This window comes from Podarcis filfolensis (genome assembly GCF_964270895.1).
Source record: "Podarcis filfolensis genome assembly, chromosome: 5".
Classification (NCBI taxonomy): Eukaryota; Metazoa; Chordata; class Lepidosauria; order Squamata; family Lacertidae; genus Podarcis; species Podarcis filfolensis.
This window is the reverse complement of record NC_139608.1, coordinates 98452768-98573690: the sequence shown is the minus strand read 5'-3', so window position 1 is coordinate 98573690 and position 120923 is coordinate 98452768. Positions and strand designations below refer to the sequence as shown.

General features: G+C 42.5%; 3 protein-coding genes and 2 long non-coding RNA genes across 21 annotated transcripts; 3 read left to right on the top strand and 2 right to left on the bottom strand.

Moving 5' to 3' along the window:
• Positions 1-925: 925 nt before the first annotated feature.
• Positions 926-28604, top strand: LOC310763431 (protein mono-ADP-ribosyltransferase PARP12-like). 2 transcript variants are annotated; one of them, XM_083615607.1, is made up of 14 exons: positions 1030-2116; positions 3410-5016; positions 7625-7757; positions 10397-10649; positions 10763-10885; positions 13093-13194; positions 15020-15143; positions 18269-18440; positions 20191-20311; positions 20650-20743; positions 21870-21957; positions 22379-22509; positions 23693-23844; positions 27162-28604. In XM_083615607.1, exons 2-14 carry the CDS (start codon positions 4721-4723, stop codon positions 27677-27679), a joined length of 2307 nt encoding a protein of 768 aa, XP_083471733.1. In that variant the 5' UTR covers positions 1030-2116; positions 3410-4720; the 3' UTR covers positions 27680-28604. The 2 variants fall into 2 exon arrangements, with proteins under 2 accessions (XP_083471734.1, XP_083471733.1); XM_083615608.1 differs by lacking the exon at positions 3410-5016 and having other exon boundaries at positions 926-1344.
• Positions 28605-30763: 2159 nt separating this feature from the next.
• Positions 30764-110181, bottom strand: TTC38 (tetratricopeptide repeat domain 38). Of its 9 annotated transcripts, none has more exons than XM_083615687.1 (16): positions 109551-110181; positions 77814-77900; positions 65476-65562; positions 61071-61148; positions 57725-57806; positions 56357-56528; positions 52275-52448; positions 50905-50980; positions 49963-50082; positions 44211-44270; positions 42791-42829; positions 40506-40587; positions 39460-39625; positions 37441-37600; positions 35967-36040; positions 30764-32852 (listed from the first exon to the last, which is right to left on the bottom strand). In XM_083615687.1, the coding sequence occupies exons 1-16, from the start codon at positions 109677-109679 to the stop codon at positions 32759-32761; spliced, it is 1680 nt and encodes a 559-aa protein (XP_083471813.1). In that variant the 5' UTR covers positions 109680-110181; the 3' UTR covers positions 30764-32758. The 9 variants fall into 9 exon arrangements, 5 of the variants coding, with proteins under 5 accessions (XP_083471813.1, XP_083471814.1, XP_083471815.1 ...); XM_083615688.1 differs by lacking the exon at positions 109551-110181 and adding an exon at positions 101279-101386; XR_014548621.1 differs by lacking the exons at positions 65476-65562; positions 77814-77900; positions 109551-110181 and adding an exon at positions 62385-62929 and having other exon boundaries at positions 30764-32432; positions 32618-32852.
• On the top strand, positions 87917-88421 carry LOC310763625. The gene is made up of 2 exons (XR_014548732.1): positions 87917-87968; positions 88118-88421. It is a non-coding gene; the product is annotated as an uncharacterized lncRNA (long non-coding RNA).
• Positions 89951-113767, top strand: LOC310763386 (cysteine-rich DPF motif domain-containing protein 1-like). 8 transcript variants are annotated; one of them, XM_083615384.1, is made up of 4 exons: positions 102373-102788; positions 105986-106202; positions 107866-107977; positions 110193-113767. In XM_083615384.1, the coding sequence occupies exons 2-4, from the start codon at positions 106090-106092 to the stop codon at positions 110349-110351; spliced, it is 384 nt and encodes a 127-aa protein (XP_083471510.1). In that variant the 5' UTR covers positions 102373-102788; positions 105986-106089; the 3' UTR covers positions 110352-113767. The 8 variants fall into 8 exon arrangements, 4 of the variants coding, with proteins under 4 accessions (XP_083471507.1, XP_083471510.1, XP_083471509.1 ...); XM_083615383.1 differs by having other exon boundaries at positions 102733-102781; XR_014548609.1 differs by lacking the exons at positions 102373-102788; positions 107866-107977; positions 110193-113767 and adding exons at positions 89972-98832; positions 106332-107247.
• Positions 113768-114627: 860 nt separating this feature from the next.
• On the bottom strand, positions 114628-116470 carry LOC310763587. Its single transcript, XR_014548684.1, has 2 exons — positions 116345-116470; positions 114628-116170 (listed from the first exon to the last, which is right to left on the bottom strand). It is a non-coding gene; the product is annotated as an uncharacterized lncRNA (long non-coding RNA).
• Between the last annotated feature and the right edge of the window lie 4453 nt (positions 116471-120923).

Here is a 120923-nt window from a genome sequence, read left to right as displayed (position 1 = left end):
AGAAGGCATGTTCTTTCATATGTGGTGGAATTGTAAAATAATTAAAAAGTACTGGGAAATGATTTATAATGAAATGAAAAGAATGTTTAAGATAACTTTTGTTAAAAGACCAGAAGCTTTTTTATTAGGCATTTCAAGTCAAGATACGCCAAAAGAGAAGAAAAAACTGTTCCTGTATGCTAAGACAGTGACTAGGATTTTACTAGCCCAAAGATGGAAAAATGATGAAATACCAACCATTTATTTCTAGAGTTTAGACCCACCCCCATCTGTAAGAATATTCTAAAGTAGTTTTGTTCTATGTTATAAATCAAGTATCACCAATCAATCATTTATTGTATTTGACTAAAAGCCATTACAAATCCAGTTACAGGTACTGTAAGTCGAATAAAAGCTATTAAAATAAATCCAGAAATACACCTCCATTTACAAGAAAATCAAATTAATGAATCCCCTGCACAATCTACAGCATTGTCTTTTATGTAGCTAACACAAATACTTTTAGCGTTTTTTTGCAAATAAGGCTGTTTTATATGTGACAAGCAGGTCGCAGTCAGTTAACAGCCAACACATTTTCACTTCAGGGTTGTGTTTTTGTAGCGGTTCTGGGGTTTTGACAGAGCCTACAATTGAGCATGTAACGGGAAAGACCTTCTCCTTCGCCTCCCCCTCAAATGCAAAATCTGAAAGGCCTTGGAAGAGCCCCATGCAGCGGCTTCCACCCAAGACCGGCGGGGCCACGGCGAGCTCTTGCTTCTTCTACTTTCCAATGTATTTCTTCTCAGTGAAAAAGGCAGGCCTGGCCCTCGCAAACCGTGAGGCTGAGAGGGTGGCCCACAGAAAAAAGTTCGAGAACCGCCGCGCTCGCCAGCTGGCATTCTGGGAGCAGCTCGAGGACCCGTCGCCTAAGCGCTCGCCACGGCCCGCGTTCCCACGTGCGCTCTCCCCGCGGGTCTCCGCCTCCCGCGCCTCGACGGAGCCTCCCTGGGGCGGAGCGGGCAGGCCCCGCCCTCGGCTGCCTTCGCTTTCGTTTCCTCGGGGCGAGGCGCTGCGCGGGGCGAGCATGTCGGACCCGGCGGTGTCCGGCTTCCTGGCCAAGCTGCTGTGCGCGCACGGGGGCCGCCTGGAGCGAGCCGCGCTGGGGCAGCAGCTGGAGCTCCCCGAGGAGCAGCTGCGCCAGATCCTGGAGGAGGCGGGCCAGGAGAGGTTTCTGGTGCGCGCGGAAGGAGCCGCCACTTGGGTGCTGGCCGTCTCCCCGCTGCGCCTCTGCGTGCGCAAGGAGTGTCCCGGCTGCCCGCAGCTCCACCTCTGCAAGCTCAACCTCAAGGGCCGCTGCCGAGCCAGGTGAGGGGTCGCGGGGGGGGGGGGGGCTCTTCAAGTATCTCGACAAGGACGTCGGAGAAAGTTCTCGGGGGGGGGGGGGCTAGCATGGTCCTGCGCCAGACCCGGGGAAGGGAAAGGGGCCCTTGAGGGAGCAGCCGGGCAGGCGGGGAGCCCACACAACACAAAACACCCTTGCTGGATGGAGGTTTTATTTTGTTTTCTATCTTATATCTTGGAAATGCACATCCAGGCCCCCCCTTAAATTCTTTGGGGGGCCCCAAGAGAGTGGAACCCTAAGCTATAGTTTGTTTAGCATATGCATAAATCCGGCACTGGCCATACCAGATGCCTGACGGGTCTCTTGCTTTATTTAAAACGCTTATTGTCTTAACAATAAATAAAGGTGGTTTGGGGTAGGACTTGGGAGGCCAGATCCCAGCCTCACCTGATGTTATTATTAAAATTTATATGCCCCCCCCCTTCACCCAGCAATCACAGGGCGGTTGCGAGGAGGCAGAGGACCAAGCGCATCATCTGAAACTCCTTGGAGTAAAAGGTGGGGGGATGGGCGTAGCGGGGGGGGGGGGCAGGCGCAGGGGGACAGAATCAAATCTGAGGTTCCGCCTGCCTAACAAAAGCCTCTCCCCCCAACAAAAATCCTGGCTATGCCCCTGGTGGGATGTAAATGCAATAAATGATTAAATCCAAGTGCTTTGGATTCCACTGTTACTAAGAGTTAATCCTGTACCTAAATCTCAGAAAGTTAAAAGTGCTTAACTCTCTCCCCCCCGTGGTGTTCTCCTGTCTATTTTTTTAAAAATATTTTTATTCATTTTCCACAAAAGAAAAAAAACAACCATTTTTTATACAATCAATTCACATTTTATCACACATTCATCTCTTTTTTTGACTTCCCTCAGCTCCTCTGCCTATCTTTCGTTTGCATCAATATTATTAACGCATTTCTTAACTTAGTATTGCCTTTAGATATCTCCTTCCCTTCTCTTATTTTCTTTTTAACAATATTCCTCTGTTTTTCACAGAGTCTCTTGAAGACCAACAAACGTTATCTGTTCATCACATATGCCTTTCAGATAATCTGTAAATCTTCCCCAGTCCTCGATGCACTTTTGGTCTCGTTGATACCGAATCTTCTCTGTTAGTTTGTCCAGTTCTGCATAATCAGTCAATTTCAGTCTCCATTCTTCCACCATCGGTAACTCTTCCTGTTTCCATTTTTGGGCCAGAAGTATTCTCGCTGCTGTAACTGCGTATTGGAAAAGTTTACAGTCTTTCTTACTTATCTCATTTCCTACCAATCCCAATAAGAAGGCCTCCGGTTTCTTAATAAACGTATATTTCAACATCTTTTTCAATTCATTATATATCATTTCCCAGAAGCCTCTCACCTTTTTACACTCCCACCACATATGATAGAATGTCCCTTCTTTTTCTTTACATTTCCAACACTTATTACATGTTTTGTACATTTTAGCTAGTTTTACTGGCGTTATATACCATCTATATATCATTTTCATCACATTTTCCTTTAACGCAGTACATGCCGTAAATTTTAATCTTTCATTCCATAATTTTGACCATTCGTCATATTGTATATTATAACCAAAATCTCTGGCCCAATGTATCATTACCGATTTGACCTCTTCATCTTTTGTATACCACTCCAGCAACATTTTATACATTTTAGACAAATTTTTATACTCATTATTCAATATCTCTAGTTGAAATTTTGATTCTTTTTCTCCATATCCATACATTTTACAATCTTTTTTAAACATTTCACAGACCTGATAGTAGTGCAACCAATCATAGACAAATTCTTTTACTTCTTCATAGGGTTTCATTTTCCATTTCCCCCCTTCTTTAACTGTCAATTCTCCATATGTTATCCACCTCCCCCTCATATTGATCTTTTTTTACGCTCATCACTTCTAAGGGTGAAATCCAGTGGGGGAGTTTAAATTCCAACAAATTTTTATACCTGTCCCATACATTTATTAATGACCTTCGGAAGATGTGGTTTTCAAACCCTTTATGAATTTTCTTCTTTTCATACCATATATAGGCGTTCTCCTTTCTAACCATTTATGTTTCTTTAAAATATTAAATATCTTCTGTAGATAATGAGAGCCAACAGTGCTATAATGATGAGATCAAGCCACCCACAAGTTAAGGGATTTTAGCATCTTACTGAAATCCAAGGGATTTGAAAGTGCTTCCAGTAAATGCCTTTCTGGAACTAGATTAAAATGGGGGTCAAAAGCTCTTGACAATACTTGAGTTGCAACTTGTAATGTTTATCCATACCCACTCAGAAACAATCCTCTATCCTGAAAAATAATGCCATGCCGTGGTCACTAATCAGTTGTGCGGTACAGTATAAGGTGCTTTATAAATCAAAGTGTTTGGGCTATTTAGTTTAGCCCTGAGGGTGGAAGATGCCGACTAGGCAAAATAAGATTGCATGCACACATTACATTTAAAGTACTGTGTTTATGTGAAGCTAATGGGCCATCGAATCTAATGCACACCTCAAATTTCAAAACCTTGAAACCAAAAAAGTATTTGCTGGTGCCATCAAATCTAAAGTGCACCCTAATTTTCATGACATAATTTGGCCAAAAACGGTGCGCATTAAATTCAAGTAAATATGGTATCCAGGGAACTCACAGAGCTACAATTCCCAACACCCGTAACAACCATAATTCCCAGGATTCTTTGTGTGGGAGGCGGGTGCTTTTAATGTCTAGTGTGGATGGAAATATGTCTTAAATTGTAAAATCAAGCCTGTTTTCGAACAGAGTTTGTGGCTGGACATGTACAGTGGTACCTCGGGTTACATACACTTCAGGTTACAGACGCTTCAGGTTACAGACTCCGCTAACCCAGAAATAGTACCTCGGGTTAAGAACTTTGCTTCAGGATGAGAACAGAAATTGTGTGGCGGCAGCGGGAGGCCCCGTTAGCTAAAGTGGTGCTTCAGTTTAAGAACAGTTTCAGGTTAAGAACAGACCTCTGGAACGAATTAAGTACTTAACCCGAGGTACCACTGTAATTAAGTTTATAAAATGGCTACCTTCATCTGAATGGAAACTTGGTGAGGAACCACCCATGTAGCTTCTGTGAGGGTCTGATGATTCATCATTTGTGAATCCTGCAGCCCCCAAGTCACATGAGAAGCGAAACTGAAGGCAAACAGAACTAACAGGAAGGAACAGAAGGGCAGAGTCTACAGGTGTTCAGTTGCTAGGGAGCTGCTGCGTTTGGCTTAAGTTTCGATTCTCATGTGAGCTGGGCTGGGAAAGGTGGAGCCTAATCTGTGCTGGAAACTAAACAAGCCTTTTAAGTACAAAGGAAGGCAGATCAGAGAAGGAACATGTCCGACGCCGTTGTGTGCAGTTTCATCACAAAGATCCTTTGCTCTAAAGGAGGGGGCTTGGGCTTCAGTGAGCTCCCCTCGCTCTCGGGGCTGCCTGAGCACCAGCTAGAGGAGATCCTGCAGGATGCAGGGAAGGAAAAGTTTCTGGTTGTCCCCCGGGACTCCTTGCGCCAGGTGCTGGCTGTGTCCCCAGTGCGGCTCTGCCTGAGGAACAGTTGTGGGGGATGCGAAAACCTCCATATCTGCAAGAACTACATCAAGGGCAGATGCTTCAGGCCGGCTTGTGGCAGATGGTGAGTGTGAAGGAATGAGAGAATCTGTTGTTATGGCACAATGATAAACTGAATAGCAGGGAAATCAGCATCTTACAAAGGGAAAGCTTGTGGCTTGGTCTGTCAGTCCCCCTCCTTGCTCACCACAAACACAAATGTGCCTAGGCAAACTGATTTGTGACAAGAAAATCCTCCAACTTTGAGGATACACCAAATTGCTGACTTTTTTTTTACTGAGTGAACCCTGGCTTCTCAGATTTCAGCAGACATTGCCTACCAGTGTTTATCAAACGTGAGTCTCCAGCTGTTGTTTGACTACAACTCCCATCATCCCTAGCTAGCAGGACCTGTGATCAGGAATAATGGGTGTATAGTTCAACAACAGCTGGCGACCCAATTTTGAGAAACACTGGCCTACACGCTTCCTTCAAGAGTATCTAAACGACTATAAAGTGCTGAACACCTGAGTTTTGTGAGGGTTTTGAGAGAAGAAATGAAAAGTGAAGTTCTCAGAGAACTGAATTCTTTGCCCACTACCACATTCTGTACTTTTATGTACACCTGCGGAATTGCGGAATTGTAGTAGAAGTACTACTAGTAAATTCTATATGAATTGTATTTAGATAATTTTGCCCTGAAGCAGAAAGGGATGTCCAGTCCTTCGGCACCAGTGTCAGATTTTTTTTTTCCTTTTTCTTTCTTTTTATTTGAAAACAATTAATTTTATACAGTCTTAACATCAGAAGGTTTTACAATGATAATAACCCAAATACAGTGGGTATGGGGGGAGGGAGGAATTGGGGTGCATCTGGAAAACTGTTAAGGTTGTATATGTGACTTAAGAGGTTAAAATGATGGAGTCTAAAGAAGGAGAATAATATTAATGAAGAGCAAAACAAAGGATTATTTGAAGAATTTGGTACTACTGAAAACAGTGTCAGATTTTCTAGTGTCAGCATTGCATGGGATTCCAAATACGTACAGTTTTAAATTCCTTTGTGCTTCCAGCAACAGATGTTGAGCTGTCTGGGTGACTACTAGGTGACAACTGTTTTTCCCCCACTTGCATTTTTTTCGTGAGTGCAACTCAAAGGCACAAACTACACAAGCCCTTGTAGTCAGTGTTAATGAATTTTTCCTCATTTTTTCTGAGGTGGAGATTTTGTGTGACTCATAATATTGTTGATCCAGGGTTGATTTGCTTTGTACAAAAGCCTTTTCGTATTTTTTTTACCTATATAACCAGTCCTGCAAGGAAGATTTCATGAGTCTCCCTCTGCTGATCCATCCAAGCAATGTTATACATTCTGTTGTCCTAAAGAAGCACTGGGAAATCCTCCCCACTTCCTTAATTTAAGACTAGAATGAGAAAAACACAACATAGCCTGAGGGGTTGAAAGACAAAGCAGAGAGATCATGCAGCTAAACCATGGCTGGTGAACCTGTGACCCAGATGTTGTTGGACTCCAAGTCCCATCAGCCCCAGCAAGCATGGTCAATAGTCAGGGATGGTAGGAACTGGAGTCTAACAACATTCTGTAAAAGTACAGGCTTCCCATACCTGATCTAAACAGTCAGGTTGTAGCAATTCTAAAGCAAGTCCCTTGATACAGCATGAAGAAGGTGGTTTTTTAAAGTCTGAGCTGTTTGCTTGTGCTTTAAAATACCATCGTCACTAATCTCTTGTGTTGTTCTTGTAAAGTATCCTGTCAGTCAGACTTTGACCTCGGCTCCTCAGAATAAACACTGAGCAGAATTTGTTTCTAGGAGCAAAAATTCAGCTCCTGGGTTGTTTGGGCCTTGAATCAGATTCCAAAAGGAGAACCAAGAGTAGACTCAATGGATTGGAATCTGCCAGAAATAATGCATTAGGTGCAGACACTGAAATGGTACCTTAAGCTGAAATCTCACAGCATGAGAATTGGGTGGAAGGTATTCAGTGTGATTACTAATTTACCAGCCTTATCAGTGTGGGGACTGATGTGTGTATCTAGGAGGAGGATTTGCATTTTGGAGCAGCCTTGAGCAATGCTGTGCAGTGCTGACCACACAGTGGTGGAGAGCAGGCTCTTCCCTCCCCACAGCAATAGACCCCCAGGCAGTGCTTTGCCTTCAGCTGCAAGAGTGAGTGGCGACTATTCACGTAAACGAGGCACTCGAAGACACGGTTGTGGCACAAGCTAAGCATTCTCTCTGCCATTATTGATGTTTGCCATGCTGAGGATCTTCAAATGTTTTACCTCACCTTGGTATTTTGTTTCTTGGTCACTTAAAAGTAGGGAATCTACAGCCTTTAAGATGCCTTTTTCCACAACTCCCATCGTTCCTGACTTGGTCAAGCTTCCTGGGGCTGTTGGGAGTCCAAAAATATCTACAGGCCAAAATTTTCCCATCCTTGGTGTAGAGTATGCAAGAATTTGGAAAATGTGTTCAATAGAACAGAATAGATAATACAATTTTTTTAATAGTACATTATTTCAAGGAACTCAGGTTATTGTACAAATTCAGGATTTGTAGCCTACAAAAAAGTGAAGGGTCCTTGGAATATGTAGGCTCTCACTCCACATGTGTATTCCCAGGTATTTCTGATACCTTGATTATGTTTTTTCTCCTTTTACTTTTATCCTAGGGCATGCAAGTATTCTCATGAAGTTTTTTCAGAGGCTAACCGAAAAGTCCTGAAGGCTCATGAACTTTCTGGGCTCAATGAGAATGAACTGCGTGTTCTCCTCCTCCAAAATGATCATTTTCTCTGGCCTGATGTAAGTTATGAAAATACTGTAGCATCACCTAGATGTTTGTTTGCCCTCTTCTATAGGTTGCCTTTTTAACTGGTTAAGGTGAGGAAACAGAATGGATGATGACAAGAAAATTGTAGTAGAGTTTCTGCATTATGAAGTTAGATGAGACAGGGTTAGCCACATTTGTTTAATCGCGTTTCTGTCCTACTCATGTGTCAAGAACCTTCACTACAAAATATGTGCATGTGTAACATGGTCAAAATTCATTGACGCAGGTGACACATTACTTATTTCAAGCATAAGAAGAGCCTTCTAGATCAGGCCATCTAGTCCACCATCCTGTTTTCACAGCGGCCAAGCAGATGCTTATGGGAAACCCGGAAGAAGGACTTCAGCCAAACAGCATTCTCCTCACTTGCGATTCTCAGCATCTGGAGGAATGCTGCCCCTGACAGGAGAGGCAAAGCAGAGCCATTGTGGCTCGTGGCTCTTGCTCGCCTCATCCTCCGTGAATCTGTCTAATCCTCTCTTAAAGTTCTGCCACTCCCAGGCTTGTTTTTGTTTGTTACCATGATGTGTATTTTTATATTGAAAAGCACTGTGCGATCCTCAGAAGGACAGTGGAGAAATTTAAATTTAAAAGTAAGTAAAAGCCTTCCAAGTTGCTGGCCTCACTGCTTCTTGTACGACCAAATTCCCCTGTTAACTATATCCTTCACTATCTTTTGTTTGTCCTAAGTCTTCGAACACTCAGAGTTTTGGGGCATTCATGAGTTTTAGTGTTATGAGAGAAGGAGAAAAGCCTCTCTGTCCTCTGTCCATACCAGGCAACGTTTTATGCCCCTCTGTTGTGTCTCCTCTTTACTCTCCTTTACACTGAAAAGGCCCAAGTGGAGTCTCTCCATCTTGTTGATCATTTTAATTGTCCTTTTCTGAAACTTTGCCTGGTTTATTTTTTGTGAGTCAGCAAGATCATAACATTTCTTTCAGGGAAAAAATCAGATGGCCCAAATATCCAAACATAGAATATTTTGCCATAATTTCTGGAAATAACTAACAGCATGTTCACAGCAAACAGTAAAAATCTCCACTGTCTTCAGTGCGCCTTGAAGAGGGTACTCTCTGTAGGCACATGTATGCACACACAAGAGAGGGGAAGGCCGAGTCCTCAGCCACAAGGTGTATTCTCTTCCTCCGGAATTTTGAAGAGGCCTCCTCTTGCTGCTACTACAGTTTGGGTTTGTAATCAAATTGCAGACTAATCTGTCAGTATAACCCCTGCCACATGCCTTCTTCCTTATGTGGAGTTTCTGTTGCCTGATTAATTGAACACTTTTTCCATAGGAAGAAGGGAACTCCAAATGCAAAATTGGCATGTTGAAGAGAAGAGTTCAGCTGATCTGCAATTATGCTTGCTGTGTTTTTCAAATATCACCCTGTGCTCTCACTGCTATATATTCTATAATATCACTGGTTGCTACCTACTAGGGCTGGGTGATATATCAATATATCGCCCGAAACCAGTTTGAAGTTCATATCACCATACTGGTTTCAGAATTTTCGACCTGACAGTTCATCGCAAATCATGGTGTGTAGGTGTGCTATGCACAAACCATGCCACGGGAAAAACTGAAGCCAACCAATGCCTCTACATAACTCCATCCATACTTCAGACATCATGATATATCAGTATAGCACAATGTTACCTGGTGATATATCGTGTATGTCTGGGTATATCGCCCAGGTATGAGGAGCAGACCACAGTGTCAGCTTCACTCAGTGGTATATCGCTGGTGAAACCACCACTGCTGAGTCCCTTTGCTAGCGACTTGCTCCAGCGAGTGTTGCTAGCAGAGGGACTCATGAGAGGTGGCGGTTTTACAAGCAATATATCGCTGAGTGAAACTGCCATCCCACTCTGCCCTCATACCATGCAGAGGGAGAAAAAAGTGCACCGGTGAGGCTCCAATACAGCTTGTTCCTCCCTCTGCATCTTTAATCTGCTCGGCTGAGGAGAGTGTGGTTGCCGCTCCCCTCAGCCGAACAGTTAAAGGCTCACCGAGCCCACCACTGCCTCCCGCACAAGAGGGGGGAGCAGCGGGGATGGCTCTGCTGAGGACACAGAGCCCTCCCCATCCCTGGCAGAGCCGCAAAAAGGAGCCCGTTGCTCTCCCCACGAGGAGGGGGAGCACAGGGGATGACTCGGCTGGGGATCAGGAGCCCTCCCTGCCCCACCGAAGCCGTACAAACAAGCTGTCTTGTCCCACAGCCCATAGGCACTGCGGTGAAACAGCCTCAGCTCCTGCGGTGAGGGCTGTGGCAATTTCACCCAGCGCCTTGCAGGCTGAGGCCAATGCAGCTTGTTTTTTCAACATTGCGGCATATCGTCAGACCACAATGTTTGGCTGGGGTTGAAAAGCTGAAATCGCCCAGCCCTGATACTGTGATGCTGACAACCAGATATCTCCCGGCCCTACTGTCTACACATTTTTAAAATATATCTTTGCAACATAAGTAGGAAGTCTTCAGCTTCTGTATGTGATACAGCTGCTAAGGCTATTACCAAAACTGGTGTATTTGTCCACATTACCTGCAATTCAGACCAGTGCAGTATTAATTGAAATTCTTGTGTGTTTCTTACTTTCGCTTCCTGTTTCCAGGTATGCAATTTCTACAATAAAGGGGATGGGAATTGTGCCCAGCAAGATGATTGCACAAAGCTTCACATTTGCCGGTATTTCCTGAGAGGGGAATGTAGGTTTCCTAAGTGCAAGAGGTCTCACAACCTTTTGCAACCAAATGCTCTAAAGCTGTTGCTCGAAGGAGGAGTGGATGATCAAGTGGCCTGGAACATCCAGACAATCTGCGAACACAAAACTGCTGTACTGTCCAGAGAACTGGGTCCTCGCAAGGGTGAGTGATTTATAGGAAGGGGCTTGTGGGCATCATGTACGGCTTGCATCACTCTGGCATGTGAAAGGACCTCATTTCTCCTCATCATTTGAAGCCCTTTCCCATTCTTATAGGTAATTTTGCAAGACCTGCATCAAGTGGAGAAAAATCAAGTGCAGGAAATCCGAGAGAAGCCAGACTTGAGCAAGCATCTAGTATACCTAATCTCATGGACCTGAACCTCGGCCCTGACCAAGGTGAACCAATTTACTTTCTTAGCAAAGGATCCAAGTTGATTGAATTAGGCCTAAGATAGAGTATCTGCGTTCTCATGGCAAGATACAGGGATGAGCTTTAGCCCCAATATGCACTATGAGTCCCCTTTTAAACTTACATTGATCAATTACCAACTACATTTTTCAGCAGTTGCCAGAAATTTGGGTAATGCTGATGTTTTCATAGGTATGTGCCAATAAACTCAGATAAATTTGGGGAATGGCAGAATATACAGTGGTACCTCAATTTTTGAGTGTCTCGGAAGCCAAACGTTTCAGTTTTTGAATGCCAAAAACCCAGAAGTACAGCTGTACCTCGGAAGTCGAACAGAATTCATTCCGGAAGTCCGTTCGACTTCCAAAATGTTTGGGAACCAAGGTGCGGCTTCTGATTGGCTGCAGGAAGCTCCTGCAGTCAGTCGGAATCTACGGAAGCGGCATTAGACATTCGGGTTCCAAAGAATGTTTGCAAACTGGAACACTCGCTTCTGGGTTTGTGGCATTCAGGAGCCAAAACTTTCGAGATCCAAGGTATGACTATAATGACTTCCATTTTCGAACGCACCTCGGAAGTCAAATGGTCTTCCAGAACAGATTACATTCGAGAACCGAGGTACAGTGGTACCTTGGGTTAAGAACTTAATTCGTTCCGGAGGTCTGTTCTTAACCTGAAACTGTTTTTAACCTGAAGCACCACTTTAGCTAATGGTGCCTCCCGCTGCCGCCGCTCGATTTCTGTTCTCATCCTGAAGCAAAGTTCTTAACCCGAGGTAATATTTCTGTGTTAGCAGAGTCTGTAACTTGAAGCATATGTAACCCGAGGTACCATTGTACCACTGTAATATATCCCACAAACAGCGTAGATTGCATACACAAACTGCCACATTATGTTACCGTGCTGAGTGCTACTGCTCCAATTTTGTCAGACAGCCATTGTAATGGGTTTGGCTGCACAAATAAATAATATTTGACAGCCATGCTTTGCTCTACTTTAATCTTTTCCACCAACCCATCCAGCATTCTATGAGTCCTCAGTTCTCCCCTGCATAAGGGTGGTAGTGGTGGGTTCTCAAAGCCTGCCGATGTGTCCCTGTTACATGTGGATGGTACCATTCTGGACTAGTAAGCACTTACATATGACACCACATATTTGGTATATATCTTTCTCTCACACACAATAAACTACTTCTGTTGCATGTGAACTGACCCAGACCCTGCAACCCTCCTTGTGTACCTCCTTGGCAAGAGATCTGGAGGGCAGCAATATGAGACGGGCCTCCTTGTGGAATGCCTGGCCTGGCACCTTCGTTGCATATCTTTAGGCGCCAGGCAAAAACACTCCTCTTCTCCTGACCTTTGGCTAATTAAACAATCTGTGGCTTTTAAACTCTCTGTGTGGCGAGGGGTGGGTATTGTTTTTGTTTGTTATTATGGTTTGTATTTTTGTGTTTTTATATTGTAAACTGCTCTGTGATCTTCGGGTGAAGGGCAGTATATAATTTTAAAATTTATTAATAATACCAACTTATATCAGTTTTATAACAATGTAGCTGTTGTTGCCTCTCAAAGAATTATTTAAACTAGTTTGATGCTGATGCTGATTTAATTCTATTTGGGATCCCTCACTCACCCAACCCCAACACAGTTCCCGGGGGGGGGGGGGGAGAAAAAGGTGCCCCTGGTGCCATGCCCACTTCAGGTAAGATTGTGGTGGATCACACTCTGTCAGTCTTAAAATTAGGAACAATGCATTGTGCCTTGTAGCATAATTTAGGGTTGATTCCCTGTATTCCTAATTTGCATTAGCCTTATCCTGAACTGACAGTGTTGCTGGCTGCTCTTTGTCGGTGTTTGGATTTGGATTTGATATCCAAAGGAGTCTCAAAGCGGCTAACATTCTCCTTTCCTTTCCTCCCCCACAACAAACACTCTGTGAGGTGAGTGGGGCTGAGAGACTTCAGAGAAGTGCGTGGCTTTTTCAAAGAATGAATTTTTTTTATTCAGAATTTTTATAAAATACATATAACAATAAACTAAGAAATCCAAACGAAGTATAGTGGTGAGCGTAGTTCCCTTCCAAGCAAGGCCATACATGATACCTCTTTGCATGTTTTATCACGTGATTCTTCTTAAGCAAGGTTTACTAAAGATTATGTTCCTTTATTTCTTCCCCCGTCCATCTTTTACAGGTGTCAAAGCCACTCGTTGTACTAAACCACCTCAGAACGCAGAGAAGGAGAAAAGTGATGAGATATGTCTTTTCTATGTCTGGCGGTTCTGCAAAAATAAAAGTAAGTCCCAACAGACAAGTCCAAGGCCCGGTTTCCATTTAGGCCTTCCCCACGAGTAATAATGCTTTCATTTGCTTTGCCGACTTTGCTTACATTGCTTCCACCTGCCCCATTTGCCCACTCAAGAAATGGCCTTGGGTGCAGCAACAGGATCCAGTGTATCAGAACGAGGGGTGAGGGTGTCACAGAAACTGGAATGTTGGGACGGGGAGGGGGCTGGAGCTCTCTGCTCCCCCAACCATCACATTTGATAGTCATATTATTTGTCTGATGAAAGGATATGCCAGGTATTGATTTGTAAATGTTGTTGGCATCTGTCTGCCTCAAGGCTCAGTGGAGTGTGTGCCGGGGGGGGGGTTAAGTCAGACTGCTGTGTTAGCAGCACTGAAGTGACCTCCCTGGGGTGTAAGCCTGGGCTGCCCACCCTATTTTTTATTTTTCTCTTAATTGAGTAGTGATGCTGCCATTGAACGAGTGACCAGGTACTGTTACGGGCTATTCAGTGGAAGCTTAACCTGAGCAAGACCTAACTGCAGATGGCAGGCTGCCTTAGGAATGAGGAGTCTGTGTTTTTGCTTGTCATGGATGAGATCAGCCTCCTGAAGCAGCTGCTTCCTGGCCCTGTCTTGCTGCCTGATCTTCACTGGCAGCGGGGACTAGGAGCACCTCTTTACCAGCTCTGGTTGTAGTGCATCTTCTCAGATAAGAATCTGTCTAACTACCATGCTTGGAATCCTCCTGCTAGATTACTGTGATCAGTGTGAGATGGAAGGAACGTATAGCCCTAAGTTTAAGTCACTTGTTTGCTTTTGAGTCTTGACTCAAGTCTTGCTTCCAGTTCAGGACAGTGGTGCCTTGTCATTCAGACCATGAATGTTCTTTGACTCTGCTCTGATACTCTGCCCTGTTCCCTGAGAAAGGGGGGGAGAGGCTCTGCTTGATGTTCTGTTATTTCCTCAAATAAAATGGTAAGAGTTTCTATATAGTGGCATCCACACTGTGGCATTTCTTATAAAAATAAACAAGGGTTGGATCTGTGTCCAGACCTTCTGCTCTGCATCAGTTCACGTGCTCATTTGTAAGTCTGCTGTCCTGTTTCCACATCAATGTCAAAATGTCAATGTCAAAAATAAGAAGACATATAAATTCACTTTTTTACAAAATATATTTTGTATACATTTACTAAAAAATAAATGTATATGCATCTTAACCTATAATACTTAACCTATGATACTTTTTCATAATACATTACAATCAAAAATGGTTTGTTTGTTTGTTTGTTTATACTAAACAAAAGCATTAAAAAGAAAGTGAAAATACAATGTCCTCTTTTGCAGACAAATCTTAACTTGTCCCCCACAGAGAAAGGTGAACCCTCCCAGCTCTCGCCTGGGAACTTCCCTTGCTCCCCCCATCCTCCCCCCCCCCCCGGCGAGAGCTTCTCTTCTCTGCTTCTGCCACAGGTCCTTCATCAACTTTCCATCTCCTTCATTTGTGTGTGCCGCGTCTTGTGATTGATTATGTGGGGTGGGGCGTACTTGGATAAAATACCCAGTATTTTATTCAATTTGTCACCCCTGCTCTTGGGTATACATTTGCTGATTCTGCTTGTTTGCTCATATGTTTCTTTCTTTTTAGCATAATTTGGCTTTTTATGGCTTTTAATAGCAGCTGTGTTAGCCACTTTCAGCATTTTGTTAAGGAAGATTTAAAACATACAATGTTTTACAGACATACAGAAGTTGGACTCTGATTAGTTTTGTTTTATCACCTTGCATATCAGTTGAAGCAACCTGTGACTCACTTTTGCTTGTTCTCTTTGCAGCTAACTGTAACATGATTCATTACGATATGCCTTATAGATGGCAGGTACAGACTGCAAATGGTTGGAAGGATTTGCCCCGAAGAGAGGAAATAGAAAAAGCTTATTCTGACCCAAGTATTAGCAGGTATAAAGCTGGTCTTGGTATTCCACAGATATGTGCAGACCTCTGCCAGTCAGCTGGTCCCACAGACATGCTTAAGCTGAGTGGGCAGTTGCTGCAATGGAGGAGGAGTGGGGGGGGGCCTTGCCTGGAAACACTCCCCACCCACCCCCAAAAAGGGGGTGGGATGAAGGGAAAAAGAGTCTTCTCGCTGAGGGTGAGTGGCTTGGAAGGAAGCTATCTACAGTGAGGGGGGAAAGTATTTGATCCCCTGCTAAATTTGCCCGTTTGCCCTCTGACGAAGAAATGACCAGTCCATAATTTGAATGGTAGGTTTATTGTAGCTGTGAGAGACAGAATAACAACAGGAAAACCCCCAGAAACCCAGAAGACAAAAGTCAGAGATTGATGTGCATTATAATGAGTGAAATAAGTATTTGATCCCTTTGCAAAAGATGACTTAGTACTTGGTGGCAAAACCCTTGTTGGCAATTACAGAGGTCAGACGTTTCTTGTAGGTGGCCACCAGGTTTGCACACATCTCAGGAGGTATTTTGTCCCATTCCTCTTTGCAGATCCTCTCCAAGTCAGTAAGATTTCGAGGCTGATGTGTAGCTACTCGAACCTTCAGCTCCCTCCACAAATTTTCGATGGATTTAGGTCTGGAGACTGGCTAGGTCACTCCAGGGCCTTAATGTGTTTCTTCTTGAGCCACTCCTTTGTTGCCTTGGCCGTGTGTTTTGGGTCATTGTCATGCTGGAATACCCATCCTCGACCCATTTTCAATTCCCTGGCTGAGGGAAGGAGGTGCTCACCCAAGATTTGATGATACATGGTCCCGTCCATCGTCCCTTCAATGCGGTGAAGGTGTCCTGTCCCCTTAGCAGAAAAACACCCCCCCCCCCAAAGCATAATATGTCCCCCTCCATGTTTGACGGTGGGGGTGGTGTTCTGGGGTCGTAGGCAGCATTCTTCCTCCTCCCAACACTGCAAGTTGAGTTGATGCCAAAGAGCTCAATTTTGGTCTCATCTGACCACAACACTTTCACCCAGTTCTCCTCTGGGTCATTCAGATGTGCATTGGCAAACTGCAGACGGGCCTGTACATGTGCTGTCTTGAGCAAGGGGATCTTGTGGACTCTGCAAGATCTCAGTCCTTCGTGGTGTAGTGTGTTACCAGCTGTTTTCATGGTGACTATGGTCACAGCTGCCCTGAGATCATTGACAAGTTCCCCCGGTGTAGTTCTGGGCTGCTTCATCACCTCCACGAGATGAGATCTTGCATGGAGCCCCAGACTGAGGGAGGTTGAGAGTTATTTTGTGTTTCTTCCATTTGCGAATTATTGCACCATATTCTCACCAAGCTGCTTGGCAATAGTCTTGTAGCCCAGTCCAGCCTTGTCCCTGACATCCTTGGAGAGCTCTTTGGTCTTGGTCATGGTGGCTGCTTTGGAATCTGCTGGATTGATTGCTTCTGTCGACAGGTGTCTTTTGTACAGATACAAGCGAACGAGCTGGGATTACAGGTAAGACCTCTCCCTTACAGCAGGTGCTTCTAATCTCAGCTCTTTACATACAGTGAAGATACCAGGTAGCCTGACATCTGGCTGGTTGATAGGGGATCAAATACTTATTTCACTCATAATGCACATCAATCTCTGGCTTTTGTCTTCTGGGTTTCTGGGGGTTTTCCTGTTGTTATTCTGTCTCTCACAGCTACAATAAACCTACCATTCAAATTATGGACTGGTCATTTCTTCGTCAGAGGGCAAATGGGCAAATTTAGCAGGGGATCAAATACTTTCCCCCCTCACTGTACCAGCTCCAAAAGTTCTCTTTCCCCTCCCCAGTTCATGAACAGATGGAATGAAGCCTTGAGGAAATGTTCGTTATTGCTTGCTTGAAAAAAAATATTCTGAATCTCAGAAGCCAGAACAGCAAGAGGGATCGCTGCGCAGTGAAAGCAGCAATCCCTCTTGCTGTTCTGGCTTCTGTGATAGCTGCGGAGCCTGCATTCGCTCCAATAAGACGCACACACATTTCCCCTTACTTTTTAGGAGGGAAAAAGTGAGTCTTACAGAGCAAAAAATACGGTACTACAGAGAAGTTTAGGAACTTTTGCTGGAATTAGGACGTGTTTGTTATGAATATGTGTTAAACCATAACCTTAATGCCCACAAGAACATCTCACACCAAAGGAATAAAGAAAGCTTGATTTATTATATGAAATAACAGTGACAGAATATATAAATGCTGCTAAAGACCGAAAAATTACAATTTAAGCAGGCAGCAACTCCTACAATACATGCCCACCCACCCCTTGTTATGAAAAGTGAAAGATTATTTTAAAAAGCCTACAGAAACGTAGGTGTGACGGTTTTGCTAGCAGGACCCATACTAAGAGCAAGAAATGGAAAGGGAAGAATATACCTATCCTTAAGGCAGAGTGCGTGTGTGCTGTTCTTGAGAGCACTGAGAAGAAGAGAGTTCCTCTCTTTGGAGCTGGAATAGGAGCTAAAATAGCTACTGGCTACAGGAAAGTTTTAGTAATATTTTTAGCTAATGCCTTTTAATAGGGAAGGGAGGGGTTTTCTAATGAGTAAATTCTGCTCATTTTTCACCTTGTCCATCTCCATCTTGCAAATTAAGAGTTTGGAAGAACTCTTAATTTCTTAAGGAGAAAATGACTAAAACTGGCCATCTTGTTTGCTTCCCACTCTGCTGTTTTGCTTTAACGGTGAAAAACTGTGATCTTAGTAAATGATTAACTGAGCCTTGTCATCTTTTTGTTTGTTCCTTGCCTTTGTCTTGATAGCCTCCTATTCAAGTGGGAGGTAGACTGTACTTGGGAACTTAATTTGTAAGGCATGAGGCATTTCCTGAATGTTGTGAACTGCCCTGAGATCTATGGGTATAGGGCGGTACACAAATTTAATAAATAATATAATGCCTTTAGGATAGTTTTGAGAACAGGCTGGTTCAAAAATGGTTCAACGTGGAGGGTCTCCTGTCTTAGAATTAATGTCAACCGTCTCGTTTTGCCATGGTCTAATAAACCACAGAAATAAGTTCAGATTCACACCTTATTGTATCTGTAAAGTTGGTACCCATTTACAATTAGACATGTTCCCTCTTTCACATTCGCGTAGTATTTCAGATCCAGAATACATCGATTTCAGCACCATGACCACTTCTATGTCCCGTGTTCGACGTCTGTCCACCCCATCATCTGTTACCAAACCTCCTAAGTTTGTAATGACGACGAAGTGGCTTTGGTACTGGAAGAATGACCTGGGCCAGTGGACTGAATATGGGACACAGGTCAGTATGAATTCTGTTTGTCTCTGGTATTGTGCAGAATGCCTGCTGCCAGGGTCTCTGGACCTCTTCAGACATTACTTCTTGGAGAGAAATCTCAAGCCCATTAAGAGTCTCCAGTTTTTGCAAACAATGAAGACAAAGTAACATTTGATCCAGGCTCCTATTTGTTTGGTATCATAAGTGACCCCCCCCAACAACTTATGCAAAAATGCTCCTTTGCACTATAATCCTATGTCCCACTGTGCTTAACGGTTTCCTTCCCAACAATAATGTTTAGAATTATACAGCTGGACTGTCAGTATATTCCATTTGTTGTTGCAAGATATCTTTTATTTGAGGATTTCACTATAAAAGCCCTGTGTGCATCTAGGGCAGTTGTATTTAAATGATCCCTACTTTCATTTTAACAACACAGTAGATTCTTTTCATTGAAGATAAGGTTCAATTTATAAATTTATTTTACACACACACACACACACACACACACACCTCTCTCTCTCTCTCTGGGAGGCTTCATAATCAAAGGTAAACATGCAGGAGTAAGGTATGAGGTTTATGGAAAACCCATACCACTTACGAGCTGTTCTGGAAAGGAGGGAATTTTGACATTCCTGCACTTAGACCATGGTAAGAATTGCCAACATTTGACACTCCTGAGCCCAAACCCCTTTCTCCGATTATTGCTGTTTCCCATTTCCTGATCTGCCAAAATTCTGTCGCTTAAGAACATAAGAGTCTTTTGGAAAACGTACTTTTTATGGGTGGCTGGAAAAAGCAAAGCTCTTGTGGTGTAAATAGTCTTTTGCCTGCTATCCAGCTGCATCTGTGTTAATGGGTGGGAGGCAAAGGCCTGAGGGCTGAATGTGCTCCTCCTGGCCTCTTCTTCTTGGGACTCTGCCCAGGCCTCACTGGTCTTGCTTTGCACATTCCTTGAGTGTCTTTGAATTCTGATAATCTTTCTTGCATTCCTTGATGGAGGATGGAGGGGTGGGGTACGTGTAGAAACTATTCTACTGTACAAAGGTAAAATTGAATCCTCCTGTTTGCTCACTCTTGCCTCTGACTCTCATCCACAAGTGGCATATAACGCCTAGAAAGAAATGCAGTTCTCTGGCTGAAACAGGTTCTCTACTCCTGATGTATTATAGAAATCATAGAATTGCAGAATTGCAGAGTTGGAAAGGGATGCTGAGAGTCATCTTGTCCAACCCCCTGCAATGCAGGAATCTGAGCTGAAGCATCCCTGACAGATGGCCATCCAACCTCTGCTTAAAAACCTCCAAGGAAGGAGAGTCCACCATCTCTCCTGGGAGTCTGTTCCACTGCTGAACAGCTCTTACTATCAGAAAGTTCTTCCTGATGTTGAGTCAGTATCTCCTTTTTTGTAATTTGAATGCATTGGTTTGAGTCCTACTCTGCAGAGCAGGTGAAAACAAGCATGCTCCTTCCTCCATGTGACAGCCCTTTAGATATTTGAAGATGACTACCATATCTCCTCCCAGTCTCCTCTTTTCCAGGCTAAACATACCCAACTCCCTCAGTCATTCCTCATAAGGCTTGGCTTCCAAGTTCTAAAGTCAGTTTCAGTACTTTAATTTTCATTTGCACTAATGTGCATCCAGTCAGCTGTTTTAGCAGTGTCTGTATTTACATAAGCATTTCATTTTAAATTGGGAAAACACTTGGCTGTGCTGATCCTAATGACTTTCATGTGGATTCACTTGTCACATTTCACATTTTTCCTTTACAGGGTGGACAACTCCAGGAATCCAGTTTAGGTTCTGATGACCTGGAGAATTTATTTCTAGCAGTTCCAGAGGGCAGTGTCCAGTTCAAAGCTGGCTCCCAGCAATACGAGATCAGCTTCAAAGGTACTGTAACTACAATGGCCTGCAGTATATTCAAAGTTTCCCAGAATTCCATAGCATCTAAGAGACTAACTCCACCTTTGTATTCCATCGTAACACTTAATGCTGACTATGAAAATACCCACTTAAAGCTTAGAAATGATACACAAAGGAAGAATTGCAAGGGTGCACAGAGAATCTGCCATTCTGCTCTCAAATTCCCTTGGAGGTGTAAGACTTTTTAGTTGGCTTTTGGTGGCCAAAGAACTGCTGCTCTGCTTCACCCTTTACTGTTAGAAAAACAGAAAGTTGGCTTGTGTTCTCTGACTTGCTGAATTAAAACATGTGTCCTCTTTTTCAAGATATGAAACAGAGAAACTTGCAGTATCAAACCCAGAGAGAGGTTCGGAGACGCCCCAAGTTTGTTTCCTCTGAAGATGTAAAGACAAAGAAGGGGTATAAAGTCAACATTTTTATCATCTTTTGCTTTAAAAAGCAGACTATCCAGCGTATGAAATTATATCTATCTGTGCTTATACCCCAGAGAGACTGAATAATTTCATTACACACTTTGGGAAAATGTGCTGTCTTGTTTTTAGTCCCCTTATGCTACCATAGAGTGTTTGGCTTGTGTGGTTTCTGACCATGGTGCCAGACGATGATTAGAGCCTAGTTTCTCAAACTAGGATTTGGTAAGATGTCCCTGGAATGAGACATGTGAGAATGGTGGATATATAGTTCCAGTGAGGTAAATAAAGAACCCTGAATGAGACAGGCTGCCCTCACACGACCACAAATCCTTGTGTGTTAGCATTGCACCTTCTCTCTCTCTCTCTCTCTCTCTCTCTCTCTCTCTCTCTCTCTTTCTCTCTCTGTCTCTCTTTCTCTCTCTCTTGCTTTTCTTTCTGTCTTTCTTCCTCCCTCCCGCCCTCCCTCCCTCCCTCCCTCCCTCCCTCAACTGCTTGACATACAACACAACATTCAGTATGGGAAATTTCCTATATACAGTGGTACCTCTGGATGCGAACGGGATCCGTTCCGGAGCCCCGTTCGCATCCTGAAGCAAACGCAACCCGCGTCTGCACGTGCATGAGCGGCAAAACCCGGAAGTAATGCGTTCCGTTACTTCCGGGTCACCGCGGAGCGTAACCTGAAAACGCTCAACCCGAAGCTACTTCAACCCGAGGTATGACTTGTACATGTATTGATGAGCAGGGGAATCACCTGCAGCTAAAGACAAAAATGTATTACTTGTGATAAGTGAGTACAGTGGTACCTCTGGATACGCACACCTCTGGTTGCATATCCTTCAGGATGTGAACGTGGCAAACCCAGAAGTTTGCACAGAAGTGCTCTACTGCGCCACACGCTTGCACAGAACAGGCACCTCTGGTTGCAAATTCCTCGGGATCCGAGGTACCACTGTATTGTGAAAAAGAGCAATATACAACTCAAACATAACGTCAGCTGTCATGTTTACAGATAAAACAGTTTCTTATTGCAAGTGGCAGCAGCCATGAGGAGCTGCTGCATTTAGAGAAAAAGAAGCTGCAGTCAAATATGTTCTCTCTCTTCCCTCCAGCCACACAAATCAGGCTCCAGCGTCCACTCCATTCACAGACTATCCAAACACCTGGGATAAATCAGCACTACCTGCAATTGGGTACAAGGTAACTGATTTACTGCAGGAAAGGATATAATTTTTCTAGGCTGACACTTGTACATGTCATTAATGCCATCTATGTCTAGAAAGAAGATAGTTACATTTTTCTTTAGTAAAATGACAAATGCAAACATACACACTTGCGGGATCTGAACTAATAGTGACTGACAAGGAGCAAGACCTTCAGGGTGTAGAGGATTTCTTAGTGAAGATTTCTGTGGTTTGCCAAGATATTCAGCACTTGTCAGCTGATTGGTGGGTGGGAAAATGGGAACCACTGATATATTAAATGATATTGTGTATCACATAAGGATTTTGTATATTGCATAACTGTTTAATAATATAACAATTTTTAAAAATTGAATGCAGTCAGTTTTCTCTGGGGCCATGGGAATACATTCAACACATTGTGATACCTTTCATTTTAGGCTGTTGAAGTCATCAAGACGTCTCCTGAATATACTAAGATTGAGACTCTTTTTCAAAAGACAATGAGCAATTATGCCATCGATAAACTAAAAAGAATTCAGAATCCATCCCTTTGGCAAATCTTCCAATGGTTTGTTTCTATTTTATCACATTATCCTAGTCAACAGTGCAAACCAGATGTTTAATCCCTGATTAATCACTGAAAAGCAGCATATGATCAGGAGTTTTAAAGTATTCAACAATTTCTCTCCCGCGTGGCTCATTCAAAATCTTCGTCTCTCAACTTGGGGAATTAAATTTTGAATGGCAAACAGCAGAGGGGTGAAGCTTAAAACTTTAACTGCTTCTGTTCTTTTTAACTACAATAGTCCAACTATAGTCAGGTTGTTCATGCACCTCATGTGTACAACCTCGTTGGTGCTGATAACTTTGCCTGCATCATATGAAGTTTGGCATGGACTCTTACATCTTAGCACCTTCGCCTTCTTGGGTAAAAAAAAAAAAAAAGCTTTGAGGACAAAACTTGATAACTCACTAACCCTGGTTCTAGACATGGGCACACTGTAAACAACAAAACGTAAGTCACTTGCTTTAGAGTAAATGTAGTTCCAGTGCTGTGGTTCCCTAGAAGCAAGAAAAGCACAGAATATGGCATAGAATTCAGAATCTGTTTCCACAAACATTTGCCATTTCATTTCACGCAGTCTGACATCAGTGCATCCGTCATGTGAGGTTATTAACACAATGCCTATCAAGGACGCCTCTGGGCTGACACTTTCCTAAGTCATGATGGGGATGATAATGCAGATGATAATAACAGTGCAGGGTGAGGGGTTGTAAACTGTACCATAAATGCTAATCTTTTCATATTGCTGGCAGAATGAAACACATATGTGAAAGTGTCATTGTATTACAGTCAAGAATTTATGGGGGAGACATTTGTTGTGTAAAAAATAAATGAACAAAGTACTGTCTACTCTCATGGTGATAGCTCAGTACTGAGCTCTTACCTATGTTCAGCTGGACTTCCTTGGCACTTTCCATTTGTTCTGGTTATCTCCCCTACTAAACTGGTGAAGATGGCCCTGAGGAGCAATTACTGCTTGACTCATCTACCTTTCACAGAGAGACCAGGGCATTGATAGAAACTGGCCAGCTGTGCCAGCTGGAAACTCCCAGAGTGTTTAGGAATCCTTCAAATCTCATTTGATCCAAATTCATGGGGCAGATTTGGCCCATCACTCCAGCAGAGGGCAATAGTTGCTGCCTGCCTAAACTTCAACAGGAAGTGAGAAACGTTTGTTTCATTCTAGGCAAAAAGAACAGATGAAGAAGAAAAATGGGGGAAAGACAGTGGATGAGAGACTTCTGTTCCATGGGACTAATCCTTCTAGCTTGGAGGCCATCTGCAGTGACAACTTTGATTGGAGAATCTGTGGAACCAATGGAACAGCCTATGGAAAAGGTATGTAGAGTGTTAAATAAGATACCAGCAAGCTCACTATAGAAGCCACCGCCCCTGCTAAAAACTGAAATTAAAAAGCTTCAGGAGTTTCCAGGGAAGAGAGAGATAAACATCCCATTTCAAAGGATGTTTTTTAGATCAGTGATGATTTCCCTTAGGAATCTGTTCCTGTCTGTGATGTGAAAGTTGAGGAAATTAAAATCTGAAAGAGCAGATTTTGGAGTTGTGATGGCCAGGTATGATTAAAAACCTGTCAACGTACAGTTCACCATCCACCCCAAAAACAAAGAGGAGAGTGATGTGAGTGCTGACTTCACCTCTCTTCCAATTTAACTCCCTTTCATCAGTGGTGGCTGGGAGCCCTGTGACCTGTTCAGGTGGCATGGCAAAGCAGGTGGCTGAGCCATCCCTCTCCTGAGCCCTGGGCAACGATCAGGAATGTTAGGACCTGTAGCTGAGCAACATCTGGCGCCACCTGGTGTGAAGTCCCATTGGTTTCAGGGGCACTTAGCACACACCAGTCTTTCTCACTGAAACAAGTGGGTTTTAAAAGTGCTTAAATTATGAGTTCAATGTGCCCTATTGTTGGTTTTAAAATATGATATGATAGGATATATTATTACATTACATTACATTATAATTTATACCCCACCTTTTCCCCTGACAGGGATTCTTACTGGCTTACAGATAAAAATAAGAACAGCTAAAAGCCTAGGGAGGGAAACAATTAGGCACTGAAAGATTTCTTTCCCTCCCCCCCGCCCAATATATTAAAACTATACAAGTAATTACTATAAAAACAGCATAGCACCAGCCCTTCCTAGAAGAAGATTCAAATCCTGTAAGCTCTTACATAGGAGTAAGTTGCTCTGAGAAGACATGTAGAGTTGCACAAGACAGGTCCCTGCCCAAAGACGTTTACACTCTAAAATGTAACAAGAGACACGTTGAGGGTTGTACTGTTCATCTTCTTTCCATCCAGCTTACATGTTTCAGCCTTGGCCCAGTCATTGTTTGTCTGCCTCACCTCCTTGACATGGATGTTGTGAGGATGCAGTGGGAGAGCTTCCTGTTTTGGCACACTCGGTTCCTTGTGGAAAGAACAACATACTGATGTGATAAGTCACACTTTGGGATAAGCTGCCATTGTGGTGGAGAGACGATTGGTTCTTATCTCTGTTCAACCATGAGACTGATGAGCTGCCCTTGGGACAGCCATTGTTTAGTCTCCTGGCTGGTGGTGTGAGGTGCCTTGAAACAAATGCAGGATTTAAACAAGAGTCACCTCATTTTTATATAGTTTGATTTTACTATTTTTCATAGTTTGATCTCATCCTCTATAAAATAAAATCAGTCAGATGCAGAACTAGAATAGTGGGCTGCATGTGAGGCAAATCAGTTAATGGACCGTTCGCACTTAGTATTCCAATGGATACTTCCGGGAACTGTATGTTGGAAAGTGCCGCCTATCAATCAGACGTGGGTTTCATAGCTTTTATGTGAGAAAAAACCATAGTCTGTTCAAGGCTCTGGCTGACACAGACTTGTTCTACCGCCTCATGCGCCATCTTATGGTAAAGAAGGGATTCTGTTTAAATGTCCCCTAGTGAGTTGATTGGTAATCACAGTCCCCAACAGTGGTGTAAAGGAAGATTCCAGGATTTCTTTAACAAGCTCATCGCTGCACTTCACAATGCCTTTCAAAAATACTTTTTTAGTATCCTATCCTTCCAAGAAGCCAGGTGGCTGTACATTTTTTAAAAAATAAAATTTATACACCGCTTGATTGTAAAAAGCCTGAAAATGTTTTACTAAAAATAAAACTGTAAAATCAAGAAAAAATCACAACCATACTATAAAATATGCAAAAGTTAAAATACTAGAACAGATTTAAATTACCTGAACTTTCTAAGCATCTGGGTAGGTTTGTCTAAACAAGAAAGCTTTTTAGCAGGCCCTGAAAAAAGTGCCCAATAGGCAACCATGCTCTTATCAGTGCAGAATGACCACTATGTGGCACCCGTAGTAATGCCAGTTTCACCTCTAGAAGCCATTGAGTGGGCAGGTATGGGGTGAGGCAAGCTCATAGGTAGTCTAGTCCCAAGTTGTTAAGGGCTTTTTATACTAAGAGCAACACCTTGAACTTGGCCCAGTAGCAAAGTGGCCAGCAGCACAGATCTCTGAGCACAGGGCTTAGATGCTGACAAGGTCTCCTCCTACCAGCAGTTGTGCTGCTGCTTCTGCATCACGTCCAGGGCAGTTCAGCCATCCAGTCTTGAAGTAACCAGTGAGCTACTGTGGCAGGTACATGGCTGTTAGCCATTTGGATCCTCGCTACAACCGTGGAGTAAGTGTGACTGGCCGACCCCTGGTCCTTTAGTGAGCTTCCTGGATGAGTGAGAATTTCAACCTAGGCCAGCACAAAATCTGCTTATTGAGCCGCAGGATTGGGTTGGATCTGTCAGTATATTGAGTTATGGAAGGGACTCGCTCAGCACTTCATGCGATGATTTCCCTCATATTAAAATATAGCACATAATGCTCAGATATTTTACTATACAGTTGCCATTGACCATGGACTGGCCCAGCTGACTAATTTCTACTAGTATTTTTATTCACTTTATTTAAAATGGGTGATAATCTAACATTAGTTGTACTCGGAATAGACCCATGGAAACCAAAGGAATCAAATAACTTCATTGTTTTCATTCTTTGAGACAGAGCCATAGCTAGGCGATCTTGCGCCCCTGGCAGAACCGTCCAGATTGCGCCCCCAGCCAGGGACAAATTATCTCTTCTTTCTGCCTCTCCTCCAACCCCCCCTATTCAATTCACCCTCTATTTAAAACCTTTTCCTATGAAGCAATAATAAATATTTTTATTTATGGACATATTTTTGGCTGATTTTGCACCTCCGTCCCTGGCGGGGACCCACCTCACACACACCCTAGCTATGGCCCTGACTGGGAATGGATCTACTCTGAGTATGGCTTGTTTAGATATCACCTTATTTTATATACCATCTCAAACCATATCAAGGCAGCTTACAAATCTATTAATTCAATGTTAAAATATTCATTAAAATCTGGGGACCATTACTGCAAGTACTTCTAGTGTCTATGTTTTTAATTGCTCCATACAGGGAAAGCTTTCCTTTAATTTCCTTTTGGTTTTAACTTTTTCCCAAAGACTTGTCAAAAACGCTTGTGGTTTGAGATGTCTTCAGCTGCATAAAGTGTCGTCAGCTCTGTTAACAGCGCTCAGCTATATGTGTAGGGACTTAACATTTTGAACCCCTGTCCCTTGCTTCTTCCTAGGAAGCTACTTTGCCAGAGATGCCTCCTATTCCCACCACTACTGCCCACGGGATGCAAAGGTGAAGGCAATGTTTGTAGCTCAGGTTCTGGTCGGGGATTTTGTTGTGGGGAATGCAGCGTATACTCGTCCCCCAGAAAAATCCAGTGGCATGATCAACTGTTACGACAGCTGCGTGAATGATGTGGCAGACCCATCAATTTTTGTCATATTTGAGAAGCCTCAGATTTATCCTGCATATCTGATCTGTTATCGTGAAGACAGACCGTCAGGCTATGTAACCATAGCAAGAGGAACGACCTCCGGGAGGAGCAGCACCCGGGTGTATCTGCAGCAGCAGCACCCGTGGGTGCCTTCATCTCTGCCAGCTGCAACAAATTATGTCCCTCCCATATCGGTTGCCACAGCCACAGCCACAGCACGCGCTGCAACTTCCACTTTCACTCCCACATACCTCCCGAGACAGATGGCTGCCAACAACAACAACAAAGAAGAAGAAAAGAAATGTGTTATATCATAGACAACTAGATGGCATTTTCATTGCTGTTATGTATAATTTACGTACTGAAGTCTTGTTTTGTAACGAATCAGATTTTGGGGAAGCAATAGGTCTCTTCGGATAAGTAAGAAATGTTGAATCATTGCTGTAGGAAGACAGGAATCAGATACTCAGTTTGTATCAAGTAGCAGTGTTAAAATACACTGCATGAAGGTTTTACGGAAGCAATAGATCTCTTCAGATAAGAAATGCTGAATCATTGCTCTTGAGGAAGATAGGAATTGGATATTCAGTTTTTATCAGTTGGCAGTGCTAAAGGACACTGCATGGAGAAAAATGAATAACTGAATAGTCCATTATAGACAAAGCTGTAAAATTGCAGCATTTTTAATGTATATTACTGGTTTCATATGTTAAATAAAAATAAGTTTAAAGCCATTGGAATGCTTAGATTTCAATGTCTTGCGATCTTTTATGGATAATGTTTCATATGTCAAATATGGTAGGACACACTGATACATTATTTTCTGTCCTACTAGATTGATATTAATCTGCGTTGTACCAGGGATATATTCCGAATGGTTGTATCAAAAGATATTCCTGTGCATTACGGCACAGTACAACCTCCTGTCAAGCGTAAGACTTGGCTGGTTGCAATACTCTTTATTTCATTGGCCTAAGCTGTGAAAATTAATAAGCGGTGTTGGATGGCAAAAGGTTTCTTCCCTTTAGTATTTTAGCTGAGCAATATTATTATGTGCCTTTGATTGATACACATAATTATACATGAAAAATAGTTTCCTATTAATTAGCAGAGCAGAAGACTTGACATGAAACTTCTTGTCCAAAGGTGCTCAGCAGCTTAGCTTCAGTGCACAACCCTGATAGGATGCATAAAAAAGACTATAATTGGTTTTTGATTTTAATAAAATTGCTTGAAATTTTATTGGTTTGTTAACAATTCTGTTCCCAGAACATCTGTGAGTGGTATAAATATGTTTGCGGTTAGTGCCGAAAAGCCCCAACCTAGTAGTAACTGAGGCAGTGGGGTGGTGACAAAGAAAAGAATGGAACACTGAATAAGATATAGTCCTGTTTTGAATTTCCATTCCACTCTTTCTCTACTTTTTAAAAAAGGTGAGGATCTTAAGATTTAGGTTGGCCAGAACCAATGCTACATGAATAAGCTTTAGTCAATGCCTCCCCATGACTATCTTTTCCATATCACAATAAGCTTGGGCCAGCCCAAATCCTACATCTACACCTCCAGAGAGAGTGCCTTCTATAAAAAGGCTGTTATAGCATGTGTGGCCCAAGCTGCTTTCCGTGGGAGGTCATCGTCAACAAAAAATCAGAACCTTCCTCCGGAAAAGTTTAATGAGGGAGAGGCTACAGCTTTATCCTTTCAGGAAAACACTAGCTTTATAGATGTACAACACGTTCATGATAGGAGAGTCAAGGCTCAAATTAGGCCTTCATTCCTGAAGGGAGAATCTGTTTGCAGTAGTCCAGATGTATTGAGCATGACAAGAAAATGTGTTCACTAGTATTTCAACTGGGATCTTTCAAAAAAGGGGAAAATATGATAGTAAACTTTGTACACCAGGGTAAAAGACCCAGATTACAATTTGCTGTGATCTATCAGCATTCTCGGGAGTCTTGCTTGACCTCATATGGCTATTACCTAGCCATATTCAAAATATAATTGGAGTAATATGTAACACAAATGATAAAAGGGTGGCAAATGGAGTCTGGTAGAAATATATAGAGTACTAAATCTACCATTTTTAATATAAAATAAAAATATTTTTAATTCTATAACTAATCCATTTGCAAAGGCAGATCTCAAGGTAGGGAATACGTGGGCTCCTAAATTAGCTCCTTCAATCTCACCAGGGATACTTTTTGTACTGCATCCACTTTTCTTAGATGGCAGGAAGAGAACTTCAGAAAGTGAGAGAACAAGTGAGAAAAATTGGTATGCAGGGTGTAAACTGGCTTTACAGTCAACAAATACAGGTGAGACTCCACTTTCACAAGGGGTTACGTTCTAGGCAACACACACTAAAACGCCTCCAAGTGCCCTCTCTGCCGCTTTCTGGAATCAAGACCAAAAATAATGTGTCCAAAAACCCCCCACCTCAACTAGAATTGAAGCTCTGGGGCTGTCTGGAGAACGTGAAGGAAAGCTGCTGCCGTCTCTGTGCTATGCCCCCCATCAGCTGTTGGGCAGGGAAGCTGAGCAGCCTCGAGAAAGCCCTGCTGCCCCTCAGGTCTCTCTGGGGTTTCCTCCAGCCCCACTGAAGTCGTCTTGGGGCTCTGGGGAGGGCCTTCTCACAAGCCACAAGGACACTCCAGGGCTCTCCCTCCATTTCCAGGTCAGAATCTATTTCCTGGCACTGCACATATACATAGTCATGCACACGTCGATCACGCACAAGTGGGGGGTCACCTGGAGTGTCTCTTACATCACACCCTGAAGTTAAACTGCAAAGTGCCACAGGACCTTTTACTCTATTGGAAAATTTGATTTTACATATAGATGAATATACCAAAAAAATCTTTATCTACACTCTTATCAAATAATGAGTTAACAATTGGAGGTTGTAACTCCTTGAAACATCGGTGGGAATGAGATTGCAGAGGTAGATTGGAATAATTTGTGGACTAAAAAAACCACTAAAATCAGTATCTAAACTCTGATATGAGAAAATACATTTAAATTATTACATGGGTGGCATTTGACACCATTACAGTGTAGGTATGTTAATAAAACAATCCCACCTTTGTGCTGGAGAGGCTGCAATAGTATAGGTACAACATTTCACATGTGGGCATGTGAACATATGCGCCCTTCTGAGAGAGGGTATTTACAGATAAGAGCTATATTACAGGTCAACATGTTGAATGTACCACAAGTTTGGGAACTATTTTTAAAGAAGGGCAATCCGACCTTTGCTATAAAGAACCATTTACTTTTTTAGTAGCAGCATGTCTACTAGTGGCACAGAATGGGAAACGATTGGAACACCAGTGTATTTCTCATTGGGGGAAAAAGTATGGTTTATTGCTGTATCAGAAAAATCAACAAAGAGATTACATGCATTGTATTAGTCAATGTATGTGATATCTTTATTTTTTTATATAGATGATTTTGTTGAACTATTGCATCCTTATATAAAATACTGATAACCCTTCTTGTAATTGTTATATATTGGAAATCAATAAATCTCTTTTTTAAAAAAAATCCCAACCCACAAGTAATCTCTGTATCTTTACAGTCAAGACTAGACAGTAAGAGCAGCCTTGTCTCTTTCCTTTTTTCCTCTAGAACCTGTACTTTGTCCTTATTACCACCTTCAAAAGAGATGCTGGTGATTTTCTCACTACATATGAGATTGTGTTTGCTAGTTGCTTGCTTTTTTTTAAAAAAAACCATGGCTTTTCTATTGTATTATTTTTCAGTGACCAAAGAGGATTAGTTTTTGCAAGGTGTTAAGTGTTAATAAAAAAGAAATTCTGGGCCTCTTCAGATGAGCGCTTGTAAAATGGTGTTCCCACATCATCTGAGTATTCTCATGCTATCCATGCGTCACAGGAAGGCAACACACGGCAGTTCTCATACCACAAACCTAATGTAGGAAGAAGCGCATAAAGTGTGAGGAGCTGGCGCAAAAAAAAAAAAAGAACCACTGGAAGATCATATGTATATGCTCATCAAATTTGATCTGTTGCTCTGAATGAGAGCTTCTGCTGAACTGTATATCCAAAAATTAAATTTTGTTAAAGAACTGTTTCATTTCTACCCTGGGAAGCAGCAATTATAGTGACAAATTTCCATTCCATTAATGAATTACATAAAATGTTCATTGTCCAAAACGTATGGTAAGACGGGCACAGGTAATGTTATTCAAACGGAAACATGGAGATGTTTGTGGTCAATGGGAAACAATTTTTATGCATAAGCAGAAGATAAAATTATTAATAAAATTATAGTTTGCATAATTATTCCAGTACCGCTCCCCCGCCCCCGCCAAAGCATGATTAACAAACACTCACTACAATTCTGGGTATTGAACGTTTTGCGAAAAACAAGGCTATTTTTACTACATGGCATCAATTCCTAGTCATAAAAATATTGTTGGAAATTACAGGCATTAATGAAAAAATGTTATTCTATCAGATCAGATCCACAGTTGCTCTTGTTGATTTACACACAATTTAGTTAAGAAGAGAACATTGTAACTATATGATAACATTTTCCAGTTTACAAATGATAAGAGAGCAGGGAAATAACGTAAAGCAACTATTGCCATAATCCCCCCCCCAAATGAAAGAAAACACTTCCATACTCCAAGGTTGTCCACAAGATATATTCACAAGCATACCCGAGGCACTTTTGGAGGTACCATGTGGAAAAATTTGTATTACAAAATTTGTGTCTTCAACCTGTAGTCCCAAAACTATTAATTGCATCATGATAATAGTTTCTGAGGCTGCCAAGGCACAAAGGCAATGCAGTTTTTACAGTACTGGTGCATTAGTTTCCCAGTTATACCATACAACTTCATCCCATGCTATTCTGGAAACAGCAGTACAGTCATAAATAAATACGCTTTAGGATAAGTATTTTTGGGTTGCGCTCTGCGGAAACCCGGAAGTAACGGAGTGCGTTGCTTCTGGGTTTCGCCGCTCGCGCATGCGCAGACGGTCAAAATGACGTCACGTGCATGTGTGGAAGCGGCAAAACGCAACCCGCGTACATGCAGATGCGCTGTCGCGTCTTATGTTCTGTTCAGGATGCAAACGGGGCTCCGGAACGGATCCCGTTTGCATCCCAAGGTACCACTGTAACCTTAAAAAAGAATCTTCCTGTAGCTATCTTGTCATGCCTCACTCCCCTTTCCCTCCCTAAATAGATATGGGAGCCATTTACTTTGGACAGTTCAAGAAAGCAACTTTATGAAAGTGGTGCAAAAGCTGAAGTGAAAAAATGCAATATAGTGTCTCCTCAATGTGGTTTGCTTCTTGCCATAATAGGAAATTGTTGATTAGTAAAGCTGATGACGAATCTGTTGAACAACAAGGCTTTTCCGAGGTTTATCCCAGAGCATGAAGGGCTGTGGTCTTCCGCAACAGTCGCTCAGTCAATGGTGAATTTGGTCTCAGCTCATCACGTTCTAGAAGGAGGCACCTGAAGGTGAAGAGTATAAATAATAATAATATATTTATCTGCTGCCCATCTGCCTGAGGTGCGGCAGCCACTCTGGGTGGCTCCCAACAAAAAATAGTAAAAACACAATACAGCATCAAACACTAAAATTTCCCTGAACAGAATCCTTTGACTGGTCAATGGTCATCTAAGTTAACAGGCCCACTCCATTGTTACTGTTTTTTGTAAAAGCCTCTCCATTAAGAGCTCAAGTTACTTAGTTTAATGCTTTTGAGAACTGCATCCCATAAGAAGCTCCAAAGTGATTTATATAGTAATAAAAATCACATTAGAAGCAGTGCTACCTTACCACGGCATCTTATCGATATTTCATCTACATCTGTGAAACAAACAAAAACCCCTAGTGATAAAGCACTTACCAATTCTATGACATTAAATCTAAGAGTAGAAGATGTACTACAGTGGTACCTCCAGTTACGACTTTAATTCGTTCTGGAGGTCCATTCTCAGCCTGAAACCACTCGTAACACAAGGTGCGCTTTCACTAATGGCGCCTCCCGCTGCTGCTGGCGTGCGACTTCCGCACGGGGCAAAGGTCGCAACCGGGAGCATCTACTTCCGGGTTAGCGGACCTTGTAACCCGCAGCGTTCGCAAGGGGGACGGGACATAACACGAGGTTCCACTGTACTATATAATACACCCAAAGAAGTGCAACATGAGGAATCTTGCTTGAGCAGTTATTCACACTATTGTTTGGGGCCCTCTGGCATATTATAGCAAACATTTATTTTATTTTTAATTTTTATTTGCAATATTGATATTACATACAAACAAAAAGAAATACAGTTATACAAATAATGCAAATTACCTTAACTAACATGTACCAAAAAATGAATAATAAAAAGAAAAATACAAAAATACAAAAAATAAAAAGTAGGAAAAGAAAAAATAAAAATATCAAAAGAAAAAGAAAAAGAAAAAGAGAATTTTTTTTTTTACTTCCTTCAACTACTACATGGTTCCCATAATCTCATATTTTTGGTTGTCTGTAATCATTTTAAACTTTGTGAAGACATAATTTGTTTACCTGTGGAGTTTTTAATCTAGACTGAGCCAATCGTAATTTGGGGAACCTACCTTCTTCATATAATTTATAAAGACATCCCATTCTCTCCTGATTTTTTCATTTGATTGATTTCTTACTATTTCAGTTAGTTTCGCCAATTCAAAATATTTGCTTAATTTTAGTAACTATTCGCCTTTTGTTGGAATTGTATTGCTTTTCCAGTATTTTGCAATCGTAATATTACAGCAATCATGACAAAATGGGTTCTTGAGGGTATTGTGACACAGAACCACTTTTAATGTTCTAGAAAAGCAGGGCGAGATAAAGTGTGAGTGAAATATAATGCTTAGCTTCTTCTTTCCAAGTCTCTTTGAAAAGAGAGAAATGTGTGTTGTCAGAATGTCATGTACAAGATCTACACTTCTCTGCTTTGAGTGGAACGTGGTGAGAAGGGAGGAAGCGCAGACCACTCAATGTTTCCTCTTCTGCTTCTTTTTTGGAGTGTTTAAAATGGCTCACAGTGATGCTGCATCCCCACTCAAAGTGCTTCTCTCCCGGCAAGTCAGGGGACAGCCAGCCCTATCAGACAACAGTGCACTGAGTCAGCGAGCTCAAAACTTACTAGGACTGAGTAATGGACCTAGCCTATGCCGGATGAGGGCAACCCCCCCCCCCTGGAATACCCGAGAGACCAGGGGCAATGGAGCAAGTTGGAACCAAAGGTGTGAACCAGAGCACTCTTCCTAGTTTCCTGCTGGAAACATATCTCCATATATATCATCCAGAAGGGAGAGGGAAACACAACACAATGGCAATGTGTTGAATTGCCTAGAAGGGCATGATAAAAAAGTCCATGGCAGAAAGGGGAATTTTTTGAGAAAGGGGGTTGAGTTTTGTTTTCTTACAGGATAAGCATATGGAGAGCAGCTTTCACCAGCCTGGTGCCTGGTAGGCAGGTTCTATCAGCTTCCCTCCCTTCTTGTAATAGAACTTTGTCAATGCCCCGGTGGTTTTCTGTGCTTTGAGCTTCATTACAGAGTACACCCAGATATCTAAATGCAGAAGTTTGTTCTATAGACTGCTGATCCAAGCACCATCTGTAACTAGGATTGTGCCTGCCAAAAATCACAATCTATAGACAGACCTTCCTGTTTACAGTAAATGTTGAACACCTCCAAGAGATTTTTGAGACCCAGTTGGGAAGAGAGAAGATCACTAAATTATTTTCATACATAAATATGGAGATCTTTCTCTTCCTAATATTACTGGAGAGGGGGAGTTTGCATTGGCTAAATAAGGCACCAAATCATTAATATAAAAGTTAAAGAGAGTGGAAGCCAGAATGCAACTGTGCTTTACTCCTTGTGACATTTTAAAAGCATCAGTCAAACCACCACTTAAACCAGGGGTCAGCAAGGCTTACCAGCAATGGGCCGGATCACTCCCACAGAGATTGTCTGTGGGCAGGACCAGCGCAGCGCACCGGAAATCGCATCTGCGCATGTCTGTGGCACCAGAAAGCACTTCTGTGCATGCCCAGACGCTGAAAATTGCACCTGCACAGAAGTGATTTTCGGCACTGGGCATGTGCAGAAGTGATTTCTGGTATCTGCGTGTGCGCAGATGTGATTTCCGGTGCCGCTCGGCGAGTCCCTGCGCCGCACTGCGTTGGTTTAGCACAGCATGCAGAGGACTTGCTGAGCGGGCAGCTTGTGGGTCAGTAAAATGGCCTTCGTGGGCTGGATCTGGCCCATGGGCCGCACGTTGCCGACCCCTGATTTAAACCTACTCTGACCCTCAATTCTGTGTTGCTGTATAGTTATTAGATCAGTAGCAGAAGTCTGCAGCTGATGGCTAACATAAGGAGAACATTCACATTCCCCCTAAGGGAATATAAACAGGTAGGGCTGCCATAGTTTCAATAGAACAAAATTGCTTCAACTGGGCAGATTCCATCCTTCCTCCCTTCACTGGCCATTGCCACCCACCCCCCACATTTATGAATACATCCCAATGCTTAATTCAAGTAATAATCAGAAATTTGTATTTTTCAGAAGGTGGCACTTACCTAGCAAGTTTTTGGTTAGCTTTAGATTTACATTTCAAAGCAGCATGAATCAGTAACTGGGCAAAAATATCTCTCTGGAAAAAAGATAACAGCACAAGATAAGTTATGGGGGATTGGCATTGGGAGAGAAATCCCAATTGCTAACCGTTTATCCATAACTATAGTTTGGATTTGCTACTGTTTTTGTGTTCACTTGCCTATTAGTTCCTTTAAATACCACATGGAACAGTAAATTAATATTGCAGCCCAAATTCCCTGAGTAAATTGCTGGTAAAGTGATTTAACAAAGGCAACCAAGGGCTCATTTTGCCATCAATGAATACCAGACAATACCAATTTGCTTCTGCCAGGCACGCCAAGTAGGAGGGGCCCCTCAAAATTTTCAGTGAAGGGGACACTCCTCACAAAGTTCCACAACAGCCATATGCACACACCATGGGGCATCTGAGCAACACACCAGCCTCCCCCATGGTGATGTCAGCACACTATGGGGCATGCATGCACAGCACGACCACACTGCGGGATATACTGACATCATGCATGCACACAGCAGGGTGTGCTTACGTCATGTGCACACTCCATGGGGAATGCATACATTGCATGCTGACATCGCGCGGGGTCAAGGCAGTGCACGTGATACCTGTTGCTACTGATCATAGGGAAACAGAGTAAGACGGGAATTGTTGGGGAAGGTCGGACCGCATATCAACTATCTATTATATTTGGTATACGGGTGTAAGCTGCAAAACAGGTAAGTGCCGGCTCAATTCACCAGATGGCTCAGGAGAGCAAGCAATGCAAAATGCTTCAGATACTCAAACATTCCAAATGCATCATTCAGGCAACTGCTCATTGATGCAGGGGTTATGTTCCAAGGCATCACATGTGAAATCATGTATATTGGGAACACCATTGAAAAAGCCTGAAAATACTCTCTAAACCCCTGGAAACCCTTGAAAAACCCTTTTGCTCAATCACCTTGCTCAAGAATGGAAGATTAGAGACTGGGCCATATTGACCAGGTCCAAAGATGCTTTTTAAGAAGCGGCTTAATAACTGCCTTTTCATAGCATTCAGAGGGTGGCAGCATTTGCCCTCAGTGATCGTCTTTCAACCAGCGTGAAAGAATGGTTGCTTATTATGTCTACATTTGTAGAGTTACAGAGAGACTATGAAGCAGAATGGGAGCAGCTTCTAGCAGGAAAACATACCTTTAGCTAGGGGGAGCTCAAGCTGTCAAGCTCTGGGCATCTATGGAGCAAGATCACAGAACAGTTCTGACATGGAGTACTCAACTAACCCTAATACAATGACTCTTTTTAGAACTTGTTTTCAAAGCTGAAGCTATGCCTTCACTGTGCCCTCACCCACTCCTGATGATACGACTCTGGCCTCCATTCTTCATGCTTTAATGTCACTCCACCAACAATGAACAGAACAGTCAACAAGCTGAGCATTAAAAAAATTCCCTCACCTGAGCATTGCTCCCCCCTATTTCGACAATTTGGTAGCGAATGGGATACAGTAATTCCACTGCCTTGTCATAATTGCCATTATCAAACTCTACAAATGCTTTCAAAAGAGGCAGCCCTAATTTTGGAACTAAGTTTAGCTCATGGTCCTCATCAGGTGACCTGGAGAAGAGAAAGAGAGGAAGAAGCGAAAAAAGTAGATCAAAATATTTATAAACCAATAAGTTGTTGGTGAATTTGCACATCCAGATACTCAGAAAACTGAACACCTTTAAGAAAACAGTCCAGAATATAATTACTGTAGGAATTGTGTTGTAACTAGGCTGCCTTATTTTACCTGGATGGTCATACACCACCAACCTGATGCATCAGTTTATATCTTTAAGCAATTTATATACAGCTGTTAAGCAACACTCATTTTGTTTGACAAAATAATACCTAATTAACACTTCAGTATGGTGTGGTGTGCACTGACAACATCTTAAAAGCATCGCACGGAGACACACACTTGGGACACATGGAAGATAATGAGATGCTGGGAAGCTCCAGCCATTCCCTGGACTTATGGGACAAAATGCCACAGTATCTAATTTGCTAATCAATTCCAATTCCCGAGGGGTCTTCCTCTGAAACTTTTTAAAATTAACTTTAAGGTCCGCTACAATATGTTGTGGGAGAAAGAAATGCTTCCCAGGCAGATTTCCAAGTGTTCCCTTTTCAAGTATCTCAACTGCGTCTGTCTATCTTCATATACAGATCAACCTGCTTGGCCTTCTGGAGGGACATTGTTGGCAGACAATGATATATATTACAACAGAAGACGCACAGATGATTAAGCCCGTAATGCTATGGTTATTGTTTAGTTCCACAATAGTACTGGAATGCTTTGACTTACTTTTTTACACTAGCCATCTTGCAATGGCTATTTATCACCAGTGGCTAGCTGGGGCACATCCATGCTGATTGCATTTTACTCATTTGTTTATATTTCGTATCCCATTTTGCAGAGATTGCACAGCATTGACTCTTGCATTGCTTGGAATTTTGGCCTCATTGTGTTTGTTTGTTTTTTAAAGGCACAATTATTTTCTCCACCATGACCAGGTATTCATTATTTACCCATCTTGGTGATCATTTTATGTATCTGATTAAATGGCTCTGGCCCACAAATGCTTCTGCCACCAGTGCTGGGTTCAGGGCGGTGCGGGGGGTTCCCCAGCACAGGGTGCCGAGCCGAGGGGGTGCAAAATTGAGAAGATCAATAACAGAAGTTCCATTTTGGGGGAACCAAATTTTGGCCTTGCACAGGGCACCATATTACAGAAGATTACCAAAGTCCGCCCTGACGCCACAGTAAACCTTACAGTATCTTCAAGCAGCAACAAGCTATCACTTTTGAATCTCTGTTCTGGGTTCAGATAGCAAGGGCACAATGTAAGGGAGGCTGCTCTACTCCTCAGCTTGGGTCTTCCTCCCACTGCATGGCCTGAGTGCCTTTCTGAGAGAACTGCATTACTTGCCTGCTAGGGCTTAGCATTAAATTGGGCAATAGAGAAATTTCCATAATTTAGACGACATCTAACTGTATTGTGCTTATTTTTTCCCTGCTTGTGCTTGTGCTGAGCTTTCATGGTATTTCTGGGCTGTACATCTAAAATAAGCAAACTAACCATTTCACATCTGTTTTGTACCCGCTGATAGGAAGTACGAGAGTAACAGCCAAATTCTCTCCCCTCCTGCAGCAGAGAAAGCACCCCATCTGAGATAGAGAGGGTAGACATGTCTCACTCAGCTCCACTTGGCTCTAAATACAAAAAAAGATCTCCTTGTAGATTCTCCTAGTGTGAAGCAAGGTTGCCCTCAACCCTTTGCGCATCTTCTTGAAGTCTGGCAGCTCCATCTTTACATTGAAATTCTAAGGAGGGGATTTCACAGGGCATTCAGTGCCCACCCAGTCCCCTGAAAGGGGGCAAAAGCTAAGAAGAAAAAATTGCCTATTCATAAAACTGTTTGCTGCTTACTGGGTGACTTCATGAAGAGTTGCTAAGAGTTCATCCGTAGTTTTGTGGTCCTGGGCTCCTAATGAAGACATCAGAATATGAGCATCATTGAAAACCAGGATGTGATCTTTGGCATGTTTTTTAGTCAGCTGGTTTACTGCTTTCCACCTGTCACCAACCTTCAGACCTAGGAGAAAAGTTAACACGTTTTTAAAAAAGCAACTTAGAATATTAAAAAATGGCCATGCACATTTACTTCAGAGCAGACCCCACTGGAAATAGCGGGACCTACTTTGGAGTAAAGATGCATAGCTTTTGCTGCAAAGCCATTGAGTGCAAAACACTTTTTTATATGTACTTTAACTTCTATACTCATGCATAAGCATTTAGGACTTCTCCAGAGTGGTATTAGATTTTGAGATTATTCTGTAACATGTTTTTGACATGATAATAGTGGCTGATTTATTCTGCTTTAATTTGTTCTGCAATGCTCCCACATTATTGCTGTCTGGAAGACTATAGCACAACAAAACAAAAGTAGTACAAAAAACAACAACTCTCAGAATATTTGTTGTATGAAAAATTATGGGATTTCAGCAGGACGATGCAGGGTTGGAAATGAAGGAGCATGACGGCCCCAAGAGATCTGCAGGTGCAAGTCTTGAAAGTGGAATCACATATGACTGTCCTGAACACAAATCACTAGGCATATGCAATAAAAACGATGTCTGGAGGGTCCTTTACTGGCCATATGGATTCATGTCTCAGTCATTGTTGACTGGAAGCTGCCTCTAACCCAATTCAGTTGGTCTGGGTACCCTATACGTTGAAACAAAACAAAAGAGAGGGAGGGAGAGGCAGAGAAAAGTAGCCAAGAAAATTGTGAGATTTGCTATAGTAGCTCATGCACAGTATTGATCAGACCAGCTCTTTTTCAGTCCTTCTTCTGTTTAGCCAGGGAAGGGAGTGAAAGGTAGAGCAAAGAGATTCAAATGCATAAAATAAAAAGAAAACTGTTGCCAGCCTAAATAGGCAAGAGCACAGCCTCTTCAGAGTTTCTCTTTTACCTTCTAACTGAAGCCGATACAGCATGGAGCAATTGTCAACAACATCCAGCATGGTTCCACTCAACTGGCACCTGGGAGCAATCTGTAAACCGTAAAGCATTCAGAATTTGGATTGGCCTCACAGTCCAGATTTAAGATTTCTAATATTCTCCTTAAGCCGTGCTTTAGGAGACAGCTATCTTGCACTTTGCACTTCCTCCATCCCCTTGTGAACCTCTGAGCACCATCCATGTAAGAAGAGTTTGGTTCTCCTCCTCCTCCTCCTCCTCCTCCTCCTCCTCCTCCTCCTCCTCCTCTTTACGCAGACTCTTTTTTGCTGCTGCTTCTCCATCTCCAGTTCTTCTAATTCAATAAGGGAATGTTCTTTCACAAAACTGATTAGAAAGTCTCATTGGGAGAGAGAGAGCACCACATACCTTTGCTGTTCTTGTGGATCGAAAACCACATATAAAAATTAACAGAATTAATAGAAGTTACATGTTTCTTTGGAAGACTGAAATAGCCCAACAAATGCTTATGATAGGAAGAAAGACATGGGTGTTGATAAAGATATAAGGTGCTTTCTATTTCACATACACAGAACTACAGAAAAGCTACTTCTCAGATTGCCGGGCCAATGTGGATCAGGAAGCTAGGATGTGCCAGCGACACACCTCCTTTAGCAACCCATAGTGCAATTAATGCCCAAATTGTGACCTGGCCATAGCAATGCCCCATGTAACAATGGGAAGTCTCATGTGAGAGATGAATTAAATAATGAAAAGGATTCTGTGAGCCCAAGGCCCCACAGAGGAGCCTCTGAAGGGAACCTGCAATTCTGCAAAATCCCTGCCTGAGAGCTAACCTTCCCAATCGAGACAGAACATTTCCTACCCACAGAGGAGACTCAACAGTTGTACCTCTGTGTAAATTGCTACCTTGAGTTTGCATTCTTTCAATCCGAATGAATGTCCAGAGCAATAATTTCTACAAGGAGTTATTTCCTTCTGTTACATACTCCCAGGGAAAACCTTTCTAATGGAACAATGAAGAGTACTTCATTTACTTCAGAATAAAAAAGAGTGCATCTCAACTATCAGAAACAACGTTTTAGTGCAAACTCAAGAGAGTTCAAAGCAGATGAACTATCCAACCCCCCAAACACTTGAACTATGCTTTCATCTTACAAAATCAAGGTTGTAAAGCAGAGCTATGTATATTCTGAGCTAAAACACTTTTTAAAAAATGTACCAAATTAGCTCAAATTCTGCAACAAAGTAGGTTGGATTATCAAATCTGCATCTACAGTGGTGCCCCGCAAGACGAACGCCTCGCAAGACAAAAAACCCGCTAGACGAAAGGGTTTTCCGTTTTGGAGGTGCTTCGCAAAACGAATTTCCCTATGGGCTTCCTTCGCAAGACGAAAGCCCATAGGGAAATCTCCAGGACAGCGGGGAAGCGCAGCGCGTCTTCCCCACTGTCCTCGGACCTCCTCCGAAGGCTGGCGGTGGGGCGGAGAGACCTCCTCCCCGCGCCAGCCTTCGGAAGGCTAAAGGCTGGCGGCGGGAGGAGGTCTCTCCGCCCCACCGCCAGCCTTCGGAAGGCTGCTCCAAAGGCTGGCGGTGGGGCGGAGACGTCCTCCCGCCGCCAGCCTTCGGAAGGCTCCTCCGAAGGCTGGCGGTGGGGCGGAGAGACCTTCTCCCCGCGCCAGCCTTCGGATGGCTGTCCTGAAGACTTGCGGTGGGAGGAGGGTTTTCCTTCCCACCGCCAACATTCAGAATGCTGTTCTGAATGTTGGCGGTGGGGAGGAAAAACCCTCCTCCCACCGCAAGCCCCAGGAACAGAGGAGAAGCGCTGTGCGCCTTCCCCTCTGTTCCTGTACCTGTCCTGAAGGCTTGCGGTGGGGAGAAAAGCCCTTCTCCGCACCGCCAGCCTGGCAAGCGGTCTCCATAGGAACGCATTAATTGATTTTCAATGCATTCCTATGGGAAACCATGCTTCGCAAGACGAAAAACTCGCAAGAAGAAAAAACTTGCAGAACGAATTAATTTCGTCTTGCGAGGCACCACTGTATTATGTTGTATCTGGCCAATGTTTTAAAATCAAGCATGAGCCTGCAATCCTATACACACCTACCAGGGTGTAATTCCCCTTGAAGCCAGGACTTAGTTCTGAGAAAATATGTTCTTCCTGGTGCTGAAATTATAGTTATTTTAATGGGGAGTGAAAATGCCAGCCTATATACAGCAGAAGGAAAGGCACAAATATGGTTTCATGTGTCCGTTAAGTACGCTGCTCATACTTACATGAGTGTCATAAATTGTCAAAGCAGCCTCGTAGTCGCCCTACAAGAACAAGGAGGATTTCATTTTATTCGTGCATTTGCAAACAGTCAACTCATCATATTGTAACTTCTGTAATTACCATGCATTGGGATCAATAAATTAGACTACAGTGGTACCTCGGGTTACATACACTTCAGGTTACAGACTCTGCTAACCCAGAAATATTACCTCGGGTTAAGAACTTTGCTTCAGGATGAGAACAGAAATCACACAGCAGTGGAGCAGCGGCAGCAGGAGGCCCCATTAGCTAAAGTGGTGCTTCAGGTTAAGAACAGTTTCAGGTTAAGAACGAACCTCCGGAACAAATTAAGTACTTAACCCGAGGTACTACTGTATCAGATTTCTGACAAACTGAAATATGTTTTAAATGTGCAGGTAAAAGAAAATGTAGTTTTGTTGGTGGGTGGGGGCACTGCACATTGGCTACAAAGTCACCACCCTTTGCCCCCAGGGAAACAGCTGCTTCGGTGTTGAGGTATACAACCCAAGGTACTGTCCGCCACCAGAATGCAGTCCCTGGGAGTAGATTATCCCCAAGGGAGTGCAGCTCCCCATGGAGAGGAAAAGCCATACCATGACCTATAGCCATACCCACAAGTTGCTCCTTCATGTGTTGTTCTAATGGGGCTTGCCATGGCATCTACTGAAGGTTCATGCCTATTTAGCCTGAGCAGTGCTGCAGAATGGTATGGAAGCACTTCATTTTCTAAACCCTCATTCAGCTGATTTTAGCGAAGATAACTGCAAGTGACTCGCAGGCAGACACAACCTTACTATAGAAATGGGCTATCACATGTTATCATGCTGTGTTGCCATTGGTTTTACTGTATTCAAATGAGTTCTATATGTTCATAAAATAATTATACATTGCTTTGAGCACTTAAACAGAAAGGAAGTTGGCCTGGAGATCAAATTCACTGCTTCTTACTAATTAAAGTCTCTAACTGTAGACAGAAACAAGAGGCACCCTGTCATTCTGCAGAGCACTCAGGGCAGAAAAGAATTTAAAGACCCTAGCAAATATTTTGACCTCACCATGGATCACTATCTGGTTTTCCCAGCTGTAAAGAATAATTTATCACATTCCTGCACTGGTTGGGGGTGATGAGAGAGTGCAAAATATGAGGCGGTAGTGTACTTGTTCCCAAGTATGAGAAAACTTCAAGTCAGGTATCCAATACGAAGAAAAATGTCAATGCTCTCTGTCCGTAACAATTTTTGTGTGAATGTGAGAAACAAATATATTAAAGAAACTAAAATGAGATAAGGAACTTAAGTGTAAGGGTAGTCAAAGGATGAAAGGTAAAAGGATAGCAGCAAATGAAATGCATTGAAAGGATTTTCTTGCAGACTCAATACAGTTACAGAAGCATCCACATACCTTTTCAATAAAATACAAAGCCCAGTGCCAGTAGTTATGGCAAGCAAGCATGTCGCTATCCTGGAAAAGATGAAAGAATGATGAATAAATGTTAAACATAGTTTTTTAATGGTCTACCATTAAAAAGTTACAGAATGTTAACATCAGAAAGCAATCATAGATTGTCTAAGGGAAACTGTAGCATTTAGACTTGGCTAGTACAGTGGTACCTCTGGGTACATACGCTTCAGGTTACAGACTCCGCTAACCCATAAATAGTACCTCAGGTTAAGAACTTTGCTTCAGGATGAGAACAGAAATTGTGCAGCAGCAGCGCAGCAGCAGCAGGAGGCCCCATTAGCTAAAGTGGTGCTTCAGGTTAAGAACAGTTTCAGATTAAGAACGGACCTCCAGAAAGAATTAAGTACTTAACCCGAGGTACCACTGTAATGAAAAAAATAGAGAGATCCAATATAACGATCAAAATTAGGTTTTGAGAGCAAAATATTAAAGCATGCCAGAGGAAAAAATTTTTTCCTGTATTTGGGAACAAATAGCCAATTTAAATAAAGCATCTCATTCTTAGAACTGGAACCTGGCAAACACAGTGACCTGAGAATATGAAATAAGGATTAACTAACTAGAATCATAGAACTGCAAAAACAGAAGGGACTCAAGGTCCTGAGCTGCCACAGGAAACTGTGTAATAAGGACAGTCAGCTTAGATGCTCAGCGGCTCAGCCTGGCCCACTGAGGAGCTGGTGACCTCTACCAGACCTCCTCCAACCATAATCTTTCCACTAACCCTGTAGGGTAGGCCAGTTTTCATGTGACTGATGGAAAGGACTGAGGTTGAGAGAATATTGCCTCGTCTATCAATACCTTCAGCATGTCAGTTTGCATTTTTTGGTGAAGAAAGTATTGATCCCATTCTAATTGATTCAAGATCAAGAGTGTTCTGGAAGCTTCTCTGTGTGATACAAGCTGGAAGTTTCTAGCTGACAAGCAAGCTTCTATTCCAGGGGTCAGCAATTTTTTTCAGCAGGAGGCCGGTCCACTGTCCCTCAGACCTTGTGGGGGGCTGGACTCAGTGGCGTAGCGTGGGGGGTGCAGGGGGGGCGGGCCGCACCGGGCGCAACATCTGGGGTTAGGGCAAATCCATGGGTTAGGGGGCGCAAATCCACGGGTTAGGGGGCGCAAATCCACGGGTTAGGGGGCGCAAATTACTTGCCTTGCCCCGGGTGCTGACAACCCACGCTACGCCACTGGCTGGACTGTATTTTGAAAAAGAAAGAAAGAATTCCTATACCTCACAAATAACCCAGAGATGCATTTTAAATAAAAGGACACATTCTACTCATGTAAAAACATGCTGATTCCTGGACCGTCCACAGGACGGATTGAGAAGGTGATTGGGCCGCATCCGGCCCCTGGCCTTAGGTTGCGTAACCATGTTCCATTCTGCCTAGAAACAGGAAAAATATTCCTGATGTTTAGGTTATTCCTTCAGAGAAGCTGAACAGCTGGTTTAAACTGGTTCTGTTGTCTCTTTCACTCAAGGTCATGCTCGAGGCCAGAAGGAGCCTGAGTTTCACTTTATCTCTCTTTTCTTCTGGTGTGATGTTCTGTATATAGTATGCTTAGTGTTAATGTTTTAGTCTTATTATAAGATATTGTAAGTTTAAGTTAAGTCTGCTGCAACTGGATTTCTTACGGACATTGTCAATCCTGAATGTATTGGATTTGTGACCATTATGCTCATCTGCCTTCAGCAGCAGTAAAACTCTGCTGGATGAAACACAATTGCCCCCGGTATATATTTTTGGGAATCAAAACTGCAATGTGTTTAAAATTTTACTCTGTTAACTATATATCGGAAGATGCTCTGGATCAATATGAGTAGAATTCTTGACATAGAAAATTTGATGACTGTGGCAAGATATGAACCAGGGATTTTCCAGCTCACAAGTAAACTACAACAATTCTACAACATGTGGTGCTTGATTCATTATTAAAAATGTAAATCCATAGGAAAGTTTGAATTAAAAAATTCCATGGACTTCCGGGGTGGCGCCATCGGCAATGGTGGACTCCCTCTGAACCGGAGGGACCAGCTCCGCGCGAAACGGGTCTTTTCCGCTACGGCGAAGTGGGGACCCTTTAAAAAATCACAGGCGGATGAAGCCTGTGACCATGGGACTCGGCGGGCACCTTTAGCGCCCCCCCCAACCCGCAAAGGAACCCATAAATGGGCTCCGAAGCGAAGAGGGGGAAGTGGCGCGGTGCTGTGAGTCTACTGCTTTTTCCGTGGAGCGAAGCCGCATAGCCGTTGCCGGAGAGTGCTGCCTTTTTCCTGGGACAATTTGGCATCTAAAGAATCACCCGTGAGTACTTAAAACTCGAACAATTGGACTTTAAATAAGGATTGGCCAGTAGAGAGGAATTGGACTTAAAATTTACTTCAATTTGGTACTGAAACGGGAAGGTCTAAACAGGAAGTCACCCTTCCGTTTCTTTGTAGTCAGAATAAAGCAAAGACAACGTAACTAGAGCATAGAAATTCACTTTTAAAGGATTGGCTTTCATCATTTAAAATCGTGGACCCCCCCTTCGGGAGCAGGAGAAGAAGGGGAACCTCTTTTTGGATTGTTTAAACCTGCAGAAGTGAGTTTAAAGTAAAGTAACTTTCCACCTGAGGCTCCAATACTTTGGCCACCTCATGAGAAGAGAAGACTCCCTGGAAAAGACCCTGATGTTGGGAAAGATGGAGGGCACAAGAAGAAGGGGACGACAGAGGACGAGATGGTTGGATAGTGTCTTCGAAGCTACAAACATGAGTCTGACCAAACTGCGGGAGGCAGTGGAAGACAGAAGTGCCTGGCGTGCTCTGGTCCATGGGGTCACGAAGAGTCGGACACGACTAAACGACTAAACAACAACAACAACAACAACTTTCCACCGTCCTGATCCTGGAGCGGAGTGTCAGGACTGACGTTTGAAGTTCATTGACCAGAGACAAATGTTTTTGACAGATAGCTAAAAGAAAAGTAACATAGTGACTCCATTGTTTCCTTTCGCATTTCAAAGGAACAAATATTGACTGAATATTTTAAAAAAGAAACTTTGTTGCTATTGTTCTTAAAAGAAAAAATAAACAAGTTGTCCCCCTAGAGGGAGACTGTGAAATTGTAACCAACTTCAGGAGCTTGCAGCTGTTACAGATTACAATCATGGGAAAGGACTTGTGACCTTGCCGGACAATGTTTTCAGAAGCTCTGTTGGGTGCTTTCTGTAAAATAAATGCCCTATTGGATCAGCTAAGCTAGAAGACGGACTTGATGACTAATGCGACCAGAAATTTTGAACAGGCAGTAGGAAACTACATGGAGCCTACCCAGGAACTAAAACAGGAGTATGCTATGACAGCACAGATGAGAGAAGAGGATACTGCTGAATCCTGGGTGCCAGAAATGGAGGGAGCTGCGGCCCTGCAGGGTCATGAGCCTCTGGATTTGATAAATGAATTTGGAAAAAACCAGATTTGGAAAGATAAAGTTCGGTTTGGTTTGGAAATGGGGGGTTGGAATGACCCTCCCATGCCGGGATGTTTGGACTTTCTGAGTCTGGTAATGGGCCGTCAGATGTTTGGAGCTGTGGGGGCTTTTAATTTTGGAGGGAATCTGAAACAGGTGTTTAAATATCACATGGAGTTTAGTCTGGACTATGGAAATGGGGCTGATCTGTTGAAAAGGGTCAAAATTATTACTAAGCTGGAGTTCCTACGAGTGAAAGGAAAATATGAAGAAGAGCTGCGGAAGGGACATGGAAGAGACTTGAGGGCCTCGGATATAAGGACACCAGGTTAATGCGCTAGATAAATGGGACAAAAAGGACTGACAAAATCCGGAACCAGGAGGAAGGGACGCTGGTTGAAGATTGGATTGTCTTACTTTTCTTTTTTTTATCATTAGGACTGTTTTAAAATAATTGATGAACGTTAGGAAAATGTTGAAATGGAACTACTTGGTTCTAGTAAAAATGTTTAAAGAATTAGGTTAATGATATGGTTATGAGAAGCTGGTAAAAATAAGATTTAAGTTTTAAGTTTTGCTATAAGACAAGATGAAAATAGATTAAGGTAATGTAAGGACAAAATATTATGAACTATGGAAAGGATTTGCTGTGATAATTATTAACCAGGATACAAGAAAGGGGAGGAGGAGGAGGTCAAAGAAAGAAGGTAATGAAAGTTAGAAATTTGAGAATGATGGATGTATTTTTTTTTCTATTTTTGTGTTTTGTCTGTTTTTCTGTTTTTCCTTTTTTATAATTTTAAAAAAAATCTTCAATAAATATTATTTTTAAAAAAATGAATTAAAAATTCCATGAAAAACATGTTCCAACACAATGCCCTATTTCAAACAATAAGGTATAAGAACAGGGAAATTAACCAGGTTTCCCAGAAGTTCTCTGAAATTGAAAGGTTTTGGCCATCTTTTCAAAAGATACATGTGAGCACCCCAAATTACAATCTGAAAAGGCCCTTTTGTCTCTGACTTACCTCAGAATGACAAGGCACTCAAAGCGTAGCCTCATCGGATGTGCTGATATTTATACACTAGTGGCTTTGCTCCTGCTTGCTCCATTTACACCCCCCCATGCCATTCCCATTAATCACCTAGAGCTTCCCCCACCACCACATGTAATGACTAAGTACACAAAGCACTATCACCTTCACCCCCCCATTTCCTACTTCTTCCGTCCTCCTTTTTTCAAACTCTCCCTTGCACACAGATCACCCTTATTTCCATGCCTTCTCCATGCAGCCTCTTACACAAGCTACTGTATTTTCAAGATGAATAGATTTTTAAGAGCAAGCCTGTGAATTAAACTATTCAGTTGAAGAAGATCAAGTTCAGTCAAGTTCAGTCACTTGTTAATCAACTATCTCTAATCACTACACTGATTCTGGAACTTCACGTGGAAGACAATACATGGTAAAAGGAGTGAAAAACCAGATTGTACGAAGGTACTATGGAATATTTGAAGTGAACAAAACAGACCTTTCCCCAGTTCCCTTCTTCAGACCATCATCATGATTTATTAATTAAATTTGTATACCGCCCTTCATCCAAAGATCTCAAGGCAGTAAACAGCTCAGAAATACAGAACAGCACCACAGACCTTGTTTGAAACTGCTGTGCACACAGCCCTGTTCCCTTTACTCACGCCTCTGCCATTGTTTAAAATCACCACTTTGCTGCTCTCTGTTTCCTTTATTCAAATCTCTGCTTGATTCAAACCGTTATTGTTGTTTTATACCACCATTTTAAACATGCCTTCTCTTTTACTCCCCTCTCCCATGCAGACTTAATGCAAATCCAGGATTGTGACGAGGCACCACAAATACAGTGGTACCTCGGGTTAAGAACTTAATTCGTTCCGGAGGTCTGCTCTTAACCTGAAACTGTTCTTAACCTGAAGCACCACTTTAGCTAATGGGGCCTCCTGCTGGGCCGCCGCCACGTGATTTCTGTTCTCATCCTGAAGAAAAGTTCTTAACCCAAGGTACTATCTCTGGGTTAGCGGAGTCTGTAAGCTGAAGCGTCTGTAACCCGAGTTACCACTGTACTACAATCTGGACTGCATGATGGCAGCCTTACATTTTTATGTATACAGGAAGATAACTTGCTGTGCGGAAGAACGTGCCATGGAGCAGGCCTTTCAGGGTGAGAGTGTGTGAGCAACCACCTCAGAAAGCAATATATTTTACCTTCCAGTTGTTTTCAGTTTGCTTCATAAATGACAGCCCACTCTTCAGATCTGCCTTCATTTCGTTCACGTGAGCTATGGTGTGGACAGACCATGCATCTGTTTGGTTGATAGCTAAAGCCTAACAAAAGGTTAAGAGGAAAAAATTGTACTTGTTAGCTAATGTGCTCTGTTGCTAGAAAAGCATAAATAACACTTGGCTTGGTTTCCTCTTGGTTGAGTGACATGGTGGAAAGGTCATTCCAGATGCAACTGAAGAATATTAGAGTAGTACACCACAACGAGGAGCAGGGGAAAAGGATTCTAGAATGTTTCTGGAAGAGTCAGTTGACACCTATGAGGAAGTCACTTAAACTGAGGACATCAGAATAGCAAAACGAGGTTGCGTGAGATAAGGAAATGAAAATATTGTCTGCAGTATCTCCCAAGCTGTGCCCATTCCTGACAATATAAACTGGGGAAGCCAGGAAATCTCAAAAGAGGCCAAAAAAATCATTCCTTTTAGTTCTTGATGGGCCAGACTGGCATAACTACTAGGGCGGTTCATAAAAAACTTTTTTTGGGAAAATGCCTGCTCCAAAGGTCTTATCTTACTACTCTAGGGATTATATAGCTGTATCTGAAATTTCATGCATATCACTTAATATCTTGACCCTGCTCCACTGAATTGAAATTTCAGCCTTCACGACATAGGGAAATGGCCAAATAAACAGCTATTTTTGTGGAGGAGGGTCAAAATATTAACTGATATGCATGAAATTTCAGATATAGCTATATAATATCTAGTGTAGTAAGATGAGATCTTTGGAGCAGGCATTTTTTTAAAAAAAAAGGTTTTTATGAACCACCCTAATAACTACCCAGCTTACCACCAATTACCTCTCTCACTCACCTACACAAAAAATAACTTGAACACCCCATATTTCAGCCTTTTATTTTTTACCTCATAGGCAAGCTTCTCAGCACGATCAAAGAAATTAGTTTCCATCAGTCCAAAGGAGTACATGCCTTTTAAGTAGCTAAACAGAAAAGGTAAAAACTGACAGTCAACATGAGATTACTGAATAGCACCTTGATAAATACCTTAAAATAAAAAAGAGAATTTTACTTGATGAAACTACATAAGAACTAGCATTTGCAACAGGTTCTCACTAGAAATTAGTACATTCAGGAAATCGACACTTTATTCGTAACACATGCTCTCATGTGTCCAAATTTCACTTCAGTCTGTAAAACGTGTCAGCTCCATCCCTCCTCTGGTCCCGGGTTCCTCAGAACCCCAGGTGGTCTCTTGTTCTCAGAGGACCCTTGAGGGAGTCCCTTACTTGGTTGCATCCTTTTATCACAGGACAGTACTCTGTTTGGTTCTTTATATAGTTTATTTTCCTGACAGTCTTTCCTCTCTTCTCTGAAGTTAACAGCCACAGACCCTTCCATATGCCTTCTCCCCTCATATCTGTCTCCTTGCTCTCCTGGGTTCCTCGTCTCTTCTCATGGTCCTCCTTTTCCCTGCTGGGACCTGGGCTGGATGCTGACACTGGCCTTTAAATTGCTGCTGGGTGCTCTCTACTTCCTTAGGATGAATGGCATTTGCATGTAGGTCCTTCTCCAGTCCCAAGGCCTCCGTGTTGCATCCGACTGGCCAAGGAGCTGCATGGAGACTGACAATGCCTGCCAGGCACCTTACACACAAGCCTTCCATTCTCTCAGCCTCAGATCCTCTTTCTAGAATCTTCGCCTCCATTTCTGAAGTTCAAAGGCAAGTGCCAACCATTATGTAGGCAAACAGCACCAACCACACACAAGAGGGAGGTATTAGTAAGGCTCAGGGAACTGTTCGTATTTGTGTTTACCTCAAACAACAACCACTTTAGGTGCGAACAGCTCAATGAGGAAAGGATTATGTGGGATCAGAATGCAGATTAGCAGTTGTCAGGTGGGGTTTACAAAACCATGGGGGATGGAATTGTTTACCATGGAGGAGGATGCAGCTGACTGATGGGAATAGTGAATGGGAGCCCTCCAGTTTGTCACAGGTCTCACTTGCTTAAGAATATTAGTACTAGGGGGGGAAACAGTTATTCTGAAAATTGAGCTTCTTATTATGAATCTTTCTCTAAAATTCAGGTGTGTTGATTTACATGTACTTTTAGATCTGGACACCTTTTTTTGGCTGAAGAGTAGGGTAAACATGTTTTAAAATAATAAACAAATAAGTTGGACTGCAAGATCTGATAATATTTCTTATCTGAGGTTCTTGAATTTGAGCATGCAGTAGAATCAGAGAGTGCAGCAGAAGCAAAATGATCTTACCTACTAAGAGGAATGTCTGGTGTCCAATAAGGATAGACTCGAGCAATGGAGTCTCTCATCTGGGTTTGATGTCCCAAGTAGAAATACGTGTCATGTGCAAATTTGAGGGCTAACAGGTCAGTTGGGTGGTTCTGCAGGATTTGATCCCAGGTGTCACAAGCTTTTGGGAGCTGCCTACACAGGGGAAAAACCCAAGGCATATAAATATCCTTCAAGGCGTATAAATATCCGTTCACATAGTTGGTGCCTATTTCGCGCAGATAACCAGGAAGAAATGCTGCAATAAATAATGTATTCCCCCCGTCCTTTTAGCCAACAGATTATAACCTTGTTTGGACAAGAGGGTTAGTAAAAGTTGTTTGCACCACTGGTAACTTTTGTGGGTTTGCGTGCAAGACTTTTTCATACTATAAACCAGTATTCTTATATTTAAAGGTGTACAATGCTGCTAAATAATGTGAATGAGATCTCCCATATTTAATTACTGATGACTTGTGACTTTCTTTTTTGAAGTACTATTTGCTTACTCAAGCCTGCACAGCTTATGACCCCGGCCACCACCCACCTAGCGCAGCCTGCCAGGGGGTGGGGGTGGGGAGAGTTGCCAGCAGGCGCCTGTGGGTGGCTGGAGGGCTGCGTATGTCCTTGTGGGATACAAGAAGCACAGGTATGACTTAATTTTAAGAGCTACATGTTAAAAGAAGTAGCCCAAAGGAACTGTTTCTAATCCCTCTGTGTCTGAAGGGAGCAACTAAAACTAATGGCACTAAGTGTTGAGAGCTACCATTTGTGGATGAGATTCCATACAATTAACAACAATAAGCTAGAAGCAGGTTAGACCCTTGAAAATATATTTTTCGTTTAAGAACTCAATTTGAAACATCATGTGTTATTTCACTCATTATATAGGGCTACCAAATAGCATTATAACATTATGCCTTATGGACAATGAGGAAAGGAAGTTATTACAAGAAAAGATGGGCCTAGTCTTTGTGAAAAAAGTTAAATATCTGGGGGTCAATTTGTCGGTGAAAAACTTGAATCTATATAAAGATAACTATGAGAAATTATGGAATGAAATTAAGAGAGATTTGGAGATTTGGTTGAGTTTGAAATTGTCATTAATGGGCAGGATATCTGTAGTTAGGATGAATGTATTGCAAAGATGTTGTTTCTGTTTCAAGCCATCCCAATCATTGATAGTGTGAAGTGTTTCAAAGAATGGCAAAAAGCACTATCTAGATTTATCTGGCAGGGGGAAAAACCCAGAATCAAATATAAATTACTAACAGACTTGAAAGAAAGAGGGCGATTTTCCCTTCCATATTTGAAGATGTATTTTGAAGCAGCAGCTTTTTGCTGGATTAAGGAATGGATACAACTAGAGGACACTGATGTTTTAGATTTGGAGGGATTTGACAATGTGTTTGGATGGCATGCATATCTATGGTATGACAAGGTAAAGGCCCATAATGGCTTTAAAAATCATGTGATTAGAAAATCTCTATATAATGTTTGGATTAAATACAAAGATCTTCTAGAAAGGAAATCACCCAGATGGCTTTTGCCAATGGAGGCAAAGGCCCAGAAAAAGTCAAATATGGAATCCAAGATATTCAGATTTGTTACTGGAAGAAAATGAAGGATTTAAATTAAAACCATTTGACCAAATCAAAGATAAAATAAATTGGTTACATTATCACCAGATTAATGAATTGTACAAAATAGATAAGAAAAATGGTTTTGCTTTGGAAAAAACTAAATTGGAAACGAAGTTGTTAGATTCTAAAGTTAAAAATTTGTCTAACATGTATAATTTATTGTTGGAGTGGCATACAAAGGATGAAAAAGTTAAATCCGTGATGATAGATTGGGCAAGAGATGTGGGACATAACATAATGTTTGAAGATTGGGAAAGGTTGTGGAGGAAAGGGGTCAAGTTCACTGCATGTACAATGTTAAAGGAAAATAATATGAAAATGATGTATAGATGGACTTGACTCCTGTAAAGTTAGCAAAGATTTATCACAATAGTGATAATCTATGCTGGAAATGCAAAGAAAAGGAAGGTACCTTTTGCCATATGCGGTGGACCTGTCCCAAGATGAAAGACTTCTGGGAGAAGATTTATAATGAGTTGAAAACAATGTTGAAATATACATTTGTTAAGAAACCAGAGGACTTTCTTCTTGGAATAATAGGTTTGGAATTGCCCAAAAAAGACGCTAGACTGTTTTTGTATGCCACATCTGCAGCTCGAATTTTATTAGGCAAAAATTGGAAAACACCAGAAATACCAACAGTGGAGGAATGGCTGATGAAGATGATGGACTTTTTGGAGCTAGCCGACCTGACCAGAAGAATCAGTGACCAGAAGGAGGAGGAACATCAGGAAGAATGGAAGAAATTTAAAGACTGTTTATCAAAATATGCTAAGATAAATTAAACAGAAGTACTTGCAAAATAACAGATAGGCTAAGGACTTAAATATGTGAAATTATAAAATAATATGTTTAAAGTTAAGATGAAAAGAGACAAAGATGTTAAGGAGTAAGTAAATTTTATGAGAAACTGTCTTGGAAAACCGTTACAATGATATATAATGACATTCAGTCAAGGGAATTTGAGGAAGTCATTTAACTATGATATTAATATTGGACTAAGTTCAGTTTTGATTTGTGTTTGTTTGTTTAAAAATGTGGAAAATTAATAAAATTTTTGATATATATATATATATATATATATATATATATATATATATATATAACACATTATGCCTTAGGTCCAAGGGTAGATGTTGCAAAGCTATTGTTTGGCAAAGGAAAAAAAGCAGGGGGGGTCTGGAGTTGTGGGGGCTCTTAATTTTGGAGGGACTTTGAAACATGCTTTTAAATACTTTCTGGACTACACTGCTGACTGTGGGGAATGAGACTGTGGGGAATGGGCTGATCTGCTGAGGGGAGACGGAGATATTTTTGGGTTGGAGTCTCCCCAAGACCTACTCCTCAATGAGAAAGGAAAGAAACTAAGAAAGAGATCAACAAAAGACAAGGTAAAGTGCAGGTATAAACAAGAAGAAGATCTGCAGAAGGGACATGGAAAAGACTTAAGAGCCTCGGACATAAGATTACCAGGTTGATGGACTAGATGGAATGGACAGTAAGGGCTGACATAACCCGAGACCAGGAAGAAGAGACGTTGGACGAAGATTGGAAGAAAATTTTGAAAAATTTATTTTGGGAATTAGTGTAAAATTAACGAGTATTAGGAAAAATGTTGAAACTATTTGGCTTTAGTAGAAATGATATAAGGAGTTATGTATAAATAAGTATTAAGTTTTAAGCTTTAAGGTATTTTATGGTAAGATAAGGTTAAAATAAATTAAGGTAAATTGAACGACAGAATATAGTGAAAGATGGAAAGGATTTGCTGAGTTAATTAATAGGTTAGACTGTTAAGATAAATTACCCTATAAAAATTGAGAAAGATGGAAAGAATTTGCTGAAACAAATAACTAAACTAGAATACAAAAAGGGAGGTGTGAGGAGGTCGATGAAACAAGTAAATGAAAGATAAAGATATGGAATATTGGATGTGTGTTTTTTATTGTTATTGTTGTATTGGTTTTTATGTTTTTCCCCCCTTTTTATGTATTGTAATGTATGTTTTGTTAAATTTTTCGTTGTTTTCTTTTCTTCTTTTCTCTGTAATTTTTAAACTTCTAATAAATATCATTTAAAAAAAAGGAAAAAAAGCAAAACCAGAAATGTTTTAAAGGAAAGTAGGGAGGGCAGGTACCAGGGCTTTTTTTCAGAGGGAACTCACAGGAACTTAGTTCTGGCACCTCTCAGGTGGGCGCCAATGTCATTGCAAGAGAATGAGGGAGGCGTTCATGGTGAGTTCCAGCACCTCCTTTTCTAGAAAAATACCACTGGCAGGTACACCAAATCAAGTTTTTTACAACAGACATTGCCCCTGAGAAAATGAAAATAAACTGCTTGTTCTGCAGATTTTGAGAGCTAGTTTTTACAGAAAAGGCAAAAAAGCTTTCCAACTTCACTGCCTAAAATCCAAGGACTTACCCATTAGCAAAGAGCTCCAATGCAGAAACGTGTAATTTCTCTCGTTCAGTCAAAGGCTGAGACTGTGACAGCGCCACCATTTTCTTTATTGCACCATCTAGTTTTCTGTCAAGTCGAGGTGAACTCCCAGTACCAATCAGAACCAAACCATTAGAAATCACATGACCCATTACTGCAGATAAAGTCAGAAGTAAAAACTTTACGTAAAAGATTATATCAGTGGACAAAACCTGCAGTCCTTTACCTAATTTCATGGAGATTAGGAGGAGCCTGGAAGGAGAGGAGTGGGGACAAAGTCAAAACTGATGGAGTGATGGAGTGAAAGGGTGGCAAGCCCTCTGGAAATTATTAATTCAGACTTATTACAGGAGTGATCTGTGTGTCCGCTGGCAACTCCTTGGTGGGCAGGGAGACAAAGGGGTGGCAGAAAGAGGGAGAGAGGGAGAAAGCGAGAAGGGAGCGCTCCCAGTTGCTTTGGGCTCGGGCATGCAGCCCTCAAAAGATTGCCCAAGAAAAGGGGGCCCTCAACAAATAAAAGTTATAGTCATCATTTAGTTATATAAAAGGTTGTTCCTCAAACATATTTCTTTATTTTCTCAACTATACAGACAGCCTGTTTGTAATGAACCTCTATGTGGTTTACAAAGAATAAAAACAAAAGATTAAAAATATCAATAAAAGACTATTAAAAACAGGTATTTAAATAAAAAAGATAGTTCAAATCAACAAGAGGTTTAAAAGATGTGTTTTAACCTCAACGTTTACATATGTGGATAGGCTTGCATAAACAGAAATGTTTTAGACAGGTTCCAAAAAGGGTAAAGTAAGGGAACCTGCCTGGTGTCAATACAGAGAAGGCGGCCAGGTAAAAAAAAAAAGTTCTATCCATTTACCTCCAAGAATCACATCCAAAGTATTTTTCACCATATATTTGAATCCATGAAGACTTGAAACATTAGCTTTTCTTTTTTAAAAAAGAAAAACAAAACTTAAGATCCGACTATGGTGAGAAACTGGCCAATCTAGATTCAAACCGTGGCTTACAATGCAAGTTTATTTTAAAGTAACCATATATAGTGTTAAGAGAAGTTTTTTCTGTTGAGATGAAATGACAGATCTCAGGTAACCAAAAGCTGAATGCATAAGTTTCTGAAGGAGAGAGGATGGGGAGGCAGGTGAGCCATGGGCCAGAGTGGGGGTCTGAGTTCAACCCTTATGGGCACTGGCGGTCCCAAAGAAAATAAGCATTGCACCTCCCTCCCTCCCTCCCTCTCTCTCTCACACACTTTTTTGGCCAATTTTTCACATTTCTACAAGGAAACAACGTTAGGGCACACAAAGATGCACTGAAGTTGTTTTGTTACTTACAAAAATTAGGGTCAGCTGCCTGTAGTTTTGAGAAAGTTCCTTCAAGGCCCCCTAAACTATTATCGTTTTTCCAGGTGACATACTGTAAGAAATACAAACAATACACTGGTTAAGAATCCAAGAAGAGATAAGTTTCTTTTCATCATCTCATGCAAGTGAATCTTACATTAAGCAGAAAACAAATTTAATATATTTCTGCTTCTAGCTCATGTGGCTAGAATATGTGGCATGGGAATATTCTTAAGGTGATTTTCTTAGTTCCATTAATACAGAATTCAGAACTACTAACCAACTTTAATTCTGTTATTCCAGTCTCTGGGACAGATAAGTCCAATTATTCCTGAGTTGAGTGTGATGGGATGTTGAGCTGCTTGTGCGTAAAGTTCCTAGTCCCTCAGTGTTTGGCTAAGTCCACAAACCACTGTCTGTAACGGAGCTCCATAAGCATGGCTCCGTCAGTCACTGGCAGAATCCGACAGTGGGCGTTTACGGAATTTCTTCCAGCATAAAAGCTCCTTAACGGAAACACGTCTTCTGGACTCTCTGCGTGACAGTTTCCGGCGAGGAGTGGGTGTCCCTATAGGAGGTCCTGAAACCTCCTCGCTGTTCTCGCTGGAATTGTCTCTGAGCCATTCTTCTGACTCGCTTTCCCTTGGAGCTCTTTCTCGCCCCCTGCTGGTTCCCTCCTCCGCTGATAAGTCTCTCTCAACCTCTGGGAGCCCCTCCACCACCTGTTCTTCCGATGACAGTTCCCTGACATTGAGTTTATGATTCTGGGAACTAAGATACTACTGGGGGCGGGGGGGGGGGGCTGAGCACTGTATTTCCCTGCAAAAGCAAGAAGGGCAAAAAAAGATTGCTCCTGACCTGAGTGCAGCATGTCCTGTTGCTGCATATGGAAGCTTTGCTGCTTCAATTGTTTTAACTCTTTTTAATTTGTGTGGTGGGTGTGTTGTTGTTTGTTTTTATTGAATGAGAGGAGATCTTGTGTTGGGGAGAGCAGGGAGGTCCCCCAATTGCAGTGGTTCAGGGTGGGGGGAGGTATGGTGTGGAAGGGGGTGCAGGCTGGGTAAGGGGCAAATGGCACAGGCAGTTATTAGTATTATTAAATTTGTTTATATCCTGCCTTTTTCCTAGACTGGGTCTCAAGCCAGCTTACAGATAAAATAGAAACGGCTAAAAATGTAGATTTATGTTGGGGGTGGGCAAATGTCCACGACTCCTCTTGTTTTATTTAAGTATGTTTACCCTACATTTTCAAATAAGGTGCTTGGCATACATACAGAATAAAAGACAAAGTTAAGTGACTGTGCCACGTGCCATGTGCCAGCTCCTCCTCCAACCTGGGGAATGGTGGTTGTCCTATCAGCCAACCTTTGGGTCTGTTGATGAATGCCAGGCTGGCTCGGAGTAAGACCTCCCTCACCCATGACCTGATTGTGGATGAGGAAGCCCATCTGGTCTGCATCACTGAGCCTGGACAGGTGAACAGAGCAGAGTTGATCTCACCCAGCTGTCCCCACCTGGGTACTTAGGGCAGCAGCATCAGGACAGATTTGACTGCTGGAGAGGAGGAGATACTGTGGTCCAGAGATTTTTCTCTCCCTCTCTCTCCAGGCTGTTTGTACACTTGGTGGGAAATCTAGAGTGTTCCTGGCACTGGACAACCAGGACAGAAAAGGGGATTCTGCTGGTTTACCACCTGCCTCGCTGCCAAGCAGTCTCCCTGCCTGAGCTTACAGGATGGTTTTAAAGGTAGTGTTGAGCACTCCCAGACTGCTGGTTTTGGGGGACTTCCAACAGCCATACTGAAGCAACTGTCTCTGGGGTGGCTTAGGACTTCATGGCTGCCACAACCATCATGGGGCTGGTTCAACATGTCATTGGTGCATTGCATGTGGCAGGCCACACACTGAACCTTGATTTCTCAACCGGTCAGGAACGTTTTTATACCTGAAGGAGCGTCTCTACCCCCATCATCCATTCCGTACACTGAAGTCCAGCGCTGAGGGCCTTCTGGCGGTTCCCTCACTGCGAGAAGTGAGGTTACAGGGAAACAGGCAGAGGGCCTTCTCAGTAGTGGCGCCCCCCCATGAGATGTCAAGGAAATAAACAACTGCCTGACTTTTAGATAACATCTGAAGGCAGCCCAGTTCAGAGAAGTTTTTAATGTTTGATGTTTTATCGTGTTTTTAATATTCTATTGGGAGCCGCCCAAAGTGGCTGGGGATACCCAGCCAGATGGGAGGGGTATAAATAAAATAATAATAATAATAATAATAATAATAATAATAATAATAATAATAATAATAATAATTTGATCTGAAAGTGGAGGATATGGACATCAGTTCCTTGTCAAGGTCAGATCACTGCCTTTTCAGCACCTTTTTTCCTCTTCAGAGCCAGGGGGCTTATTAGGATGGTCTGCCCTTGGAGACTGATGGATCCAGTGGGTTTCAAGGTGATTCTGGGGGGTTTTCCAGTTACTATGACTGGTTCTCTTGTCAAAGTCCTGACCAACCTCTGGAACACCTGAATGGCTCAGGCTGCTGACATTATAGCTCATGAGCAACTTCTCTCATTTCACAGAGCCTGCTTGGCTCCTTGGTATACTCCAGAACTTAGGACAATGAGACAAGCTACAGCAAGGCCTGAATGCAAGTGGAGGAAAACTGGGACTGTCTCTGAAGAGGGTTCAGAAACTTCAGGTGGTGCAGAATTTGGGGGTTACGTTGCTCACCAGAGCAAGATGGTTTGAGCATAGAATGCCAATCCTGGCTTGGCTGCACTGGCTGCCAGTTAGTTTCTGTGCTGAATTCAAAGTGTTGGTTTTGAAATATAGAGCCTGAAAGAGCTGAGGACTGCAATGCTCCGGCTCACTCCGCTCACCCAGAACCTGGGAGACCAGGGTTGAAATCCCCAGCTAGTCATGAAGCTCCCTGGGTGACCAGGCCCAGCTGCCATCTCCCAGGGTGGTTGTGAGGATGCAATGGGGAGGGGAACCAGGTGCACCACCTTGAGTTCCTCAGAAGATTAAGGTGGTATGTAAATGTAATAAAAATATTAATTTATCAAACAGCCATTGCCTTCACCTTTCTTCATACTTTTTGAGAGCATAGCAAAAGCAAACTAAAGGGAATTTTATCACTAAAGGGGATCTTTATTTTCCCTTTATTGATATGAATTTTCCCTTCACGCCTGAAAGACTAACACAGCCCCTTTGTAATTGCAATTTTCTTATTTCACCCCTCCAAAATATATGGGAAAACGTATCTAATATTTACCAAAGGTAATCCATTACAATAAATATTGTTTTTATGTGCCATAATCTCTTCTTCATTCCTACCTGAGTCAGGGCAGCATCATACATTTTACAGGCCTCATTACTTGTGGTTGAAAGAACAAGTCCCGCATCGTGCCAGGCCTGGAAGGCATAAGACACTGCTTACTTTATCTCTGATGTAGAAATATTAAAATTCTGGAAACTCTGAAGTCATAACAGAAAAACACTTTAAAAATTTTACACACACACACACACTTAAATTTTATATACTACTTGAGTGTAGTAAAATCTCAAAGCAGTTTAATAAATACATGAATTGTTAACTGTCCCGTGATCCTCAGATGAAGGGTGGTATTGAAATTTAATAAATAAAAAAAAATTTAGAACATTTGTACCCTTGCTCTTCAGCCAAAAAAGGCTCCCATAGAAACTTGAATACAATCAATTAAAACAAGACAGCTTCAGCCTGCAGGCTTCCAAGGGGAAAGGGACCGGGAGGGAGGAGGAAAGCAGCAAACTCGGGCACCAGCTGGCGGAGAAAGGGCCCAGGGGCAAGAGGCAGAAGATGGGGTTGGGCTGGAAGAAGCCCTGCCCACCATCACTCCCACCAAAGCAATGCTGACTTCGCCATCATGCCTAAAACTTAGGAGTTTAAGAACATTAACCGTATTAAGGTTCAACAATGCATTTTCCCACAGAGCCTCTAAAATCTTTCTTCTGCTATTACAGTGTCATCATGAGAAGGAAATGTGTAAGTGAGCATTTTGGTCAATGTATAACCGGATGACAAGAGAACCTTTGAGCTTTGAGCCTCAAGTGAAAATGCCCTTACATAGTTCATGCAATTATCCTATTGTCTCTGCAGGTTTGAGGAAGAAATTATGACCAAACACAAAGACATTTTATCTCCACGGACTTTTACCACTGTTTAATTTTCCAGTATGTTGTGTTTTATCTCTGCCTTTTTAGTTAACAGCTGCATTGTAAAACCTTTATGTTTCTGAACGTAGATTATACAACTTACAAAGATTCAAAATCATTACTGCATTGAGCAGATTAAGGCTGCGATCCTGGCCCCATTTCCCTGGGAGTAAGTACCGTTGAATTCAACAGGACTTGCTTCTGAGTCGCATCAAATAAAGCATTTTCAAAGGGCTGCTGCTAAAAGTTCTCCATTTCCACGGGGTAAAGAACACCTGCCCGCGCGCCCTCCGCCCTTCCTCTCGAGTAAGCGCAGCGGGACACTGGCCACCAAGCAGGCGCTGCGGGCAAAGCCAACCTTCTCCGTTTCCCCCGGTCTCTCTCCGCGCCTTCGCCCCCCGCGCCCCCCATTTCTCACCCCGGAACTGAAATGACGGCGGGAGCCGCGCGACTCACCTTGCAGTCGCGGAGATGCGCCATGTTCCCGCCGAGAGAGAGGAGTCGCCGCCGCCCCGAATCCGGAAACGGCGTCGGAAAAGAACACGGAGGAGTAGCGAAAGGCGAGGTTGCGGCGCCCCCTCGCGACTCCCTCTCGAAACGGGGATGGCGGAAAGAGGGGCTTTGCGGAGGAACGAGCCTGGCCGGACCCTGGCGGGGCGGGGAGGCGTCAGGCGCCCGGCTGCTCCGAGGGGCCGGGAGAGCCTCGCGCCTGGGCTGCCGGCTGACTGGATGTGCGTGGCTTGCGAGGATGCTCACTTTTTTATTTTTAGAGGAAGTGCATATTTTATTACCCACTTTGGGGGTACGTGTCTTCAACGGAAAGCATTTAAATTTGGGCCACTTTAATTTCTTAAGTGTGCCGAGAATGTAGGCGCGTGCGTACTTGTTTCCCATGTGTGGTGCATACACGTGAACCTCTCAGGATTCCTGGGGCGGGTGGGGGAAACGAGCTCGTGGCTTCCTTCTCCGGCTTTGCTCTGATGGAAATAACGACCTCATAAATGGTGTTAGGGAAGCTTCTTTTGTAGCAATGGCCTGCTATTCTGTCGCAGAGGCCTTCATCCTCTCCCTGTCCTGTCTGGATTTCAAGGTCCGACCCCATCGGAGTATGGGAAGGAATACACTGGCCCATAACTTGGTGGCCTTTTGAGGGTGAAACTATAAAGTTGTGAGAATTGTGTAATGCCAGTGTGACCTGCTGCATCAGTAATAACAACTTTTGATACAAATTAGCAACAGGAGCGAATTTCAACTCATCTAAAACTTTCTTTAACCATATCATTCATATAAAAATTAAATTTAAAAATGTCAATATATATTCTTGCTGATGCTAACAAGTGTCTATATTTTCTAGGTAATTTTAACCTATACAGTGCTACCTCAGGTTACATACGCTTCAGGTTACAGACACTTCAGGTTAAGAACTTTGCTTCAGGATGAGAACAGAAATCGTGCTCCGGCGGCGCGGCAGCAGCAGGAGGCCCTATTAGCTAAAGTGGCGCTTCAGGTTAAGAACAGTTTCAGGTTAAGAACGGACCTCCGGAACGAATTAAGTACCGTATTTTTTGCTCTATAAGACTCACTTTTTCCCTTCTAAAAAGTAAGGGGAAATGTGTGTGCGTCTTATGGAGCAAATGCAGGCTGCGCAGCTATCACAGAAGCCAGAACAGCAAGAGGGATTGCTACTTTCACTGCGCAGTGATCCCTCTTGCTGTTCTGGCTTCTGAGATTCAGAAATATTTTTTTCTTGTTTTCCTCCACCAAAAACTAGGTGCGTCTTGTGGTCTGGTGCGTCTTATAGAGCAAAAAATACGGTATTTAACCCGAGGTACCACTGTACTGATGTATAGGAAATAGGCAACTATATTTACTGTTTATAATTTCTGACCCAGTGGGAGTCTAGCAATATTACTGCATGCTACTTTCAAATCAATGAAGGCAAAATAATAGCCTATGTAAATTCTAAAATGCAAACAGCCAGCAATTTATTCAAGTAAATATTCATAACCTTTTATTCATTTGTACAGCACAAACATAATCATTGCTTTATATTTAAAAAGATCAGGATCAACTTGTTATATATATATATATATATATATATATATATATATATATATATGGAATCAGGAATATAAAGAAAGAAATGTTACTTCTGTATTGCACGTGAACCTTAGTTGCTTGGGGCAACAGGTAAAAGATTCTAGAATTAAAACAATTATTGTGTGTGGAACTGTTGATGTTGGTAGTCAGCTGCTGCTCCTGAACCATCAAACCAAAGATGCTCCTTGTCTTCCTCTTCTGTTACTGTTCTCAGTATGCAACAGCTGTACCCTTTCGTTTTCTACCACCCCCACTGTTGGTCACCTGCTCAAACCCACAACACCGTGTCTATCAGAAGCATGACAATGAACTTCGTGTTTCATGCTTCTGGGATGAGAGAATTGACCTGAAGTATTCAAGAGCCCAAAGTCTGCCTTCAGAGATCAAGGAGGAAAAGCTGGACACGGTACCCCCTCCTCACTGTCAGTGGTACCAAGACTCCATCTTGGTAAAGAATACAAATCGCTGGTCAGGTGAGCTGGTGTTAGGTGCAGCTCTGACTCGGGGAGGCCTCCATCCACCATGGGCTTTTATTCGTATCACAGTGCAGTGTGTATCCGTTTCGTGCCATGTAGCCACATGTGCTCATAAGAACCTAACAATTGAAATTTCCAGGCAGGATGTCCGTCTTTTCCTCCTCTCGCCACGTACTTTACCTATTCATGAGTGGCAACCAGTGCAGCTGGGTTGGTGTGCACGCCTCAAGAGTTCCACCTGGAGTTACCGCTTCAAGAGTCAAGGGGGTATTCCTGAAGACCTCCTCATCCCCAGCAACCTCTATAGCGAGCCACTTGCACCTACTGTTTATCCTCATGCAGAAATGCACCAAGCGTGTACATCATATTACAGCTACTATATAACTGTGCGCTACCACCTCCGTGGATTCTACACCGCTTCACTCCATATTGAGAATGGACCTCCACTTGGACGTAGCCTGAGCTTCTATGTGCAGCCTACTCTGCTCCATGTGTTCAGCACCTCCACACTGCTCAGCCTTCCTCACAGGACCCTCAATCTTTCATGGACTCTCCAACCCCTCAGCTCCAAAATAACAGCTTACACACTGGTGGATGTGCAGGGTGTGGAGGAATGGTCTGACTCCTACAGTTATAATCCTTTTGCTCTGCAAAGTGATTTCTGTGCTGTTCGCAAACCACAAAATTCCAGGGAGAAAGTGGTGGCCAGTGTCTATTTTCATACTAATGAGATGATGCCTGAAAAGCTGGCAGGAAAACTTGATTTCTTTAATAAGACTTTGATTTTCAGAGCAAGCACTGGAGCCACAACTTATCTCACACTCAATCCACAGAAAACCAGAAGAGGCATCTACATTTTTAGCCATACACTGGGATTGTACTATTCTACACAGGAAGACAACACTCCTCCTACCACTAGGAAGGGCTACAGCTCCCACTATATCTTTTACGAGGAGCAGAGCCTTTGTTACCTGATCATTGTTGAATTCATGCAGCTGCAATTGTCCAAGTTCAGCATCCATGTGTATCTGAATCGGAAAGGGACCTTGTTCAGGTCTCTAGGTGAAAAAGATATTGAAGTTCATGTTTTCAATGGACATTCTCCTGACAAAAGTTTGGTCTATATTGTGTGGTTTATTCCTGTGCAACATCCACTGCTGCAGTGTGAGTGGGTCTTTAACCTTCAACTTTTTAATTCCAGGAAAGAGTACCTCCTTTGGAACAACACTTATTCTTACAGTAACGGTGTCAAAGATGCTGCCCATTTTCTCCCTCCCTCTGTTTTATCTATCCGACCTTCACAATACATGGGCTTTGTAGCCAAAGTGAATTGCAGCAAAAGTGGACTTGCACGTGCTGTTTTAAAAGCCAGTATCAATACTTTCGCGTCAAAGGTCCTACACCCAACAGTGGCCTGTCAGCAAAGTTACTGTCATGAACTGACAGCTATAATCCATAAACCCGATTTCTCTGATCCAATCATACATTATAAGAGAGAGTCAGCAATTACCTTGCAAGCAACTGCAAAGGCACAGTGCAGGACAAGTGCAGATATAGATATACTGTGGAAAATCTATAGCCTTGAAGCTGCATATTCTATTCCAGACTGGCCAAATCCTCTTAAGCTACCTGATGAGATAAATACAAGTGGAATCATATTTCATATACCTAGAAATGTCTTATTTTATGGCTTTCATCATGTAAATATGACCATGACAGTGTACCTTCCTGCATATAATATAAAAATCATGGAGTCTGATTCAGTATTTCTCCAAATTCTAGAAAATGACCTGGTAGCAATCATAGCTGGTGGTTTGTTCCGGACAGTTGGTGTTTCTGATCATTGGACTTTGGATGCATCTGCTTCTTCTGATCCTTATTCAGCCAACCCCCTTGAAGGAATCACCTTTAATTGGTATTGCACCAAACGAGAAATGGACTATTCAACAATGAGGTTGAGCCCAGAGGGAAAATGCTGTCCAAATCAAGTAGATATACGTTGGACACATTCAAGTGCTCCAGTTCAAAAAGTAGAACCTAATACATTTCAGGCAAACACAAAATATTATTTTATTCTAGTAATTCTGAAGCAGCACAAATCAGCCCATGCATTCCAAACAGTTCATGTGCTGCCTGGTTCTGTACCAATACTGGATGCCACTTGTTTAGAAAATTGTGGGAAAACCATCAAAGTAACAGAGCGATTCATTCTGTCCGCAAGATGTCTAAATTGTGCAAAAACTAGTCAAACAGTCTACCTTTGGTCACTTCTTTCAGCAAACTCTAAGGAAATACATTTTGATTGGACTTCCAAAACTACAACTGGGAGATCAAAGCCATACATGCATATAAATTCATTGGCATTCAGATACATGGAAGACAAATTCTATACTCTTAGCCTGAAAGTAAGCACAAAGGGGAAACAATCAGCTGTTTATAGGCATTCATTTTATGTTAGCTCTCCACCTCAGACCGGAAAATGTATCATTTATCCAAGGGAAGGCATAGCATTCCGTACAAAATTCATTGTCCAGTGTACTGGATTTGAAGAAAAAAATGGACCTCTTACATACAAAGTGATAGCACATTCAGATCTAACAAAAATGACTGCAATATCTTCTGCGCAAAATAATACATTTGGAATAATAGTGTATATTGGTCATCAGCAAAAAACCCCTCCATCATTTCTCCCTGCTGGTATTCCATCTAAAAAGTATGCCTTAGACATATATGTTCAAGTATATGATGCCTATGGAGTATTTTCTGAAGTAACTTTGGAAGCAAATGTTTATGATCCAAGAAGTAAACCAACTGTTCTTCTCCGTGAACTGTATGGTTTAATCAGTGGGCAAAGTGGCCCTATGTCCTTTTTCCTTGAAACTAAAGATTACTTTAATATAGGCTTTCTTACCTATATGGTGGCCTCTGTATTAAATAATATTGAGACTTTGCCAACCAGTCAAGGCTCTAAAACTGATTTGCGGGAAATCCTCCTTAATGTGTCTGCAGTGATTCCTTTGACTGAAATACAGATGATAGCCCAAACAGTCTCAAGTATTTGTCAAGTGACACAGGATGCTAATGAAGTTAATAGGAAAGCACAACTGTTTGCGGTCAGAACACTAAAAGAGGCCACTGAAGCTCTCAAAAGGCTCAGGGACAAAGATCTAGGGTCACAGGAAACAGAAGTCCTTGGCAATGGTATATTTACTGGCTTGTCCAATGTGTTGAGTGCTTCTCTCTTAAACCATAGAAATGTCAATGTCAATGCAATTAAAGAAATAATTTCTGTGACAGGAATATTAGCTGACCTCATCTTACAAGGTAAAGTCCCTGGGGAACATGAAACTAATATGGAAGCTAAAAACTGGTCAATTCACTTATGGAAAGGTGAAAAGTGGGAGGTTTCTAGGACTTTCTCTAAGGGAAGACAATGCAAGAACTACTTTTATCCTCAGCTGAAGCAGGAGAACCACATTGAGTTACCAGCAGATGCTGTGGTTTCCACAGTGCATTATGTGTTTGAAGAGAATCCCTTCCCTTGGATGGCAGATGCAGCAGATATTCATACAGTAGTGACTGGATTCAAAATGGTAGGAGTCAAAGCTAATGGTGATATCTTGGGAGTTACCCCCGAGGTGGTGGAAGTTATCATGGCAAGGAAAAATAAGGACTTTGCAACATTTAATCTGACAATTGGGCCAGATAAAAAGCTTTCCAAAACAACTGGTGGATTTAGTATTGAAGTCAAAGGAAACTTCAAGTATGTATTTATCCAGATTTTGTGCAATATGGAAGTTACTTTCAACATATCTATCTATCTGGGACTCAATGTCAGCCATTCTCCAATAGCTTCTTATATTGTTTTCCATGACAAACCTCCAGCACCACGTGAAATGAATCCTGGCCTCATCACTAACTGTGCATTTAAGGCTGTGCGCATACTTTGTCTTCCTCAGTCATTGCTTCAGTCTCCACTCCAAGGCAATAAAGCAAGCAAGTGGAACATTTCAGTTGTACTACAATCACACCCAATTGTGAGAGGACAAACCAGAAAGATTGTCCGCATTGCTGTTTATACACCCAATTGTCTAGGTATGGATGGCATTCAGAAAGAGTGGAAAGAAGGATTGTGCCGTCTGGGTCCAAGGACCACCTGGTCCAAGATACACTGCATCTGTGAAGCAAAAGCCCACAGCACAACAAGAAGTAGACGCCAATCACTGGAGGCTTCTCATGCTGTCAGATTTGTAGCTGGCAGCTTCATTTTGTACCCTAATCCCTTGGATATAAACAAGGTCCTCTCAGCAGACTTTGACACAAACCCAGTGACAATGCTGGCTGTGTTTTTCATTTTCTCAGGCTACATCTTGTGTACTACCTGGGCCATGATCAAAGATAAAGCTGATTTGAAAAGAAAAAACAAAATACTAGTTTTACCTGACAATGACCCCTACCATAAAGTGCGCTATGTGGTCACTGTATACACAGGAAGTCGTTTGGGATCAGGAACCACAGCAGATGTTTTTCTTGAATTGATAGGTAAAAATGGTGTCAGTGATGTACATCACTTGAAACACCCACAGTTTCCAACTCTCTTTCGTGCAGCTGTTGACACATTTCTCCTAACTACTAAATATGATTTAGGGGATCTTCTTTCTCTTCATGTCTGGCACAATACAGGGGGTTCCTCCCCTAACTGGTTCTTAAGCAGAATCAAAGTACAAAATATGCACACTAAAAAATCTTGGCTGTTTATATGTAGAAACTGGTTAGGTCTTGGCAAGGCTGATGGCAAAATAGAACGATCAATTGTTGCTAAAAACCTAAAATCAAGCTTAGATAAAATGGATTACTTCTGGATAAGCTTTGCCAAGGACTTGGAAGACAATCATATATGGCTCTCAATATTTTCTCAGGTTGTCACCGGTTCTTTCACGAGGGTACAAAGGGTATCTTGTTGCTTAGTAATAATGCTGTGTAATTTGCTATTCAACATCATGTTCTTCAGTGGTGCAGATGATCGGGAGATTCTTTCAGTGCAACTACGGTATCTGAAATCCATGTATATTGGATTTGTGAGTGCTTTGTTTTCTATTCCTTTACAACTGACCATACAAATCTTGTTTACATATTCCGAGGAGAAGCCTTTGCTGCATAACACAAGAAATGGGTCAAAAAGAAGCCCCTCTCTTATGCCTGAAACCCTTGAGAATGAAGGCAAATCAGCATATTCAAATGGGAAAGAGCAGCATCTGCCATTATCAGAAAGCAATGCTAGCAACAATAATGCAACAGACAAGGAGACAAGTACTACTTTCGAAAAAGAGGAGCCGCTGCACCCAGAGTTCATGTTCTTTAGTAAAAAGCCACGCTTTTCATGGTGGTGCAGATATGTCTCTTGGACACTGGTCTTTCTCATATCTGGAGTTTCTTCATCTTTCATTATATTATATGGTTTGACCTATGGCTATACAACATCAATGGAGTGGTTTATAGCATCCATGACATCATTTTTTGAGAGTGTGTTTTTGCTGCAAACCATGAAGTTGTCTCTCATATCTGCTATGAGTACTATAAGTCTCAAATACTGTAAAAACATCCCCTGGATAAGCACAGAACAGTACCAGAATATGAAGCTGATCCAATCAAGTGTGGATGAGAAAGATCTGAGAAAGCTTCACCATGATCTTTCCAAACTTAGACACAGCAAGGAATATGAACCTTTAACAGAGGATGAAGTCATAGTCTTGAGGAAAAGAGTAAGGGCTCAACACTTAGCATTTGTGTTTGTAAAGGACATCGTAATTCACCTTGTCTATTCATCCTGTGTTTTCATTGCTGCATTTTCCGCAGAACCCACCACCACTTTTTATTACAATAAAGCTATATATAATCAATTCTCGTTTGGTTTATCAGATGTAAATAAGCTGGAGCATATTTACATGTGGACGAGCAACGTCTTTCTGCCCTTAATACATAATGACTACCACCCTACCTATGTTTCAGAATCTTGGTCTAAAATTCTTGGTTTGCCCAGAATGAGGCAAGTAAGAGCGAAGAATACTGAAAAGGAATGTTTCCCTGCTCGCAACTTTGCGCAAGGTCATATGATTAGTGAAAGCCACTGCCGCTATAAATATAACAGTGATCCAGAAGATCAAAGTAACTATCTTGGGTCATGGACAATCCCAACCAATCAACCAACTTCCAAGCACTCCAGCAGTTTTCAAGGATTTACATACCAGTCAGACATTGACCAATGGGAATATAAATCATATGGTGTTGTAGATTCATACGGGCCTGGAGGATATTCCTTTTATTTTTTTCCTGGAGAGCAACGACCCAATACAACAATGAGGATGGATGATCTGCAAAGAAACAACTGGCTTGATAATCGGACCTGGGCAGTGATTTTTGAGTTAACAACTTTTAATCCAGATGTGGATCTATTCTGCAGCATTTCTATCGTATTTGAGACTACTGATGTAGGTGTCGTTAATTCAAGTTTGGTAGTTCATTCTTACAAACTCTCTATTTTCCAGTATGAACCCACCTCTAAGAGGGTTGTGTATGGAGTTATAGTGTATATTCTTGCCTTTTATCTTGCTGATGAATTTAACATGTTACGTCAAGAAAGGATAGGTTATCTTCAAACAGCAACTAACGTAAATAACTTTGCAATAAAGACAACCTCTATGTTTTTTCTGTTGTTAATTGCACTGAAATTTAAGCTGGCATTTACATTGTTGGAATTTCATCTACTTAATCCAGAACAATTTGTTCCCTTCCATGTAGTTTCCCAAATCGATCAACTCTACATGATGATTTCAGGTTTTTTGGTCTTCCTTCTGATTTTGAAACCATACCGATATTTCAGATTCTTGTACAATGTGCGCCTTGCAGAAAAAACAATGTCCGTAGCTTTTCCTGAGTTTGTTAATTTGACTCTGTTTGCGGCTGTATACTTTTCTGTATTCACATCATTTGGGTACCTAACATTTGGCCAAAGTGAGTGGAGTTTTCATACTTGGATTCTTTCCCTCCAGACTGTAGTTTCATATTGTTTTGGAGCAGTTAAACTGGCTAGTTTTTCATCCAACCTGTGGCTAGGGATATTTTTTCAGGCTTCATGTATGTTTACAATGATGTTTATTTTCATCAATTTATGGAGAGCCCTAATAATCTCTACTTATAACTCAATGAAACAACCTACTTATGAACAACATTCTGATGAAGCAGAAGCAATAAACTTTGTGGTTCTGAAGATCCAAAGTATTTGGTTTTCCATCACCCGTCAGACACCACCCACAAGTGACAGAGATCATGTCAGCACTGTAATATTTGGAAGATCTGTGGTCAAGGATGACTATGTGTGTGGCTTGAGAAGCAGGCAAGTAAATGGCAAGAAAATTGTTTATCTTTCTGTTTGAGAAAGACAGAGTAAACGGTGAATAAATTGCATAATATTTCTATCCCAAGCTGATCTCCACAGTTTCCATTCTCTTCCTTCATAATTATTTCCACTTCATATGGTTGTCTCATAATTTAAAATTGATTCTCCTTGGGTTTCAAGTACGTATGAACTCTTATACAAAATTAGGAAAAGGATATTTAGTTCAATGTCCTTTAATAGACCAGTCATCCCAAGCAGAGCCTGCAGGGGTGGGTCAGATGCCATGTGCCAGGGGGGGGGGGGCAGGTAAGCTCACCTTTTCCACTCAGTCACTCTCTCTCTCTCACACACACACATATACACGCACCGCTTTTGTCCACTCAGAAGGTCTGTCTGTCTGTCTGTCTGTCTGTCTGTCTGTCAATCATATCACAAAGCCTCCTCCTCCTGCACTCAGCCCCACATGCATAAAGATACACACACAGGCTATGTACACAAGGCATTTTAAAGTGGATTTGATCTATCCAATATTTTCATTTTTTAAGGATTCTCCAAATGAGATTGTCCTCATCCAAGTGGCAAACTGCACTTTTACCCCCCTTTAATTTGAATTCTTCCAATCTGTGGGAAATGTGGTAAGGGAAAAAAATCCAGCATAGGATCAAATGTTACCCAACTGGTTGTACTGTAGCACATTGTATGGGTAGGTTTTTAAAACATGTTCAGGGATGTTTGGGTGGATGCCATTTTATCACCACACTCCCCTACTTTCATTGGTGAGGCATTCCTGGTGAGCTGCTGGTGAGACTGAGCACAGGATCACACTTTTTAAAAAAGACAACTGGCTATTTTGTTCCAAGTCTGGCATATCAGAAAACTTGTATCTCATAAATGAATGAATGGCTAAATGCACAGGCAAACAAATACTTGTGCACATGCCCACAAGGGACCTTGGGTTTCCAGAACTCTCAGAGGATTTTGTTGTTTGCTGTTGTTGCCATCCGTCTGTCTGAAGAGACAGTGGAGTGCGCCACTGGGGGCAAAGTCAAACTGTTGAAGAATCACAGCATTTGCTGCGGCTGCAGAGATCAATAACTCATAACTGCTGCCTCCCACGTTTTGCTGCATCAACAGCACCAAAGTGGCTTGAGCAGTGCATATGGAGGTCCTGGGCGGCCCAGACAAGACCTCCTTCTCGGCCTCGGTGATATGGTCCAAAAGAAAGCAGAGCAATGCGTTTAGCACCAGCTTGGCTGCAGGAGTTGCTGAAAGGAGGTATACAAGGTGCCATCCAACCATCTTAGGAACTTCACTCCTAGTTCGTGTAGGGTTTATTCCTTAGCCTTTTCTTCCCCTGAAAATATTCTGCAAAGCAGCGGTTGTTTACGATCAGTTTTCCTTCTCCTAGACGGGCTATCTTACTTGGTTGACCAGCCTCACACTTCCCTCTATAGCATGTGCAGAAGCTGCCTTCTTGACTATTGGACCCACAATTGGTCTCGTCTGCTCAATCTGCCGGAGCCTGTCTTCGCATGCAGGTGAGGCCCATAGGCTACCCTCACCTGGTTTAGCTGGCAGTCAGGCTGTTTCCCGGGGTGTGGACACTGTCACATGCTGACAGCTTCTAAGAGCCACAGAGTGGGGACCAAGGGCGGACAAACTACCCCAGAAGGAGCACAACATGCCCCCCACTAGAGGCACTGTTTTTCACCTAACATCCCGTAGAACCCTCTGGGAGGATAGGGAAGTAGTAACTGAGGGGATGGGGAGACATACAGTGTGAATACATTCCATCAAGCACTACCCACTAGTGTGGATTGGAAATATTGAGATAGAGTTCAACTGAATGCATTCACAAATGTGCACATGGAAAAATCGGATCTGTCTATGTGCTTTAATACTCTGTTATGTACATAGCCCTAGTCTGTCACGTATGCACTCACCCTAAGTGCACCAGGATTGTGAGGTTTAAACCTCCACTTGCACCTCTCCACTGCCATACCCTCCAACATTTTCTCACCCAAATCTGGGGCATCCCCTTTCCCGCATCATGCTGTCCCCCTGTCCCCACATCACCTCAGCCTCTTTGTGGTCTCCTTGGCCTCACTGCGGCCTCACCGTGGCTGCCGGAAGTCATAGAATCATAGAATCATAGAATCATAGAGTTGGAAGAGACCACAAGGGCCATCGAGTCCAACCCCCTGCCAAGCAGGAAACACCATCAGAGCACTCCTGACATATGGTTGTCAAGCCTCTGCTTAAAGACCTCCAAAGAAGGAGACTCCACCACACTCCTTGGCAGCAAATTCCACTGTCGAACAGCTCTTACTGTCAGGAAGTTCTTCCTAATGTTTAGGTGGAATCTTCTTTCTTGTAGTTTGGATCCATTGCTCCGTGTCCGCTTCTCTGGAGCAGCAGAAAACAACCTTTCTCCCTCCTCTATGTGACATCCTTTTATATATTTGAACATGGCTATCATATCACCCCTTAACCTCCTCTTCTCCAGGCTAAACATGCCCAGCTCCCTTAGCCGTTCCTCATAAGGCATTGTTTCCAGGCCTTTGACCATTTTGGTTGCCCTCCTCTGGACACGTTCCAGTTTGTCAATGTACTTCTTGAACTGTGGTGCCCAGAACTGGACACAGTACTCCAGGTGAGGTCTGACCAGAGCAGAATACAGTGGCACTATTACTTCCCTAAATGCAAGTGGTGCATGCATTTCCAGAAGTGTGCTTCTAGATGTGCTGTGCCCGCTTCCGGGAGTGCAGTGGAGGCCGCCATGGAGGCCGCGGCAGCTATCATGGCTGCCACATTGGAGGAGGCAGCGGCAAGACAGCGGAAGCAAGACACCCTTGATTTCAAACAGAAGCCACAGTGGCTTCTGTAAATCTCACACTAAATACAGTGGTACCTCTGGTTACGTACTTAATTCATTCCAGAGGTCCGTTCTTAACCTGAAACTGTTCTTAACCTGAAGCACCACTTTAGCTAATGGGGCCTCCCGCTGCTGCCGCACCGCTGCTGCGCGATTTCTGTTCTCATCCTGAAGCAAAGTTCTTAACCCGAGGTAATATTTTTGGGTTAGCGGAGTTTGTAACCTGAAGCGTATGTAACCTGAAGTGTATGTAACCCGAGGTACCACTGTAACTCTGTACAGTATATAGTTTACAAAAACTCGTTAATAGTAATATACAGGTTCACGAAACAGAGATTGAAATCTGGGTACCTCGTTGTTAGAGTTCCATTGGAAGTGCACCAGCACAAGTCTACACACAGAGAGTTTCTCTCATGGACTTGAAATGCTGTTGGAATGCTGTATATTACTGTTAATGAGTTTTTGTAAACTATATGTAGAGTTGTTTAGCTTGTGGTTTATCTCTATGTATTCCTTGGGCTTCTGTAAATCTGGCCTATCCCAGACAGTGTATTTGTAAGCCATTTGTTCTGTATTTTAATTCCTTATTTTTGAGATTTCATTATAGGCTGTTCTTTTTTGTAAACTGCCTTTGAATTCCATTCCTGTGGAAAGCTGAGGTATACATGTTTTAAATATCACCATTTTTACCACTTACTCATTCTAATAGTGACCTCTAATAGTATCATTATGGGACGCAGGTGGTGCTGTGGGTTAAACCACAGAGCCTAGGACTTGCCGATCAGAAGGTCAGCGGTTCGAATCCCTGCGACGGGGTGAGCTCCCGTTGCTCGGTCCCTGCTCCTGCCAACCTAGCAGTTCGAAAGCACATCAAAGTGCAAGTAGATAAATAGGTACCGCTCCAGCGGGAAGGTAAACGGTGTTTCCGTGCGCTGCTCTGGTTCGCCAGAAGTGGCTTAGTCATGCTGGCCACCTGACCCGGAAGCTGTACGCCAGCTCCCTTGGCCAATAAAGCAAGATGAGCGCCGCAACCCCAGAGTCGGTCACGACTGGACCTAATGGTCAGGGGTCCCTTTACCTTTACCTTTTTAATAGTATCATTAATGTGCATGACATAAATTCAACTTGAAGGAGGGGGAGGTGAAGGGGGAAAGGAGAAGTTATTTAGGCTAAATTTCTGTTTGATGTGTTGTGTACTCAGTGGTTCTGCCAAAGACTCCATGGGAAGAGTTGGCTTGAAAGAAAAGAGAGGCATCTTTTACCCAAAAGCCAACAGGTAGCGGTTGTAATATGTTCCCATCTCTCATGGGGTAATTTACAGAGAAAATTCAAGATCTGGGATTTCCAGTGCTTATGGGATTCATAAGATATAGAGATAAGCATACATGCTATTTAGATGGAATATAATCCTGGGAAATAATCAGTCAAGCTCCAGTTTTATCACAGTCATTGCCTTTTCAAAATTAAAGTCCTACCAAATATTATCCAGTAAAATTGTAATAGATACATCTGGGCAACATGGCAATAACACAGGTTTATACAAATCCAGGGTAATGTGATATGTGAGGACTATGAAGAGGAGTGTGGGATTCAACCACAGAAAAAGACAAGGACTATTGTGGCCATATTGAAAATGGGCATGAGTTGCCTAAGGCAACAGCAGAAAGGTTCTAGAATCCATGCAGACTTTCTTTTTGTGCTGTTGCTAGGAGATAACTGTTACTACTGAGTCAGGTTTCTTCTTCCTGTCAATGATGAGGTACCTTTTATGTCATGTCCTCCTCTTCTGCTGTTCATGTTGCTTGCAATACCGAGTGGCAGCTCCTCTTGATCTCCTTCCACCACCATTGTTAGTCACTTGTTCAAAGCCAGAAAATCGTGTTTATCAACGTCAAGATAACGAACTCCAGGTTTCATGTCTGTGGGATGAATACATTGAATTGTGCTACTCAAGAGCACGAGGAGTGAATTCTAAAAAGAGAGAGACAGACTTACAACCCGCTCCTCATTGCCACTGGTACCGAGATTCCATCCTGGTAAACAGTACAGATAACTGGCTAGGTGAGTTGGTGCTGGGTCAAGGCCTGCCAGGGGAAGGTCCCTATCCACCATGGGCTTATAGTCGGATCACAGTACAGTGTACATCAACTTTGTGCTCTGCACCCTTGTGCTTTCACCACAACCTGAGCATTGCGGTTACCGGGCAAGATGTCCGACTTTTCCTGCTCTGGCCACGCACCCTTCCAGTTTTTGAATGGCAGCCAGTGCACCTGGGTTGGTGCGCACGACTTAAGAGTTCCTCATGGAGCTATCGCTTCAGGAGCCGAGGGGGTAGTCCAGAAGATCTCCTCATTCCCAGCAACCAGCACAGTGAACCACTTCCATTCGCTGGCTACCCTAATGCAGAATTGTACCAGGTCTGTGCATCGTACTATAGCTACCACCTGACTGTATGCTATCCCCATCGTGGATTCTATACTGCTTCAGTCAGTGTTCAGCATCGACCTCTGATCAGCCTTAGCATAGAATTATATGTGGAGCCTGCCCTGTTGCATGTCTTTAGTGTACGTTCCAAATTGCTGAGCCACCGACATGGGACAATCAGCCTTTCCTGGAGTCTTCTACAGCTCAGCCAAGGAATAGTAGCTTATAAACTATTAAGCACGCATGATACAAGAGAGTGGTCTCACTTCTACAATTACAACCATTTTGCTCTACGCAGCAATTTCTGTGCTGTTCCCATACCATATCACTCCAAGGAGAAGGTGGTGGCCAGTGTCTATTTTCGTACTAATGAGAAGATGCCTGAACAACTGGCAGGAAAACTTGATTTCTTTAATGAGACTTTGATTTTCAGAGCAAGCACTGGAGCCGCAACTTATCTCACACTCAATCCACAGAAAACTAGAAGAGGCATCTACATTTTTAGCCATACACTGGGATTGTACTATTCTACACAGGAAGACAGCACTCCTCCTACCACTAGGAAGGGCTACAGCTCCCACTATATCTTTTACGAGGAGCAGAGCCTTTGTTACCTGATCATTGTTGAATTCATGCAGCTGCAATTGTCCAAGTTCAGCATCCATGTGTATCTGAATCGGAAAGGGACCTTGTTCAGGTCTCTAGGTGAAAAAGATATTGAAGTTCACGTTTTCAATAACAGTTCTCCTGAAGACAGTTTGGTCTCTATTGTGTGGTTTATTCCTGTGCAACATCCACTGCTACAGTGTGAGTGGACCTTCAACCTTCAACTTTTTGATTCTAGAGGCGAGTACCCAGTTCAGAACTATACTTTCACCTACATAAATCATGTCAAAAATGCAATGCAATTCATTTCTGATTCTTTCTTAACTTTCAATTCTGCCCTCTTCACTGGTTTTGTAGCAAAGGTGAAATGCATTGGAAATGGACTTATGCCAACTATTTTAAAAGCCACAGTCAACACTTATGCTTCAAAGGCCCTCAGATTTAGCATAGCTTGTCATCAAAAACCCTGTTATATTAAGGAAATTAGTATCCAGAAGCCAGACGCTTCTCAGCATGTGGTGTATTATACCCAAGGAACAGAGTTTACTCTGGCTGCTGATACACGTTTCACTTGTCCAGGTCCTAATCAAACAAATGTCATTTGGAACATCTATAAAGTTCCAGATCTGACTACTACACCAGATTGGTCAAAACCTTTTAATCCACCTAGCATTGGAAGAAGAAATTCCACCATATTAAAAGTACCTGGTCCTGTCTTAGATAATGGCTTGTATCTCTTTAATTTTACAATGAATTTAACTTCTTTGGATACATGGAAGAGCATGGAAGGATCTGATTCACTGTTTGTCAAGATTGGATCAGATACCTTTGTGGCTGTCATTGCTGGAGGCAGTATCCGGACAGTTGGATTTTCTGATGAGTGGATACTTAATGGATCTGCATACTACAATGGTGAGGCTGTCCAACCCTCTAAAGGGCTGTCCTTTACATGGTATTGCAGCAAACAAAAAACAGACTACACATCAATGACTCTAAGTGAAAACGGGAAATGTCATCCAGATCAGGTAGATTTAAAATGGATAACATGCTCTGTTCCAGTTCAAAGAGTGCAACCTGAAACACTTCAAGGAAATAATGTGTATTATTTTCGCCTGGTGGTTCAAAATGGTAGCAGAATAGCTCAGACGGAACAAATAGTACATGTGCAAGCTCCTCTTGCCATAATCCTAAATGTCACATGTATTGAAAATTGTGGTGAGTCAGTAATTCCAACAGAAAGATTTTGTCTTTCTGGCAAATGCCTAAATTGCAGAAGTGGCAAATCTCTCTATTACTGGTCGCTTTACTCAGCACAGTCCAGTGAAATAAATTTTGATTGGTCTTCAAAAAGTGCAACTGGAAGATCCAATCCATATCTGCATATAAATGCTTATGCATTTGTATCCATGGCAGAGCAGTCATTTACATTTAGTCTGAAAGTCACCACAAAGGAAGGACAGTCAGCCATCTACGAATATTCTTTTTATGTGAATGGCCCACCTCAGATAGGAAAGTGTGTTATCAATCCAAAGATAGGCATGGCATTCCTAACAAAATTCATCATTCAGTGCAGTGGATTTGAAGACAAAAATGGACCTCTTACATATAAAGTGATAGCATCATCAAATCAAATCAAAACCAGTGCCGTATCTTCAGTAGAGAATAATGTTTTGGGAATAATAGTGTATGCTGGTCATGAGCCTAAAACTCCTTGTTCTTTTCTTCCAGTTGGTATACCATCTCAGAACTCTACCTTAATCATATATGTTCAAGTGTATGATGCCCTTGGAGCATCTTCTCAGGTAATATTACAAGCAACTGTGTATGATCAAAGAAAAAATAAACCAACTCGTGTTGTTCAGCATGATCTACATGGTTTAATCAGTGGACCAACTGCTGCTATGACAACTTTGCTTGCAGCTAAAGATTACTTTAATATAGGTTATTTTGTATACATGGTGGCCTCTGTATTAAATAATATAGAGACTTTGCCAACCAATCAAGGCTCTAAAACTGATTTGCGACAAATCCTTCTTAATATAACTACGAGGATACCTACAACTGATGTTCTGAAAATAACCCAAGTGATTTTGAGTATTTGTCAGGTAACACATGAAACTACTGAAGTAAACAGGGAATCACAACTGCTTGCAGTCAGAAAACTAAGAGAGGTCAGTGAAGCTCTAAAAAGGCTCAGGGCCAAAGACTTAGGTTCTAAGGAAGCAGAGATCCTTGGCAATGGTATATTTATCGGGTTGTCCAGTGTGTTGAGCGCTTCTCTCTTGAACCATGGAAATGTCAATGCCAATGCAATTAAAGAAACCATTTCAGTGACAGAAATATTAGCAGATCTAGTCTTACAAGGTAAAGTCCCTGGGGAGCAAGAAACTAACATGGAGACTGAAATCTGGGCCATGCATTTACGGAAAGATGAGAAAGGGGATGTTTCAGGAACTTTCTCTGACAGACAATATTGCAGGAACTGCTTTTATACTGAGCTGAAAAAGAGTAATCACGCTGAATTACCGGTAGATGCTGTGGTATCCACTGTTCTTTATGAATTTGACAGAAATCCCTTTCCATGGTTGCTTTATACAGAAGATATTGGAACAATGGTGACTGGATTAAAAATGACAGGAACCAAAGCTAACGGTGACATAATCAGTATCACACCTCATGTAGTTGAAATGATCATGGCTAGAAAAGAGGAGGCCATCTTTGACTTGACAATAGGACCAGACAAAAATCTCCCTAAAACAACTGGTGGCTTTAGTTTTGAAGTAAAAAGAAGCTCCAAAGATATTTTTATCCAGATTGTGTCTAAAATAAATATTACTTTTCATGTCTTTATATACCTAGGCCACAATATCAGCCACCCCCCTGTAGCTGTGTATGCGGCTTCCCATTCCAGTCCTCCTACGCCAACTAAAATGGATACTGATGTCACTGATTGTGCAGTTAAGGCTCCATATATCCTTTGTCTTCCGCAGTCATTGCTTTGGTCTCTTTTCCAGAGCAATAGAGCAGACAGACTGAATATCTCTGTTGTCTTACAATCACATCCAATTGTCAGAGACCAAACCACAAAGATAGTTCGCATTGCTCATTTTGCAGCAGCCTGCCTAGACCTGGATGGAATTCAGAACCAGTGGAAAGAAGGGAGTTGCCATCTTGGCCCTCAGACCACCTATTCCAAGATACATTGCATCTGTAAAGCAAAAGAGCGTAGCAGAAGAACAGCCAACCCCAGGCCATCAAGGACCTCAGGACTTGGTATCCAGTTTTTGGCTGCCAAAGTACTTGTATTTCCCAATCAAGTTGATATGAAAAGGTTCCTTTTAGCATCGAGTGGCCAAAATCCTGTAACAGGGTTGACAGTTCTTGCTATTTTTATAATCTACATCTCTTTGGCTATCTGGGTCATAAGAAAAGATAAAGCTGGCATCAGGGATCAGGTCATAGATTTGCCAGACAATGATCCCTTTCACGAGGTGAGGTATCTAGTCACAATATACACAGGAAGTCGTTTAAGATCAGGCACCAATGCTGATGTCTTCATTGAACTGATTGGCCAAAATGGGGCCAGTGATGTACATCATTTAAAACATCCACAGTTCCCAGGGATCTTCCAGGACGGATCCATTGACACCTTTCTCTTAACTACTGAGAGAGACTTAGGAAACATTTGTTCTCTTCATATCTGGCGCAATAATCATGGCTTTGGTCCTAACTGGTTCTTAAGCCGAATCAAAGTACAAAACATGGATACTAAACAGTCATGGCTATTTATATGTAGGAAATGGTTTGATCCTGGCAGGGATGATTGCCAAATAGAAAGGTCATTTACTGTTACAAATCCCAGTGTACCCTTAAGCAAGACTGATTATTTTTGTATTATGATTAGCAATGACCTGTTCAAGAACCATCTTTGGCTGTCTGTCTTTGTTCATTTAGACGATGACTCTTTCAGCAGATTCCTCAGGCTGACTTGTTGCTTAGCAATACTGTTAAGCTCCCTGATGTTTAACACTATATTCTTCAACGATATTGACCAACATCTTTATTCAGTAGAACTACAGTATTTGAGATCTATAAAAATTGGAATAGAAAGTTCTTTGATTTCAGTTCCTGTGCAATTGGTTCTGGTAACCTTGTTTAAGCATTTATCAAAGAAACCTTCAGCCCACAATGCAGCTCAAGCTCAGCCAAAAGGAAGTTCCTCCTTTTCATCTGAAAACCTTTGTGAGGAAGGCAATTTAAAAGCTGCTCCGCCCTCAGAGATGACGTCTCAGCAATTCCCCCACAGAGACACCAATTCCAGCAATAATGTTGCAGCAGAAAATGAAACATTTTCTGAGAAAATACATAAACCACAGTTTACTTGGTGGGTTCTATACATCGCTTGGATCATTGTGCTTTCTGTATCTGCTGTGCTCTCATTCTTCATTGTACTACTTGGCCAATCCTATTCCACTAAAACCTCTTTTGAGTGGTTAATAGCTTCCATTACCTCATTTTGCCTAACTGTGCTTTTCCTTGAGACCTTTAAGGTAGTTTTTTTTACAGCCTGGAATACCATTTATCCAAAATACTGCAGAAATATCTCATGGACAAGATACCAAGATCTTAAGTTTAATGATAGAACTATCCCTGCAAACGAGATGAGACAGTTACATGATAACCTTGTCAAACTTAGAGCTTCAAAGAAATACCAACCAATTAAAGGCGAAGAGCTTATAACATTGAGGAAGAAAGCAACTGTTAAGAGTCTAGGTTATATTTTAGCAAAAAATATGGTCTGTCACTTTGTCTTTTTAGCTTTAATTTTAAAGTATACTCATCCTACAGAAACCACCAGTAGCTTTCACTACAATCGATTTATGCGTAAGAAATTTTCTCTTGGTTTATCTGAAGTAAATAAAGTAGAAGATATTTACAAATGGGTGAAAAATATCCTTCTGCCGTTGATACACAATGACTATCAACCAACCTATCTTTCAGAGACCTGGTCCAAAGTCCTTGGGTCGCCCAGAATGAGACAAATAAGAGGTATACATTCTGACAGGGCATGTACCTATTTACATAGCTTTCAAAAAGCATTTCTGACGGATATTCACTGTGTACACCGATATGGAGGTGACCCAGAAGATCAAGCTGACTACAATGGGTCGTGGTCAGCTCCAGTCAATCGTCCAGCTGCCAACCCCACCAGCTTTTCAGGCTACACTTATGAACAAAGCATTGCTGAGTGGGAATATGAGTCATATGGAGAATTAAACAGCTACCCATCCAGAGGATACAGCTTTTATTTTTTCACAGGAGAACCACAAATAAATTCAACAGAAAGATTGAAGACTTTGGAAAGGAACACCTGGCTTGATCACAGGACCTGGGTAACTATTATTGAGCTGACCACTTTTAATCCAGATGCAGATCTGTTTTGCAGTATTTCTGTCATATTTGAATTTTCATATGTTGGCCCTCTTGTCAGCAGTGTGTCAGTTCATTCTTATAAGCTCCCACTTTTAGCTGACCAAACCAGTAGTCAAGTTTTCTTATTTTTATGTATTGTAGCTATACTTATATTTTATATTGTGGATGAATATCGCATGCTGCGTCAAGAAAGGCTGAATTATATAAAAACAGCTGCCAATTTAATTAATTTTGGAATTAAGACATTCTGTCTAATTTTTTTGCTGCTGATTCTATTCAGACTTAAGCTTGCTTTTGAGTTAATACAGTTTTATTTGTATAATCAAGAAGAATTCATTCCCTTCCATGCAGCTGCTCATTTCGATCGAGTTGTCAGAACAATTAAGGCATTATTGGCTTTTTTCCTAGTTATGAAAACATACCGGTATCTCAGGTTTATGTTTGATGTCCGCTTGGCCCAAAAGTCATTGTTTGAAGCTCTTCCTACAATTACTAACTTGTCTGTAGGAGGGGCCATTTTTTTTTTGGCATATATGTCAGTTGGGTATTTAGGATTTGGCCAACATGAAGAAAGTTACCGTACTTTGCTTTATTCCTTTACTACTGTGTTATCTTACTGCGCCTTAGCATTTAGGGGTACTGAATTTGCAGCTGATAGGTTTCTGGCAGGTCTCTTCTTAACTTCCTTTTTGTTTGTGATGATTTGTGTTTTCCTCAATTTATTGCAAGCTATTATGATCTCTGCTCATACGGAGGCAAAGAGATCTATCTATCCAGAACATGCACATGAAGCTGAAATGATGGATTTTGTGATCCAAAAGATCTATAGTGCATGGGTTTTTGTGACCACTGGTACACGGACCACAACACGGACAGTCATGTTTAACAGAATGCTGTATGGAAAACAAAGAAAAAACTATGTGCAACAGTTTAAAAAGGAAGAGTAATAATAGAATAATTGATAAATAGCTTACCTTCCAGTTTGAAAAAGAGATTGATAAGAAATTGATTAATTTCTGCAATGTTTTCCTATACATTTCTTATACATTTTCTTGCTATATCATCCAAATACCCAAACTTGCGTTAAGGTAACTTATCAGTCACCTTTCAGTGATCCCATCTCTGATATCTCTAGTGATTTCCATAATTACTGGCAGAAGACTTATCAGTGAACATATACATTCTAAATATACACTGATTCAGTAATTTCAGGAACTTCTCAACATGCACATATTTCTGCAAAGGAGCGAGAACCTCTAAAAAGATGGGGAACTGACCAGTTAAATGTGAAATAGATGTTGCTATGCTTGGGAAGCCTAGGGGATGTGTTTGGCACACAGCTGCTGAATTGAGGTTATTATCCAGCCTGTATCCCTACCACAAATTTACCTCAACAGCTCCAAAGTTTTCCAAATAAAGATGAGTGATAACCAGAGATAACCAGCAGGCAGGATTCACTGCATATATAGAAACTTTTGATGGTAATGGAATAGAACTGCTTTACACAGCATGCCTTCCTCTCTGAGTTTTACACTCAATTTCATCATTTTCCAGGAAGCCAGTTTTCTGTGGCTGCATCCAGGTGTCTTAGTTTAACATTACCTAGTTGTTAACACAAGATAGTTACTCTATGTAGTTAGAAGTGTTTGTTCATACAATTAGTCTACACCTTTTCTTAAGAATTCCACTCTTATTGCACAATATATGTTTGATGTTTAAGAAGTTAAAGTGGGGTGGGGTTTTCTTTTTTAATGAAACCATAGTAAACATCCCTTCAGTGTTAACTTTTCCTGCTCATTTGAATAAATTCTATAGGTTTCACAAAGTTTTGGTCTTTGACAATTCCTCCTTGAATTGTGTTTATTTCTTTAATTTACATAAAATAATAAAACATAATTAAAATAAGGTTGCTTCTACCCATTGCTCTGGAGAGGAATAGGTGGACTTTGGGCTTTAAAATTTCAGTGGCGCCTTGTGTGCTGCCAAATGTTGGTGCCTCCACTTTGCCTTCTGTTATTTATCATTGTTGCAGCACCCCCTGCACCCCCTCTTTGCTCAGCACCCAGTGCGAGCAAATGGATTGGGCTCCCCTAAGTCTGCCCCTGCTGTTGTGGCTGTGCCCACTCCCTTTCATTCTGTCCCTGAGGGCTTGGCTGGGCGCTCTTCCTTCCTTTTCCTGCAATGGCAGATGTTTTCATACCCAGTGGCAGAGTGATAGGAGCCATGTGAAGCAGCTGTACTGTGCAGTGATGATAAGATTTGATACCTGATTATGAGACTTGAATTCAGCCTCCCAAATTTTACAAGTTGCTCTGCTAAAGTATAAATCTACTTAACACTAAGAAAACATAGGTTCAAAAGACAACAGCAAAACACTCCTTTCATGCTTAAGGGAAAATAGGAAGAACCGGTGAGGTTGACATCAATACAGTGGTACCTCGTGTTAAGTACTTAATTCGTTCCGGAGGTCCGTTCTTAACCTGAAACTGTTCTTAACCTGAAGCACCACTTTAGCTAGTGGGGCCTCCCGCTGCTGCTGCACAATTTCTGTTCTCATCCTGAAGCAAAGTTCTTAACCCGAGATACTATTTCTGGGTTAGCGGAGTCTGTAACCTGAAGCGTATGGAACCCGAGGTACCACTCTACCAGGAATGGTCCTAGAAAAGATAATCAAATGGTCTTTCCGTGAGCATTTAGAAAAAGATGTTGTGACTACTAAGACCCAGCATGGGTTTCTCAAAAATAAGTCCTGTCGTCTGATCACATTTCCTTTTTTGAATGAGTTACAAGCTGTCTTTGCATTCAGATAAAGTTCCTAACTCACCAAGGGTTTGAGACCCATTGCCTACCCTCACCTGTTTTAGCCAGCCAGTTGGGGTGTGTCCTCTGTCACACGCTGGCAGCTTCTAGGAGCCCCAGGTGAGAGCTAAGTGCAGGGTGGCGACACCAGAAGGAGCACAACATGCCCCCCACCAGAGGTACTGCCTCTCCCGTAACACCTTACGCATTACTTTAGCTGCTGGATCACACATAAAACTCAAATGTTAAAAAGAAAAGCACAACACATTTGATGGCAATGGGGAGTGGAGTGAATGAAGCTGAAGGGATCGTTCTTGGGCCACAGCAATTTAAGGTTGCGTAGCTGAAGTTTTTGGGGGGCAGGGAGGTTGTTCGTTATGACAACTAAATGTTCCTCCAGAGCAGGGATGCCAACAGGATTTTGGGGGCCCAATAAACTCTTTGTAGATTGCCTTCCTCTGCTCACACATAGCAGACACCACAATCTATTGCAGAGTTTTCCCAACTTTTCATGGTGGTGATACACTTTTTAGACATGCATCATTTCATGACACAGCAATTCAGTTTTACTAGCAAACTGGAGGTTAAACTAATCCATAAGAGCTCGGGGAGCATTTGCACAACACACCCACACACTGCAGCCAACACACTAGTGTGTTGCAACACACAGTTTGGAAAGCTCTGATCTATTGGCAAGAACTTAGCCTACCTTACCTCATAAGGCTGTTGCAAAGATAACAGGTGGAGGGAATAATGCATATAACCTGGAGTTCCTGGTGGAAGAGCAAGATACAAATACATATTGCAGGTCATGCAAAGCAAAATAAACAAGCACAAACCTTAGAAAAGCCTTGCTTTAATTGAAATGTTTCATAGTCCTGATGATGCAGGAAAATGAAAAAAAAAAGCATTTTGCTAACCCTGAAGCACTGCAATATCAATGTTAAAACGTTGCAACTCTCTTGCAGTGATGGCAGTCCTGTGCTCGGGATTCTCATTATCTGTGTTATCCAACAAAGTCTGTACTGTATATTCCAGTTCCAAAGTTCAATTGTCTTTTATGACTTCTGGGTGGTGACCCTTCAGGGCTCGGTAATCCAGTCAGGGAAAAAGGGAGGCAGACTGTGTTTGGAACACCTTTTCTAGCCCTTTCCCTTTTTGGGGTGAGCAGAGTGGATCCTAAATAGGGCTGCTCAGTATTGCCTTAGAATCATAGAACTGCAGAGTTGGAAGGGACCTTGAGGACCATCCATTCCCCTGCAATGCAGGAATGTGCAGCTGCCCCATATGGTGCTCAAACCTGCGAATCTGGTGTTATCAGCACCACACTCTAACCAGCTGAGCTACCCAGGCCTTTCCTGATTTTAAATTTGTATTCATTCTTTCTTTTGTATAGAGACTGGCCTGTTTGTCCTTTGTAGAACTCAGTGGACTCAGCGCTAACTGGGAATGCTTAGGTGGTGGTAGAGGCCAGGGGCAGCTTTTACCAGCTTAGGGTCCAATTAGGTCCTTATCCAGCTTATCTGGAGAGAGTGGTCTTTGCCCCAGTTATCCATGGGGGCTAGACTACTGTAAGGCACTCTGCAGGCAGCTGCCTTTGAAGATCATCCAGAAATTTCAGTTGACGCAATTGTAGCCACCTGTCTACTGGTTGGAGCCAGATTGTCAGAAGTAAAGGTAAAGGACCCTTAGATGGTTGAGTCCAGTCAAATTTGACAATGGGGTGCAGGCCTCATCTCACTTCAGGCCGAGGGATCCGGTGTTTGTCCGCAGACAGCTTTCCAGGTCATGTGGCCAGCAGGACGAAACCACTTCTGGTGCAATAGAACACCGTGGCAAGGGCCAGAGTGCATGGTGATACGGAAGGGGGGGGCATGTCTTCTTCACCTTCTTCTTCGCTACAATATATCCATTTATTTCCAATTGTCAATGTCAAAAGGGACAAAAATCTATAAAATTCATAGAAAATCAATGTGCCAATTTGCTCAATTTCTCTAGGACTCCATGACATCTCCCCTGTCCTCCATAATCCCTCAAACAAGGTGTCAAGACCCTAATCCTGTCAAATCACTCTGCCAAGCCTTTCCTCCGGGCAATGCCAGGTGACAGACTACGCGTACATGGACCATTGTCTTCTCATCACTGGTACTCAGGATGTGCTTATCTGCGCATATCTCCAGCTCTGCATATTCCCCCTCCCTCCTCCATATGTTAATCCTGTGTAACCCAACCTCTTCTTAATGTATTCATGATGTAACTGGGATGTATTTTGCACTGTATTCTGGGACATGGAGGGAAATCTCAAAAGTTCATGTCACCCCTTTCTCGCTGTTCAATCTCGCCTTGAACCTGTTGCGCAATAAACTTGGATCTTCTGCAGTTTGCTCCTGTCTCCGGCTGAGCTCATTTTCCTCCGCAGGGACCCGCGGACCTAGTCCGACGAGCTGGGTGGCAGAGCAGCCTCGCACCCAGATTTTACCGTAACAATGGAAACGTTGTTTACCTTCCTGCTGCAATCGTACCTATTTACTCGCACTGGTATGCTTTCAAACTGCTAGGTTGTCAGGAGCTGGGACAAAGCAATGAGAGCTCACCCCATTGCATGGACTCGAACTGCTGACCTTCCACCGGCAAGCCCAAGAGACTCAGTGGTTTAGACCATAGTGCCAGCCACCCCCAGATGGTCAGAATACATATTGTACCAGTGTATTTCCAGACCCAATTCAAAGTCCTGGTGATTACCTTTAAATCCCTGAATGGTTTGGGCCTGGGTTACCTTACATTTTGCCTGCAGCTGTATCAACCTACGTGTACTCTATGATCTTGGAGGCCCCATTGAGATGTCTTCAAATGAAGATAAAAAGGTTGTTGGGCGCATGGAACAGGGCCATTTTGGCAGTGGCCCCAGAGTTATGGGATTCAGCCACACATTAGATAAGGCAAGCCCCATCCCTCCGTATTCTCAAATGGATCCCCCCACAAATACTTTATTATTTTCACTTATTTATATGAGAAACACGAAGCAACAATCAACATTCAGCAATTCCACCCAACCCCAGCAGAGGCAGCAGTTGACTACTTACAATTAACTTGTTCTATCAATGCTGGGGACGCGGGTGGCGCTGTGGGTAAAAGCCTCAGCGCCTAGGGCTTGCCGATCGAAAGGTCGGCGGTTCGAATCCCCGCGGCGGGGTGCGCTCCCGCTGCTCGGTCCCAGCGCCTGCCAACCTAGCAGTTCAAAAGCACCCCCGGGCGCAAGTAGATAAATAGGGACCGCTTGCTAGCGGGAAGGTAAACGGCATTTCCGTGTGCGGCTCTGGCTCGCCAGAGCAGCGATGTCACGCTGGCCACGTGACCCGGAAGTGTCTCCGGACAGCGCTGGCCCCCGGCCTCTTAAGCGAGATGGGCGCACAACCCCAGAGTCTGTCAAGACTGGCCCGTACGGGCAGGGGTACCTTTACCTTTACCTTTATCAATGCTGCACGTTGGGTCTTTTAAATTTTTTTTTAATGGCATATTTATTTCTGGTGTCATTCAGGCACTGGGTCAGGTGATATCCCTGGTCACATGACAAGGAAGGAGCAGAGATTTCTGAGAAGTGGGCCAGCACATCTCCAGCTTTCTTCCCTGCCTTGTTGACAGTAGTCAGCCTTTTATTTGCTCTGCAATACTTGGGCCTTTTTATTTCCTGATCTTATCTTTGTTCTAATTGACTTTAGCCTTATCTGCCGTCCTGATTATTCTGCCTGAGCTCCCTCACAGCCCTTCTCCTCACCCTCCAGAGTGGCCTTGCGCCTTCGCCCACCCACATTTAGTTTCCTTCTGTAGCTATTTTTTCCACTAAAACTTTATGAAATTACAAAGAACCTTTCTTCATTTTCTCCCTTTCCTTGCTGCTGCTGTCGGGTGGGAGGGAGCCTCAGAGTAGTCCTACTGCTTGCCTGCAGTTTCCCACCCAAAATGCTTGCTGTGTGGTTGGTGGCCTTGTGCCCTCGCTCCTGGCACAGGTGCATATATAGCCTTAGCCCTGCTGAAGGGCTATTTTATTGAGCTATTCCTCTTCTGTACACAGGAAGGACATCAGAGCAGGAGATGGTGGCAGCAACAGTACCTGAACCCTCTTCTGGGTCCAGGGAAAGCAGTGCAGGAGTCTAAGCATATAGACTGTGCTGCAGAGACATTGTGCTTGCAGAAAAAGGCAGGCTGTGCTGAGATAGAATCAAGAAGAGGGCAACCTGATAAAATCTACTCCTCTCCCTCAGCAAAAGGCTGCAGCGTCCTCTGAAGTGCCTGGGGCACAATTCCAAAAACTGGAGTGGGGGATTACTTCAGCCGTCAGAGGAATTATGTAGTGTTTTTCATTCTTCCTCCTCTGAGGAGGATGAATTTATGGGGTTTTAAGAAACAGCTTCTTAAAACCATCTTCCTGAGACCTTAGGGAACTGCTGCTGTTCAGGTACTATGATCAAGGGAGGAGATTTTTATTTTTATTTTGATGAGCTGGGAAACATGGATACTGGTTGCCCAGTGATGAGTAGAATTCTAGAATTCCCAGTCATTCACTCTATGGCAGTTGGGGCTATCAGGAGACAGTGGCTGCTTCTGGTCCAAGTTTTTTTTCTCATCCACAAGATGCACCTTCCATTATTCTTCACTCTCCTCTTCTTAGGCTGGGGTCGTTTTCAATATGCAGCAGCCATGACCCCTTATTTACTGCTACCTCCATTGCTGGTCACATGCTCTGACCAACAAAACTACATCCATCAGCTACAAGAGGACAAACGCCAGACTTCATGTCTGCAGGATGGGCATCCTGGGCATAATCATTTAACAGCTGTAAGATTTGTTTCAAAGACTGGGAAACAGCAGACAGTATTACCATCTGCTCACTGCTGCTGGCGCTGGAAGGTTGCTTTCATGTGTAAGATGATTCTTTGGTCAGGCCGGATAGTGCTGGGCCCTAAGTTAGCAAGAGGAGACATCCATCCATCCCGCTGCATCCTCATACAGTGTGCGTCACCTTCCTGCACAACACCTGCATGCCTTCACCGCAACCTGAGCATTGAAGTGTTTGGGCAGGATGTCCACCTCTTCCTGCTTTGGCCGCTCACACGTCCCATCCACGAGTGGCAGCTGGTGCAGCTGGGCTGGTGTGCACACCTCAAGGCTTCAAGTTGGCGTTATCACTACAGCAGTCGGCAGGGTCGTCTCCTCCCCACCAGCTGTCATCCAGATTCTGCACACTTAGCCCACTACCATAGTGGTGAACTGCACCACAATTGCAAATCCTTCTTCAGCTATCGCCTGACTGTGCATTACACGCACCAAGGGATATATATTTCGTCCCTCCACATTAAGCAGAGGCCCCAGATTAGACTTAGCCTCGATTTGCAGGTGGAACCCATTCTGCTACACATTTGCAGTACCCATTCCAAATTGCTCAGCATCTCTCATAAGAGCATCAGCCTCTCTTGGAGCCTCCTACCTGTCAACTCCCAAAAAATGGCCTACAGACTATGGGATGTTAAGGGTAGAAGGGTCTGGTCTACTTTCTACAATCCGTATGCTCTACAGAACAATTACACTGTTGTGCATATCCCACAGCATTCCAGGAAGAAAACAGTGGCCAGTATCTACTTTTGTGTAGATGAGGCGGCCTCTGGGGAGCTAGGTGGAGAACTTGGTTACTCTAATACCACCTTAAATCTAACATCAAAGAGTGAGCCCCGGGCGCACCTCACTCTCAACACACAGGAAATCAAGATGGGCACTTACATTTTTAGCCGCACACAGGGGCTTTACTATTTCGCCCAAGGAGGAAATGCTGCCAGTTCCTCTGGCAACCTCTCAAGCACTCACTACTTTTTCTATCAGCATCAGACTCTGTCTTATTTGATCGCAATAGAGTTTATCCAACTACGGTGGTACAAGTTCAGTGTACATCTATACCTTAACAGGAAAGGAGCCCTTCTGAGTTATTTTTCAAGGAAAGATATAGAGATTCACATTTTCAACAGTGGTCCTTCTTTTTTACAAAGTGTGGTCTATATTGTGTGGTTTATTCCAGTGCAACACCCTCTCTTGCAATTCAAGTGGGCCTTCAACTTAGAATATTTTGATTCAAGGAAAGAATACCTCTTTTGGAACAATACCTATGCTTACAGGGATCGTGTCAGAAATGCTGCCCAATTCATTCCTCATACAGTTTTACCTTTCAACCCTGCCCTGTATGCAGGGTATGTGGCCCAGGTAAACTGCACAAGAACTGGGAAGACTCAAGCTGCTTTGAAAGCTACAGTCCACACTTATGCTTCAAAGACTGTGGAATCCACAGTGACTTGCCTTCAAATGAGTTGTTTAATTAAGAAAGTGAAGATCCAGAAACCTCATCCTAAAAACTGTATCTTAAACCATATTAAAAGGGTACCATTTACTTTGTCTGCTGACACAGAGGTGAATTGTCCAGGTTCTAAACTACGAGACCTAACCTGGAAAATCTACAAAATCCCAGATGTGAACAGTACTCCAGACTGGTCAAAACCATTTAATGCACCTGGCATTGGAAGGAGAAATCTTCTCGTGTTAGAAGTTCCTGCATCTAGCTTAGATTATGGTTTGTACCTCTTTAATTTTACAGTGAAATTAATTGCAATGGATACTTTGGAGAGTGTGGAAGACTCTGATTCAGTGTTTGTAGCGATTGGACCAGGTAGTCTTGTGGCTGTCATTGCTGGAGGTGCTGTGCAGACAGTTGGTTTTTCTAGCCAGTGGACTCTGGATGGATCCGCTTCTTCTGATCCTGATGCAGCCCAACCCTTTGAAGGACTCACATTTACTTGGTACTGCACTAAACAAAAAATGGACTTTGCATCCATGATCTTAAGTGGAAATGGAAAATGTTACCCAGAACAAGTGGATTTGAAATGGACAGCTTCCTCTGACCCAGTTCAAACAGTTCTACCCAAAACGCTTCAGGAAAATGTTGTTTATTATTTTCTCCTGGTAGTTCAAAAAGGAAGCCGAACGGCTCAAGCTCAGCAAATGATACATGTGCGGTCTGACTCTGCACTGATGCTGAATATCACATGTATTGAAAATTGTGGTAGGTCAATAATACCAACAGAAAGATTTTGTCTTTCTGGTAAATGTCTAAATTGCAGAAAATCTAGCAGACCACTCTACCACTGGTCACTTTTCTCACCAAGTTCCACCGAAATACATTTTGACTGGGGCTCTAAGACTACAACTGGAAGATCAAGTCCATACTTATGTATACGTTCTTTGAGTTTTGTGAATATGAGAGAACAATCATATATGCTTGTTTTAAAAGTGAGCATGTGGAAAGGAGAGTCATCGGTCTATAGTTACTTATTTTTTGTAAACTTTCCACCAGTACCGGGAAAGTGTGTCCTTAGCCCTGCCATGGGAATGTCCTTCTTGACAAAATTCATTGTTCACTGTAGTGGGTTTAAAGATAAAAATTTGCCTCTTACATATAAAGTCAAAGCAGTATCAGATAAATGGACCTCTACTAGACTACATTCTCCAGACAACGGTATATTGGGGACAATTGTGTATTGTGGACATCAGCCTAAAACTCCACCAACTTTTTTACCCACTGGTGCTTTAACAGTATATGTTGAAATTTATGATGCACTTGGAGCATACTCCCAAATAACTTTACAGACAACAGTGAATAGTCCATTGAAAGGTAAGCAAAATGATGCCATAATAAATGAATTACATGATTTAACCCATGGACCCACAGCTCCAATAGCATCCTTTCTCAAAAGTGGAGACTATTTTAGGGCAGGTTATTTTGTCTACATGGTGGCTTCTACTTTAAATGATATTGAAACCTTGCAAAAATTTCATTCCTCTAAAACTGAACTGCGGGAAATCCTTCTAAATAGGTCTGCAGCTATCCCTACAATAGACGTAACAGGGACAAACCAAATGATCTCAAGTATTTCTCAGATAACACAGGAAACCACTGAAATAAATAGGAAATCGCAACTACTTGCCATCAGAAAACTCAAAGATTTAAGTGAAGAAGTGCATAGGCAGAGCAATGACAACCTAGGTTCTAAAGAAACAGAGGTTCTTTGCACTAGTATTTTTGCAGGGTTGTCCAATGTCCTGAAAGCTGCTCTGTTAGAACATAGAACTGTTCACAAAATTGGGGTTAAGGAAACCATCTCTGTCAGTGAGATTTTAGCGGACCTAATTTTACAAGGTAAAGTTCCTGGAGAGAGTGAAACTATTATGGAAGCCAATGGTTGGAGCATCACATTAAGAAAAGATGAAAAGTGGGATGTTATCAGTGCTTTCTCAAAGAGAAAAGACTGCAGGAACTGCTTTTATCCCAAAATGAGACTGGAGAACAATGAATTACCAGTGGATGCTGTGATCTCCACTGTTGTTTATGAGTTTGACAAGAATCCTTTTCCTTGGTTGCCAAATACAGATAACATTGGCACAATGGTGACTGGATTCAAGATGATAGGCACCAAATCTAATGGTGACATGCTTGGAATCATGCCTGATACAGCAGAAATTATAATGACCAGAAAAAATGAAGAAACTGTCATCTTTGAGTTGATGATGGGACATGGCAGCAAACTCCCTAAAACAACTGGAGAATTTAGTTTTGAAGTCTGTAAGAATTCCAAAGATATTTTCATTCAGATTATGCCAAAACTAAAGGTCACTTTCCAGGCATTTGTATACCTAGGTTTAAGGAACAGCAATCTTGCTGTAGCGGCTTTTAGTATTTTCCATAACAAACCTGCAATACCAAGGAGAAATAGCTCCAGTAATAATGGCTGTGCACTTCAGACTCCGTACATATTTTGTCTTTCCCAGACATTGCTCAGAACAATATTCCAAGGCAACAGTGCAAAACAATTGAACATATCCATTGTTTTAGAATCCGACCTTTCTGTAAGTCAGCTAGTTGGCATTGTGATTTTTACTGCCAACTGCTTACACATGGATGGAGTCCAAAGTCATTGGAAAGAAGACCTCTGCAGCCTTGGCCCTCAGACCAGTTGGCAAAAATTACATTGCATTTGCACAGGCAAAAAGCGTATTCCAAGGACTGCAAATTCTCAGCCAAGAAGAACCTACAGAGATAACATCAACTTTTTGGCTGGGGAAGTAACCGCATATCCCAGTCCAGTAGAAATGAAAAAGGTCCAGTTAACCCAAAACGACAAAAATCCTGTGACAATGTTGACGGTACTTTTCATTTTGATAGTATACATCTTCTTGGCTATTTGGACAATAAGAAAAGATAGGGCCGATTTGAAGAGCAGAGACCATGCCATAGTCTTGCCAGACAATGATCCTTTTGATCAAGTGTGCTACCTGGTCACAATATACACAGGCAGCCGTTTTGGAGCAGCAACCACAGCCAATGTTTTTATTCAGCTAATCGGCCAAAGTGCTGTCAGTGACGTACATTGCTTAAGACACCCCAAACACCCGACTTTTCTTCGAGGGGCCATTGATACTTTTCTCTTGACGAGTAAGAATGACCTCGGAGAAGTTTATTGCCTTCAAGTCTGGCACAATAATGCAGGTTCTTCCCCTGATTGGTTCTTGAGTAGAGTCAAAGTGGAAAACATATACTCCAAACAGTCTTGGGTGTTCATGTGCCGGAAATGGTTTGCTCTTGACAAGGCAGACGGCCTAATAGAGAGGACATTAGTTGTTACTCAGCCAGCAGCACCTTTAAACAAAATTGATTTCTTAATGATAAACATTGCCAATGACCTGGTGGATTGTCACTTATGGTTCTCGATCTTTGCTCCTGTCTGTTCAACTTCTTTGAACAGGCTTCAACGGCTTTCTTGTTGTTTAGCAATACTGTTGTGCATCCTGCTTATCAACGTTATGTTCTTCAACGCAGATGAGGATCGAAACATGTTTTCTGAAGAGTTACAATATTTGAGATCCATAATAATCGGAATCCAAAGTGCTTTCATTGCTTTTCCTTTGCAAATGATTGTAACAGCTTCCCTGAAATATTCTCAGAAGGAACCTTCACCACTGAATGCAATGGAGACCTACCCTCCAGAATACTCTGCTTTCATGTCTGGGGACTTTAGAAATTGGCAGGAGCGTCTGCAGAAGTGGTACCTTGTAGAAACTGGTTCAAACATCCCAGGACCTAATTTCCCAAGGAGGCCTTCCAGTGTCTCAGAATCATCCGAACTGGAACAATCAAAAAAGATAAAATGGCGACAGGGAGGAAAAAGTTGGACCAACTGCACAATTTCTGAGGGTGATGCAAATGTAATTGCAACAGAAGAGGACATAACCCAAGATTCTAAGCCCAATATCAATTCTAGTAATAATTATGTGAAGAATGATATGTATCCTCAGATAAAACCACCAAATATTCCCCACATGCTCTTTTATAGAAAGCCACAAATAGTGTTTTCATGGTGGAATCAATCTATTTTGTGGATGGTGGCCTTGGTCATATCTGCCGTGTCATCATTTTTTATCATATTTTATGGTCTGCACTATGACTATGAAACATCATTCGAGTGGCTAACTGCATCCACCATCTCTTTTTCTGCATGTGTATTTTTGCTTCAAACTCTGACCATAGGGATTTTTTCAGCCTTGGAGACACTTTATCCCAAATACTGTGAAAATGTTCCATGGTCAAGCAAAAACACCTTCTTAGAGATTAATCTGGAAGATGCAACTATGGATGCTGATGATATGCGAGAATTGCATTATGATCTCGTTAGAGCGAGAGGTACCAAGCACTACCAACCCCTGGAAGAGGATGAAATCACAATTTTTAAGAAAAAACAGAAGATTGAACAACAAGCTTTCATTTTCATAAAGGACATAATATGTCACTTTGTCTTTTTAATTCTTGTTTTAAACATTGCTTACTCAATGGAAAACACTGCTAGTTTTTACTACAACCAGGATATTCAAAACAAGTTCTCTCCGGAGCTTTCAAGTATCACTAAAATAGAGCACATTTACAGTTGGCTTAGCAATGTCTTTTTGCCTTTGATCCACAACAATAACAAACCATCCTATCTTTCAGATACCTGGTCCAAAATCCTTGGGTTACCCAGAATGCGGCAAGTTAGAGCAAAGAATACAATAAAAGAATGTTTCTATCCACATAGTTTTGTACATAAATTTGTGATTAGTACAAGCCATTGCCTTCATAAGTATGGCCATGACAGTGAAGAGCAAAGAAACCACTTTGGGTCTTGGGCAAACACAGCCAATAGGTCTGTTTTAAATAATTTTGCCAATTTTCCAGGCTTCACTTACCACTCCCTCACTGATCCTTGGCAATATAATTCATATGGAGAACTAAACACTTATGGAGCAGGAGGATACACTTTTAATTTTTATCCAGAAGAGCAACTGCATAACTCAACAAAAAGAATCAATGCTTTAAAAGGGAGCAGCTGGCTTGATGAAAATACCTGGGCACTGATAGTTGAGATGACAACTTTTAATCCAGATGTCGATTTATTTTGCAGTATCTCAGTTGTATTTGAGATTTCTAATTTAGGCCCTGTTAACACAAGCTTGATGATCCATTCATACACACTCCCCATTTTCAAGCAGCTAAGTGGTATGAAAAAGTTTGTCTATATAGCTGTTGGCTATATTCTTGTCTTTTACATCATCGATGAGTTTTCTGTGGTGGAGCAACAAAGGCTAAAATACATAAAAACTGTTTCAAATTTAATTAATTTTGGGATAAAGGGGGTGTGTCTCTTCTTCCTTTTGCAGCTTGCCTTCAAATTTAAATTGGCTTCTGCAATAACAGAATTGTTTTTACTTCACCCAGATGAATTTGTTCCGTTCCATAAAGTTTCCCATGTTGATCAAACATTGCGGATAACTCTGGGTTTCTTGGTCTTCCTCATAGTCTTGAAAACTCTCCGGTATTCCCGATTCTTTTACGATGTGCGCCTGGCTCAGCGATCTATTTTAGCAGCCCTTCCTGGCATCTGTTCTATGGCTTTAGTGGTGGCGGTGTACTTCTTTGTATACATGGCATTTGGTTACCTGGTATTTGGACAACACGAATGGAATTACAACACAATGACTCATTCTGCTCAGACAGTATTCTCTTACTGTGTTTCGGCTTTTAAAGACACTGCCTTTACATCCAATAGGATTCTGGGGGGTCTCTTTCTAGCTTCATTCATGATGGTGATGATCTGCGTTTTGATCAATTTATTTCAAGCTGTGATTATGTCTGCCTATGAGGACATGAAGCAACCCGTCTATGAAGAGCCTTCTGATGAAGCAGAGGTAGTAAATTTTCTGTTTCATAAGATTCGCAGGGTCTGGTTTTTTGTAACCTGCAGGTCAGCATCCCAAGCTGATGCAGAGCTTTTCAACAGAGTTCTGTTTGGGCATCCTGAGAGGAAAAGCACTCACCACCTGGGGCTCAAAGCCAGAAAAATAAACGGCAAAAAAATGGTTTATCTTGTCATTTGATTCTTAAGCTGGCTTTTTCAAAACTGAATGAAAACTGCACATTTAAAAAGACAGAAAGGAAGAAGTAAGGAAAAATGGATTGCTCCGAATATTAATCAGTGCTAATTCCCAATGAAACTGCTTTTCAGTGCCGCCCTCCACATCATCCCATTTATTCACAGAAGCTATTATGGAATGATTACACTTAATGAACTGCAAGCACTCCCATACCACTGGTCTGGATGAAGAACCAGTATCGGTGTAACCTCAGTTTCTTAAACCTCCACCCGTGCCTCCCTCAACCTCTCTTGTCAGGTGAGAAAACAAAGAGGGAGGGTGTTATAAAACTGCAGGAAAGGGTTGGGGAACAGGTCTTTGGTATATGTATCCTGCATTAAAAAACCCTGTTATTATTGTTGTTGTTGTTTCAAATAGAGATTTCATTTGGGTGACCTAATTTATCATCTCTTAATCTCTTAAAATACAGCAATATACAATGTTTGAGATGAGAGGGTGTGTGTGAAGTGTAATGAGTGCCTTTTTGCCAAAGAGGAAGACTGTAACCTTAATAGTAAAAGTGTCCTGTCATTTGCATGAGGCGTTTGTTTGCTTCACTATTTTATTTGTATGTCATTACTACTATTATTTTACAATTACTTTGTGGCATTATTAATATCAGGCTGGATCAATTGCAGAGCCATGAGGGGTAATAACATTCAGGAATGAAACACATTGCCCTTGATTTCATCTTTTGTACCCCATATGTTTGTGGGACTACTGTGCCATGCATGTGCTTATGCAGATGCAGCTGAGCATGCAGCTGAGCTATGGTGTGCACAGACTGTACAGTACTCATCTTGACAAATGCAGCATATATGCTACTGAATCTAGAGACCAGCCCACTAACTCATGGGTTATTAAAGATATTTCAGATGAACCCTATTGTGTAAGGCTACCCCAACCCCTGCTCATGGCACCCCTAGCAACTGTGTCTTCAGCATACATAAGAAGTAACACTACACATCTAGAGGGCTTCCTCTGAAGAGGTGTTCCTGACTGGGCCAGGACCATCACCACCAGCCTTTGCCATGGAGCAGCTCTGCATGTGTACATCAGTTTGCATGTGCTCCTGGGTGAGTGGGTGGCCAATCGGTGTGTCAGCAATGGGAGCAATGGGGTTAGCCCATGCAACCCTGCAGCTCCTTTGAACCTGGTTAGGGATACTTAGCAAACTGAAATGTGGCACATATGTGGTCCAATAAATATTGAACACTAAAAGTCTAGTATGAGACAGGACATAAAATGCTCTGCCTATGTTACTTCCACACTAGCTGAAATTCTGGCATTTGGTATAGACAGAGTGGGGGGGATCCATTCCTTTTACAGATGTAAAGGTGCTTTTGGATGGAAATCTGCTGATTTCTTTACCTTCTCATTCCACTTTTATCAGAATATCATTTAGTACAGCACCATTCCTCACAGATTTATACATTTTTACATCTATGGTATCCAGGCAACACCAATGCATGGTGCATAACTGAAAGTGCCTATTTTTTCCCTTCCTGCCTGCCCTTTCCCCATGCTTCCCATATGCTACACTTCATAGAGCATGTACAAAAATGACCAAGCTAGGAGTATTTTTTTGTAATTGTCTGGCCACGGAAAGCATCTGAGTGTACCATGGATTGTGCAATTGTTGTGCATAATTCTTGCTGCACTTGCACGTGTGTGTGCTTAAATAGGAGCTGGGCAGAACTTGGCCACCAGCAACAAGCCCAGCCGGGAATGTTTTACAGTGCTTCTCGTCTTTCCCTTGCCCAGTGTAGTGGACTGAGTGGGCAGTTTGAGGCTCCATGGCAAAGGGCAAAGGGCTTGCTTGACCCTTCCTTGCTGTCCCCCTTCCTACTGCCCCTTTCCTTTTACAAATTTAACACATCCCACCAGTGCCACAAGAGAATCACAACCAGTCAGACTTGGTTTCTGCAGGAAGGGGAGGAGGAACTACTGAGGAGGCAGCCCATTTCACCACAAGCACCTTGGATGCCTCACCTGTTTTGCAAACTTTACAAACGCCCCAGGACGTGCACACCAACAAAGAGTTGAGCAGCCAAATTCCAGGTTAGGCTTTTTAATGGTGCACAAGTCCTGCTCCACTGCTGCGAAGATGATAGATGATAGATAGATAGATAGATAGATAGATAGATAGATAGATAGATAGACAGACAGCTGGATAGCTGTGCCAAACCAGAGCTGAGGAAGCATGGCAGTAGAGCAGCTCTCCCAAGAAATGCCACAAAACACGTCAGACATCAACCGCCTCCCCAAATCAGATGGTTCCACTTTGAAACAGCTGCAGCTTTGAAGCTTTTGCACCTACGCCCCCCTTAACTGCACTAACTAGATCCCCTCCCCCGAGGAAGGGTGGGGGGAAATGGGATGCTGTTGACTCCAGCACAATGTTGTGTGGATGCCACCCCCAAAATTAGTGCCCTCCACCTCAGAGGCTTTGCAGTGGCCACCAGAAATGTTTCTGGAAATGAGAAAAAAACTTATGATAGGAGGGGAAACTATTAAGTTACATCATCACAGGTCTTAACAATAAGCCAAAGCAACAGAATACAGAATCCTGGCTAAAATTAATCAGTCAAGCCAAGTTTTCCTATCTGCAGATTTTATTGAAGAATTATTGTTTATCTTTACTGAAGAATTAGAGCTGAACCTTTACAAAATGATACCTCTTTAAAGTTTGCATTGAACTTACTGTTTCACACCTGCAGCTCCCCAATTCTCCAAGTGGTGTGGGCATTTCCAAGGGCAGCTGCTGCAAGGGTGTGTTTGTAATCAGAGTCAACATTGACAGTCAGCATCACTAACCACTTGCCAAGACCCACACCTCAGCTGAGGGCCCACTGCCAACTCTTAGAGCTCCCGGGCCCTCCTGCTCCCGCTGCCTGCACACGCCTACCCACCCTCTCCAAGCAAGCCAGCTCTGAGAGGAGCAAGGAAAAGAAGCAGCAACCTCTCTTCCTCTCGAGAGAGACGTTGCCAATGAGCCTGCAGGGAAGACCTAGTCAGGCATTCTAGTTCAGGGCCAGCCCAAGACATTCTGGCACCCGAGGCAAACCAGAAAATGGCACCACCCCCACCTGCCAGGGAATTAGAGGCTGAGTGAAGATCAGGAACAAGGGGGAATGAAGACCCACATCGAGAACAAGGCGAAAATCTCTGTGCATTTAGTGTCAATGAAAATCACTCAATGCAAAATAATAATAATAATAATAATAATAATAATAATAATAATAATAATAAAATAAAACCACCCCATGTCAAAGAGAAAAACAACTACCAGACTTTTAGAAGACATCCGAAGGCAGCCCTGTTTAGGGAAGCTTTTAATGTTTAATAGGTTATTGTATTTTAATATTCTGTTGGAAGCCGCCCAGAGTGGCTGGGGAATCCCAGCCAGATGGGTGGGGTATAAATAATAAATTATTTATTATTATTATTATTATTATTATTATTATTATTATTATTATTATATGTGAAATTTGATGAAAATGTATTTAATTCCCCCCCCCCCGGCGTAGCTGGTTTATTTTATACCTGTGGAGGAACTAGAACTACACTGGTTTTTATCACCTGCGTGATTTAGTTTAGACTCGTGCCTTGGAGGGGGGGACACATGGCCCTTGGGGTCCTTTCTACACTTCTATGATTTACTTGGAGCCTAGACCTGTCCCTTTCGGCGGGATTTAATTCCAAGTATTTTTATTGCTTGCAGACTTCACTTCCGCTGGTCCTCTTTATAGGTTTGCTCGGAAATGAAGTCATGTAAGTGGGACTTGCGTCCGAGTTAGCGAACTATCTCAGAACTGGAAGACGTCAAGTCAAGCCGCTGCAAGGTTTCTGCTTCCCCGAAGGGAGCCTTTCTCTCCCGCTCCTTTGAAAGGAGGCGCCGGGCAGGAGCAGAGGAAGAGGAAGCGGCTGCAGAGCTGGGAGCCCCAAAGAGAGGAGAGCAGCGCGACGCCGCGGGCCTCCGGAGTCATTTTTTGCAGGCGCTTCTGACTCGAAGCTGACGTTGCAATGACCATTAGCTAAAGCCACGCCTTCTCTTTCTGCTGTCCGCTGCCTGGTCCTGTCCGCTGCTTCCTCGGAAGTAAAGGTCTTTTGTTTGCAGCAGCGCTCGGGTCCGAGCAAAGAGCTGCCCTCTCCAAGTGGGGCCTCCTCGGCGGACCTTAGGAAGCGGCCCCTTCGGCCAGGGAGCGCCCGGCGTAAGTGACACTTCGGTCTCGACTGCTCTAGGGCAGAATCGGGGCCCGCCTTGCTGCAGGGAGCGCGCCAGGTGGGGAAGAAGTTTGGCGAGCGAGCGGGGAGAGTCCGGCCCTCCGCGCTCGGCCCTCGGAGGCGCGTCTCCCTCTTGCACGCGGAGCTGCACGTTGCACAAGTGTCTCTTCCTTCCCGCCGTAGTTTCAGCATGCGCCCCCCCATCCAATTTGAAACCACACCGGCCCCCGCTTCACTTTGCCAGTGTGTTGGCAGTTTGATTGCTGCCAGGTCTACGAAAAACAGATGTGGAGATAGACGTGTCCTTGTCAATAATGGAATTACAACTAGAATGTAATGGCCGGCTTTGTGAGTTTTCTCACGGGGGGGGGGCGGGGCGGGAGGTGCACCGGGAAGTTCTGTTCCTGCCCTCTAGAGGGCAACGGTGCTCACACCTTCGCAGGGCATCCTCTGGCATTCATGGTTCTCTTACTGGGGCGGAGTGGGATTCTTGAAGGAGCTCCTGACCTTGAGTGCAGGGGCTGCCAAACTTTGTGGACCAAGAGGCACATAGTGAAGTTTGAGAAAATGCTGTGGGTACCGCAAACTGGCTGCTATTTGGGGTTTGTGGCATAACAAAATTAGAAGAGGGTCATTTGCTGTTGCTCTTCACACCCAGACAGCGTCAGGTGGTAAGTCTGCAAAGTCCTGCTGGAACCATACCTCTTCCTCTCTCCCTCCCATTCACAGATCACAAATTCATGCTCTTGGTCTTTCTCACCTGCCTGCACCTCTCCATCTCTCTTTCTGACGCAGAGCACACATTCAGAGAAGAAGGAAGTGCCTGCTGTCGGCTCCACAAATGCTGGTGGGTTACAACCAGCTGAGCATATGGGATTTTCCCTGTCGCTTCTCCCTCAGCTAGTAATACAACACCCCTTTTAAAAAATAAATATCTGATACCTTCATTTTACATTTGCAAATCGAGTTACTTAATATAATTACCAATAAATGAAAAAATGATGATGAGCACCCCAACTCCAAATATTTACAGGCCCCGATCTTATTCATTCACATAGTAGTCCACATATTTCCCCCCCTCATTGACTAAGAGTTGATAAAATAGCTGACTTCCATGTTTTGCCGTTGATGTGCATGCTATGGTTAGCATATATGCAGCTAATACAATGTTTGTGCTCTTCTAACTTCTTATTTTATTGCTCTCTAACAACATGATTTGAGGGTTTTGTTGCATCCCATTTCCTACTTTCTAATACCTTGGAGACCCCTTTAATCATGTCTGAATGGAGGTGAGGAGGCAGTTTACACCTTCAGGGGTAGATGGGGGCAGCTTGATCCTGAGAACACTCTGCTACCCAAAGCTGTAAATATGCTAATTGGTCCTCCTTGGCATTTAAATAACCACGTGTGCGAACTCCCTGCAGCGGAGGAAGGCCACAAGTGCCAGTATGAATTTAATCTGGTAAAATTAAATAAAGGGTATGGAAGGCCTCCCAGACATATACCCAAGATTCAGTTCAGGCTTGTCTGTGCAAAGTACATCTGTTTGTGCTACCTTAATATGCAGAACAATTCGCTGATAAAGAGCAGCTGTGGAGAATTAAAAGCCACATAAAAATAGTCACTCTTAAAGGCTTGCATAAGAAGTTGAGAAGCAAGTAAAACACGACACCTGCCCACCTTACTTCGCTGTTCTCTTTGGATTTCTAAGAGAGCTTCTGGAAGGAACCTCCATCCTTACTGGCTCCCAGCTCACACATCACACGCCTGAAGATTCCCTCCCAGCAGTGCACATGTGTTATGTGGGCACGACATGCATTGGCCTCTATGCCCTTAGGCTTGATTTGTGTGACTATCCTCCCCTCCCCCCACAACACTTTTGAGGGTGAAGGACATTGGCCCAGCATGTTCAAGCATCGTATCCCAGTGCTCCCACCCTGTGGAAATCACAGCCCTCAGTTGGCTGAGCATATAAACTGGGCGCATGGTGGTGAATAGCATGTCTTGTAGTGCAAATAGTTGTATGATAATGACAGTCTAATCTCCTACTGGTTCAACATCATGCTATCTTCTCAGTGAAATCTCATTATACTCTACACCAATCATGGTTAACTCGTTTAAGGTGGAGCCACCTAGACGGTCAGAGCAGTTGCACAACACAGCCCGGTTGCGACTAAATGCTCCACCTCCATTTCTCTTTAATTAAACAACAACAACACCAATCCCTGCTATACATTCAAAATTAGAACATCAGAAGGAGATTTCTGACCTATTTCCCAGGTACACTAAGTTTGTAAGTGCTGAGAGTTTTGGTGCATAGTTAATACAGTGGTATCTTGGTTTACAAACTTAATCTGTTCCGGAAGTCCGTTCTTAAACCGAAACTGTTCTTAAACTGAGGCGCACTTTCCCTAATGAGGCTTCCCACCACCGATCCCCTTCCACCGTTCGGATTCCGTTCTTAGACCGAGGTAAAGTTCGCAAACCGGGACACAATTTCCAGTTTTGTGGAGTTCGTAAACCGAATAGTTCATAAGCAGGGCTATTCTTAAACTGAGGTACCGCTGTATTTAGTCCCCAGTTCAAATTACTCCTTAGCCTTAGCACTCATGTATCCTGCACATGCCTACAAACTGCAATATGGAGATACTCTCATCTACAAGATTGTAGTAATGAATAAGCTAAAACATGTAACCTGATCCCCATGCGCTCCTGTAACTAGTCAGTCATTCTTCTTCCTCTTTCTCCCGGCCTCCTTTCCTCTGCTGTCTCTTCTGTACCTGTTGGGGAAGAGACCTTTCCTCCTTGCTCTTTGTAAAAGGTGGCATGTGCTTTGAACACTCAAAAGTACTAGGTTTGTCTTATCCCCAGCTGCTAATCCCAGAATATTTGGTGACATGAGTTCCACACATTTTCAGAGTAAGCAAATAATAACTCCCATCTTAATTCCACACTGGCTGCTTTGAGATGTTATGAAATGGCTGACTGTTTTGAGCAGATGAGAAGATCCCTATTTAAATCAAAAGCCCACCTCGCCCCACCTTCTGTTCCCTGTATGGGGGCCAGCCAGATGCAAGGCCTCACTGTTTGCATTCTGCCTCTGACACTGGAGGTAATTAAGACCCCTCCCCCTCCCTGGGTGTGTAAGAACATGGGGTGCTGCTAATGCAAGTCTAGCCTTCAGTTTCAGGTGCAGCACATGTGGACCACTCTGGACAGTCCTGGACTAGCTGAGTGGCTCCACGTACAAATCCATCTGTTGGGGCATTTGGTCGGCAGCATTCCCAGATGAAGTGCAGCAAGGAGTCCCAGTGCTGTGGCACTTTTGAGTGTGAGTTGTGTGGATTAACTGCCCCGTACAGCTACTACGGACAGAAACCTCCAAATGCTGCCTGTGTTACGTAAGTACATCTCTTACCACTTACTCCCTGTGCTGTCCACCAATGATAGTATCTCCACTATGCCATGTAGCCGAGGGCCACTGGCTAGCCCAGAGGTGGGAATTTCAGCCACCTGGTCTCTTTTTGCAGGGATTTGCAGAGCAGCCATGATGGGTGGTCCCCAGCTTCCCTTCCCTTCCTTTGCTGCTTTCTCCTTGCTACACCCCAAGCAGATTTTCCTATGAAATTGGGAAAAGTAACAGTTTCTGTGTGTAAGCACCTCCCCACACCTGTGTCTTCTGAAAACTGGGTCTGCACCTGCACAGAGAAGGGGAGTCCCAGTCATGTGTTTTTTTGCCAAATGTGTAGCTAGGACCAAAATATTTGAGGAGTCTTGCTTTCAAAAAAGTACAAAGAGCCTTATGGCACCTTCAAGCTGAACTGATGTCGGGCCTCTTCCCACATAAAGTATGAATGTGGCAAGCAGGCATCCAAGAACAACTGGTTCTTATAAGTTCACTTCTCAAGAGGTCCAGAAATTATACTTGGTGAGGGTCTCAAGAATTCCCTGCTAGAAATCTTGAGCTCTGCTCACTGTTTCCTGAGAACTGAGAATGAAAGTTCCAGAGTGTGACCTATAGCTATGGCCTTACTGCAAAGTGATGCCCTCCAGATGTTTTCGGCTACAATTTCCAGTGGCCACAGTCAGCATTGGCCATGCTGGCCTGTGCTGAAGGGAGTTGTCGTCAAAACATCTGGAGGGCACCAGGTTGCAGAATCCTGCATTATGGATTCAAGAATGGCTTGCTAATAAGACAGCGGAAACTGCGGCCATCTAACATGGGGCACAGTTTTATTGAGAGCTTGATATTTAATGGGGACCATGTTTCTATCCCTTACTTTTTGCAGGGAGTGGGGAGAAGGATCATTTTCAATTTACCTGTCAGTGATAAACAAAACTGTTCCTTTGCCTCACAGTGACCCTTCACTGTTTTTCAGCTGCATTCAAGAGTCCCCTAGTTTCATGATGAGAAAATCTATTTTGGTCCCTGGAGCATTCAGCATCTGGTGTCTGCCAAAGGCAGGAAGGGTCGGGGCCAGGAGCAAGTTGTTCTGTGCCCTTTTGGAGTGTGAGAATTGTCCTTTGGAAACAGCAGGTTAATTCCAGAGAGCGCACAAAACGGTGGCCGTCTCTGGCAGATCCCTTCTCTTGTCTTGCCCCTCAGCTGCTCACTCCTGCTTGCCTGCGACTTGGCTCATGCACGGGAGTTGGTTGCTGAACGCCGGAAAGAAAGCAACTCCTGACATCCCCACTGTTGTGATCCTTGCTGGGAGGGGGTGTGGCGCTCTAGAGCCTTCGCCTTTGTCTTGAGAAAGTCAGCTGAAGAGGGGAGCTTAGGGAAGGATTCAGCTAAAGCTTCCATTCCTGTTCACTTTTGAGGGAGGTCTGGTATGCTGCTTCCCACAGTGGTGAATGGAAAGCCTGTGAGAAGGGTATCATGCCTCTCCTCTGAAAATGGCTCTGCCCTGACTCAGTGCCATTAGCCCTTCAGCCCTTTACTCAGTACAGATATAATCCCTGTTGAGTATTAGCCACTGACCTGGTCCTTACGATTGGATATGGGAATGTGAGTTGCTCCTTGCCAGTGCTATCTCTTTAAAATGTGGAATGATTCTTTCCCAGCCTTCTGGAGGAATCCTACGTCATGAAGGATCCATTCACCTCTGACAAGGACAAATTCCTCATACTTGGATCTCAGTGCAGTTTGTGTTGCAAGCATGTGTGTGTTGGCACAGTAAGTAGCACGTGATGCCTGCTGCCTTTATATCTCTGATGTTAGTTCCATAGGCTGTGACCTAGAGGCTGAAAATCAAGCCAAGTGGAACATAACCTTTTTTCCACCCTTGCTTTGCCATTACCTTTTATATACTACAGTTCAAAATACAGTTCCATAATTCAGTTTTTTTTAATGGCCCTCTGAAGGATCAACACCTTAAGTGCTCCTTTTCGCTGGTCATTCTCTTATCAATAGTTCAGGGTCATTCTGTTCCCAGGCCTTCTGTGAATCTCCTGCCAGGCTCAACAGAAAGTCTCCACCAGCAGGTGAACAATTGGCCATCTCATACTTGCTCTTCCGCTGCTTGAATGTTCATAAATATGCTATGGAACCACAGGACCTTAACTACTGGGTGGGTGTGTTTGTGATCTCAGGACAGTTGGTGCCAGTCACACTGCCCAGTGTGAGCCTGTTATTTACATTGCTCACCATAGCAACATGCCATACCTAATGCCTGGATTATTTGACCATGAAGGGACCATATTGGTTTTATGCCATTTTCATTTTTGTGACTTCCTCCAAAGAATCCTAAAAATTGGATTTTGCTGACGCATTGAGAGTGTCCCTTGAGGAGCCCCTAGCACTTCTCCCCTAGGCTGTGTTTCTAGAGTTTTGGGGGGCAACAAGAATTCTGCCATTTATTTTCATTTGCACAGGACATAGCAAACCACACAGTCCTTTTGGGAGACTGTTTCTTAGCTTTTGAGCTTTGTTTGGCTTCTCTTGTGATGAAGATTTGTGGGTTGCTTTGGTGTTGCAAGCTTCTCTGGATGTTATCTCCTGTAGCCACAATGCTACACGTTGCGTCACGACAGGCAGCCCTTACTTGAAGGAGTTGTGGATATAAGGAACCATTATGAGGCGTTGCAGGAAAAACGGATTTTCCCAAGTTGTGCAACTTGAGGAACTGTTTCATCACATCTGCTACATGCTAAATGTTTCCCTTCCAACTGTAAGATTCTCTGAAAAACATAATCCATAACCCATTTCTTTCCCTGCTTCCAGTTCTCTAAAATGATATTGAGCTAAGGATTCCAGATTTGTTCAAAGCAAGTCTGATAGGAATCAGTTTTGGCCTCCTCCTGGAACAGATCTTACACCCTTCATTGGCCTATAGCAAAATATATTTATTTAGGCTCGTTATATAGACCTTGCACAAGTTGTAATTGACCAGGGAGCCCCATGCAGTCAGGCCAAGGCTCCATTAATGTTGGCCATAGGTCAACCTTCTGCACTCTGATGCCCTGCATATGTTGAACTCCCACCAGCCCCATTCAACCTGGTCAAGAGTCAGGGGTGATGGGAGTGGTAGTTCCAAATGGCTAGAGAGCGTGAGGTAAGCTTCCATAAGGGCTGCAGTGAAGATGGTGAGCAGGGCTTGAAAGCAAGAAGAGTGTTGCTGTGTTGTTTGCCCACAGCTTTTGGTATTCAGCTTTTCATTGCCTCTGGCCTTGGAGCTTCCATTTAGCCATTGAGAGACCATGGATTTGCAGATTTTTTTAAATTAAAAAGCAATCCTGTGCACATTTACCTGGGAGAAAGCTCTACTGGACATAGTGGGACTTCTGAGAAAACATGAACAGGGTTGGACTGCATGGCCAGTGACCATTACCATGTCTTCTGACCACGATTTCCTTAAGTGGAGGAGGATTGTGGACATCTTAATTCACCTGCTGGATTAAAGAGACCTTTGATCTTATATTTCGCTTCATTAATTAGTCACCCTCAATCCAGCTGCAACCGAGCTACTGCCCCATTGGGTGTGGGCCCAGCAGTGTATTGCACTTGCTGAAAATTGGTGTAGTAAAATGTAATAAACAAACAGAGGCTGGTTGTGAGGAACATTTAAAAGAGTTCATACAAGCAGGTGGAGCGCAAGCCACCCCAGATGGCAAGACCGGCTGTTAAATTTTAAGAAGTGGCTGGATCTGTATGTATCTTAATTGCTGAGCACAAGGGGGGTTCAGGAGCAGGAGGCGCGACTGGAGCAGTTCAGCAGCATCCTCAAGTCCTTTGAGTTTCAGGTGCCACTGAAGCTAAGAAATGAGTTAGTCACAATTACGCCTCATTAAAAGCACTTGGACTAACCTTTTGGCTGGATTGGGGCCATACATAAGAGTAGATGTAATGTGTTAAGTTTGGTGAGTTTAGGAATTTCTCTGTTCTTTTTCAGGACTGTAGCCTTTTCTACGCAAAAAGATTCTGCCTCCCCTGTCTTAAGTTACACTTAAATGAGTTTCCAGTGGAAATAAGGCAAGATTTGGAAAAGAAAACTCATTCTCAACACCAATCTTCAAAAAAGGGAGATTCCAAGACTTCAAAGAAAAACTAGGTTGTTTTTGGCCCAAGTGTGTTTTTTGTAACAAATATAAAGCTGTGTCTGATGAATCTCTTCTAGAACAGTTTTTATAAGATAGTTCAGATGGAGGATTTACTTTTCGCACGGAGGCTGCAATGCAGTGTGTCAGCCTGGTGCCCAACAGGTGCTTTGGACTAGAGCATCCCTCAGCCCCAGGCAGCACAGCCGTGGCAGAAAGCCCCAGTGAACAAAGTGCAGCTTACTTCTGACTAAACAATAGGCATGCCCTGAACACGTTTCCACTGCAGGTAAGGAAACAAGCCTGAGCAACATCAGGCAGAGCTGTTTTCCTGTTTAGACTTGTTGATTGATTAAACAGGAAAGTTTTATCACCAGATTAGAAGAATAATGAACTGTGATTACCATACATATAACTAACGAGCATTTATGACTGTTCTATCACCTCTCTGCATATTTTATTAAAAACTTACCACCTGGGGCAATGAAGGGTCGTCATGACTTTCAACATGACTCCAACTTCTCTGTGCCATCACCACATTTTAACTGTACCTCAGAATTTTTCCAGCTGCTAAAATCTTATAATTATGCCAGGGGATGTTATCAGTAGTTAAATCCTCCAGCTCAACAATGAAAATTGTGTTGGTTAAATCAAACACCCAAGGCAGCTCATTTGCTACCCCTTTATGTCAACCATTGTCATAGCCAGTAGCCAGTAGGTATGCTGGAGAAGGGCTGGTTAAAAACATAAGAAATAAAACTACCAAGATCCTGCCGCATTCAGTGTGGTTCTGGTAGAGCAACAATTCAGCAGTCCATATCTATCAGCCGATGACTATGGAAGCCTGCATAGAAATAACTACACTTAAAGGATCAAGCCCATTCCTAAGGCTCTGTAGGAGCTGCAGTTGCACAGGAACTCCCATAAAGTACAGAACAGGATACAGAGTACACCATTCTTCATTTTGCTTGCTATGTTAAAAGGAAGACTTCACCCTCTTTCAGTTGCAAATACAGACCTGCAGTTGGAGACATTGCTTCTGAAAGCTGGGCAGTGAAGCAAAGGAAGAGTCCCAGTGATTTGGGAGGATCTTCAGTGCCTTTGCTCTTCTCCACAACTGGTAAAACCAGAATGATGCAAGAAAGGATAAAATGAATAATAACATTAGGGGGAAGCAAAGCCATGCAAATTATGTGGACTGCAGAAGTCTGCTTGTGTTGGAGCTGTATTTTAATAACCATTGCATGACCAGTCTTATCTCTCCTTAGCACACACAGCCTATCCAAACACATCAACAGACAATAGCTTGAATGACCTTCCTCTCCGTCTATCTTAAATCTCTTGGCTATTGGATATTAAGCTACATTTTAAGGGTGTTTCATAGATAAATATTGCATAGGTGCAATGAATTTAAGTGATGTAGTAGAGCACCACATAGGGGTTTCATACTATAAAGGTTTTGCTGAGAAATTGCAAATGGGTCATTGACAACAGGTGGTGGTGTTTCTACACTTACCCCAGAAAAGAGAACACTAAATTAAATGGGGAAAATGTGGGCTGGCATTTTGATTACCATGATGTCATATGGATGCAGCAAAAAACCTTGCGTTTGAGAGCACAGATCCCACAACACACACATACCTGGAGGCATCCTAAAGGTGCAATCCTAAAAAAACCAAAAACCTGGGAGGTGAGCCCTCTTGAAAACAAAGGGACATATCTCTAAGTAACGTGCATATAATTTTGCTACTGTGTTAAATGTCACCACCAGAGGGTAGCAAATAAGTCATGATATTGTAGGATTGTTTTTAAAAAATGCACTCTATATTTATGACTGGCTAACAACAACACTATATGTTATTTTAGCAAAGTGTAACTTTCAGGGGTTGACTTGGCAAATGTTGACTTTCAGAATATGTCCCAATCCCAAGACTGAATAACTTGCTTAGTGTCAAACAGGTCACTCATTACAAGCTTTCCTTAACAAGCACATGTTTTACTACAATCTTCAGAAGTCTCAAATGAATTGGGGGAATAATGAGCAAAGGGATCAAACATCCTAAATTAGGCTACCAAGAAAGATCAAATACAAAATTCCAATAATACATCTAATTGTAAAGAAACTTTAAAAAAATAAAATAAAATGCAAAACTATTGAATTTTAGAGAAACTAAATTCTCTTTAGTATCTCCTGTTCACATCAGTGGGACTTCTGCAGGAAATTTTCAAGATTGTGGCCTGACATCTTAGTTCAATATTTGCTGAACACATAGCCTGTCTTCTATATAATGGAGCCACAAATTCTAGTCACACAAAAGTTCAGCAGCCTACGTGACAAGTACTGTGTAAGCCTTGAACTTTAAGCAGTAGCATATGATAGAAATATGCATTTTAGAGTAGAAGGTGCAATTTAAGTGATTTCTGCTATAGATTTAATCTTTGTACTACAAGCAAGTAAAGTGGAACTTACAAAAGGTCATAGTATGAAGTGCTTCTTTTCAGGATACTTCTCTCTGTTCCTCCACCTGTTTTCCACTCCTCCAACATTCAGCCAATATTGCATCCACATCAAACACTTCAGGTCTTCAGTGTGATGGCTTTTGTTCCTAAATGTTTCGTACTTTTGCAACCGTGCTGGTCCCTCTTGTGTGCAGCTGGTGACATTTTGACTTCAGAGACCAGTGATCACCTCTTTAACATCAGAAATAGAGGAAATAATAGTGATTGAGCATCTACTGCATGCATCGAAGGTGTATCCACACAAGGCCTTTAAGGGAGACCAGCCATGCCCTCTTCACTTAGCATCGCCTATCCTGTTTCCCAAGGCTGCGTCTGTCTTTGAGAAATGTAGATGAGGAACACAATCCCTAAAGTTATAGATGCCCTTAGCTCTACTGTTTCAAGCTTTAAGAGGTGTGGTTTGGATGTGAGCAGGTGACCCTTTCACAGCTCGTCACACATTCAATATAGCCTTTGTGGCAGGCAGCATTTTATCACCTTTAATTTTAAAAGTTGCTCTTTCGTGTAGCACTGGAGTGCTTTGCTATATTAAAAATTTTCTGCAACCTGCCTTTTTACACCTGTCTTGCCCCACCCTCCAGCCCTAGGGGTCTTCATGGGGGAGCTGTTTCTCCCCTCACAGTTCTTCCTCTGGAGACTCTCTTTGCCATGGGGGGGGCCTGGTTTCACCTGTGCTGCCCCACCTGCAGCCTGAGGAACCTTCAGAAGGGAGTTGCTGCCACAGGCATTATTTGTAAGGGTATTTTAATGCACTGAAAGATTATGAGTCATGGGGGTGTGGAGTGTGCCTGAACTTAACCCTGCTTTGTTTCTTGGCTCCTGTTGTTATGAATACTCTTTTATAGCTCATAAATGCAGTATTGATTTGTTAATCAAATAGGACAAATAAATATTTTCTAGTTTTACAAAAGAACATGTGTTCTCTTTTTTCCAAATTGTAGAATCTTCATACTTTTGATGTGAGAATGTGTTGTTTCGAATACTGTGGGGGAAGAAGGGGGAGAGGTGGGGGAGAGAGGGTGGGGTGGTAATACTTAAGAGGGGGCATGTGTGGTTTTACACCCGTGTCACTGGAGTTCTATTTGATTATACAGCCAAGACAACCAACCACGCCCAACTTCTCTCACTATCAAGGAAAATCATATATGACTTTTGCTTTAATTGTGGTGGCGTTTTCAGTTGTTGCTTTGTTAACAGTGTTTTTTTTAGATTGCAATTGTTTCACTGATGATTTGTTATTCTATGTTATTTATGCTGTTTTTGTGATGTTCTATTGTGTTTTATCATTTTACTGTTATTTATTGTTTGCAAGCCGCTTTAGAATTCATTTCAACAAAAAGCAGCACAGGAATATAATCAGTCAATTAAGTGCAAGATGCAGTGCTTTTTCTTAGAGCAGGCATGTCCCTAGTCTGTTTTGGGGCCTAATCTGACCCTTGTGGGTAAAAAACCTCCTGGGGTAAAAAACTTCAGCAACTTCAATCCTAAAAAAAGGTTATCTTTGGTTGGCCCTCAAGCATGTTCACATCATCAAATCTGGCCCTCTTTGAAAAAAGTTTGGGCACCCCTGTCTTAGAGGCTAACAAAAGCTGTCGCTAAATGTGAGAGGTGTTGCTCTGGGGGTGACAGTGCCCAGAGTTTGTTTTCTACATTTTTCTTGTGCGTCATGTGTTTCAGAATAAGCTTAAGGGTTGTGGTTGTACTGTGTGTGGCAAAAGGGTGGGGTAAAAATGCTTTCAGTATCTAAAGTAATAACAATAAAAACCAAGATACATTTTAAATGAACATTTTATTTTAAGAAAGACTATTTTAAACCATTAAGGCAAAAATCACACTGTGAAGTGTTTTTACATACATTCATCAGTCCTTACAGAGTTTAAAGTACACACAGATTTGGACAATATTCCAGCAGACTCATTAAATACATTTTTTCTTATTCAATCCTTTGTTGTCTGAACAGGAAAATCAGTCAAAAATTAGAAAAATACATTGTCAATTAATAGGCATTTTTATTCTAAAATGGATCGACCAGATTTAAATACTCTGGGTGAGTTTTTTTGCAAGCAGAAAAGGGAAGAATTCAATGTTACTCCTCTATAAAACTCATATTTTACTAAAGAGATTTCATACCCACATCTAAATGCTACTACATGCAGCTGTTTTATTACTGAATTTAACCTGAGTTAAAATTCCAATCCTGTAAGCCCCTTTCAACTCAGCAAAACCTTATTTCTGAGTGAACATACTAGGATTGCATTGTTAGTGTTACTCTAAGGAAGGCACATAAGAATCCTCCATCATGTAGAGAAGCAATGTACAAGAATATAGACTGTTCGTCCAGCCCCCTGCAGGCAGCCAGGCACACTATCCATTCCCACCAGTGGGGGAATGTGCAAATTCCCCTTTTTTCTTTTTTAAAGGAGCTTGTTTCATTTTCACTTCCTCTAACCGTAAATGCAGAGAATGACGTAAACCAATCTCATAAACCTGTTCAACAGTTTTTGCGAACAACATGATGCATTTCCACAGGCTATTGTACATCACAATATAATCCAAAATTAAGTTTAAAACAAATAATCCAAAATACGTGTGAAGTTATTTCATTTTTATACATTTGTATCAAAGAATGTAGTATTGCCTATGATACTGTACTTAAATACTGCTATTCAAAATTTCTTAAGGCTTTGAACCTGCAGATCACTCCAAAAGGCACATGACAGGATAGAATTAAGGAAAAGAGTTTAAAAATCAAGTTGCTCTGCTGCCCTGCTTCACAGCTTTAACCCTGTAACTGATCACTTCAGCCAGCAATGCATATAGCTATTAACTGGTAATAAATGAAAGCAAGAAGTTACCTGCATGTCTAGGATTTCCCATGCCTTAACCCTGGTAGCTTTTATGAAGCTTGAAGTTGCATTTAGCTTATTCAACCAGAATGTTGTTATCATATGAACTGAAAGACTGAGCTGGTCAATAACCAGGACCTGAATTTAAAACCCAACACAAAATCCAGATGTGCTAGACGATGAAGTCTCCCTAGTTACAACTATTACATTATGAAAAATGTTGTGAAGCATTGCTTTGTTGTTTAATGCAAGGTCAATTAAAGCTGGAATGCTCTCCTCCACTACTATTTCTCAAGTGTTTTTATTTATAAAGCAAGTATAATACACATTTCCTCTTCCTAAAAGCTGTTTTGCCGCTTTGGTGGAAGGCCTATGCATTTCTCAGCTCCCTGCCTCACGCTTAAAAGCAGGTGAAACATAGCAAGTCTTGCAATAAGTTAACCCTTGAGGTGGGATGAGGGAACACACTGAAGGGAAACAAAGGAAAGATGCTAACATGCCCCCTTTGTATTACCCAACTATCACTTTCATAGTGAACATAACAGAAGTCTTTTCCCTTCTCCGCCTCAAGTCCCTAGGATCAGAGAGAGAGAGAGATCTATAGAGTATTTGCAGCTGTCTAGCAGAAAAGCACTATTTACAGAACTCAATACAGTCATACCTTGGGATAAATGTGCTTCAAGTTAAGTATTTTCGGGTTGCACTCCGCGGCAACCCGGAAGTAACAGCATGTTACTTCTGGGTTTCGCCGAATGCACATGCATGCGCAGACGGTCAAAATGATGTCGCGCGCATGCGCGGAAGCGGCAAAATGCGACCCGCGTGGACACGGGGTGCTTCACTTCTGGATGAGAACAGGGCTCTGGAATGGATCACGTTTGCATCCCCAGGTACCACTGTAACTTTGATACTGTGCACATGGATGCACAAATTCTCACAATAGTGGCAGCTCTAAAAGTATCCCAATCATTGTGGAAATCAGACCATGGTGAAGTTCCCTATATAGAAGTCAGATGAACCCAACCAGACCATGCCCCCCCGGTGATTTTATTGGTGTGGGAGGGGCTGCATTTCTCATGAAGCATGTGTCATGAAGCATGAACCCGAGTTGTTTCTCTTCCCTCCGTTTTGAACAAATATTACTAAAGTTCCTTAAAAGCTACTGACCTGCAAGGCAGAGCTGGGAAGTCTAAAGGCCACCAGCCCTCTCTTAAGGGAAGAGGACAAGAGAGAGATGTCTGGAGTTAAGTTCTCATCCCTGGTATTTCATTAAGTAACCCACCTTCAAAATAAGGCAAAAAACCCACCTTCAACTGAATCCTCATTTGATAATTGATATAGTTGCATTAGGTGCATTGAAAAAACTGAAAACATCAGATTGTTCAAGTGGCAATCTAAACTGGGGGCGTTTGAAGCAACCTGGATTCCCTTCATCTCATTTGCCAACTTGTCAGTGGGATCTCGTTTTGGAAAGAATCAATTAGATAAATGACTGTTCCTCTTTGCCCATCATGTCAGTGTAACACTAACTGTTTTCTTTCATTGCCTTGGAAATCAACATGTTGATAGAATTTTGATTAATTGTACATTTCCTAGGCATTAGCTAGTAAAGCTTTTAAAAAGCAACACAAGTCACTGAATTAGAAAGGACGCTCAGGGATTACTTCCTTCACCGTATCTGTAATGAGTCTACCTTGCATTCATTGAGTCCATTAATCCTTGGGTGAAATGCTAAGATCTTTCCTTTCATAAGTCTCCATTTGTGAAAACTGTTCTAAATGCAGACATGAGGTTTGATCCTTGGTCATTTTCTTCGTCTAACTCTTGCTTTGCTCCCCCCTCTCCCAATTATGATTTAACAAACATCTTTAGAAAAGCCTGATGACCCAGGAGCATAACAGATTCAGAAGCAGAGTCTCAGAAAGTAAGCTTACAATACAGTTATAATACATCTGATAGAGCTTTTCACAGGTTGTTTTATTGCTGCCTAGAAAAAAATAAACAGTGCAGAAAAATAAAGTTATAGACTATGTTGTCAGTTAGGTACTCTGGTTCAAGCCCGCATTTTAAAATTGTTCTACACAAGGAGGTGTAAATTGTAAGTATCAATCAGTAAAAGCCATTGCAAGTAGAGCAGGTATCACCTATATTGCTCAAGGCAACATATTAGAATGCTTCCAAATAAAACTAAAACCACAAATATTTAAGTAACCAACATGTTTTTATATGAGGTTTGTTTCCTTTAGCTCCAAAGTAGACATAATTGGACAGTGGCGTAGCGTGGGGGGTGCAGGGGGGGCGGGCCGCACCGGGCGCAACATGTGGGGTTAGGGCAAATCCATGGGTTAGGGGGCGCAAATCCACGGGTTAGGGGGCGGAAATTACTTGCCTTGCCCTGGGTGCTGACAACCCACGCTACGCCACTGTAATTGGAAGCACCAGGCTCTGTCTCTATGGCTTGTCTCTTTCCTGGGGCAATCAAAAGCCACCATTAAATAGCACAACCTACCAAGGAATGGTGCTGTGCAACTCTCCCATCCATCTCAATGGTGCTGGCACATTAAGTGGGTTGCATAGCAATGTTGGCTTATTAATTGTTCCCTATATATTTTTTAAAAAGTTTTTAATTACAAATGCAGTGCAAATTCAGTGCAAAACATACTTAAAGTTTACAGCAACAGAAATAAGCTGGTGGGTCTAATTATGCCTACTAGACCACAGATAAAAATCCTAAAAAGTGTAAAATTCAGGTTTATAACTATTGTAAACAGTTATATTAGAGTCTCCTTTACTCACTGAAGAAACTAATTGTGCACATGAATGGCAACTGTAACTGCAACATAACTCTAAACAAGCCCATTACTGCTATAATATACAGCTCCCAATTTTTCATCTGTGAAAGTGTCCATATTATTGAAAATGTTTGCATATTTAGAACTGTGAAAAATTAAATTTAACCCAATGCTTTCTTTAAAAATTGTTACACCACCAATTTTCTATAGGTTTGTTCATGGCATTATTTATATGAAATGGATCAAAACTATCACGTTTGATTAAATAATAGCAGCACAACATCAAATATATTTCACAACGGAGAAGCATAGCAAATTCAACATACATAATTATTTCCAGGTCACAGTGAAACATCATGAAATGAAACCCAGAGGAGAGTTACACATATAGAAAAGACAGAACAATAGGATCAGTATGGGCTCACTTCTCAATTACTCTTATTATCCCATTGAAGTCAAAGTCAACAACATCAATTTGAGACTCAGTTTGAGGGGGACAGCACAACTGCACCATGCCCCAGTATAACATACTGAGGTGGTGCTAGATGTCAAAGTGAAGAAATTCTACAAGGCACTGATAAGCAGCAGCTATAAATATGGGCCTAAAAAGAAATCTAGTCACAGGGCCACAGCTCAATCTACGCCTGCTTCCTGTGCTCTCATTGAAAGTGAGCTTGTGTCAGTGTTCAAAGCCGTTGTCCATGTGGTGCCTTTGCTGCCCAAGCTACGTGAGGTACTGCCCACCCTCCACTTCTTTTGGTGGAAGTCAACTGTACTGATCTGTTTTAAGAAGCATTTTTGTTACGTAGAGCTCTCTGGTTTTGGTTAGCACAGGGGAAGAGAAGGGAAGTGGTATCTCCAGCGCAGAGGCCACAGAGAAAAATCACGAACTTGGCAGCTGGTGCTGAGAGATCTTTGCAGGACTGAAAAGCATGTTGGGCAACATGGGACTTTACAGGAAAACTGCATTTGCCACTCCTATGGCACACAAAATCTTGCTGTAGTGTGAAAAATGTCAAGCTTTATGGGCTCACTTGGGGAATAGGAAAAAGTCTACCCCAATGTGCTCGAGGAAGCGAGGGGAGCAGACTCAGCTCAAATGTCCATGCATTTAAGTGCCCCCTCACATTATAATTAAGTAATAATTAGTAGCTTACAGTTAATGAAAGTGCCACAGGTTAAATACACAGAAATAATGCAACATGGATATAAGTGTGCAAAAAATAAAGTAGTGTGACTCCCCCCACAAGCTACACAATTTGCATGATGAGAGTAGATATTAGAACTGTTTTCAGTTACCTTGGACTTGCAACCCTGAGTCATATATTATAAATTTATTGAGCTAGTCAGCTTGCTGCCTTCTTTTTCATAATTTGTTGAGGTAGCCAATTTCATTTTTGGAAAACATTTTTTTCTTCAACATTGCACCTTGAGTTATGGTCCCAGTCCTGAGTACTCTGAATGATAGTGCAAGCAGTCTTCTAGTGCACTTTCTGACAGTGCTTCTCCTAAAATCCACTGATTAACATATTACTGAAGTTCTGTAGGCTCTCAAAAGTTATTTCAGCACTTGTAATTCATAGGTGCAAACCACAGGTATTCACAAAATACTAGAGATCTTCACATCATCTTACAACTGCATCCCATAGCATTCTAAATTATTCTAAATTACATGGAAGGCCATGGAAGGGAAGTCCACAGAGAGAAAGCAAAATGCTGGTGATTGGTTAGTTAGAAACCAACAGCAGCTTGCAAACTTTTAAAAACAATATGGTAAAAAAACCCAGGTATGATCCTAGTTTATTGACGTTCAGCCAGAGTTCTCCAGCTTGGACACCAGAGTGAGCCCGGCCTTAATATAAGCAAGGCTCTTCATGCCACAGCTGGGGCACAATATGAGGGGAGCCAAAGGGCTCTAATATTGGTTTCAGTCTTAATAAGCCATGGTTTATGAAATACAAAAGATTTAAACGATCTGGAGAAAAACCAGCATATAGTAGCCAGGAACAGAAACCTGAAGCAGGCCACCGTTTCAGGCTATACAGAAACCAGGTCGAATTTTAAAAATAAGGGATTGTCATTCAGTAAAGTAATTAAGAATGTAAAGGGTGGAACTATTTGGATCTTGCAATACAAACCCGATACTTTTTACAAAATCACAGAATGCCCCTCTTGCAAATGCCGTTCATGTATTTTAGTGGGAAGATATTTACTGGAAAGATGGAGTTGCCACAAAGATAACCAACTAAAGCAGATCTAGGATTTTTCTTCTTCTTCCAAAATCAAGGTGACTGATTTTGCTGTGATCTTATATAAAATGTTATCTTTGAAACAGGTGTTCTAATAAGGTATTTGCACAGAATACAAATGAAGCAATCCTAAAGAATACAGAGGACCTCACAAATTACATTTTTAGCAGACACATGTG

Excerpts from the sequence above, each read along its gene's own strand:
- LOC310763431 (XM_083615607.1), top strand. The coding sequence starts at position 4,721 with ATGTCCGACGCCGTTGTGTGCAGTTTCATCACAAAGATCCTTTGCTCT. Across the intron at positions 10,650-10,762 it reads AGAACTGGGTCCTCGCAAGG|GTAATTTTGCAAGACCTGCA; the intron begins GTGAGTGATTTA and ends CCATTCTTATAG. Across the intron at positions 18,441-20,190 it reads GGACTGAATATGGGACACAG|GGTGGACAACTCCAGGAATC; the intron begins GTCAGTATGAAT and ends TTTCCTTTACAG.
- LOC310763386 (XM_083615381.1), top strand. The coding sequence starts at position 90,499 with ATGATCAAGGGAGGAGATTTTTATTTTTATTTTGATGAGCTGGGAAAC.
- TTC38 (XM_083615687.1), bottom strand. The coding sequence starts at position 109,679 with ATGTCCACAATCCTCCTCCACTTAAGGAAATCGTGGTCAGAAGACATG. Across the intron at positions 56,529-57,724 it reads GGCAGCTGACCCTAATTTTT|TAATGGGTCATGTGATTTCT; the intron begins GTAAGTAACAAA and ends CTTTATCTGCAG. Across the intron at positions 42,830-44,210 it reads CTTTGTATTTTATTGAAAAG|GGCGACTACGAGGCTGCTTT; the intron begins GTATGTGGATGC and ends TTGTTCTTGTAG.